The sequence below is a fragment of the Pseudophryne corroboree genome, chromosome 10, assembly GCF_028390025.1.
Source record: "Pseudophryne corroboree isolate aPseCor3 chromosome 10, aPseCor3.hap2, whole genome shotgun sequence".
In the NCBI taxonomy this organism is placed as follows: Eukaryota; Metazoa; Chordata; class Amphibia; order Anura; family Myobatrachidae; genus Pseudophryne; species Pseudophryne corroboree.
Window position 1 is genome coordinate 113126781 of NC_086453.1, and position 144179 is coordinate 113270959.

Below are 144179 nucleotides of genomic sequence, written 5' to 3' on the forward strand. Positions count from 1 at the left end.
TTGCCTATTTTTGAAAAAGCATTTCAGGGAAATGTGAAAGTAACACCTATCAGCGCGGACATATACTGTTACATCTGTGAGGCGTGTTATAAAAATGACTTACATCCAAATGTAAATGAGCCCCAAAGTAGTAAGAGCTACTTGTTGAATAAAAGACACTGATATTTTTCAGGATTTGTTAGTGCATTGTGTTTTACAAGAGGTTCCATAGACTGTAAGTGGCCACGAGAAACCAATTTTTTTTTAAAATGTATGTAGGAAATGGCACTGATGATCCCATTTGAATGTATGTATCTCTGATTTCTTTTTTTCCCATAAGAATGTTACAGCTACATAATGGGGGTAAGGTGCAATCAGGGAGATTGATGGACTATTCAGGGAGTCAGGGATATTACTACTATTTCAGGGAGTCTCCTGCAGAATGCAAGAGGGAAGGCAACTATGCTTTCTCTTACGTCCTAGAGGATGCTGGGGACTCCGTAAGGACCATGGGGTATAGACGGCTCCGCAGGAGACATGGGCACTGTAAAGCTTTAGAATGGGTGTGCACTGGCTCCTCCCTCAATGCCCCTCCTCCAGACCTCAGTTAGTTCCTGTGCCCTGTGGAGACTGGATGCACTGCAGGGGAGCTCTCCTGAGTTTCTCTGAAAAAGCTTTTGTTAGGTTTATTATTTTCAGGGAGCACTGCTGGCAACAGGCTCCCTGCTTCGTGGGACTGAGGGGAGAGAAGCAGACCTACTTCTTAAGAGTTCAAGGGCTCTGCTTCTTAGGCTACTGGACACCATTAGCTCCAGAGGGAGTCGGAACACAGGTCTCACCCTGGGGTTCGTCCCAGAGCCGCGCCGCCGTCCTCCTCACAGAGCCGGAAGATAGAAGCCGGGTGAGTATAAGAAGAAAGAAGACTTCAAAGGCGGCAGAAGACTTCAGGTAATGCGCAGTGGTAACGCTGCGCGCCATTGCTCCCAGCTCACACACACAGGCACCACAGTAAGGGTGCAGGGCGCGGGGAAGGGGGGGGGGGTGCCCTGGGCAGCATTAATATACCTCACATAACACTGGCTAAGTACATATATACACTATAAAGTATATATATTTCCGAATCCCCCGCCAGTATAAAGATTTAGAGCGGGAACGAAGCCCGCCGTCGGGGGGCGGAGCTTGTTTCCTCCAGCACTAACCAGCGCCATTTTTTCTCCTCAGCATACAGAGAAGCGGCCCCAGACTCTCCCCTGCTGTTAGTTAATACAGAGGGACAAAACAAGGGGGGGGGGGGGGACATTTATTTGGTGCAAAATATGTGGTGTTTTACAATTGTAATAAAAAGCGCTAACAGACTGGGGGTTTTTCTCTCAGTAAACAGTGGCGCTGGGTGTGTGCTGGCATACTCTCCCTATGTCTCTCCGAAGGGCCTTATGGTGGGTCAGTCCCCATAATATTAGGTATCCCTGTGTGTGTGGGGATGTCAGTACATCTGTGTCGACATGTCTGAGGTGGAAGGCTCATCTAGGGAGGAGGCAGCGGATGATTGTGGTGTCTCCGTCGGCGCCGCCGACACCTGATTGGATGAATATGTGGAATGTTTTAAATGCTAATGTGACTTTATTACAAAGTTTGGATTAAAGCAGGAAGTCAATCCATAGCTTTTACTGTGTCACAGGGCCCTTCGGGGTCGCAGAAACGTCCCTTTTCACAGGTAGTAGACACCGATACCGACACGGATTCTGACTCCTGTGTCGACGGTGATGATGCTAAGTGGCACCCAAGGGTGGCCAAGTGTATTCAATATATGATTGTAACAATAAAAGATGTTTTGCATATCACTGAGGACCTCTCTGTCTCTGACACAAGGGTCGGCATGTTTAAGGGAAAGACTCATGAGGTAACTTTTTCCCCATCTCACGAGCTGATCGCCCTGTTTGAAAAAGTTTGGGAAACTCCAGATAAGAAACTGCAGATTCTCAAGAAAATATTATGGCGTAACCTTTCCACTCCCAGGACAGGTTACGGTGGGAATCCTCACCCACGGTGGACAAGGCATTTACGCGCTTGTAGAAAAAGGGTGGCGTTACCTTCCCCCTGATACGGCAGCCCTTAAGAGTCCTGCTGATCGCAGACAGGAAACTACCTTAAAATCAATTTATACATACGGGTGCCCTACTAAAGCCGGCAGTAGCGTCGGCATGGGTGGGTAGCGCAGTTGCAGCGTGGGCAGATAACTGGTCATCTGTCATTGACACCCTAGATAAAGATACCTTTTTGATGACCTTGGGTCACATTAAAGATGCAGCATAATATATGAGAGAAGCTGCGAGTGATATTGGGCGGTTGAGTTCAAGAGCCAATGCCATGGAGTTTTCTGTTGGACGGTCCCTGTGGACCTGCCAAGGGACAGGTATACTGTCTTAAAAAAAAAAAGACTTTACCTTACAAAAGTGAAGTTTTATTTGGGGAGGGCCTCGCGGATCGGGTTACACAGCGACCGCGGGTAAATCTACTCTTCTGCCATATGTTTCCCCACAGGAAAAGAAAACACGGCAATATCAGATGCAGTCCCTTCGGACGCATAAGTTCAGAAATGGGGGCTCTTCCTTCCTCGCCAGAGGTGGAGGTAGAGGGAAAAGAACACCAGCTATGGCTATTTCCCAGGGACAAAAGTCCACCCTGTCCTCCACAAAATCCACTACATGACGCGGGGGCTCCACTGAGGGAGCCAGCGCCGGTGGGGGCACATCTTCGACTCTTCAGACAAGTCTGGGTTCAGTCGGACTTGGATCCTTGGGTGGTAAAAATTGTATCCCAGGGATGCGAATTAGAATTCGAAGATGTGCCTCCTCACCGATGTTTCAAATCGGTCCTACCAGTTTCCTCCTCAGAGAGGGAAACAGTGACAGCTGCCATACAGAAACTGTATCTTCAGTAAGTGATTATCAAGGTTCTCCTTCTACAGGGGAAGGGGTTTTATTCAAGCCTTTTTTATGGTCCAGAAACCGGATGGCTCGGTCAGGCCCATTCTGAATTTAAAATCCCTGAACCTATGTCTGAAAAGGTTCAAATTCGAGATGGAATCTCTCCGGCCAGTGATCTCCAGCCGGGAAGGGGAGGTTTTTTTATGGTGGCACTAGACATGAAGGATGCATACCTTCATGTCCCCATTTATCCTCCTCATCAGGCGTACCTGAGATTCGCTGTACAGGATTGTTATTCCCACGTCCGTCAAGTTAATGGCGGACATGATGGTACTCCTGCGCAAGCAAGACGTCACATTTATTCCATACTTGGACAATCTCCTGGTACAGGCGAGTTCAAGGGAAAAATTGTTACAAAGCGTATCTCTCTCCCTGAGAACACTACAACACGGCGGAATACTTATTCTACCAACGTCACAGTTGGTTCCAAACTCGACTGCCGTTTTTGGACATGATTCTGGACACACAAAAACAAAAGGTCTTTCTCCCAGAGGAAAAAGCTCAAGTACTCCAGAACATGGTCAGAGACAAAATGAGTGTCAGTTCATCAATGCACTCATGTATTAGGAAAGATGGTGGCGGCCTACGAGGCCATTCCACACTGACTTTTCAGTGGGACCTTCTGGACAAGTGGTCAGGGTCCCACCTGCACATGCATCGGAGCCCTGTCCCCCGGGCCAGGGTCTCTCTTTCTTTCTCTCTCTCTTTCTCCTGTGGTGGATCCAGAGTGCGCACCTTCTAGAGGGTCGCAGGTTTGGTATTCAAAATTGGGTTCTTGTGACCACGGACGCAAGCCTCCGAGGATGGGGAGCAGTCACACAGGAAAACAATGTTCAGAAAATATGGTCAGGCCAAGAGGCTTACCTACACATCAGTGTGCTGAAATTGAGGGCCATTTGCAACAGCCTCAAACTAGCGGAGAATTTTCTTCACAACCTGCCTGTTCTGATCTAGTCAGACAACGTAGCGGCAGTGACGCAGGGGAACCGCCAGGGCGGGACAAAAAGCAGAGCAGAAATGGCAGAAGCCACCAGGATTCTTCGCTGGGCGAATAATCATGTAAGCGCTCTGTCAGAGGTCTTCATTACAGAGGACACAATCTCCATCTAGGAGAGTGGGGACTTCATCAGGATGTCTTTACAGTGGTGATAAGTCGTTGAGGACCTACTCATATAGACTTGAGGGCATCACACCTCAACAGGAAGATTCGGACGTATGGTCCCAGGTCAAGGGATCCTCAGGCAGCGGCGGTGGACGCCCTGGTGACACCGTGGGTGTTCAGTCGGTCTATGTGATCCCTCCACTTCCTCTCATCTCAAAAATATTGAGAATCATAAGACGAACAAGAGTGCAGACGATACTCATTGTTCCAGATTGGCCTCGAAGGGCCGGGTATGCAGATCTTCAGGGACTGCTCTCAGAAGATCCGTGGCCCCTTCCTCACAGGGAGAACCTGCTACTACAGGGGCCGTACGTGTTCCAAAACTTACCGCGGTTACGTTTGACGGCATGGCGGTTGAACACCAAATCCTAGCTAAAAAAGGGTATTCCAGAGGAGGTCATTCCTACTCTTATTAAAGTTAGAAAAGATGTTACGGTGAAACACTATCACCGTATCTGGAGTAAATATGTGTCTTGGTGTGAAGCCAAGAATGTTCCTACTGAAGATTTCCAACTAGGACGTTTGCTCCATTTTCTACAGACAGGAGTGGATATGGGCCTAAAGTTAGGCTCAATTATGGTGCAGATTTCTGCCTTATCCATATTCTTTCAGAAGGAATTGGCTTCTCTCACAGAAGTCCAGACTTTGGTAAAAAGAGCGTTACACATCCACCCTCTTTTTGTACCCCAGTGGCACCATGCGACCTTAACGTAGTGTTAAGATTCCTTAAGTCACACTGGTTTGAACCGCTTCAAACAGTTGAATTGAAGTTTCTCACTTGGTAAGTGGTCATGTTATTGGCCTTGGCATCTGCGAGGCGGGTGTCTGAGTTGGCGGCCTTGTCTTTCAAGAGCCCCTATCTGATTTTCCATGCGGATCGAGCAGAGTTGAGGTCTCGTCCTCATTTTCGGCAAAAAGTGGTTTCGTCATTTCATAAGAACCAACCTATTGTGGTGCCTGTGGCTACGGGATCCTTGGAGAATTCCAAGTCCCTTGAGGTAGTCAGGGCCTTAAAGATTTTATTAGCCAGAACAGCTACGGTTAGGAAAACAGATGCACTGTTTGTCCTGTATACAGCCAACAAGGTTGGCACTCATGTATCTAAGCAGACTATTGCTCGCTGGATCTGTAACACGATTCAGCAGGCTGATTCTACGGCTGGTTTGCCGGTACCAAATTCAGTAAAGGCCCATTCCACTAGGAAGGTGGGCTCTTCTTGGGCGGATGCCCGAGACGTCTCGGCATTACAACTTTGCTGAGCAGCTACTTGGTCGGGGTCAAACACTTTTGCTAAGTGCTACAAGTTGATACCCTGGCTGATGAGGACCTCGTGTTTGCTCAGTTGGTGCTGCAGAGTCATCTGCACTCTCCCACCCGTTCTGGAGCTTTGGTATAAACCCCATGGTCCTTACGGAGTCCCCAGCATCCTCTAGGAAGTAAGAGAAAATAAGATTTTAAACCTACCGGTAAATCTTTTTCTCGTAGTCCGTAGAGGATGCTGGGCGCCCATCCCAGTGCAGAAACATTCTGCAAGACTTGTATATAGTTATTACATACGTAAGGGTTAAGTTACAGTTGAGATCGGCCTATGGCTGATGCTGTTTTGTTCATACTGTTAACTGGTTATTGTATACCACGTTGTACGGTGTGTATGGTGTGGGCTGGTGTGTATCTCGCCCTTAGATAACAAAATCCTTTTCCTCGTACTGTCAGTCTCCTCTGGGCACAGTCCTAACTGAAGTCTGGAGGAGGGGCATAGAGGGAGGAGCCAGTGCACACCCATTCTAAAGCTTTACAGTGCCCATGTCTCCTGTGGAGCCGTCTGTACCCCATGGTCCTTACGGAGTCCCCAGCATCCTCTACGGACTACGAGAAAAAGATTTACTGGTAGGTTTAAAATCTTATTTTCTTTAAATTATTATATATATTTATTATGATCATCTATGTCCTATGCATAGCAATTATTTATTTTACGTATTAGTTCACAGTGAATGGTATCAGTGGCGGATCTCAATGGCGATATTGGCCTTCGGGCACCAGCTGTCAAGGAGGCACATAGGAGTAGGGCTGGCTGGAGTACCAGTGCATTCGCTAACTGGACCATGACCAATCAAGTCTGGCAGCACTGGCAGCAACCACAGTGCCAGCCGCACTGCCAGTTTTAGATTGTGCCTGAGTAGAACTCGCCTCATCTTGCAGCTCTGACGCAGCCTGGCTGTGACCTCAGGCAATGTGGCGGCATGACATCCCACCTGCACAGTGCACTGAAGACCGCACTGAGGCTGGGAGCTCTTCTCCTTCAGACCCCAAAAGGTTAGATAAGACTTCTGTGTTGGCTGGGCAATTGTGTGTTTTTTTTTTGTTTTTTTCTGTTTGGTACAGTGTGGGTTTTTATTCAGTGGGGGGAAAATGTAACATGTTTTTTTTCCCCTGTGGTGGATAATGTGTATTTTTCTGTGGAGGATACTGTGTATATCTGTGGGAGATAATGCAGGAGATAAAGTGCTTTTTTGTGGTGGATAATGTTTTTTTGTGTGCAGGATAATGGTTTTTTTTTGTGGGGTATAATGTGTGTTTTTTGTGGTGGGATAATGTGTTTTTTGTGGGGGGATAATGTGTTTCTTTGTGGGGGGATATTGTGTTTTATTTTGTGGGGGATAGTGTCTATTTTTCTGGAGGGATAATGTGTTTTTTTCTGTTTGGGTCAATTTGTGCTTTTTTTCTATTTGGGACAATGGGCCTAAGTCAGATATGGTTGTCCTTGCGATTGCTGTTGCTTTCTTTTGGCGTTTGCAATTGTGACTATATGCTAATATGGGCAGAAGTGAAACTGAGCATAAGGTTGCAATCGCTGTCTCATCATTTCCTTCCAATGGCATACGAATGCAGAAACATCATTACCATAATCGCAATTCATGCAGATTCTGAGTGCCTCTGAAGATGTGCAGGATGAGCTCCTCTCTTGGACGCAGAGGGATCTCTAGTAGCAAGTAAGATCACAACTGCTAATTTATGCACGCCAAGTAAATGCTGTCGGAACGGCCATGACATAACTGCGTTTACCTGACCACTCCCTCTTACCACCCCCAAATGCTGTCTACCAGTCACTTTGTGTTTTTTTTTTTTATTTGGGACAATGCTTTTTTTTCTGTAGGGGATAATTGGCCTAATTCAGACCTGATTGTATATGTGCAGTCATACAGACATGCGGGGGGACGCCCAGCACAGGGCTAGTCTTCCCCTCATGTCAGGCCCGATCCCCCCGCACGAGTACAAAAGTTTTGCCTACGGTGATGCTTTTTTACTGTAGGAGTAGCACCCTGCCAGCGCAGCTCCTGTGCGCTGGAAGGAGATATCTGTCGCTGTGAGGGTCGCAGCAGCTGCGTGTGATGTCACACAGCCGCCGCGGCCTGCCCCAATGGTCCAGGCAAACCTGTGTTGCACGGACCGTGCCCCTTAAACAGCGGCCAAATACCGCTGGCCCGCCCCCCCTAAATGGCGGCCAGATGGCGCTGGCCTGCCCAGCGACTGCCTGTGCCTGTCAATCAGGCAGAGGCGATCGCAGGGCTGAGACAGCCATCGGCACATGCACAGTTAAGACCTAAACGGCGAAAATGCACAGCACCAATCAGGTCTGAATTAGGTCCATTGTGTATTCTTTTCTGTGGGGGATAATGTGTTTTTTCTGTGGGGGATAATGTGTTTTTTCTGTGGGGGATAATGTGTTTTTTCTGTGGGGGATAATGTGATTTTTCTGTGGGGGATAATGTGTTTTTTCTGTGGGGGATAATGTGTTTTTTCTGTGGGGGATAATGTGTTTTTTCTGTGGGGGATAATGTGATTTTTTTTTTCTGTAGGGTATAATGTTCTCAGTGGTGAATAATGTATTTCATTTTCTGTGGAGGACAATGGGATGCACTAATTGTTGATATAAAACTTTTAGGGCTTTTTATCATTTGCGGCCAGCCCCCTTAAAATAAAGATTCCTTTATTCGCACAGATGTACCATCCAATGGTGAGCCGCCAGGACAGGAGCTCATCCCAGCAATCACTGAGAAGTAATGTGATCGCATTGCTACTACGCATGCATTGATGGATGCCGGTGTGGGGGAGTGAGGGGCATTACCATCTGTTTTACCTCCGGGCACCTGGTATTAACTTAGGGTGTGTACACACGGTGAGATCCTTGCTATGGCCAATTTTAACTATGCGATTTCCCTTGAACTCCCCGGAGCCCAGCGCCACAGATTTTGACTAACTTTTCTTGAGATATGGACTATGGGGGTCATTCCGACCCATTCGCACGCAGTGGTTTCTCGCTGCGGTGCGAATGGGTGCGGAATGCGCGCGGAATGCGCATGCACGGCGGCCGCAGTGCACATGCGCGACGTTGTCTGGTGAAAGGGGATGCCGGGTTACGTCGTGGCTACCGATGGAAGCGGTCGCAGAGCTGACCGCAAAGAAGATTGACAGAAAGAAGGCGTCCCTGGGCGTCACCGGACCAGTGCCTGACGTTTTCGGGGAGTGGAGAAGAAAACGCAGGTGTGTCCAAGAGAACGGAGGGCGGATGTCTGACGTCAAAGCCGGCCCCAGCATCGCTGAGATCGTCGCACAGGGTAAGTATGTCTAGGGCTAGTCATGTTCTGCTTGACATTTTTTTAGCTTAGCAGGGCTGCACAAGCGATCGCAGCCCTGCCATAGGCGTGTACTAGTTGATCGCAGCAGCAGCAAAAAGTTGCTGGCTGCGATCAACTTGGAATGACCACCTATGTGTGCTTATGATTTTGGCTTATGTGAGATTTTGACTATCTCATTATAATAGTGGGATGACATTACAGGGTTAAGGGGAGTGTCTTTTTCGACTGTCAGCCATTTTTAAAACAGTGCATTTCTGCTCTGTAGCTGTGCACTGTGTGGTTGATTTTTGTAAAATTTACAGGCACCCCATGGATTCTACATGGACAAGAGGACCGAGTGGCTGCGCAGGACACTAGGTAAGTATGTGGGAGTGTGTAGGTGTTTGTTAATAAACTTTTACGTTCACGGTGTGTGTTTTGTCTTTCTTGGGGTATTTCTTTTATTTAGGTACCAGCAGGCCCTTTAATTCTACGCATGCTGGTACTTGTGGTACCAGCATGCGGGGGAGGGGAGGCTTGCTGGGACTTGTAGTTCCACAGCAAAAGACTATTCTTTTTTTTACACAATTTTGGCTATCAGCCCGGCACCCACCGCCCACGGGTGCTGGGGACAGCCTTGGCTTCACCCCTGGCCCTTGGGTGCCTGGAGGGGGGGAGCCTTGATTTAAGGGGTCCCAACTCCCACCGGGAACCCCTGCCAGAGATGACTAGTTGGGGTGCATGATGCTGCGGCCGCAGGGACCTTTCTAAAAGTGTCACCCGGCTGTGGCATCACCTCCTTGGCTAGTGGAGCCCGGTGCTGGTTTCAGAAATATAGGGGACCCCTACTTCTTTTGTCTCCCGTATTTTTGGAACCAGGACCGGACCATGAGCCCGGTGCTGGTTGCTTAAATATGGGGGACTCTTTGAGGAAGCTCCAGGAATGACCAAAACGCGTTAGAGAAACAGTTGATGACAGTACCATTCATCTTGGATATCCCCGTATATCACTGTGTAATCGCCGGACACCAACGGTAATTCACCAGCGAGATTCTTGGGGACTGCAGCGGCACATTACATGCTGGAGGTCGGAGACGTCCGGAGCCTCCTAGCCGCACCCGCACGGCGCACACAATGAGTGTCCAGCTGGATCCGTCTTTTGAATTGAGACGGAGGGTGAGCGCATTACAGTTAGCCTGCCTAGGCTATTTGGAGTCTGTTGTCATTCACAAGGAGTTTGTTGAGACTTTTTAAATATCAATTGATGAACTTTTTATCCCAATATATGGTCTCTGCTTAATTGATAAGTGAACTATCTGTGGTCATTTACAAATACATCAGTGATGAGGATATTTTTCACATGAGAGATTGCGGACATGATCTATATCTAATATCTGATCCTCCTGCATACAGATTTTCATTATATATCCGGCTATTAGAAATAGGATCTAATTAGGTTCATTTATATGGTTAATTGTGCATGTATACAGTTTTTAATTATTTGTATTTAGTGTATATATATTTATGTAAAGGTATATATGATTAATTCATTGAATAAATGTTTTTATTATACACATGTGAATTCACTCTAATTTCTTAAGCCTGTTAGATCAGATTAGCACAGAGTGTCTTGCAGTATTTGTTCAATTGTGGTTGGAGACCCGGTTAGTTTATGCCTACACAAGCATAATAACACTCAGCAGCTGAAGAGTATAAATGTGTTTATCTTAGATTCTATTTAATAAGTTACTATTAGCGCCGTGAGATAATTGTTGTAAAGGGCTACGATCAGGTCTGAATTAGGCCCTAATAAAACATGACCCAAAAATTGTGAAAAACATGACCCAAAAAGAGAGACTTAAAAAATGTGTGGTTTTCGCCAGTATCCCCCCCACCTCCATCACAGCAACACTCAGCACCCATCCATTCCCCCCCCAAATCCACTATCCCCCACCTAAAAATGCTATAGAGCGTTTTTGCGAACACTGCCAATAACACAATATAACCCACATTACATTTTTGAAAAACACGCAACGCAATTTATTTATTTTTTTCTTTCAAAAAACTTCATAAAAAAAGGAAATGTGTAAAATACAACGCCAATTCTGGTCAGGATTCATACATTGTGCCATGAGAACGAGTGCCTTTTTACAGGGACCATGCCAACAGAACAGGAATCGGGCATATCCCAGTACAGTAGAGGCAAACCCAGTGCGATTTTGCCTTGGGTGAAGAACAACAGCAAATTTCTAAACAGTCATAAAGGAACACAAGAAGTGCAGTCATCACAACCATCCGTAGTCTGGGACAGTGAGGTCACAAAAGCGATGCTGCAGTACTAATGACCTCAATAAAGTTCACTTGGAGAAAGCGCGTATTATAGGGTCACCAGCAGATTTTTCCAACAAAACTAAAAAAACGGGTAAAAAAACAAATTTTCTCTAACGTCCTAAGTGGATGCTGGGGACTCCGTAAGGACCATGGGGAATAGCGGCTCCGCAGGAGACTGGGCACATCTAAAGAAAGCTTTAGGACTATCTGGTGTGCACTGGCTCCTCCCCCTATGACCCTCCTCCAAGCCCCAGTTAGATCTCTGTGCCCGAACGAGAAGGGTGCACACTAGGGGCTCTCCTGAGCTTCTTAGTGAAAGTTTTAGATTAGGTTTTTTATTTTCAGTGAGACCTGCTGGCAACAGGCTCACTGCATCGAGGGACTAAGGGGAGAAGAAGCGAACTCACCTGCGTGCAGAGTGGATTGGGCTTCTTAGGCTACTGGACATTAGCTCCAGAGGGACGATCACAGACCCAGCCTGGATGGGTCCCAGAGCCGCGCCGCCGGCCCCCTTACAGAGCCAGAAGGCAGAAGAGGTCCGGAAAATCGGCGGCAGAAGACGTCCTGTCTTCAACAAGGTAGCGCACAGCACTGCAGCTGTGCGCCATTGCTCTCAGCACACTTCACACTCCGGTCACTGAGGGTGCAGGGCGCTGGGGGGGGGCGCCCTGAGACGCAATAAAAAACACCTTGGATGGCAAAAAAATGCATCACATATAGCTCCTGGGCTATATGGATGCATTTAACCCCTGCCAGAATACATAGAAAAACGGGAGATAAAGCCGCCGATAAGGGGGCGGAGCCTATCTCCTCAGCACACTGGCGCCATTTTCCCTCACAGCTCCGTTGGAGGGAAGCTCCCTGTCTCTCCCCTGCAGTCACTACACTACAGAAAGGGTTAAAAAAGAGAGGGGGGGCACTAATTACGCGCAGTATTAAAGATACAGCAGCTATAAGGGGAAAAACACTTATATAAGGTTATCCCTGTATATATATAGCGCTCTGGTGTGTGCTGGCAAACTCTCCCTCTGTCTCCCCAAAGGGCTAGTGGGGTCCTGTCCTCTATCAGAGCATTCCCTGTGTGTGTGCTGTATGTCGGTACGTTTGTGTCGACATGTATGAGGAGAAAAATGATGTGGAGACGGAGCAGATTGCCTGTAATAGTGATGTCACCCCCTAGGGGGTCGACACCTGAGTGGATGAACTGTTGGAAGGAATTACGTGACAGTGTCAGCTCTGTATAAAAGACAGTGGTTGACATGAGACAGCCGGCTACTCAGCTTGTGCCTGTCCAGACGTCTCATAGGCCGTCTGGGGCTCTGAAGCGCCCGTTACCTCAGATGGCAGATATAGACGCCGACACGGATACTGACTCCAGTGTCGACGGTGAAGAGACAAATGTGACTTCCAGTAGGGCCACACGTTACATGATTGAGGCAATGAAAAATGTTTTACACATTTCTGATAATACGAGTACCACCAAAAAGGGGTATTATGTTCGGTGAGGAAAAACTACCTGTAGTTTTCCTGAATCTGAGAAATTAAATGAGGTGTGTGATGATGCGTGGTTTTCCCCCGATAACAACTGATAATTTCTAAAATGTTATTGGCATTATATCCTTTCCCGCCAGAGGTTAGGGTGCGTTGGGAAACACCCCCTAGGGGGGATAAAGCGCTCACACGCTTGTAAGGGCTCTACCCTCTCCTGAGATGGCCGCCCTTAAGGATCCTGCTGATAGAAAGCAGGAGGGTATCCTAAAATGTATTTACACACATACTGGTGTTATACTGCGACCAGCAATCGCCTCAGCCTGGATGTGCAGTGCTGGGTTGGCGTGGTCGGATTCCCTGACTGAAAATATTGATACCCTAGATAGGGACAGTATATTTTTGCCTATAGAGCATTTAAAAGATGCATTTCTATATATGCGTGATGCACAGCGGAATATTTGCCGACTGGCATCAAGTCTAAGTGCGTTGTCCATTTCTACCAGTAGAGGGTTATGGACACGTCAGTGGTCAGGTGATACGTATTCCAAACGGCATTTGGAAGTATTGCCTTAGTAAGGGGAGGAGTTATTTGGGGTCGGTCTTTCAGACCTGGTGGCCACGGCAACAGCTGGGAAATCCACGTTTGTACCCCAGGTCGCCTCTCAACATGAAAAGACGCCGTATTATCAGGCGCAGTCTTTTCGTGGACAAGCGGGCAAAAGGTTCCTCATTTCTGCCCCGTGACAGAGGGAGAGGAAAAAGGCTGCAGAAATCAGCCAGTTCCCAGGAACAGAAACCCTCTCCCGCCTCTGCCAAGCCCTCAGTATGACGCTGGGGCTTTACAAGCAGAATCAGGCACGGTGGGGGGCCCGTCTCAATGAATTTCAGCGCGCAGTGGGCTCACTCGCAAGTAGACCCCTGGATCCTTCAGGTGATATCTCAGGGGTACAAATTAGAATTCGAGACGTCTCCCCCTCGCCGTTTCCTAAAGTCGGCTTTACCGATGTCTCCTTCTGACACGGAGACAGTTTTGGAAGCCATTCACAAGCTGTATTCCCAGCAGGTGATAATCAAGGTACCCCTCCTGCAACAGGGAACGGGGTATTATTCCACACTGTTGTGGTACCGAAGCCGGACGGCTCGGTGAGACCGATTCTAAATCTAAAATCTTTGAACACTTACATACAGAGGTTCAAATTGAAGATTGAGTCACTCAGAGCAGTGATTGCGAACCTGGAAGAAGGGGACTACATGATGTCTCGGGACATCAAGGATGCTTACCTTCATGTCAAAATTTACCCTTCTCACCAAGGGTACCTCAGGTTTATGGTACAGAACTGTCACTATCAGTTCAGACGCTGCCGTATGGATGGTCCACGGCACCCCAGGTCTTTACCAAGGTAATGGCCGAAATGATGATATTCCTTCGAAGGAAGGGAATTTTAGTTATTCCTTACTTGGACGATTCCCTGATAAGGGTAAGATCCAGGGAACAGTTGGAGGTCGGTGTAGCACTATCTCAGGTAGTGTTGCGGCAGCACGATTGGATTCTCAATATTCCAAAATCGCAGCTGGTTCCGACGACTTGTCTTCTGTTCCTAGCGATGATCCTGGACACAGTCCAGAAAAAGGTGTTTCTCCCGGAGGAGAAAGCCAGGGAGTTATCCGAGCTAGTCAGGAACCTCCTAAAACCGAGCCAAGTCTCAGTGCATCAATGCACAAGGGTTCTGGGTAAAATGGTGGCTTCCTACGAAGCAATCCCATTCGGCAGATTCCACGCAAGAACTTTCCAGTGGGACCTGCTGGACAAATGGTCCGGGTCGCATCTTCAGATGCATCAGCGGATAACCCTGTCACCAAGGACAAGGGTGTCCCTCCTGTGGTGGTTGCAGAGTGCTCATCTTCTAGAGGGCCGCAGATTCGGCATTCAGGACTGGGTCCTGGTGACCACGGATGCCAGCCTGCGAGGCTGGGGAGCAGTCACACAGGGAAGGAATATCCAGGGCTTATGGTCAAGCCTGGAGACATCACTTCACATAAATATCCTGAAGCTAAGGGCCATTTACAATGCTCTAAGCTTAGCAAGACCTCTGCTTCAAGGTCAGCCGGTGTTGATCCAGTCGGACAACATCACGGCAGTCACCCACGTAAACAGACAGGGTGGCACAAGAAGCAGGAGGGCAATGGCAGAAGCTGCAAGGATTCTTCGCTGGGCGGAAAATCATGTGATAGCACTGTCAGCAGTATTCATTCCGGGAGTGGACAACTGGGAAGCAGACTTCCTCAGCACGACCTCCACCCGGGAGAGTGGGGACTTCACCCAGAAGTCTTCCACATGATTATAAACCGTTGGGAAAAACTCGACAGGTATTGCGCCAGGTCAAGGGACCCTCAGGCAATAGCTGTAGACGCTCTGGTAACACCGTGGGTGTACCAGTCAGTGTATGTGTTCCCTCCTCTGCCTCTCATACCCAAGGTACTGAGATTGATAAGATGAGAGGAGTAAGCACTATATTCGTGGCTCCGGATTGGCCAAGAAGGACTTGGTAACCGGAACTTCAAGAGATGCTGCTCCAGCAAGGACCCTGTCTGTTCCAAGACTTACCGCGGCTGCGTTTGACGGCATGGCGGTTGAACGCCGGATCCTGAAGGAAAAAAGGCATTCCGGATGAAGTCATCCCTATCCTGATCAAAGCCAGGAAGGATGTACCCGCAAAACATTATCACCGCATTTGGCGAAAATATGTTGCGTGGTGCGAGGCCAGTAAGGCCCGACGGAGGAAATTCAACTGGGTCGATTCCTACATTTCCTGCAAACAGGAGTGTCTATGGGCCTGAAATTGGGGTCCATTAAGGTTCAAATTTGGGCCCTGTCAATTTTCTTCCAAAAAGAACTAGCTTCAGTCCCTGAAGTTCAGACGTTTGTAAAAGGGGTACTGCATATACAGCCTCCTTTTGTGCCTCCAGTGGCACTTTGGGATCTCAATGTAGTTTTTGGGTTCCAAAAGTCACATTGGTTTGAACCACTTAAATCTGTGGAGTTAAAATATCTCACATGGAAAGTGGTCATGCTGTTGGCCCTGGCCTGGGCCAGGCGCATGTCAGAATTGGCGGCTTTATCCTGTAAAAGCCCTTATCTGATTTTCCATTCGGACAGGGCGGAATTGAGGACTCGTCCTCAGTTTCTCCCTAAGGTGGTTTCAGCGTTTCACCTGAACCAACCTATTGTGGTGCCTGCGGCTACTAGGGACTTGGAGGACTCCAAGTTGCTAGACGTTGTCAGGGCCCTGAAAATATATGTTTCCAGGACGGCTGAAGTCAGGAAATCTGACTCGCTGTTTATCCTGTGTGCACCCAACAAGCTGGGTGCTCCTGCTTCTAAGCAGACTATTGCTCGTTGGATTTGTAGTACAATTCAGCTTGCACATTCTGTGGCAGGCCTGCCACAGCCAATAATCTGTAAATTCCCACTCCACAAGGAAGGTGGGCTCATCTTGGGCGGCTGCCCGAGGGGTCTCGGCTTTACAACTTGCCGAGCAGCTACTTGGTCAGGAGCAAATACGTTTGTAAAATTCTACAAAATTGATATCCTGGCTGAGGAGGACCTGGAGATCTCTCATTTGGTGCTGCAGAGTCATCCGCACTCTCCCGCCCGTTTGGGAGCTTTGGTATAATCCCCATGGTCCTTACGGAGTCCCCAGCATCCACTTAGGACGTTAGAGAAAATAAGAATTTACTTACCGATAATTCTATTTCTCGTAGTCCGTAGTGGATGCTGGGCGCCCATCCCAAGTGCGGATTGTCTGCAATACTGGTACATAGTTATTGTTACCAAAAAATCGGGTTATTGCTGTAGTGAGCCATCTTTTCTAGAGGCTCCTCTGTTATCATGCTGTTAACTGGGTTCAGATCACAAGTTGTACAGTGTGATTGGTGTTGCTGGTATGAGTCTTACCCGGGATTCAAAATCCTTCCTTATTGTGTGCGCTCGTCCGGGCACAGTATCCTAACTGAGGCTTGGAGGGGGGTCATAGGGGGAAGAGCCAGTGCACACCAGATAGTCCTAAAGCTTTCTTTAGATGTGCCCAGTCTCCTGCGGAGCCGCTATTCCCCATGGTCCTTACGGAGTCCCCAGCATCCACTACGGACTACGAGAAATAGAATTATCGGTAAGTAAATTCTTATTATAAATTAAAATAGCGAGGGTCGCCCAGCACAGAGGGCTGTGTACTCGGCATGTCCGAGTACATGCCACTGGACGAGTGGACGAGGTGCTTGATTGGTGGGAGGGGCTGGGCGGCTCCCACCGGAAAAAAAGTTGTTTGCGGAGGAATGGTTATGGGGGGGGGGGGGGTGGTATGGGAAGGTGGGAGGGGGCAAATTTGGGAGATGCCAACAGTCATCTGGCACTATCTCACACGCTGGCACCAGTGTTTGGCGCCTGGTGCGTGAGGTGGCCTCACAGACTAAACGTTTAAGGATCATCTTTTGATCCTCCGTCATTAACCGCATCTCCGCTGCAATATAATTGCAGAATTGTTGATCCACATCCGGGACTATATAGTCCAAATCGAAAGAAAATATCTCACTGTGTGTACACAGCATTACACCCAAGAATGGTACGTAGATCTATGCTGCATTAAATCTAGCAGACTGATTCGTAAGTGCATCATAAACCTACTACATCATAAACCTGGGCAGGTCCAGTGTTTTGATGGCAATGTATGGGCTGGGCAGCTTAAAGTGCACAGCTATAAATGTACCTTTTTGATTCAATATCCTTTGAAGCCGCACGTTTTAACTTGTGCTAACAATAATCTATGTCATTCTGGTTATACTGCTTTATTTTCTCACATAAGACTAAAAGTGGGAGATCACAAAGGATGCTCTGCCAGTACGACATGGGTTGCACTTCCCAATTCATACCAAAATAAGCATTTAAAGATCTCCCAGATTTTTTAAAGATTTATTATCTGTAGCTTTTAGTCTTTTTCTATAAAACAGAGCATTTCCGGGCTTTCCATTGTGTTTATCTGTGGTCTGAAGAGACATTATGGACACAGACTACTTCCAACACAGAGGGATTAATTTTGCTTCCATCATCTACTCACAAGAAAGGCTGGAATATTTGGAGAATGAGTATCGTGTCTACGACGATGATGTCTACCTCGTTACATACCCTAAATCAGGTATGGGCTCAGGAGGAAGGAGGTGGTGTGGAATGTTATACTATGGATGCATGTACCCATTGTCCTTTATAAATAACTGCACTTACTATTAATTATTACATTGACAGTACATCTACAGAATATTATAGGCACACATTGCGAGTTGTGTATATATATATATATATATATATATATATATATAAAGAGAGAGGGAGAGAGGCATATTTTTGTATATAGATTTCTTTAGACATATTGTTCTTATTAGAGAAGAGCAGTTTGTATTTACTCGGCTCTTTTTGCCAAACTAGCACAAGTTCGGATTTACCTTATTGGGTGTCCAAAACACGTGAGAGCTGAATAGTCAATGAGATGTCGTTCTTGAGATCCAAACATAGCCAAGTAGATACGAAATTGCTCATCTCTAGTTCTTATGGTTACTTATGCTATTCAATAACAGTAAAACATAGCTCTGAGCCTCTTGGGCAAGTAAAACTCAGCAGTTGGGCTATACTTGGGCAGTTAGCATTAGTTTCTGAGCTACTCTGGGATAGTAAAACTTAGTTCCTGGGCTAGTTCTTGAGCTATATGGAAGTACTGAAACTCACAGTAGTTCCTGTGGTCCTCAAAAGTAGTCAAACTATTTCCTCAGATGTGTAGAAGCAGTGCTTCAAGTGGTTCTAGGGAGGTGATGGAACTCACCTGCCCCCCACCGCCTGTGCTCCTGCAGCGTGCACTACATAAAGGACGTGGTCTCAAAAAGAAACGCCAAAAGTATCTCCAATTCAAATTACGCAGAACAGTAGCACAATCTTATTCACATTACACCACATAGTAGTGTCCCTTATTCATTTTATGACACACATTAGTGCCTCTTATATAGAAAGCCCACAGTAGTAGCACCCCAAATACACATAATGCCCACAGTAGTAGTGCCCCTTATGCAATGCCCCCTGTAGTGGTAGTGCCCACAGTGGTACTGCCCCTTATGTAGAGCCCCCAGTAGTAGTGCCTCTTATGTCCCCAGAAGTGATGCCCCTTATGAAGTGCCCCCCTATGCAATGCCCCCAGTAGTAATGCCCCATGTAGTATTGCCCCTAGTAGATATGCCCCCTTTAGTTATGCCCCTTGTAGATATGCCCCCTTTAGTTTTCCCCTCTGATGATATGCCCCCTTTAGTTATGCCCCCTGTAGATATGCCCCCAGTAGATATGTCCCATTTAGTTTTGCCCCCTGTAGATATGCCCCCCTTACTTATGCCTTTGTAGATATGTCCCTTTAGTTACGCCCTTGTAGATATGCTCCCTGTAGATATGCCCTTGTATATATGCCCCCTTTAGTTTTGCCCCCCAGTAGATATGCCCCCTTAGTTATGCCCCTTGTAGATATGCCCTCAGTAGATATCCCCCCTTTAGTTATGCCCCTTGTAGATATGCCCCCCATAGATATTCCCCTATGTAGATATGCCCCCTATAGTAATGCCCCCTGTAGATATGGCCCCTGTAGACATGCCCCAAGTAGTTATGCCCCCTTTAGTTTTGCCCCCTCCAATAGTGCCGCTTACACACAAAACAAACAAACACATATATATACAGTAGCAAGCCGCTGCTTATCAGGGATTTCATTTCACCTGCCTCAGGCAGGCGAAGCATAATCCGAAAACAGTCCTGTTTTTGTCCCGTTTCAGGTGACTTAGGGCCCGATTCAGCATGAATCACTGAAGTGCGAAAATCGGTATTTGCAGCTAGGCTGCATTGGCAGGGGGCAACCCTAAACCTTTTCACACATCTACAACCCATGCTGAATTGGGCCCTCAATTGGATAGCCCCCCAAAAATTATCAAAGAAACATCTGAGTTTTTCGCTCCTGATGTTTCTTCGTTGGTAATTGAATACCGGCCTATATATTATTTGTAGGAATCTTAAAAATAAACATTCTGTATAGTCTCTAATATAAGATAGGTAAGAGTTAATAGGACTCGTTGGATTCATGTTGAATGTAGCCAGGGTCTTTCCTAGATGCAAAGGGGAATCGGTTAATTTGCCTTCTGATTAATATTCTATTAATATTCTGAATTACTGATTCAAACTGTAATTTCCCTTTTCCTTCCCAGTTAAAGGAATTCGTAAATAAACATTAATTATGAATGTATTTAGAAGAAATAAAATAAGATTTAATGTCCAAGTAGAAACATTTGATTTACTATTCATCAGTTATTATAACTTAAATTCCATCTGCAACTTGTATGGTGGTAGAAAATAACTGACATTTTTATTTCTCTGGTACTGTTCATTCTGACTTGAAGGAGAATTCCATCCATACAATGCTACTTTCTGAAAGCCATTTAAAATCCTTTTAAATAATCACTGAAATGCTTGAAGGAGACTATATAACTATATATTTCTGCTAAGTGCACATTCTGAGTAGCATGGATCTCTCAAAATGGGGGTAATTCAGATCCACGATCACTTACTCTGACATGTGGGGGGACGCCTAACACAGGGCTAGTCTGCCCCGCATGTCAGGCTCTCTCCCCCCACCCCCCCCTCACCAGCTGAGTAGCTCCCTGCCAGCGCAGCTCCTGCACCGCCATAACTGTAATCATACTCAAGGTGAGGTGACCGGGGTGCGGGTGCTGCTGCGCTGGGGCAGTGCAGCGCACCGGACCAGGGGATGGCAGGGGAGGCCTTGTGTCTCCAATCTAAGTGCTGTTCACTCCCCCTCAGTGTGACAGGATATATATATATATATATATATATATATTTACACACACATACATTTTTTTTTTGCTGCAGCACTTGATAGGGGGATATTCACTCCTTTACTGGGTTGAGAGTATGTGCTCACTGTACTGCTCTAGGTGAGGACATACTTACTGGTCCACTAGTGAGGGGTATGTGCTTGCTACACTCCTTGAAGGGGGTGGGCAACGTACTGGGGATATTAATGCGCTTGCTACATCGGGCAGTACAGATGGTGTATTGGTTAGCATTACTGCCTCTGAGCAGTTGGGTTCCATCCCCTGTATGACCCTGTGTGGAGCTTGTATATTCTCCCCGTACTTGCGTGCGTAATGTATCCTCCGGGTACTCCAGTTTTCTCCCACAATCCAAAAATATACTGGTTAATAAATTGGCTTGTGACAAAAATTAACTCTAGTGTATAATAGTGCATGTACATGGACAGAATAGATGGGCCAAGGGGTTCTTATCTATCCACTGTCTCTCCCTGTCACCCACTGCCTCTATGTCTCTCACTGTTTCTCCCTGTACCCTCACCCTCTGCTTCTCCCCTGAGTCACTATATCTCTATCAGCCTCTTTTGTCATTAGAGATGAGCGGGTTTGGTTTTACTCGGTTTTCAAAACAGCATCTTATTGGCTCACAGACGTCACGTGTTTTGGATAGCCAACAAGAAAAATCCGGATAAAACCGAACTGGCGTTAATTCTGGCATTACATCTGAACCCACTCATCTCTACTTGTCAGCCTCTGCAAGGCATCACCCTCTCCCCATCACCCTCTGCTTTACCTTGGTACCCACTGCCTTTCCCTGTCACCCTCTCCCTGTCACTTACTGCCTCTCCCCGTCACCTCCTTGTCACCCACTGTCTCTCGCCGTCACCCTTTCCTATCATCCACTGTCTCTCCGTCTCCCACTATTTCTGCCTGTTACCTTTCTCTTCTGTCACCCTCTTCCTGTCACCCACTGCCTCTCTCCATCATACTCTAAGTCGCCCACTGCCTCCCGTATATTCAGAAAATCAGTCTGAGATTGAGGTGAGGAGCTGAGCAGTGCTGGGTTCGGGAATAGGGGTCAGGAGGTGGAAGAGAGGACGGTTACTCAGAGTCTAGGGGCTGGGAAGGGGAGCCTGGCTGTGACTGGTGAGGGGACTGGGTGAGAACTAAGGAGGAAAAGGTCGGCATAAGCTTTGGAGGGGATGAGAAAGGGTTAAGAAGTGTGATGAAAATGAGGGCATGGGTCGTGAATAGGGCATTGCTTTTGAGGCCATGACCCTTGTTGCGGATCCACACCCACTTTTCCAGGAGCACACTTGCCTTTGGCACACATAAAAGTATACCTCCTCTTACCCTGTAATGGTGCCCCCCCCCCCCCCCTGTCATTTTGTTCTGGATCCGCCCCTGCCCACATTAGTTGAACGCATACATACATGCATACATCAGCATAAAGTAGTAAATTAGCATGTGCTTATTCAAGCACTAATTATCTCCTGCTGAACTGATTTTTTTTAACATCGTAACATTTTTATTTGCTTTTATGTGCCTTTATTTAGCATTGTGTTTGGGTGGAACTATGTAATTAGTGATGCAGTAGTGTATGATTATTTGTCTTTAATACATTATTAATAACTATAATTGGTTCTTTTTCAGAGTATGTGTGATAATTAGTGCAGCTCCTGTTCTTTTCTTTGTGGATCAGTGTATTCAGCATATGTTAGTAAGGCATTGGATACAGTAGCTATAAAAAATATTAATTCAGAAACTAAAATCCTCTGATTTAACGCTAAGATAGTGGAATGTGTGTGTGTTTAGTGTAACGACAGGATGGATGTGTTCAGCATCCCAGCTGTCGGGAAGCAGCAGCGATGCTCAGATATGGTAATGCAGCAGGAGGAGTCTGGTATAAATAGATGCCTCCTGCATGCATTTGTGATCCAGTGCTGTGTCCTTGCATTGCATCACCTGCGACTCCATTGGCTGGCTGTTTGAGTCTTGGGGTCACACAAGATGTCTGCCACAGCTCCTACCAAGAGGCCAGGAAATCTCCATCGGAAGATGGAGATCCTGGTCTTGATACTTCCCAAAATGGAGGCGACTGAGAGACGTCAGCACAAGGGTAGAGTTGCTCAAATAATTTAAACAGATCTAAAAATATATTTGGCTGAGTCTTGGATCTCTAACTCGCAAATTTTAGTCTTTCTGTGGTTTGAAGTTTGTGGCAGGAGACTGAGTTTACATTTGCAGTTCTTTAAACCATTAAACAGTTAAATGCTGCTGTTGTAGCTTTAATGGTTATATTTTATAGTGTATTTGAAATTAGAAGCCCAAGGTTGCCATTTGCATGGTTACAATAATAAAATGTAGCCATTTTGATGAACAAGTACATTTTAAAACAGACTTGAGCATCTCTACATAAGAAGAAGTTATCAAGAGATGCTGGAGGTAGCCATACAACGTAAAGTTATCTGCAGCCAATAGATTTCCTTAGTGAAATACCTGCAGAGAGAAAATAGAACCTATACCTGCTAGCTGTGGGTGGATTCTCTTGCAAAGCAAAGCTTTTGGTGTTTTTTGAGAAAAAGACTGGGATACACTAGAAATCTTTTACACTTTTTCCAGTTATTGTAAATTTTCATTTTAAATAAACAATATTAGCAAGAACGTTTTCTTCACTGTAAGAATATTTCCTCCAACTTAAAGCACAATGCATTGCTTGGTGAGTATTTGGCCACCACACTAAGGGGGTAATTCAGATCTGATAGTAGATATACTAAATTTAGCACATCTACGATCAGTTTCTCTGACATTTGGTGGGACGCCCAGCACAGGGCTAGTCTGCCCCACATGTCAGGCCCTACCCTCCCCCCGCAAGGGTGCAAAAGCATCACACAGCTGCGATGCTTTTGCACCCGGCGAGTAGCTCCCTGCTGCGACCCGCCCCTGCAGTGGTCTGAACATGCCTGCGTTGTCCAGACTGCACCCCGTCAATGGCGTTCTAATGCTGTTGGCACGCCCGCTCCCGCCCCGCGACCGCCTCTGCCTGATCACAGCTCTGAGAAGTTGTTAGCATCTCACTGGGCCTCCCGGGATGCACACGCACAGTGCGCATGCACAGTGCGTCCGCTACGTGAGCGCACTCCACAAAGGGCTTCAGACTGCGATCGCTGCCGCTGCAGCGATTCAGTCTGAATTGCCCCCTAAAGCCCATAAAGCCACATCAGACACCAACGTGACATATTTCATTCACATAATAAAGCAGGGAATTGTTTTGGTTGGGTGGCAGCATCTGATCTCTTTCAGTGCATACATTAATGGTTTTATGTGGATGTTTGCCTGCAGGAACCACCTGGATGATGGAAATCCTGAGTCTTATCCGTAGCAATGGTGACTCTACCTGGTGCTATAAAGTCCCAAACTACATGAGGATCCCCTGGCTTGATGTTAGTGGGGTCGGGGTACAGTTGGTGGATCAATGTGAATCTCCTCGATACCTTTCTTCCCATTTACAAATACAGTTGTTTCCAAAGTCTTTTTTTTCTTCAAAAGCCAAGGTAAGAATTGTAACAATGGGAAATAAGTTTTATGATTACACTATGGGCCTAATTCAGACCTGATCGCTAGGCTGCGTTTTCATACAGCCTGCGATCAGGTCTGAACTGCGCATGCGTATGAACCACAATGCATAGGTGCGTCAGTCCACAGCGACGGGGAGCGACGGTCAGTGACGGGATGGTGCGAGAAAACTGATCGCACGGGCGATCGCAAGGTGACTGACAGGGAGAGGCCATTTGTGGGTGGCAACTAACCGTTTTCAGGGAGTGTCCGGAAAAACGCAGGAGGGACCAGGCGTTTGAAGGGAGGGTTTCTGACGTCAGCTCTGGCTTCGATCATCGCACTGGAAGAGTAAGTCCTGGGCTGTGCAGAAACTTCTGTTTGTACAGCTCTCCTGCACATGCGATCACACCCCTGCACAGCAATTTCCCCCTCCCCCTGCAGGCGGCGACTACCTGATCGCAGGGATGCAAAAAACGAACCCTAGCGATCAGGTCTGAATTAGGCCCTATGTGCAGTATAAATAGCTCTTTAGCCATACTGATTTCCTTGTACAAAAATGCATTGGAACAAGTTGGATGTATGCACTATAGTAGGAACAATGTGTCACACAGAAGAGTGTTACTACAATGTAAGTATAATATGTCTGGCTACCAGAGGCGTATCTAGGGTTTTTGGAGCCCAGGGCAAGATCAATAATGGCGCCCCCCCCAAAAAAATAATAAAAAATAATAATAATAATAATAATAATAATAATAATAATAAAAATAATAAATAAATAAAATGCTAATAATAAAAAAACAAAACAAAAGGAAAGTATGTGCAGACGCCACCGGTGTCACTGTATATAAAGATGTCAGGGTGTGTATGTATAGATGTAGGTGCAGTGGTCGAAGTTGAATTTTTGAAGGCGGAATGAAAGAGTGCAGATAGCAATTATGCGCGCGCGCTCCAGAAAAGGGGCGCAGTCACTCAAAAGGGGCGTGTCCTTCAGTGTAGTAGGACCCCTTATACTATCTAGTACTGGTGCCCCTTTCACATTATAGCACACGGTATGAGCCGAAATTCACATTACCCCACACGGTATGAGCCGAAATTCACATTATAGCACACAGTATGAGCCGAAATTCACATTATCCCACACGGTATGAGCCAAAATTCACATTATAGCACACAGTATGAGCCGAAATTCACATTACCCCACATGGTATGAGTCAAAATTCACATTATAGCACACGGTATGAGCCAAAATTCACATTACTCCACATGGTATGAGCCAAAATTCACATTACCCCACACGGTATGAGCCGAAATTCACATTATAGCACACGGTATGAGCCAAAATTCACATTACCCCACACGGTATGAGCCGAAATTCACATTATAGCACACGGTATGAGCCAAAATTCACATTATAGAGTGAGGGGATCCTACCCCCAGAATTAACAAGGCCTGTGGGGCACTATGATGAGGGGAGCCCACCCCCTTAATAGACTAATTGCAGAGTTTAGCAGCGGAAGGGCTGCAGCGGATTCTCACCCCAAGCTGCGGCGCTTCTGCCACCTCCGACACTCCACATCTTCGGCACCACCCGGGATGCAGAGCACCGCACCAGGTATGCACCCTTTTCAGTGTGGTCTGCTGCGCTCCGAAGGGGTTCTTCTTTCCTGCTGCAGGATCCCGATGTGCGCCGTCCTCCCCGCTGTTACTGTCACGGTAAGCATTAGTATCATTTACCGCAGAGGCCATTTACTGAGGCATACAGTATGTGTTAAACCTCGGGAACTGAGATGCCCTTCTCACCATACAGCTGTGTGGCCGAGCCGGGCGGGGGGACAGCCAGCAGCAGCAGCAGCATGCCCGATATCAGCAGCAGAGGGTGCGGGCTGTACATACTTGAGGCAGCTGGATATTCAACAGTGCTGAAAGCCTCCGGAGCCCGCACCCCCAGAGCTGCAGTACACCGGCAGAGGACACCCATCCCCCGAACCCTGCGTAGCCCAAAGCCGGAGATCGGCAGCATGTTGAACGCGGAAGCAGAAGCTGCTTATTGCCGGTCAACATGCTGCTGATCTCCGGCTTTGGGCTCCGCACCGCTCCGCACGTGCCTTACAGCCCCCACCCTCGGCTGCTGATATCCGGCATGCTGCCCCTGCTGCTGACTTTCCACCTGCCCGGCTCGCTCACCCAGCTGGATGGTGAGTGAGAAGGGCATCTCCATGCCCGTGGTTTAATACATATCCCTCTTCGGTAAATGGTCATTAGTACATCCCGCCCACACACAGACTGCCCCTCCCCCTTACACACACACACACACACACACACACACACACACACACACACACACACACACACACACACACACACACACACACTGTAGATTACACACACACAGACTGGCCACCCCCAAACACCACACACACCCACTCAGGCTACACACACATTCTCATACTTTCCCCTCCCCCACACGCACTGGACTGCAAAAATGTACACACACTCACACTGTCCCACACACACAATTAACACACACGCACACTGTCCCACACACCAGTCGCGTGCGGTGAGGTCAGTGGCTGGTGAGGCACTACAGCCATAATGTCCGCCGAATCCTGCCGATGACCCCTACCGCCACCGAGCCAATGCCAGTTACTGCCTCTGAGCCAATGCCCGCTGCCACCACCAATGGCTTACAAACTTAACACACACGCACAGTGTCCCACACACCAGTGGCGTGCGGTGAGGTCAGTGGCTGGTGAGGCACTACAGCCATAATGTCCGCCGAATCCTGCCGATGACCCCTACCGCCACCGAGCCAATGCCCGTTACTGCCTCTGAGCCAATGCCCGCTGCCACCACCAATGGCTTACAAACTTAACACACACGCACAGTGTCCCACACACCAGTGGCGTGCGGTGAGGTCAGTGGCGTGCGGTGAGGCACTACAGCCATAATGTCTGCCGAATCCTGCCGATGACCCCTACCGCCACCGAGCCAATGCCCGCTACTGCCTCTGAGTCAATGCCCGCTGCCACCACCAATGGCTTACAAACTCGCCCACCATCAACTGACCCAGCCCTCCGCCACTAATTTGTATCTCAGTCTGATGCCGCCAATGCCCGCTGCCTGCCTGATCTTCATACTCGTGATATATTGTACATTTTTATAGAAAAAAATAATTAGTGTTTGGGACTGGGAAGGGAGTGGGAGGAGTACATGAATGCTATTTTATTGTCCAGGGCTTCCATTAACTTAACGGAGAAGAGTCTGAATGGGTTAAAAAAATAAAATAAAATATGCGTGAGGTCCCCCCTCCTAAGTATAACCAGCCTCGGGCTCTTTGAGCCGGTCCTGGTGGTTTAAATACTGGGAAAAAATTGGACAGGGGTTCCCCGTATTTAGACAACCAGCATCTGGCTCTTAGTCCGGTCCTGGTTCCAAAAATACGAGGTACAAAAGATGTAGGGGTCCCCCGTATTTTAAAAACCAGCACCGGGCTCCACTAGCCAGGGACATAATGCCACAGCCGTGGGACACATTTATGTAGGTCCCTGCGGCCGTGGCATTACCCCCCCCAACTAGTCACCACTGGCCGGGGTTCCCTGGAGGAGTGGGGACCCCTTAAATCAAGGGGTCACCCCTCTCCAGGCACCCAAGGGCCAGGGGTGAAGCCCGAGGCTGTCCCCCCCATCCGTAGGCGGTGGATGGGAGGCTGATAGCCATGTGTGTAAAAAAAAGAATATTGTTTTTTGTTGTGGAACTACAAGGCACAGCAAGCCTCCCCCGCTTGCTGGTACTTGGAGAACCTCAAGTACCAGCATGCGGGGAAATAACGGGCCCGCTGGTACCTGTAGTTCTACAACAGAAAAAATACCCAAATAAAAACACAACTCACACACCGTGACAGTAAAAATTTATTAAAACACACTTACACACTCACACAAACTTAACTATATCCCACGCCGGTCACGTCCACTTGTCCAGTAGAATTTAATAGGGGTACCTGTAAAAATGAGAGACAGATTACTTACCTACATCCCACGCCGGTCACGTCCACTTGTCCAGTAGAATCCAATAGGGGCACCTGTAAAAATGAAAATTATACTTACAAACTTCAATCCACAGGAGGAGAGAGAGAGAGAAAGAGGGGAGGGAGAGAGAGAGAGAGAGAGACTAACCTGCTGCTGCTGGGGAGAGCCGCACACACTGCAGGGCCACGCCGGGAGGACGGAGCCGGCGGAGGAGGGGGAGAGCCGCACACCGCCGCTCCTGTCAGCGGGAGGACGGAGCCGGCGGAGGAAGGGGAGAGCCGCACAACACCGCTCCTGTTAGCAGCGGAGGAGGATGGGGGACGGGGCGCACACTGCAGACGCCACTCACCGCCGGGACCCGTCTCCTCCAGCGCCGCGTGTGGGTGATTGGACAAGCGGATCCAGCACTGGATCCGCTGTCCAATCACAGGTGCCTCGCTGACATGGGGGTGGTGTCCCTGTCAGTGGTGTCCCTGTCAATTAACACACACGCACACTGTCCCACACACACACAATTAACACACACGCATACTGTCCCACACACACACACACACACAACACACACAATTAACACACACGCGCACTGTCCCACACACACACACACACACACACACACACACACACACACACACACACAATTAACACACACTCACACTGTCCCACACACACACAACACACACAATTAACACACACGCGCACTGTCCCACACACACACACACACACACACACACACACACACACACACACACACACAATTAACACACACTCACACTGTCCCACACACACACACACACACACACACACACACACACACAGCACACACACACACACACAATTAACACACACGCGCACTGTCCCACACACACACAATTAACACACACGCACACTGTCCCACACACACAATTAACACACACACACACACAATTAACACACACTCGCACTGTCCCACACACACACACACAATTAACACACACTGTCCCACACACACACAATTAACACACTTGCACTGTCACACACACACACAATTAACACACACGCACACTGTCCCACACACACACACACACACACACACACACACACACACACACACACACAATTAACACACACGCGCACTGTCCCACAAACTCACACTATCCACACACACACACACACACACACACACACACACACACACACACACACACACACACAATTAACACACACGCACACTGTCCCACACACAATTAACACACACTCACACACAATTAACACACACGCACACTGTCCCACACACACACACAATTAACACACACGCACACTGTCCTACACACCCATACAATTAACACACACTCAAACTGTCGTCGTCCCCCCACACACACACAAAATTAACACACACACTGTCCCGCACACACACACAATTAACACACACGCACACTGTCCCACACACACACAATTAACACACACTCGCACTGTCCCACACACACATACAATTAACACACACTCAAACTGTCCCACTCACACACACACACTGTCCCACACACACACAATTAACACACACACACTGTCCCTCACCCCCCTCCCCTCCCCTCTCCCCCCCCTCTCTCCACTCCACTCCACTCCACTCTCCTCTCCAAACAGGAAAGTATAAACCCCGCTCGGCACTCACCTGCACTTCTGAGGCCGCGTACCCCCGTGGTCGCGATCGCGCAATGTACACTTTGCAGGGGGGGGGGGGGGGGAGTAGGGGGAGGCTCCTGGCTGCCGCTGCCTGTCCAGTGTGACAGGCACAGCAGCCGGGGAGACAGGGAGAGCGCCGCGCCCCGCGGGTAGCGCCGGCGGAATCCCTGTCCGATGGGGCGAGCGGGCCGTGCAGGTGCCGGTGGCGCCCCCCTCTGTTGGGGCTGCCACGGCGCCCAGGGCACGTGCCCTGCTCGCCCCATGCTAGATACGCCTCTGCTGGCTACAGGTTGTTCTGTTCTCAATCACTTCCAAAAATGCGGACACTATGACAGGTTTGAGTGTTAGCTAGCCATCGCAAAAGGGCCCAGTGGGGTTCAGGCCTCTAAGGTTAACAGAATATGTATGCCCTGCGCCCCTGTATGTTTAAGGCTAGGGAACTCTCTCTGCATTTTCTCTGACACAGCAGTCAGCACAAATGCTTTTCTCAGAGAAGGCTACTGACAGAACATACCAGTGCTCCTGAGCCAGGAACGTTGAGCTTATGCTACCTGCTATATACAGGAAAGCAACATTCAAATGCAGCATTAATAAACTTGGCAACAGAAAGCACCAGTTTACCGATAGCCTATTCAGTGTTCTGTGGGCAGATGAAAGAAGATGTGCCCGCTTCAAACTGACTAGTTTTGTTATGCCTTTGCACTTTCACAAGCAGAAGATGCACAGTAAAAACTAAAAAGTAATCTAACCCTAATCAGAGTCATGTAAAAAAAAAGAAAGGGACTTGAAAGATTCATTATTGTAAAATGGAACATTCATTGTTAGTGTAATCAAAATGTTACACAGCTGAACTCAAAATAAATATATTGGACATACCTGTACTTCCAAAAATATCACTGTTTAATGCGAAATTACACCTGAATTGATTTCTGATTAATCCATTACCGATATTGCACTACAGCTGCACTCCTCCCAACATGTGAATTAAAAAAATTTTTTTTGAGAAGATTACTGAATCTCAAGTATACCCCTAATCTGACGACCATTATCAGCAGAAAAAGCATTTAATTTTATATATATATATATATATATATATATATATATATATATATATATAGCGGAATTCGGAGGCACTTCACAGTCTAAGGGGTAAATTTACTAAGATTCGTAATTTCCGAAAAAAGGTCAAAGTTCAATCACGAATGACATCGACAGTGTAAAACTGCAACTTTTTGAATTGATTACGATGGATTTACTAAGCTGTCGTATTCGGGTTTTTCTTTTCTTCCGATGTCGATGTCATTCGTGATTTTTTACCTATTTTTACGGCAGTGATTAGCAAAACACTGCCGACTTTTTTTACAATCAATCTCGGCCGGATCTGTGTGATCCGTGCTGGGGTTTTTTTTTGTTTGTTTTTTTTAATTAAACACTGTAAAATAATAATAAAAAATGCGTGGGGTCCCCCCTCCTAAGCATAACCAGCCTCGGGCTCTTTGAGCCGATTCTGGTTGCAAAAATATGGGGAAAAAAATGACAGGGGTTCCCCCATATTTAAGCAACCAGCATCGGGCTCTGCGCCTGGTCCTGGTCCCAAAAATACGGGGGACAAAAAGAGTAGGGGTCCCCCATATTTTTAAAACCAGCACCGGGCTCCACTAGCTGGACAGATAATGCCACAGCCGGGGGTCACTTTTATATAGTGCCCTGCGGCCGTGGCATCAAAAATCCAACTAGTCACCCCTGGCCGGGGTACCCTGGGGGAGTGGGGACCCCTTCAATCAAGGGGTCCCCCCCCCAGCCACCCAAGGGCCAGGGGTGAAGCCCGAGGCTGTCCCCCCCCATCCAATGGGCTGCGGATGGGGAGGCTGATAGCCTTTGTTGTAAAAGAAAAGATATTGTTTTTAGTAGCAGTACTACAAGGCCCAGCAAGCCTCCCCCGCATGCTGGTACTTGGAGAACCACAAGTACCAGCATGCGACGGAAAAACGGGCCCGCTGGTACCTGTAGTACTACTACTAAAAAAATACCCAAAAAAAGACAAGACACACACACCGTGAAAGTAAAGATTTATTACATACATCCACACAAACATACATACATACTTACCTTATGTTCACACGCAGGTCGGTCCTCTTCTCCAGTAGAATCCAAGGGGTACCTGTTGAAGAAATTATACTCACGAGATCCAGGGGTCCAGGCTCCTCGGGAAATCCAGGGGTAATCCACGTACTTGCATAAAATAAGAAAACGGAAAGCCGAGCCACGAACTGAAAGGGGCCCCATGTTTTCACATGGGACTCCTTTCCACGAATGCCAGAAACCCACTCTGACTGATGTCTAAGTGGGTTTCTTCAGCCAATCAGGGAGTGCCACGTTGTAGCACTCTCCTGATCGGCTGTGTGCTCTTGTCCTCACTGACAGGCAGCACACAGCAGTGTTACAATGTAGCGCCTATGCGCTACATTGTAACCAATGATGGGAACTTTCTGCCCTGCGGTTGACCTAAAGTGACGTCACCGCTGAGCAGAAAGTTCCCATCATTGGTTACAATGTAGCGCATAGGCGCTACATTGTAACACTGCCGTGTGCTGCCTGTCAGTGAAGACAGGAGCACACAGCTGATCAGGAGAGTGCTACAACGTGGCGCTCCCTGATTGGCTGAAGAAACCCACTTAGCCAGAAGGCAAAGTGGGTTTCTTGCATTCGGGGAAAGGTGACCCATGTGCAAACATGGGTCCCCTTTCAGTTCGTGGTCGGGACACCATTTTTTTATTTTTGGCAAGTACGTGGATTAACCCTGGATTTGCCGAGGAGCCTGGACCCCTGGATCTCGTGAGTATAATTTATTCAACAGGTACCCTTGGATTCTACTGGACAAGAGGACCGACCTGCGTGGGGCCATAGGTAAGTATGTATGTATGTGTGTATGTAAGTAATAAAATTATACTTTCACGGTGTGTGTGTCTTGTCTTTTTTTTGGGTATTTTTTTAGTGGTAGTACTACAGGTACCAGCGGGCCCATTTTTCCGCCGCATGCTGGTACTTGTGGTTCTCCAAGTACCAGCATGCGGGGGAGGCTTGCTGGGACTTGTAGTACTGCTACTAAAAACAATATCTTTTATTTTACAACAAAGGCTATCAGCCCTCCCATCCGCAGCCCATTGGATGGGGGGGGACAGCCTCGGGCTTCACCCCTGGCCCTTGGGTGGCTGGGGGGGGGGACCCCTTGATTGAAGGGGTCCCCACTCCCCCAGGGTACCCCGGCCAGGGGTGACTAGTTGGATTTTTGATGCCACGGCCGCAGGGCGCTGTATAAAAGTGACCCCCGGCTGTGGCATTATCTGTCCAGCTAGTGGAGCCCGGTACTGGTTTTAAAAATACGGGGGACCCCTACTCTTTTTGTCCCCCGTATTTTTGGGACCAGGACCAGGCGCAGAGCCCGATGCTGGTTGCTTAAATATGGGGGAACCCCTGTCATTTTTTTCCCCATATTTCTGCAACCAGGATCGGCTCAAAGAGCCCGAGGCTGGTTATGCTTAGGAGGGGGGACCCCACGCAATTTTTTTAGCAAAAATAAGCACTTTCACACCCCTTCCCACTGATATACATGCACGGATCTCATGGATCCCTGCATGCATCTCAAATCACGGATAAAAAAAGCAGGTCTGTTTTTTTTTAGGACTTTTTTACGAGTTGTAATTTTTCACGGCAGTGTTTTGTGTTTTTTTGCTTTGCACTTCTTAGTAAATGACCGAGATTCATACTTAAACAGCCGCGTTTTGACCGATGGTGTATTCATTCGTAATTTTTTACCTGAACTAGCAAAAAATTACGAATGCCCTCATCACTGCCGTGATTAGTGTTTAGTAAATGACCGAGATTTACCGAGATGACACTTTGATGAAAAAACTGCATCTCGGTCAAAATCGGGAGCTTAGTAAATATACCCCTAAGTCGGATTAATGCAAATCTCTTTTTATATAAATGTATTGAATATAATGTGTTTTTATTCAAGACTTGCCTGAAATCAGTCCGTGTATTAGATATAATGCCTGGATTCTATAGTGCCTTTAACATACAGTTAGGTCCATATATATTTAGACATTGACTTTTACAAGCCATGGCTCACGGCTCACAGCGTCTGGTCATCACTAAGCGACTGGGATGCTCCTGAACTTCCACTCCCCTGCCGCCGGTTCCATGGCAACCGGTATGCTGGACGCTTGCAGTGGTCAGGGTTGCCAGGCAGTGGGGAAGCCGGAAGCTTCCCCAGTGAAGGTGACAGGAGGTTGCAGTTAGTTGCTAATTAGGGGTGGTTGACTGTGCTGTGATTCTCATTGGCTCTTGTCTCCTTCATATGTGTGGTCTGTCTCTCACTCCCCGATGGTCATAGTTTCCTGGTGCAACAGGAGCCCTTGTCTCTTGTTACTAGTTCTAGCCCGTGGATTCCTTGCCTGGTTACCTACTACAGTCCACTGCAGTTTCTGTGTCCAGCTCCGTGTCAGCTGCATACTCTGTCATGTGTATTATTTGTTATTTCTGTCAGTATTGTATTTCATCTGTTTGCTATGTAGTTACATGTCTCATCTATGCCCAAGTCCTCCTGCATTTCTTCTGTACCTCCACTACCTATAGCTCTACCTGTAGGTTCAGAGTCCTTAGTGTTTAATGCGCTCTCTTTCTCCCTAAATCCTCTAATTCTTATTTCACCAGCCTTGTCACCGTCTGGGACTCTCCCGTCTTCATATCTTTGGCTTTCCAATTTTCCCTGGTACCGTAGTGTTATTCTCTTCTCTTATCCCAATCTCGTACTACCATCAGTGGCGTAAGTCCTGGTGGCATCCCAGTACCGGTAGGCACATCTTGTCTTATGGGAAAATCGGCTATTATAGGCTAGAAGGCCTGCTGGTGAGTTCTATGAGTCTTAACCTGGGGTGTACAGGGGTCGTTGCCAAGAAGATCTCCGAAGTCTCCTCGGAAAGAAGATTCCTTGGTTGTAACAATGACACAATTTTTGACATTTTAGCTGTTTACCAAAACATACTTAAGTTTCTGCTGTATAAGGAATAAGGTTTTAAAGTGCAGACTACCTGCTTTAATATGAGGGTATTCACATCCAACTTGGAGGAAGGGTTTAGGTATTATGTAGCCTCCACTTTTTTAAGGGACCATAAGTAATTGGGCAATTGACTCAAAAGCTGTTTCATGGACAGGTCTGGGCTATTCCTTTGTTATTTCTTCATCAATTAAGCAGGCACAAAGTCTAGATTTTATTCCAAGTGTGGCAGTTACATTTGGAAGCGGTTGCTGTGAATCCACAACATGCGGTTAAAGGAGCTCTCAATGCAAGTGAAAGAGGCCATCCCTAGGCTGCAGAAGCAAACATAATCCTTCAGAGAGATAGTGGGAACCTTATGAGTGGCTAAATCAACAGTTTGGTGCATTCTGAGAAAAAAAGAACGCATTGGTGAGCTCCACAACAAAAAAAAAAGGCCTGGATGTTCATGGATGACAACATTGGTGGATTCATGCAGGATCAGCCAAGTGAAGAACACTCTCCGGGAGGTAGGGATATTATTATCCAAGTCTACCATATTATAGAGAAGATTTTACAAAGCAAATACAGAGTTCACAGGTGTAACATGTGAACGGAGATTTAGATTTGGGTGGTTTATATTGTTCCTGTGCATGGCAAATACTGGCGGCTTTATTTTTACACTGCAATTCTGAATACAGTTTGAATACACTCCACCCACGTTTCAACTCTCTCTGCACATGATATATCTGCCCCACCTGCAGTGCAGCATGGTTCTGCCCATTAGTGTGCTTTTTTGGTTTGCTAACAAACCTGAATAATGCCCAATGTTCATTGTAATGCTACTGATGCCTCTGTTGTATTTGTAGGTTATTTACACAGCTCGAAACCCAAAAGATGTGCTTGTGTCAATGTATCACTATGCCCACATGTCGCATGTTATCAAAAAGCCTCATGGCTTTGATGAGTTCATGGAGGACTTCTTGCAGGGCAGAGGTATGTATATCAGCTTTACCGGTACAGGGTATGAGCTATAAATTATGTATTTTAATATTATTCCTGACTTCCATTGTAGCATATTACCCTAAGAATAACATGCTGGGACTCATTTTTATCAATTATATTTTAAAAGTGATGTCTGTTGCACTTAGTGACTTAAGAAAAAAATCACAGTTTGTGTATGCGCCATGGTTGCAGGTGAGTGAATGAGGGAACAGCCCTTGGATTAGCGACCATAAAGAAGTATTTAAATACCTACTGTGGTGCATGGAATAAAAACTCAGGGACGGAGTCTCTTCCTAGCGGTCTCGGACAGACAGCTTATATACAACAAACACAGTATTCCTGGCGCTGCAATTGTGGGTTTTGATAGCAGCTCTCTCAGGGGTAATAGGTCATTTACCCCAATATAGACCAAAAGAAATGCAATATGAGAGTGCGCTTTTCAAATCCCATGTAGATTTTATTAATTCTTTTTAAAAAAAAATTATTTATTTGTATACACACAATTATATATAATTTGCCGGCCGGCTGCATAAAAACTTTGTTCAATTTGATATAAAGGTTAATAATCCTAAATGCTTATATTTTCATTGTGCTGAATTTTTATCCCAATACTCCAAACACCTAAGTCACTCTGCCCAAGTCCAGATATATATAAGAACGTTTAGCAGCTTATTGCACCAGTTGTATTTGTTAGTAATTAAAGCCAAGCAGGTGGTTAATAATAATCTGAACCACAGCCTTCCTCACAGTTGAACAGTTCCATTTAGGTAGTTCATGAATTGATTTTGTTACAACTGTAACTGATTAAAAGTACTATGTAACACTTTAAAACTTGTATACCATATGGAATATCTCTGTTGTCCACTTTATGAGCATACATACGGCGTCCCTCCTGGTTAGTGTTTCTCGTCACTGTCCGTTTTCTCTGGAGGGGAATCACTTTATGTGTCACTCGCCGTTCTTGCCCTCCCGGCACCTGGCCGTACGGCTGGTATTTTCCCTCGTCAGCCTTAGTGGAGGTTTGCGGACCAATGTCGGGCAGTGAAGGCACGACTTCCCCTCACCTTCGGGGTGTTTGTAATCGCCGGCAAGCTGATGTGCAGAGTGCTGCGGTCTCCGTGTGAATGTATGACAGACGCGTTTCCCCGCCTACTCGAGAGCATCGGCGGCTTCCTCAGGCGGGGAAACGCGTCTGTCATACATTCACACGGAGACCGCAGCACTCTGCACATCAGCTGGCCGGCGATTACAAACACCCCGAAGGTGAGGGGAAGTCGTGCCTTCACTGCCCGACATTGGTCCGCAAACCTCCACTAAGGCTGACGAGGGAAAATATCAGCCGTACGGCCAGGTGCCGGGAGGGCAAGAACGGCGAGTGACACATAAAGTGATTCCCCTCCAGAGAAAACGGACAGTGACGAGAAACACTAACCAGGAGGGACGCCGTATGTATGCTCATAAAGTGGACAACAGAGATATTCCATATGATATACAAGTTTTAAAGTGTTACATAGTACTTTTAATCAGTTACAGTTGTAACAAAATCAATTCATGAACTACCTAAATGGAACTGTTCAACTGTGAGTAAGGCTGTGGTTCAGATTATTATTAACCACCTGCTTGGCTTTAATTACTAACAAATACAACTGGTGCAATAAGCTGCTAAACGTTCTTATATATATCTGGACTTGGGCAGAGTGACTTAGGTGTTTGGAGTATTGGGATAAAAATTCAGCACAATGAAAATATAAGCATTTAGGATTATTAACCTTTATATCAAATTGAACAAAGTTTTTATGTAGCCGGCCGGCAAATTATATATAATTGTGTGTATACAAATAAATAATTTTTTTTTAAAAAGAATTAATAAAATCTACATGGGATTTGAAAAGCGCACTCTCATATTGCATTTCTTTTAGCTTATATACAAAATGTTACTTTTCCAATTTAATTGTATAGCAGCTGTTGATTGCAACTGACCGCCGAGTGCCAGTGAATGGTCAGTTCCAAGAGGGAGCATATGGAATCCAGCTATAGCCAGAACAGTTGGAGATAATGTCAGGGATTGAGACAAAAGCTTGGGGTAGATGACAGTTCAGGGAGTTTTTAGTTGACCTGACTGGGAGTTGAGTGATGTGAGCTTGGAGGTTCTCTGGTAAGGCTTCCACCAGATACGTATGAGGTGAGATTCTATTGTCCCAGTACATACAATGTGTAGTGTACCTGAGCTTTTCTGTGTTATGTATCATCTCTAATCACTCATATTAGTCACTTTATATAGCATAGAGGGGGATATTTTGTAAAGCTTGCAGAGATATAAAGTAGAGATAAAGTGCCAACCAATCAGCTCTTGCCACTTTTTAAACACAAATAAGTCAGTAGCTGATTGGTTAGCACTTTGTTTGTCTCCACTTTATCTCTCCCTGAGATACTGTAAATCTCCCCCAGAGTTCACTAATAGCCATAGACTGTAGATCTGTCCCATATCCCTAGTAGTTGAAGCTGTTGGAAAGGCGGCAGGTGTCGTGGCTTCCACTGTGTATGCCTGTTGAAGACAGGACAAGCTGTAGAGAATTATTATATACCCTCTGTAAATAACTTAGAATTATACACACTTATTACAGATATTATAGGGAAGTATGGTAGGAGATTACACCTATGTATGCAAATACAGCAACCTACTGCTGAGAACAATTTGCTGTTATAACCGAGGTCCAGATTGAGAGACAGTCTCAAATGCAGCTGTTAACACACGCAGCAACTGTGCGAAAATATGCAAATGTGGCGGCCGCTGTGAAATGTATTGAGATGCCCTGGAGGTGCCTCAGATCTGCTGATTGTGCAGGAAGACACAACCATCAGGCACACATTGTTCAATAACTAAGACTGGAAGATAGAACTGAGATGTTGGAGCCATTTTAACACCCCCTGAAAAGGGTTGGTATCCGGTCTCTAGGTTGACCACACTTAGGTCAACAATGTCTAGGTTGACCACTATTGGTCGACAGTAAGTAGGTCGACATGGTTTGTATGTTGACATTTACTCTAGGTCGACATGTTCTAGGTCGACATGACAGAAGGTCGACATGAGTTTTTCAAATTTTTTGAAGTTTTTCATGCTTTACGATCCACGTGGACTACAACTGGGAACAGTAACCCGTGCCAAGCGCAGTGGTAGAGGAGCAAGGAACCTTGCCTGAAGCTCTCCATGCAAGAGGACATGGTGCACTAAGTGAGGTTCTCGGACACTCTACGGAGAAAACAACATTATTATTTTTTCCAAAAACTCATGTTGACCTTGTACATGTCAACCTAAAGACTCTGTCGACCTAGAAAACATGTCGACCTACTTACTGTCGAATAATGGTGGTCGACCTAGACACTGTCGACCTAAGTGTGGGCAACCGTATGAGCCACACCCAAAGGGTTGTAGCTTTCCTGTGTTTTTAGTAGCCACCCCCATTACCACCCACAGACAGTGCCTGACTCTTAATCACTTTGTCACAAGACCAGCAGTGCAACTCCGACACGTGAACAGTGGCATGAAATTGCTCCACTGCATACATCACCATTGCGACTGTCTCTGAATACAGCCCTGAAACAGGACACGCCAAATATAGGATACAACTGTACCTGTATATACAAATTAATATACAGGACACATATTATATATTCCTAGCAGTGGCGTCGGAATGGAGGTGAGGGGGGCAAGAGGGGCAGCATGACAGTGGCTTTCTTTTTTAAAAAGTGTGCTCTGTGCTGCTGCAGCATGCTATACCATTATCTCTTGTCTTCTCTTCACAGATGCATTACTGGGAGGAGGCGGAGATATCCCAGCACGCTCAGCATGGCCACGCCTCCACCCAGTAATGCATCTGTGAAAAGGCACAGCAAGGACAGCACATGGCATTGGACGCTGCGACAGCACACTTTTTAAAAGAGAAGTCACCTCAGGGACCCGGGGGTATGCACTACCCAACACGTGTGTGTGTGTGTGGGGGGGGGGGGGATTGGGGGAGCGCCAATATGTAATTTTTTCAGCGCCCCCTACCTCAAACCTTTCTGGAGCCCCTGATTCCTAGTGAGGAAGGAAAACATTCAATATATGAATCTCTACCATGGAGCTCATCTGTGCAATCTTACCACTCTTGCTGATAATTCGTTTTGCCCCAAAAGAAGTGTGAACTCATTTGAACTCAACATCCAGACAGGATGGTTTGCATAGTTATCTACCTTATGGCCTCAAACCATTGAGGGCATGAGTTAATTTCCCGATCATGGGTCATCTGTGTGGAGTTTGTATGTCCTTGTCATGTTTGCATGGGTTTTCAAAAACATACTGGTAGGTTAATTGGATTCTGACAAAAGATTAACCCTAGTGTATGTGTGTATGTGTGAGTGTGATGTGAATGACTGAATATCCTCTGTATGCATTGTAGAATATGTCTGTGCTCCATAAATAATTGTAAATAAATAAATAGATAAATATCTGTTAGTTGATTGAAACAAATTATCCCCGTTTCTTTTGGGATTAATAATGCAGTGGTAATGATATTATTCCACCAATTGTTGCAAAGCAATGTTTGTTGTAACATCTATTGAGAAACAGATGTGAGGTTTTGCATTCCACGCTATTTAGTGCTCATATGAATGGTACTAAAACACTTGTATACAGTGGGGCTTATACAGAGTTGGGAAAAAGCATTGCAAAACCATGGTTCACGGCAGATGGGGTGGATTTAAAATGTGCCAGCAGAAATATCGCTGTCTAGTATTTATGGGCTACAGTATATACAGCAGCAGACATTATTTATCCTGCATACAAAAAATAATAATACATGTATTTGCAGTCCTTACAATGCACCATGGTTTGTCCTGGTGCAAAGTTACTCTGAGTAAAATTCTGTTGTGTATGCCAATTGTGTCACCAAGAGCACACATAGAGAACTATCTCTTACAGCCCTAGATGCTGTAATGGTCTGTAATGGTGTGTACACACAGTGAGATCCTTACTATGCCCGATTTTGACTATGCAATTTCCCTTGAACTCCCCCAGAGCTCAGATAACACAGATTTTGACTATCTGTACTTTAGATTTTCTCTATATACGATTTTGAATAAGCGCCAATTTTGACTATACTTTGTACTTCATAGTACACTAGTCAAGATTGACTTGCCTGCACAGTCTATCTAGCCTTGCGATACCGACCCCGCGGGAGTGGGCATCGGGATCGAATCTGTATCGCAAGCTGCCTAACACCCTGAGATATGCACTAACTTTCCTTAAGATTTTGACTATATAGGGGTATATGCAATTGCGGTCGAATCCCGGCTGGAATTCGACCGTTTTTAAATTCGACAAAATTCGACAGTCAGACACCCTCCCACCGGGACCCGAATTCGACATATTCAATAAAAAACGGATTCGACAGTCCCGCTGTCGAAAAACGGACCAATTGACGATAGTGTGCGTCCTGGATTCGACTTCATGGACGGCACAAAAGCGTGTACAAAATCCTGAAAAAAAATGCGTGGGGTCCCCCCTCCTAAGCATAACCAGCCTCGGGCTCTTTGAGTCGGTCCTGGTTGTAAAAATACGGGGGGGGGGGGGGAAATGACATGGGATCCCCCGTTTTTTCACAACCAGCACCGGGCTCTGCGTCCGGTCCTGGTGCCAAAAATACGGGGGACATAAAACGTAGGGGTCCCCCGTATTTTTAACACCAGCACCGGGCTCCACTAGTCAGAGAGATAATGCCACAGCCGGGGGACACTTTTATATCGGTCCCTGCGGCTGTGGCATTAAATCACTAACTAGTCACCCCTGGCCGGGGTACCCTGGAGGAGTGGGGACCCCTTAAATCAAGGGGTCCCCCCCTCCAGCCAACCAAGGGCCAGGGGTGAAGCCCGAGGCTGTCCCCCCAATCCACGGGCTTCAGATCGGAGGCTGATAGCCAAGTGACAAAAATAAAGAATATTGTTTTTTGTAGCAGAACTACAAGTCCCAGCTAGCCTCCCCCGCAAGCTGGTACTTGGAGAACTACAAGTACCAGCATGCGGGGGGAAATGGGCCCGCTGGTACCTGTAGTTCTACTGCAAAAAAATACCCAAATAAAAACAGTACACGCACACCGTGAAAGTAAAACTTTATTACATACATGCACGCCGACACACACATACCTATGTTCACACGCCGACTCGGTCCCCTTCACCAGTAGAATCCATGGGGTACCTGAAAATAAAATTATACTCACCAAAATCCTGTGTAGATCTGTTCTCTTCTTGTTTGTAATCCACGTACTTGGCAAAATAATAAAACGCAAAAACCCGGACCACGCACTGAAAGGGGTCCCATGTGGGGGGTCTCAGCAGTCGGGGAAAGGGTTCCCATGGGGGGGTCTCAGCAGTCGGGGAAAGGGGTCCCATGTGTAAATATGGGACCCCTTTCAGTGCGTGGTCCGGGTTTTTGCGTTTTATTATTTTGCCAAGTACGTGGATTACAAACAAGAAGAGGACAGATCTACACAGGATTTTGGTGAGTATAATTTTATTTTCAGGTACCCCATGGATTCTACTGGTGAAGGGGACCGAGTTGGCGTGTGAACATAGGTAAGTATGTGTGTGTCGGCGTGCATGTATGTAATAAAGTTTTACTTTCACGGTGTGTGTGTACTGTTTTTATTTGGGTATTTTTCTTGGAGTAGAACTACAGGTACCAGCCCGTTTCCCCCCCGCATGCTGGTACTTGTGGTTCTCCAAGTACCAGCTTGCGGGAAGGCTTGCTGGGATTTGTAGTTCTGCTACAAAAAACAATGGGGGTAATTCCAAGTTGATCGCAGCAGGAATTTTGTTAGCAATTGGGCAAAACCATGTGCACTGCAGGGGAGGCAGATATAACATGTGCAGAAAGAGTTAGATTTGGGTGGGTTATTTTATTTCTGTGCAGTGTAAATACTGGCTGCTTTATTTTTAGACTGCAAATTAGATTGCAGATTGAACACACCACACCCAAATCTAACTCTCTCTGCACATGTTAAATCTGCCTCCCCTGCAGTGCACATGGTTTTGCCCAACTGCTAAAAAATTTCCTGCTGCGATCAACTTGGAATTACCCCCAATATTCTTTATTTTTGTCACTTGACTATCAGCCTCCCATTCGCAGCCCTTGTATGGGGGGGGGGACAGCCTCGGGCTTCACCCCTGGCCCTTAGGTGACTGGAGGGGAGGGGGGGGGGGAACCGCTTGATTTAAGGGGTCCTGACTCCTCCAGGGTACCCCGGCCAGGGGTGACTAGTTAGTGATTTAATGCCACGGCCGCAGGGACCGATATAAAAGTGTCCCCCGAGTGTGGCATTATCTCTCTGACTAGTGGAGCCCGGTGCTGGTGTTAAAAATACGGGGGACACCTACGTTTTTTGTTCCCCATATTTTTGGCACCAGGACCGGACGCAGAGCCCGATGCTGGTTGTGAAAATACGGGGGATACCCTGTCATTTTCCCCCCTGTATTTTTACAACCAGGACCGGCTCAAAGAGCCCGAGGCTGGTTATGCTTAGGAGGGGGGACCCCACGCATTTTTTTTCAGGATTTTTTACACATTCCCACCCCTTCTCACTGAAAAACATGCTCTGATCTCTCCATATTATTTTAGTCAGTAAAAAAAATATATATATTCTTTTAAAAAATATATAAATAATACTTGTGGCTCCTAATAGACAAACCAAGTACATAATCCCTTCTAATATAAATAGATATGCTATTAGCAATAGAAAAAACACTAAAAAAACATGTTTTTAAAATTTTTTATTAGATTCCGTCAGCAAAATGAGGCGGACTGAAATTGATGAAATGACTGTCGAAAAGCACTGTTGTCGAATCGACATTCTTCAATTGAATATACTTTTGTTGAAAAGCCGCATTTTTACCATTGCAGACATGTCGAATTTGACAACTGTCGAATTGCAAAAAGTCGAATTTGAAACAGCCGTTTTTTGTCGAAAAGTACTGTATTGCATTGTCGAATCATTTTTGTGTGTCGAAAATGCCCCGTTTTTCGACATTTGCGGCAATTCGACCGCAATTGCATATACCCCATAGTCAAAATCTTACAGATTTATCTCACCGTGTGTACATACCTTTAGAGACAGTTCCATTATTATAGTGATATTTAATGTAAATGAGACTGGAAGTAGCGGTATAAACATTTCAATCACTTCTCTAATTCCCAATCAACCACTGTACGTCTTTAGTTTTAACGTTTGGCTTCTTTATTTTTCTATTAATGAATCATATTGTGTTTAAAATGGGATGCTGTTAATATTCTGGCACTCAGCATGCCGAAAGTCAGAATGCCGACAGTGGCATCCCGACAGTCAGAATCCCGACGGTAAATACTGGGCTTAGGGTTAGGTTTTGGATTAGGGCTAGGCACTGTGGCATGGGTTAGGGTTAGGCTGGCAGGGGGAGGGGGGTGCGGTGTTTAGGCAAGGTTGCGGAAGGGATGGGTTAGGCTGGCAGGGGGAGGGGGGCGGTGTTTATGTAAGGTTGTGGAAGGGGTGGGTTAGGGTTAGGTTGCGGGACGGGAGGGTTAGGATTGATGTTACTCAAATACTTACCAAAATCCGTAAGGATTTTGAATGTTTATTTGCCGCTGTCGGTATTTTGACCTTCGGGTCCTGTGAACCAGGATATCGATACCACCCCTTTGAAATTAATAAAGTTTAATGTTTTAATTAATACACATTCTGATGCTAAATGCACTACCTAAGAATTCACTTGGGCCCTCATTCCGAGTTGTTCGCTCGCTAGCTGCTTTTAGCAGCATTGCACACGCTAAGCCGCCGCCCTCTGGGAGTGTATCTTAGCTTAGCAGAATTGCGAACGAAAGATTCGCAAAATTGCGAATAGAAATGTCTTAGCAGTTTCTGAGTAGCTTGAGACTTACTCTGCCACTGCGATCAGTTCAGTCAGTTTCGTTCCTGGTTTGACGTCACAAACACACCCAGCGTTCGCCCTGGCACTCCCCCGTTTCTCCAGCCACTCCCGCGTTTTTCCCAGAAACGGCAGCGTTTTTTCACACACACCCATAAAACGGCCAGTTTCCGCCAAGAAACACCCACTTCCTGTCAATCACACTACGATCAGCAGAACGAAGAAAAAACCTCGTAATGCCGTGAGTAAAATACCTAACTTTTGAGTAAAATAACTAAGCGCATGCGCTCTGCGAACATTGCGCATGCGCAGTAAGCGACTAATTGCAATGAGCGAAAAACTCGGAATGACCACCTTGGTCTTTAATATCTTTTTCATTATTTTATTTTCTTTTAACCACAAGGAGATGTACTGTAGTTAAAAAGTTGACAGTTCTGCTGTTGACAGTCAACAATGTTGACCACGTAATGCCAACAGGAGATGCTAACTCTGAAGCATGTTAACCGTGTTAGCGTAATAATTTTCTTTACTGTAATGTTTAAAGTGATAATGCCGAAACAGTCAACATGCTTTAAATAACATACGTACTGTGTCGGCATATCACACATATCCCTCCACAAGTGTTTCCTAACACCATGCAAGTGAATAAAACTGAGAAGATACATAAGCACATCTAATGCAGACAGTATATAAATAGACATATAATACAATATAATTACAGTCTGCAGTTTGAATAATTATGTGGAGAAAACATAATGGGAAGGGGCTGCTCCTACGAGCTTACAATTAATAGGGGAAGACTTGAGTACACTTTTCAGACAGCCAGCTTGTAACCAGGGGTATTGCACATAAGAGCACATAGGGGGTAATTCTGAGTTGATCGCAGCAGCAAGCTTGTTAGCAATTGGGCAAAACCATGTGCACTGCAGGGGAGGCAGATATAACATGTGTAGAGAGAGTAAGATTTTCACATGGTTTTGCTCAACTGCTAACAAATTTGCTGCTGCGATCAACTCAGAATTAGGCCTATAACCTGGGTTGCTGTGCAGTCTGAAAGGGCCCAGGGGAAAGTAGCGACCAGGGTTGAACACATTTTGAACCCGGGTTGCTATGCAGTGTGAACAGGTTGCTGGGTTGATGTGTCCCGTTTCCCATTCACACTGTATGGACGGGCAGCGCTTGGAGATCATCTGACGTCACTAGCCCAGCAATATGCCGGGCTGAGGACAGCACTGTGAAAGGGGCTCAGAGGGACTAATAGAAGGTGAAAGTCTAGTGCAGGCATAATTCTGTGAAGGTGGTAATGTTAATACTGCAAAAAATATGTATACCTGTTCTTTATTGTTTATCTTATACTTTTAATTTTCTTTATTATCACTAACAATAGTCTCAGAATATTTGTCAACATCTCCTTTCATATCCTCAATTTCCTGAAGTTCCATTTGGTTCCTGGTTTGATCATATCAAAGGCTGGATGCAGATGATAGACAAAGAAAACTTCCTGTTTGTCACATATGAGGATCTAAAGCAGGTAATTGTTCTATATTCTAAACACTTTATACAAAAATACACTGAGTTGTAAGTTTTTGGGCGCTTCTTTCTCAAACTAAAACTAGATACTCCAAGTATCATAATACAAGTAAAACAGAATGCATAAGTGCATTATTTTCAACGCAGGTACAACTGAGGAAGGGTAGGCAGACATCTATACTTATAATAATGTTGTAATGGTTGTGTCTGTACATAGAAATATTTTTGGAGAAATATACTCCTTGGGACTGTGTATGAACTACGGAGAGAAACTTTTTCTTAAGTATTTTTGTTTGATTGTCTGTTCGTTCCGGCATCACACAAAAACTACTGGATGAATTTGTATCATGTTTTCACTGTTGTATAGCTTAGTGACCTTGAAAGAAACTGAGGTACAGTATGTACAATGTTGAAGTGACATCAGGGAGACAAGCAATAAAGAAAAAACAGACGTTTGACACTCGGCTCTTGCAATGTGCAGGCTCCTCAAGCCTAAAATGACTATATGTATACAAATATAATTTTTTGGGGACAAACATACTTCTAATGACTGTTTATGAACTATAGAGACATTTTTTTTATTAGAATTTCAATTTGCATAGGCTCCTCAAGTCCAAAATGACTAGCTCAGTGGTTTCCAAACTTTTTTGAATCACGGCGCCCTAGAATATCAGAATTTTTTTCACGGCACCCCTAGGCCAAAAATGTCTAATTGAGAAATTTAGAAAGAAATATTCATTAAGTAGATCGCGTTTATATTTCATTCTTAGGATCAGTTGTGTGGTGAGGGACAAGATTTGGGAACCTCTGGACTAGATGTAAATATACATATAAATATATACAATATATACATGTATTGCACACCCTGAACACAGACAGTTATATATGGCACCTTATGAAATTGCAGAATGTGTCTCATGAACTCATGAAATTTCAGTATACATGTCAATCCAGTAGGTGGCGCATCAAGCATCTGTTAGTGCTAATCCACGAATGAAAATCTGCAAATATTGTTTACAAAGAAATTTTGTGATCAAAGTCTACAATATAAAATATACATCACATATTAGATGCTACTACTGTCATTGTAAAATTAGATCTGATAAGCAATAACAGACTAGCCATGGGCAAATGCTAGTATGTTATAAGAACATGGGCGTAACTATAGTGGGTGCAAGGAGTGCCACTGCTATGGGGCCCAGAGATTTAGGGGGGCCTGGACCCAGGTTAAAAAGTTGCAAGCCAATTTCCCAGATTTGCCTGCTAAGCAATTGCATACCTGTTAGGGTCTCCTGCCCTGTGCTGCCACGTCGTCATGGCAACCGGGAGACAAGTGCTAGCGGAGTAACCTGAGCGCAGCTGATACTCCGGTTCGGGTCTTTTGCTGTGCAGTGGTTACAGGCTCTGTGCACGGCAGGGGATCCGGTGCTGGTTTTTGTGCCCACAGTCTGTGAGGTCTGAGTGGGGCGTGGACAGCACCTGCTTTATAAGGCCTCTTCTCAGGTTAAGCAGATGCTGCTGAATCTTTGTTGGTTAGTCAGTTCCTGAAAGTTAGCCAGTACTGTGTAGCTTTGTATTTGTTGTTGCTTACTGCAAATAGGCCTGGGGATTTGGTACTACACTCTGCCAATCCAGACCTAGCAGTAAGACTGGAGTCAGTCGTTTAGCTTGCTGGGGTTCTTTTACTACTCTGTGAACTTAGCAAGTTTGCGGCTGTATTCTAAGACTTGCCTGCCTAAATCCTGTCTCACTGTGCAAGGTGTCAGGTGTCAGTTTAGTGGCAGTAAGCTGAACCTGTGCACTGCAAGTGAGAATTAGGATTGTGGAGACTCTCCTTGTGTCTATAATTCCATCTCTGACCAAGGAGTTTACTGCCACACCCGTTGGTAACCCTTTAGGGTTTTGCTGTTGCCCTTAGCAACAGCATTTCGGGTTCTCTACGTATTAAAACACAACATCTTGCTTTTCCCATCTGAGCATTACTAATACTAGGGAGACACCCAGTTCCTTGGCCTCTGGGCTTCTCTGTTCACTTTGTGTGTATTTTGTTACCCTATCACCTTCTGTGTCTGTCTGTGAGTTCATTTGCTTTGCATACCTATCCGTTCAGACACCAGTACATTCCTGCAGGCACTGGTGTGCATAACAGTTCAAACACCAGTACATTCCTGCAGGCACTGGAGTGCATAACAGTTTTGACACCAGTACATTCCTGCAGGCACTGGTGTGCATAACATATTCAGCAGCCCAATACTCCTGTTGAAATTTTGTGGGAATATGGAGCATACCCCTCAAAATACGTTGCAACAGGTGGTCGATCAGGTGCAGGTCCTGACTCGACAATTTAATGATTTGTCCATTAAAATGCACACCTCCCAGGCCGCTGGCGGAGCTCCCGCAGCAGCAGCACCTTCAGGGGTTAAGGAGCCGAAAGTAAATCTCCCGGATCGTTTTTCTGGAGATCGCTCGCAGTTCTTTTGTTTCAAGGAGAGCTGCAAGCTATACTTCCGGCTTAGGCCTCAGTCTTCTGGGTCGGAGATTCAGCGGGTGGGCATAGTGATTTCCTTGCTACAAGGAGACCCACAGGTCTGGGCATATGGGTTGCAGCCTGACTGTCCGTTGCTTAAAAGTGTTGATGCTTTTTTTACGGCACTGGGCATGTTGTATGATGACCCTGACAAGACGGCCTCAGCCGAGGCTCAGATTTCGATCCTTAAGCAAGGGCGAAGGCCAGTTGAGGTTTACTGTACGGAGTTTCGGAGGTTGGCCCATGATACCCAGTGGAATGACCCAGCCCTGAGACACCAGTACCGAAGAGGTCTTTCTAACCAGATAAAGGACCAACTGGTACAATATCCCTTGCCTGATAGCTTGGATCAGCTCATGCAGTTATCCATCCGGGTGGATAGACGGCTGAGAGAGCGTAGGCTTGAAAGGGAGACTGAGGTTTCCTTCTTTCCCAAGGGAACCTCAGACTCTGAGGAATTTTCCGAGGAGCCTATGCAGATTGGGGCTACCCGCCTCTCCTCGCGTGAGAAGACGCGGAGGTTCTGTTTGTACTGTGGGAATAAAGGTCATGTGGTAGTATCATGCCCAGAAAAGCCGGAAAACTTCAGGGCCTGAGGGTGATGGGAAATATCCTGTCAGGCCAGAAGTCAGAATTTCCCAAGAAGACTTTTATCATTCCAGTGACCTTGAAGATCCTCGGTCAAACTGTCAAGACTGAGGCCTTTATGGACAGTGGGGCCGACGGGGTTTTTATGGACCGCCAATTCGCCCTGAAACTCTCTGTTCCCTTAGTACCCTTGGCATCGGAAATTGAGATTTGTGGGTTAAACGGGGAACCATTATCCCAAGGTAAAATTACCTCTTGCACTAGCCAGATTTCTTTGTTTATTGGAGCCACACACTCTGAAAAATTGTCCTTTTATGTGACTGTCTGTACTTTTGCCCCATTGGTGTTGGGGTTACCCTGGTTAAGGGCCCACAATCCTCAATTTGACTGGGTCTCTGGGGAGATTCTTAGTTGGGGTACTGATTGTTTCAGGAGTTGCTTGAGCCTTCCAGTCAGGCTCTCGCAGCTAAGTTTGCCAGGATTGCCAGGGTGTTAGGCAGATTTTGCGGACGTGTTCTCCAAAAAAGTTGCAGCGGTACTATCTCCCCATCGCCCCTATGACTGTGCCATTGATTTGTTGCCAAATGCTAAGCTTCCCAAGAGCAGGTTGTACTCCCTGTCACGTCCTGAGACTCAGGCTATGGCAGAGTACATTCAGGAGAACTTGGCTAAGGGATTTATCAGACCTTCACAGTCTCCAGTTGGGTCAGGGTTCTTCTTCGTGGGTAAAAAGGACTGTTCGTTGCAACCCTGCATCGACTTCAGGGAATTGAACCGTATCACGATTAAAAACTCATACCCACTGCCTCTCATTTCGGTCTTGTTTGACCAGCTTCGTACTGCCACCATTTTTTCTAAGATTGACCTACGCGGTGCGTACAATCTAATCCGAATAAGAGAGGGGGATGAATGGAAGACTGCCTTTAATACCCACTCAGGGCATTATGAATATTTGGTGATGCCTTTTGGGCTCTGTAATGCCCCGGCAGTCTTCCAGGATATCATGAATGATGTGCTCAGGGAATATTTGGATAGATTCTTAGTTGTATACTTAGATGACATCCTAATCTCCCATTCCCTGGAGGAACATCGGAAGCATGTACGCTTAGTCCTCCAGAAACTCAGAGACCACCGGCTTGGGGCGAAGCTGGAGAAGTGCGAATTTGAAGTTCAGCAAATCGCATTTCTAGGATATATTATCTCCCCAGAAGGTTTCCAAATGGAGGGTTCCAAGGTACAGGCAGTCCTGGATTGGGTGCAGCCCACTAGTTTGAAGGCGCTTCAGCGTTTCCTGGGCTTTGCGAATTTTTATAGACGATTTATCGCTGGATTTTTGTCTATAGTGGCGCCTTTGGTGGCACTCACTAAGAAAGGGGCGGATGTTGCTCACTGGTCTTGTGAGGCTAAAGCGGCTTTTGCCCGTCTCAAAAGGGCATTTGTATCGCCAAGGTGCTGCGACACCCAGATCCAGAGCGTCCTTTTGTGGTGGAGGTGGATGCCTCTGAGATGGGTATTGGGGCAGTGCTTTCTCAGATGGGAGTGTCTGATAATCGCCTTCATCCCTGTGCTTACTTTTCCCGTAAATTTTCGCCTGCCGAGATGAATTATGACGTGGTTAACCGGGAATTGTTGGCTATTAAGGATGCACTCGAGGAGTGGAGACACTGGCTTGAGGGGGCTAAGTTTGTGGTCTCAATTCTCACCGACCATAAGAATCTGGCATATTTAGAGTCAGCGAAGCGTCTCAATGCCAGGCAGGCACGATGGGCTTTGTTTTTTGCTCGCTTTAATTTTTTGATAACATATCGCCCTGGGTCAAAAAACATCAAGGCTGATGCGCTCTCGCAGAGTTTTGCTCCAATCCAGGAGACCACCGAGGAGCCGTTGCCCATTGTGTCCCCATCATGTATTAAAGTGGGCATTACCCAGGACCTCTTATCATTAGTCCTTAGAGCACAGGAGCAGGCTCCTCCAGACCTTCCGGTAGGTCTTTTGTTTGTGCCTCCTAGGTTAAGACAGCGAGTGTTCCTGGAATTCCATGCCAAGAAGTCGGCAGGTCACCCGGGTATTGCCAGAACTCGGGAGTTGCTATCTAGGGCGGTGTGGTGGCCCTCGGTGGCTAAGGATGTGGATCAGTGGGTTCGGGCATGTGACATCTGTGCCCGAAATAAGACTCCTAGAGGGGTTCCTGTTGGCCCATTACATCCACTCTCTATCCCATCTAAGCCATGGACCCACATTTCAATGGATTTTGTGGTGGACTTGCCCAAATCCTCGGGGATGACAGCCATCTGGGTTGTCGTTGACAGGTTTTCGAAGATGGCGCACTTCGTTCCACTGGTTGGGCTGCCATTGGGCAGACGCCTGTCTGATTTATTTATGCTGCATGTTGTGCGTCTCCACGGGTTGCCACTTGATGTGGTCTCTGACCGCGGATCCCAGTTTGTGGCCAAATTCTGGAGGGCATTTTGTTCCGATCTCCAGATTTCTGTCAGCTTGTCGTCAGGCTACCATCCGCAGTCTAATGGGCAGACTGAAAGGGTGAACCAGTCCTTGGAGCAGTTCCTCAGGTGTTATGTCTCCAAGTGTCAGACTGACTGGGTTGCTCATCTGTCCATGGCGGAGTTTGCCTATAACAACGCGGCTCACTCTGCTACAGGGATCTCTCCCTTCCTTTGTGTGTATGGGCATCATCCTAAGGCCAATTCTTTTGACCCCCTGGACTCCACGCTTGGTGGTTCCTCTGTGGTTTCGGTCCTTAGAGGTATTTGGCGGAAAGTGAAGAAAGCCCTTGTGTCTGTGTCATTAGTGACCAAAAGGGTTTTTGATAAGCGGAAAAGACCCTGCAGCTTCAAATTAGGAGACTTCGTCTGGTTGTCTACCAAGAATTTGAAGTTGAGACAGCCATCTCATAAGTTAGGCCCCCGGTTCATCGGCCCTTATAAGATCACCAGGGTTATCAATCCGGTGGCATTTCAGTTAGATCTGCCCCGTTCTTTGGGTATCAATAAAACATTTCATTGTTCCCTTTTAAAGCGGGCGATTAGTAATCCTTCTTCCAGTGGAAGACCTTCCCCTCTTCTGATACGTGGCCAGAGGGAGTTTGTTGTTGAAAGGATTCTTGACTCCAAGATGGTTCGGGGTCGGCTGTCATTTTTGGTGCACTGGAAGGGGTATGGCCCGGAGGAGCGGTCGTGGGTGCGCAGTTGTGATCTTCATGCCCCCAGACTGATACGCTCTTTCTTCTCGCAGTTCCCCGATAAACCCGGTGGTAGGGGTTCTTTGACCCCTCGTCAGAGGGGGGGTACTGTTAGGGTCTCCTGCCCTGTGCTGCCACGTCGTCATGGCAACCGGGAGACAAGTGCTAGCGGAGTAACCTGAGCGCAGCTGATACTCCGGTTCGGGTCTTTTGCTGTGCAGTGGTTACAGGCTCTGTGCACGGCAGGGGATCCGGTGCTGGTTTTTGTGCCCACAGTCTGTGAGGTCTGAGTGGGGCGTGGACAGCACCTGCTTTATAAGGCCTCTTCTCAGGTTAAGCAGATGCTGCTGAATCTTTGTTGGTTAGTCAGTTCCTGAAAGTTAGCCAGTACTGTGTAGCTTTGTATTTGTTGTTGCTTACTGCAAATAGGCCTGGGGATTTGGTACTACACTCTGCCAATCCAGACCTAGCAGTAAGACTGGAGTCAGTCGTTTAGCTTGCTGGGGTTCTTTTACTACTCTGTGAACTTAGCAAGTTTGCGGCTGTATTCTAAGACTTGCCTGCCTAAATCCTGTCTCACTGTGCAAGGTGTCAGGTGTCAGTTTAGTGGCAGTAAGCTGAACCTGTGCACTGCAAGTGAGAATTAGGATTGTGGAGACTCTCCTTGTGTCTATCATTCCATCTCTGACCAAGGAGTTTACTGCCACACCCGTTGGTAACCCTTTAGGGTTTTGCTGTTGCCCTTAGCAACAGCATTTCGGGTTCTCTACGTATTAAAACACAACATCTTGCTTTTCCCATCTGAGCATTACTAATACTAGGGAGACACCCAGTTCCTTAGCCTCTGGGTGTCAAAGTCAGAAAAATATCACGCTGCACGTTGCCATATATGCACCTCATGTGTGTGCACGCTACATATTTAATCAAAATAATGTATTTTATAAGTTAATATTCCCCTGAGTCCAGCAGGTATCAGTGGGTCTCAAATGGCTCTTTGACCTTAGAGATTCCCCAAACAATAGTTTGCATGTTGGGAGGGCTTCACATCTTCATATGCATAGTTAAGCACAGGAATAGTAATTGAAGATTAATTGTATTCCGAATCAGTATCTTTCCCGCAGACGGAGTACAATAGCCTTTAATTACACTGAGCTTTGAGACTCAATGAGGAGGGCCAACACCTGTGTTTACGAAATGGGGCTGGATTTGTCTCCAGAAGAATGATTGCTGAGATGTCATTGTCTCAACTGAGAGTGGACAGTGGGACAGTATTCGCCAAACAATAGCTTCCCACAAGACAGGAATGTGTTAGTCATCATCCATTGTTTTGCATAACCAAGGCCACTGATGCAGCTGGCTCACATGCTGTGAGGGACACACACACATCCTGTTGTTGACACACCCCCACAGCTGGAATGAGGGTATGATATACCCACTGGAGATCACAGGGCTCACTCACTCACACAGCTACCTGGCACCCAGCAGCATGACGGCTACATCCCCAGGACTGACCTCCAAGCTAAAGGCTAAGTATTGAATTCACATGGCTAGATAAGGAAATATAGACAGATTGCTTTAAGGTCAATGGTGCTGGTTTAAATAGGATATTGTAACTTGTTTGTGTGATAGATCTGGGAATCTGTGATGGTAGCTGGGACATTAGACAACCTGTAGCATAGCATTTGTGGTATTTGTTTGCCTATGGTGATTTAAAATAGATTGTGCTGGTTTGTTATAATATATCTTGTTAATCATGAATACCACCATGCAGTTACTTTTGAATATGTGCTTGTAGCAATGGCAGGCTGATACTTGTGGGTACCTGGTGGTCTGGTCTTGTGATAGCTCATATGCTCTGGTTATTGAGATACTGTGTTTGCTTGAAATTGTGAAAGGTGATTTAGATGGTTTGGAATTGTAAAATCAGAACATAGGCATTGTTTTGAGGCTTGGACATTTTGGAATAAAATGGAGTATTGTGTCTTCTGCTATGTGATTGTGGTGTAGCAGAGAGTGCCATGTGTTTGGACCTGCAAATCTAAAATGGCTGCTAGCATCCCCCTTTCAACCATGTGTTGCAGTCCTTGGAATCATGGGAGGTTTCCCGAAATGGAGTCTAGCTTCTGTCCCATGCGGTATTGTAGGGTTGTGTATATAGGGACAGCCAGTATGGGTAAGCTCAAGTATTTTCTCCACAAAGATTCTCAGCATTGACTAACATGCGCAGCGATTGTTCCTCACATGTGTAAGCTTCTCTGCAATCATATTGTCTTTATTGTTATTGTGAGCCATCTCTCTCTCTCTCTCTCTCTTCTCTTCTTTCTCTCTCATTTTCCCTTAAACATAATTGTATTGTATTTCCTGTGTAGTTATCTGGTTAGTTAGTCTGTGTTATATTGTAGTGTGTGACTTGTACTGTATTACTCTTTTTGCAAGTAATAACATTCTTACTAAAGGCGTTAGAACCTTAGACCGGTATTTGATTGGTTATTATAAATGCATAAAGGTTTCTCAGAGCGTCATAGTCGCACATACAGCTTTTAAGCTAACAAGGTTACACTGCATTACATCTACACATTGTCACTGCACAAATGTTTACAGTATAAGTACATTCCTTAAGGTATAGTTAAGGGAGTACCCTTGCGGTACTTTTTGCGCCAATTGCGTACTGTGTTCTTTAACCTTTAACGTGTTTTTAATAGGACAAATATTATAGACATTGTCAATTGGGGGACTCGTCCTCCGGTCTTCACATATCTGCACTAGGTAATTTTAGCAGACATTATCAGGTCAGCAAAGGGCGGAGAAGGTAGTATCCCTCGTTAAACCGTTTGGAGGTCGGGGATACTGCAGTGCTGACCAGTTAATTGTCTGCTTCACCTGGTAAGGAGTGCTGAGGGAATTCGGGAACTGGAAGGTAGGAACAGTACGTTATTGTCTTTGAAAATCGGTTTGTTTTTTTTAATTTCTATTTGGTGCCAACTACACACGCAGATTGGATGGTTTGTCTGTTTAAATAGGTTTAAAAATTATTTTTAATCACTCTGCATAGCATGATAACTTTAGGAGTTTGAATGATGACTTTCTTTGTGACAAGAAGCAGCATGGTCTGTCCACCATTTTGTGTGACCCTCATGGAGGTGAAAGGGGGAGGAGCAGCGGCCATTTTGGGAAGGTCACATTTTTTTATTTATTTTTTTTCTCCCTAAGCGGCTGATTTTCAGTTGACTCAGGAAATAATCAGCCATCCATTGTCAAAAAGAAATCATCATTTAATGAGGTTTTTTTAATGCATTTATTTAATCTATATCATAGTCAATCATAAGTAATAGTGATTGGTACTTATATGTAATATCTATATGCGTGTGCTTACATCAATGAATGTTATTAGATTAAATTTAGAATTGCATGTTCATTTGTGTAAGTTTCACATCTCACCTTCCTGTTTGCCATTTGCATTGATAAACGTGCTAAGAGAGATTTGTCGCTATTTAAATAGTTAAAGTGTAAAAGTAATACATTAAGGGGTAAATTGTAAAAAACGTGCACAGCTTGGCCTGAGATACAAGGAGAGACCTGTGTGGTGCTTGGTAGATGATTACAGTTAAAAATCATCTACATTGATAAACGTGTAAATTGTGTTACGGTGGACATTTGCTTTGCGTCCACGTGTCTCTAACAAAGGACTGAGACTTGCGTACGCAAAGGCCGACGCACGCAGCGTAAATTACGCAACGGAGCGTCTGGGTACGCCCACGTAACTCAAATCACATGATAGTGTTATTTTAGCAGGCGAAGAGGTGGCAACGCGATAAATAGCGCAAGTCGATTTTTGTGTCCAAAATTTAGAATAACAGATCCTTCTCCAAATTTACAACACATCTGGTCTAAAGAGAAATTTCTGCGCAGAAATAGAAATAGAAACAAAAGTGTACATGTGATGAGTGAGTGTTTTGTATATATAAGTTTATACAATTTTCAAGGTTGAACCACAAGAAGTCGAGTTCTCGCAGAGGTACATGCATGTAAGTGTCGTACATGGTGGCTAGGGAGGCATCCCTTGTTAAATATAAAATTTGAGCAGTAGAGTATAGCAGACCAGGAGGTCATACTGTAGCACAGACCAGGAGGTCCAGAACAGACCAGGAGGTCCAGGTACAGCAGACAAAGAAGTCCGCTATAGATAGAGATAAGTAGCACAACCCAGGGGGTTGGTGCAGAACCCATATAGGCCAATAAAGCTCTGGCTGAAGGAATTCGCAGCCGAAATTTTCGATTCCACTGGTCGCTCTGCACATAAGATTAGTTGCTTATGTGCTGAACGATTGTACCGCACGTAATTGTGTGCATTAGTTAGTCTGACCAGTACCATTTGTGTACGAAACCGGTCATAAACACTATTTGTACATTCTGACGTGATTTGTGTAATTTTTTATTTTCTGAAGGGAAGTTCGCTGGTCACTCAGGAATTATCCAACAACCAACAGTTACTGGAAAGGGTTAATGCTCTGCGGATTACACTCACATGTTCCAGTAAACGAAGGTTCATAGGGGCCCTGGGTCGAGTACGCCAGCGCTAAGGCAGTGTGTAGGTCGTATTGGTCGGCGTGGGCGAGTGAGTGGGGTACTCGGTAAACCGCCACCGTCAGCCTATCTTGAACATTTTGGTTTTGTAAGGGTTCGCTGAAGACCCTGATTGAAGGTCAGAGGTGGTGAAAGCAACGCCTACAGGTATGGGGGCCAATTGTTCAGGTAGGGGGCGATCAACCTCGGTTCGGGTTGATTCAGTGAACCGACCAGTCGGGTCGGCAAGGTACGTAATGTGTGAAAAATACGGTTCACACACAGAGGTTTTATGTGATGAATGGGAGAGAATGACTGTACATGACGGGGAGAAATTCCCAAGAGTAGGCAGCTTTAGCCCAGATGTGTTACTAAATCTAAGGAGAAGGATAGGTCTCATTAAATCAGTAAAGAGACGGATCAAACATTATGATTGTTTAAAATTATGGCAACAGGAAAGTGAAATGCAAAGAAATTTTAACTTACATATCTGACTCTCATCTTGGGAAGAGAGACATGGCAATGGAGAGGATTATGGTTGCAGAGAAATGGCACAATGTTGTACAATAAAAATGCACTTAGTAACTGTATTAAGAACGAAAGTAACAAATGTAATAATGTTTATAAAAATGAAAGTGTAAAAATCACAAATGTTAACCTGTGCAAGTCGCACCCCATGTCAAACTTCCCTCAGGAATACAAACAAGAAAGTGAGCCCAGAACGATGTCGGCATCTCTTCCAGAAGCCATCCTACAAGACATCCAGGTGGACGCGACCAAATCGGTAAAGGCAATAATCAAACCCCCTAACGGAGGGTCAGGTGAGGTCGTGTCCACAGGTACGTACAATGTTTTATATCACGCACAAACAAATGTACCCTATATTGTAAGACCAACACAAAGTGATGTAATTGAATTTAGTCCTGTCAGGATGATCACAGTCCCCAATGGGAAGACTGACGATCAGGGAATCATTCCCGTCAAGGACAGTGCAATGCGCCATCCCTGGTCCCAGACAGAATTGAGATCAATCATGTCTGATTTCCCAGATCCTAGGAAAGATCTAAGTGTATGATCAAAGATTCACAGAAGGTATATCAACTCCCTAGACAACGACATAATCATGGTATCCAAGGAATCAGGGAGGTACAGGGAAAGCGGTTGATGGTGATGAGCATCCAAGCGTTTGAGGAGACATCAAATCAACCAAGACCCCATTTCACTGACACTTGGAGGAAGCCCAGGGTTTGTGATCTTTGCAAAAGAGAAGGGCATTATGCCAGTAACTGCAACAGCCCACATAAAGTCAGACCCCCTAGACATGAATATGAGCATGAATATGACACACCAAACTATAAAAGGTGATCATTAGGACTGATGGTAAGCCTGAGGTAACAGTTAATAAATTGGGAGGTCATTCCCTGAAGACACAGGAATGACCGGGTGAAACGTTGTAAATGTATCTGTGAAATGTTTCTTTTCTCTCCCCATCTCTGATGATTATTGATAGGACTCAAACATTGCATATCTGCTTGGTCTTTGCAGAAGTCTACCAAACCCCAGCAAGACCTATCCGCATCAATGTATCCTGGCCAGATACAGAGGGTGGAGTATGGAGGTGCTGGTGGGAGGGACTGCGCAAGGAAGCCATTGGACATGTAGATATGACAGCCTGATGATCTGACAATGTTTTAAAATGTTTGAAAAATGTTTTTTCCCCCTGTTGTTTATTGTTGACTTATGTAATATATATGCATATGAATTGTTCTCTCTTTCTTTGTTTTTTTTTTGTTTTCTCTCTCTTCTCACTCATGTTTTCATGTTTTAAAGATGGTATGTCACACATCAGTTAGACAAATGGTAATGCAAGATTTTTGCTCCTTACAGAAAGTTCGCTGGTTTGGAAGGAATATTGCATCACCGGAATGTTCGGTTGGAAGACTGAGAGACAGCACCTTTGAGATGACAGCAGAACAAGAAGAACAACAAGACGAGAGAACTAATTATCGTAACAAGTTTCTCTCCCCCTCAAACGGTTTCCCTGTACCCCCATTACAAATTTCTCCTTTTTCTCCTCCTGTAAGATGGACTCGCCCCAAGAGACTGTGATCCGGATTTTCCTGTTGACCCTGATGTTGACCAGAGCAGTCTGTTTCGGTGAGAGTACCAGTGAGGTCGAGAAAGGATCCAGAAAGGTTCTGATGACTGAGACGGAGGTGTAAATTTCCAATAGCAACACAATCACCAAGCAAAGGCGAGTACCGGAAACGATCTAGCAGCCTATTGTCTATTTGTAAACATTGTGAAGGATTGTTAGCTGAAGAAAACTGTATCTGTAGGCTCTGTGACAATGTAGTTGAGGATGGGTGCATTAAGAAATGCCAATCCAGTTTTAATATCCACATGGACCGGCATCCATTGAGTGACTATCACTCCTTAGTGGGTAGTGTGTTAAATAAGACAGATTGTTGGGTATGCTCTCAAGTACCTCAAGGTCATAGCAAATCAGGGCTAGTACCATTTCCTTTAATGGTAGGGGAGGTACTTGAGCTAAATGGTGGGAGACCGGTGGACAGGAGGTTTAATATCTCCAGTCCTCCTAGCTTGAAGCTCCACCAATATCATGTGGATAGATCCCTAATATGTTTTAACATTTCCAATCCCCGAAAGCCGGGAAATTGGGAAGTGTCAGGGAGTAACCAAACCATGACCTTTTCACATAGAGCCGATAGAATGCCAACAGATACAGAACTTATACGCCACATAGCCAGTAGAGGAAAATCTTTCCGGTATATGTATACCCTAGGAAGTAGGATTACGAAAGTTGGAGAGGTATCACCAGGATACTGTGCACATATCGTACAAGCTGATACGTGTACTAGACAGATGGGAGAATTAGGGGTAGGAGATTTCACATGGAAGATGTGTAATATGGTTATGTCCTACTCTGTCCCATATGTTCTCCCCGATGATGCATATTTCATATGCGGGAGGAAGGCGTATAAAGTGGCTTGCCCCAAACTCTGAAGGATTGTGTTATATTGGAAAAGTACTACCTGAGGTAATGAGTCTAAGGAGTGAGGAAATTATAATTCCAATGGATTTGATTTATGACCCAACGGTAGAGACAATGATGTGATGAAAATGCGATTATACGGTCCGTTTCTTTCACCTGTTTTTCCATTTTCTCCAAGGTAAAAAGACCCACTTGGACGAGGAATTTGATGATCCTGTATACAGACAACGGATGGATTAAAGAAGAAGTTTTGACAACCTTATACACAGATATTTGATGAACTATGCCATAGACCCCCAGTTTCCCTAGAAATTTTAAAATTACGCTAGCCCAACACTTTTGTAAGTCTATGGACATTGACAAAGCTTTTTGCTCGCACCTTATGAGCAAAAGCGCAAAGAAGACTGCATTCAACAGACACCGAACAAGACTTCAACCGACAAATGTTCATTAACCTGACATAGAATACCACTGCATTTACCATAAGTGTTCTTTATCTTCATCTCTACAACCCTCAGGTAATGACACACATAGTCGATAGGGAATACAGGCACAGATATCAGCAATCACATATCCCCCCCATTCATGTATCATCAACTAAAATGTGCTCCCCCATTTTTGTTACAACCACAGCCGAAAAGAGTTCGGTAGAGTTTGACAGCCCATCCACAGACCCTTAATACGGGATAAGAAGGAATTCAAATGTATACTTCGCAATACCTTGAAGCTTGATTTAAAACACGTACGGCACGATGATACATGACCCCCCCCAAACATGGATTCATACACGCATGCTTCTGCTATCTCACTAGGTCATACCCTTTTCCTACCTTCTTCTCTCCTCCCTTACCCAATCATAGAAATGTATTTACATATGACATATATTTTTCTCTTTTTGAACTGTTTTAGGAAGTGGCAGTTATTGGTGACTGCCAAAGGGTGGACTGTCAAAGTCAGAAAAATATCACGCTGCACGTTGCCATATATGCACCTCATGTGTGTGCACGCTACATATTTAATCAAAATAATGTATTTTATAAGTTAATATTCCCCTGAGTCCAGCAGGTATCAGTGGGTCTCAAATGGCTCTTTGACCTTAGAGATTCCCCAAACAATAGTTTGCATGTTGGTAGGGCTTCACATCTTCATATGCATAGTTAAGCACAGGAATAGTAATTGAAGATTAATTGTATTCCGAATCAGTATCTTTCCCGCAGACGGAGTACAATAGCCTTTAATTACACTGAGCTTTGAGACTCAATGAGGAGGGCCAACACCTGTGTTTACGAAATGGGGCTGGATTTGTCTCCAGAAGAATGATTGCTGAGATGTCATTGTCTCAACTGAGAGTGGACAGTGGGACAGTATTCGCCAAACAATAGCTTCCCACAAGACAGGAATGTGTTAGTCATCATCCATTGTTTTGCATAACCAAGGCCACTGATGCAGCTGGCTCACATGCTGTGAGGGACACACACACATCCTGTTATTGACACACCACCACAGCTGGAATGAGGGTATGATATACCCACTGGAGATAACAGGGCTCACTCACTCACACAGCTACCTGGCACCCAGCAGCATGACGGCTACATCCCCAGGACTGACCTCCAAGCTAAAGGCTAAGTATTGAATTCACATGGCTAGATAAGGAAATATAGACAGATTGCTTTAAGGTCAATGGTGCTGGTTTAAATAGGATATTGTAACTTGTTTGTGTGATAGATCTGGGAATCTGTGATGGTAGCTGGGACATTAGACAACCTGTAGCATAGCATTTGTGGTATTTGTTTGCCTATGGTGATTTAAAATAGATTGTGCTGGTTTGTTATAATATATCTTGTTAATCATGAATACCACCATGCAGTTACTTTTGAATATGTGCTTGTAGCAATGGCAGGCTGATACTTGTGGGTACCTGGTGGTCTGGTCTTGTGATAGCTCATATGCTCTGGTTATTGAGATACTGTGTTTGCTTGAAATTGTGAAAGGTGATTTAGATGGTTTGGAATTGTAAAATCAGAACATAGGCATTGTTTTGAGGCTTGGACATTTTGGAATAAAATGGAGTCTTGTGTCTTCTGCTATGTGATTGTGGTGTAGCAGAGAGTGCCATGTGTTTGGACCTGCAAATCTAAAATGGCTGCTAGCATCCCCCTTTCAACCATGTGTTGCAGTCCTTGGAATCATGGGAGGTTTCCCGAAATGGAGTCTAGCTTCTGTCCCATGCGGTATTGTAGGGTTGTGTATATAGGGACAGCCAGTATGGGTAAGCTCAAGTATTTTCTCCACAAAGATTCTCAGCATTGACTAACATGCGCAGCGATTGTTCCTCACATGTGTAAGCTTCTCTGCAATCATATTGTCTTTATTGTTATTGTGAGCCATCTCTCTCTCTCTCTCTCTCTCTCTTCTCTTCTTTCTCTCTCATTTTCCCTTAAACATAATTGTATTGTATTTCCTGTGTAGTTATCTGGTTAGTTAGTCTGTGTTATATTGTAGTGTGTGACTTGTACTGTATTACTCTTTTTGCAAGTAATAACATTCTTACTAAAGGCGTTAGAACCTTAGACCGGTATTTGATTGGTTATTATAAATGCATAAAGGTTTCTCAGAGCGTCATAGTCGCACATACAGCTTTTAAGCTAACAAGGTTACACTGCATTACATCTACACATTGTCACTGCACAAATGTTTACAGTATAAGTACATTCCTTAAGGTATAGTTAAGGGAGTACCCTTGCGGTACTTTTTGCGCCAATTGCGTACTGTGTTCTTTAACCTTTAACGTGTTTTTAATAGGACAAATATTATAGACATTGTCATGGGCTTCTCTGTTCACTTTGTGTGTATTTTGTTACCCTATCACCTTCTGTGTCTGTCTGTGAGTTCATTTGCTTTGCATACCTATCCGTTCAGACACCAGTACATTCCTGCAGGCACTGGTGTGCATAACAGTTCAAACACCAGTACATTCCTGCAGGCACTGGAGTGCATAACAGTTCTGACACCAGTACATTCCTGCAGGCACTGGTGTGCATAACAATACCTCCCAAAATAACCGGTCCTGACAAATATCAGACATTAATATACAATCCTTCAGGTTTTTTTTTTCTGAACTACAATTTACTGAGGAAAAAGGATACCTGCACATAAATGAATTGTAACATTTGTAGCAGAAGTAGCCACTACATCCTTGATTGCTACTTTTATATATTTCTTACTGTTTTAGGCATCTGGTTATGTTCGTGTTGTCTGCTGTCCAGTAATGTGGATTTTAAATGTTTTATTGTGTAAAATAAATATGTATTAATTAGGAACCACCGTAATTTTGTGATTAATTGGTTCTCTAGCGCGGCCATTTACATTTGTTATCAGCTGTTCCTCCATTTGAAACTTGTGCAGATAAGTTTCTAGGGTCTGTCACAACTAAACCAATAATAATTTGTTTCACTGATCATTATTACATCCACATCATTTTATACATATATATTACAATCATTCGCGCTATCAGGAGGGACAAAATGCTCTGCTCCAGGACTTTTCACTGAATTTGTGATTGCCATCACCTGTTTTGAACAGGTTAATGGGTAATAAAGGTGTTTCACCACAGGTGATGGCAAGCATACATTAAGAGGGGAGACCAGGAGCAGAGAATTCTGTCCCTCCTGCAGAGGGTCATGTTGGGAGGTATGCATTTGGGTCTGATCCATAGCCCAGCCTGAACAGTGTGACATTACATTTATAGTGAAAGGACTGTGTAGTGGATGTTATAACGGTAAGTGGGCACATAATGTGGCATCATTTGAACTGAAGGCCGCTGTAATTTTGTACAATATGAACTGAAGGCCACTGTAGGTTGTCATAATCTGATCTGCTCATTGTAATGTGGAAGGCATATAAAGTTACATAATAAGAACTGGAGCACTTTAATGTGGCACAGTATGAAATGGAGGCACTGTAATGTGGAATAATGTGAACTGGGGCACTGTAACGTGGCATCATTTGAACTGCAGAGCACTTTAATTTGGCACTGTATGAACAGGGGGCACTGTAATGTGGTATAATGTAAACTCGGGATGGTGTATGTCATAATGTGAAATAGGTATACTGTGTGGCATAATGTGTACTGGCAGCCCTACAATGTGATATCATGTAAACAATGGAACTACAATGGTTCAGAAAATAAACTAGGGCACTACAATGTGGCATCATATTAATTAGGGCACTACTAACCAATTTGTCTGGTTGACCATTTTTGTCTGCTTTTCAGTGTTTGGGAGCAAATAGCCAATTGTCATTTGCTCTCATCCATTACCAGCTTTCCCTTCCATCCAGCCAGATTTGACAATCAATCTTCAGGTGTATGGCCAGCTATACTTTAGTGATATATTGTGCCATTGCATTGCATAATGTTTAGTGTGTACGTGGGCACAATATATTATTACATTGCATGGGCCATGCAAGACCGTTGAATTGTTCAGGTGGTACCCAGGTTTAGAATCAGTAGCAACTCTGTTTACACACCCATGACATGACCACGGAATGTTATTCTTACGTGTGAATGCCCCTTGTTTGCCCACCTGACACCTTATAATGCCAGGTGATGAAAATGGGGGGGTGGCTCATGAACACAGCATTCCTGCAAAACCACACCCCTTTACCCAAAGCCACCACCCCTTTTTGGGCAGATGCACCTTTGGGGCGCAGAAGAGTCCCGACTTAGGGATGAAGAATGTTAGGAGGTATATGTATGTATGTATATATATATATATATATATATATATATATATATATATATATTATTAGTGATGTGCACCGGACATTTTTCAGGTTTTGGTTTTGGATTCAGTTCCACTGCCGTGTTTTGGATTCGGACATGTTTTGGCAAAACCTCCCTGAAATTTTTTTGTCGGATTCGGTTGTGTTTTGGATTCGGGTGTTATTTTCGAAAAACCCTAAAAAACAGCTTAAATCATAGAATTTGGGGGTCATTTTGATCCCATAGTATTATTAACCTCAATAACCATAATTTCCACTCATTTCCAGTCTATTCTGAACACCTCACACCTCACAATATTATTTTTAGTCCTAAAATTTGCACCGAGGTCACTGGATGACTAAGCTAAGCGACCCAAGTGGCCGACAAACAAACACCTGGCCCATCTAGGAGTGGCACTGCAGTGTCAGACAGGATGGCACTTCAAAAAATAGTCCCCAAACAGCACATGATGCAAAGAAAAAAAGATGCGCAATGAGGTAGCTGTGTGACTAAGCTAAGCGACCCAAGTGGCCGACACAAACACCTGGCCCATCTAGGAGTGGCACTGCAGTGTCAGACAGGATGGCAGATTAAAAAAATAGTCCCCAAACAGCACATGATGCAAAGAAAAAAAGAGGTGCAATGAGGTAGCTGTGTGACTAAGCTAAGCGACCCAAGTGGCCGACACAAACACCTGGCCCATCTAGGAGTGGCACTGCAGTGTCAGACAGGATGGCACTTCAAAAAATAGTCCCCAAACAGCACATGATGCAAAGAAAAAAAGATGCGCAATGAGGTAGCTGTGTGACTAAGCTAAGCGACCCAAGTGGCCGACACAAACACGTGGCCCATTTAGGAGTGGCACTGCAGTGTCAGACAGGATGGCAGATTAAAAAAATAGTCCCCAAACAGCACATGATGCAAAGAAAAAAAGAGGTGCAATGAGGTAGCTGTGTGACTAAGTTAAGCGACCCAAGTGGCCAACACAAACACCTGGCCCATCTAGGAGTGGCACTGCAGTGTCAGACAGGATGGCACTTTAAAAAAATAGTCCCCAAACAGCACATGATGCAAAGAAAAAAAGATGCGCAATGAGGTAGCTGTGTGACTAAGCTAAGCGACGCAAGTGGCCGACACAAACACCTGGCCCATCTAGGAGTGGCACTGCAGTGTCAGACAGGATGGCAGATTAAAAAAATAGTCCCCAAACAGCACATGATGCAAAGAAAAATGAAAGAAAAAAGAGGTGCAAGATGGAATTGTCCTTGGGCCCTCCCACCCACCCTTATGTTGTTTAAACAGGACATGCACACTTTAACAAACCCATAATTTCAGCGACAGGGTCTGCCACACGACTGTGACTGAAATGACTGGTTGGTTTGGGCCCCCACCAAAAAAGAAGCAATCAATCTCTCCTTGCACAAACTGGCTCTACAGAGGAAAGATGTCCACCTCCCCCTCATCCTCTGATTCCTCACCCCTTTCACTGTGTACATCCCCCTCCTCACAGATTATTAATTCGTCCCCACTGGAATCCACTATCTCAGGTCCCTGTGTACTTTCTGGAGGCAATTGCTGTTGAATGTCTCCACGGAGGAATTGATTATAATTCATTTTGATGAACATCATCTTCTCCACATTTTCTGGAAGTAACCTCGTACGCCGATTGCTGACAAGGTGAGCGGCTGCACTAAACACTCTTTCGGAGTACACACTAGAGGGGGGGCAATTTAGGTAAAATAAAGCCAGTTTGTGCAAGGGCCTCCAAATTGCCTCTTTTTCCAGCCAGTATACGTACGGACTGTCTGACGTGCCTACTTGGATGCGGTCACTCATATAATCCTCCACCATTCTTTCAATGGTGACAGAATCATATGCAGTGACAGTAGACGACATGTCAGTAATCGTTGGCAGGTCCTTCAGTCCGGACCAGATGTCAGCACTCGCTCCAGACTGCTCTGCATCACCGCCAGCGGGTGGGCTCGTAATTCTTAGCCTTTTCCTCACAGCCCCAGTTGAGGGAGAATGTGAAGGAGGAGCTGTTAAAGGGTCACGTTCCGCTTGACTTGACAATTTTCTCACCAGCAGGTCTTTGAACCTCTGCAGACTTGTGTCTGCCGGAAAGAGAGATACAACGTTGGTTTTAAATCTAGGATCGAGCACGGTGGCCAAAATGTAGTGCTCTGATTTCAGCAGATTGACCACCCGTGAATCCTGGTTAAGCGAATTAAGGGCTCCATCCACAAGTCCCACATGCCTAGCGGAATCGCTCTGTTTTAGCTCATCCTTCAATCTCTCCAGCTTCTTCTGCAAAAGCCTGATGAGGGGAATGACCTGACTCAGGCTGGCAGTGTCTGAACTGACTTCACGTGTGGCAAGTTCAAAGGGTTTCAGAACCTTGCACAACGTTGAAATCATTCTCCACTGTGCTTGAGTCAGGTGCATTCCCCCTCCTTTGCCTATATCGTAGGTAGCTGTATAGGCTTGAATGGCCTTTTGCTGCTCCTCCATCCTCTGAAGCATATAGAGGGTTGAATTCCACCTCGTTACCACCTCTTGCTTCAGATGATGGCAGGGCAGGTTCAGGAGTGTTTGCTGGTGCTCCAGTCTTCGGCACGCGGTGGCTGAATGCCGAAAGTGGCCCGCAATTCTTCGGGCCACCGACAGCATCTCTTGCACGCCCCTGTCATTTTTCAAATAATTCTGCACCACCAAATTCAATGTATGTGCAAAACATGGGACGTGCTGGAATTTGCCCAGATGTAATGCACGCACAATATTGGTGGCGTTGTCCGATGTCACAAATCCCCAGGAGAGTCCAATTGGGGTAAGCCATTCTGCGATGATGTTCCTCAGTTTCCGTAAGAGGTTGTCAGCTGTGTGCCTCTTATGGAAAGCGGTGATACAAAGCGTAACCTGCCTAGGAACGAGTTGGTGTTTGCGAGATGCTGCTACTGGTGCCGCCGCTGCTGTTCTTGCTGCGGGAGGCAATACATCTACCCAGTGGGCTGTCACGGTTATTTAGTCCTGAGTCTGCCCTGCTCCACTTGTCCACATGTCCGTGGTTAAGTGGACATTGGGTACAACTGCATTTTTTAGGACACTGGTGACTCTTTCTGATGTCTGTGTACATTTTCGGTATCGCCTGCCTAGAGAAGTGGAACCTAGATGGTATTTGGTACTGGGGACACAGTACCTCAAGCAATTCTCTAGTTCCCTGTGAATTAACGGTGGATACCGGAAACACGTTTTTCACCACCCAGGCTGCCAAGGCCTGAGTTATCTGCTTTGCAGCAGGATGACTGCTGTGATATTTCATCTTCCTCACAAAGGACTGTTGGACAGTCAATTGCTTACTGGAAGTAGTACAAGTGGTCTTCCGACTTCCCCTCTGGGATGACGATCGACTCCCAGCAGCAACAACAGCAGCGCCAGCAACAGTATGCGTTACACTCAAGGATGCATCGGAGGAATCCCAGGCAGGAGAGGACTCGTCAGACTTGACAGTGACATGGCCTGCAGGACTATTGGCTTTCCTGAGGGAGTTGGTGGTGTGGTTTGCAGGAGCTTGGTTACAAGAGGAAGGGATTTAGTTGGCTGTGGACTGCTTCCGCTGTCACCCAAAGTTTTTGAACTTCTCAATGACTTGTGATGAATGCGCTCTAGGTGACGTATAAGGGAGGATGTTCCTAGGTGGTTAACGTCCTTACCCCTACTTATTACAGCTTGACAAAGGCAACACACGGCTTGACACCAGTTGTCTGCATTTCTGTTGAAATAATTCCACACCGAAGAGGTGATTTTTTTTTGTAATTTGACCAGGCATGTCAATGGCCATATTCGTCCCACGGACAACAGGTGTCTCCCCGGGTGCCTGACTTAAACAAACCACCTCACCATCAGAATCCTCCTTGTCATTTTCCTCCCCAGCGCCAGCAACACCCATATCCTCATCCTGGTGTACTTCAACAGTGACATCTTCAATTTGACTATCAGGAACTGGACTGCGGGTGCTCCTTCCAGCACTTGCAGGGGGTGTGCAAATGGTGTAAGGCGCCACCTCTTCCCGTCCAGTGTTGGGAAGGTCAGGCATCGCAACCGACACAATTGGACTCTCCTTGGGGATTTGTGATTTAGAAGAACGCACAGTTCTTTGCTGTGCTTTTGCCATCTTAACTCTTTTAAGTTTTCTAGAAGGAGGATGAGTGCTTCCATCCTCATGTGAAGCTAAACCACTAGCCATGAACATAGGACAGGGACTCAGCCGTTCCTTGCCACTCCGTGTCGTAAATGGCATATTGGCAAGTTTACGCTTCTCATCAGACGCTTTTAATTTTTACTTGTGGGTCATTTTACTGAACTTTTGTTTTTTGTATTTTACATGCTCTCTACTATGACATTGGGCATCGGCCTTGGCAGACGACGTTGATGGCATTTCATCGTCTCGGCCATGACTAGTGGCAGCAGCTTCACCACGAGGTGGAAGTGGATCTTGATCTTTCCCTATTTTACCCTCCACATTTTTGTTCTCCATTTTTTAATGTGTGGAATTATATGCCAGTAATATATCAATAGCAATGGCCTACTACTATATATACTGCGCACGACAACTAAAATGCACCACAGTTATGGATGGATAGTATACTTGATGACACAGAGGTAGGTAGAGCAGTGGCTTAATGTACCGTACTGCTATATATTATATACTGGCGGTCAGCAAAATTATGCACTGTCCTCCTACTATATATACACTGCACCACTTAAATGCACCACAGGGATGGATGGATAGTATACTTGACGACACAGAGGTAGGTAGAGCAGTGGCCTACTGTACCGTACTGCTATATATTATATACTGGTGGTCAGCAAAATTATGCACTGTCCTCCTACTATATATACACCGCACCACTTAAATGCACCACAGGGATGGATGGATAGTATACTTGACAACACAGAGGTAGGTAGAGCAGTGGCCTACTGTACCGTACTGCTATATATTATATACTGGCGGTCAGCAAAATTATGCACTGTCCTCCTACTATATATACACCGCACCACTTAAATGCACCACAGGGATGGATGGATGGATAGTATACTTGATGACACAGAGGTAGGTAGAGCAGTGGCCTACTGTACCGTACTGATATATATATTATATACTGACGGTCAGCAAAATTATGCACTGTCCTCCTACTATATATACACCGCACCACTTAAATGCACCACAGGGATGGATGGATGGATAGTATACTTGATGACACAGAAGTAGGTAGAGCAGTGGCCTACTGTACCGTACTGCTATATATTGTATACTGGCGGTCAGCAAAATTATGCACTGTCCTCCTACTATATATACACCGCACCACTTAAATGCACCACAGGGATGGATGGATAGTATACTTGACGACACAGAGGTAGGTAGAGCAGTGGCCTACTGTACCGTACTGCTATATATTATATACTGGTGGTCAGCAAAATTATGCACTGTCCTCCTACTATATTTTCACCGCACAACAACTAAAATGCACCACAGGTATGGAAGGATAGTATACTTGACGACACAGAGGTAGGTAGAGCAGTGGACTACTGTACCATACTGCTATACTGGTGGTCACTGGTCAGCAAAATTCTGCACTGTCCTGTCCTCCTATACTACTATGCAGCACAGATATGGAGAGTTTTTCAGGCAGAGAACGTAGATATTTTCAGCACACTCAGCACAGATATTTGCAAGCACACTGAGCACAGATACTTGCAGCACACTGAGCACAGATATTTGCAGCACACTGAACACAACTGAGAGGATGCTGCACATCCTCTCCCTATCATCTCCAATGCACAAGTGAAAATGGCGGCGACGTGCGGCTCCTTATATAGGATACGAATCTCGCGAGAATCCGACAGCGGGATGATGACGTTCGGGCGCGCTCGGGTTAACCGAGCAAGGCGGGAGGATCCGAGTCTGCCTCGGACCCTTGTAAAATGGGTGAAGTTCGGGAGGGTTCGGATTCTGAGGAACTGAACCCGCTCATCACTAATATATATATATATATCTATATATCTATATATATATATATCTGTAGAAATCACCCTTTAAAAATCTTGTGTTTAACACTGAGCTGGCTCTTTACTTTTACTGCAAGTTTAAGGTGAGCTTTTTGGGGTGGGATCCCATCTATTGTTCGGCTTGCTTAATGTTTGTAAATGGTATGGTGAACCTGAAGTATTCTTACCTACGTTATTGAATTCCTCTCTGGAAGATGGCTGGAGAGGAGAAGCAGGTGGGTGGTGACGGGTCCGGGTTAACTGCATCTTTAGTCCGTGTCCCCTCATGGGGAAACTGTTGCGATTGGCTCATATTTGCATAGGGGGGGGGGGGGGGGGGTGTCTAAAATGCCATGATTAGCATATATGCCGGAAGGGTGTACCCTCTTCTGGAGCTATGGTGGAATATCTGAAAACCTGTGGTGTCTCATGCAGGATCTGGGAAAGTAGGCGTCTGTGACCTGAATAACCTAGAAATCTGGTGAATTAATTGAGACAGTCTATTGATCTAACACCCAGTGGGATACTAACATGAATCCTAGAATATGACAGCTTATATTGCCCTACAATTCAGTGGTCAGAAGTCTTAAGAAAACACTTGTAACTGAGTTCTGGTACCTTGCTTGCCATAAATGTCTAGACAAAACAGCAGTCTCCCAACACATTCAGATACATAGGTAAAGAACAGAGCAATACCAGTTGCAAGACTGAGATTACTATAACTGCTTCATAAAGTTTTCTCCTAGAGCAGTCTGCCTTTTCTGTAGCTCACTATATGCTCACACATGTATCAAGCTCCAGGTAGTAGAGATTTATTATTTCTGGGTGTTTTGAAAAGGAACATGCTGAATTGATAACTGCAGGAGGCAGACACACAGTGAGGTAGTTAACGTGATACAAGTGAAGATGCACCAGTTGCTGTACTACTACTACTAGAAGTTGCTATGGTACAGACTGAAAGCTAGCTGAGGTCAGGAGCAGGTAGCGGGTAAGACCAAATTTCAGTATATAGATGAAGTCCGGACAGGAGACAAAAGTACATCCTGTAGCAATTTGGAACATACTGTAATTTCAGCACACAGGGTAGGCATAATCTATCACCAGTACAGATTTGTTGGATGGTGAGCCTAATAAAGCCTGAAATAGCCAATAGTAAGAGACCTGACTCTCCAGGAACGAGCAGTAACAAGTATATAGTCTACAGGCATCCATGGAGACAGTGTCGGACTGGGGTATGAAGGGCCCACTGGGGGAATGCTGTTGTAGGGGCCCCAGCTTATGGGTGTGGCCAGGCTACAGTGGGGGCATGGCCAGCCACCACAGAGGTTTGGCAAACCATTACAGAGTACATGTTCTGTGCCCGTTGGTAAATATATAATAAACCATATTCTTGTGAAGTATAACATAACATATGTTAGGGTCGAGTCTGGCACTTGCAACCACCCTTGAAGCTCTGCTGAGGTGCGAGAAGAAATATGTATAGGGCCTAATTCAAGGTTGATTGCAAAACAACATTTTCCTTTAATGGGCAAAACCATGTGCACTGCGATATAACATTTGCTGAGAGAGTTAGATTTGGGTGGGTTATATTGTTTCTGTGCAGGGTAAATACTGGCTGCTTTATTTTTACACTGCAATTTAGATTTCAGTCTGAACACACCCCTCCCAAATGTAACTCTCTCTGCACATGTTATATCTGCCCCACCTTCAGTGCACATGGTTTTTCCCATTAAAGGAAAATGTTGTTTTGCAATAGAGATGAGCGCCGGAAATTTTTCGGGTTTTGTGTTTTGGTTTTGGGTTCGGTTCCGCGGCCGTGTTTTGGGTTCGACCGCGTTTTGGCAAAACCTCACCAAATTTTTTTTGTCGGATTCGGGTGTGTTTTGGATTCGGGTGTTTTTTTCAAAAAACCCTAAAAAACAGCTTAAATCATAGAATTTGGGGGTCATTTTGATCCCAAAGTATTATTAACCTCAAAAACCATAATTTACACTCATTTTCAGTCTATTCTGAATACCTCACACCTCACAATATTATTTTTAGTCCTAAAATTTGCACCGAGGTCGCTGTGTGAGTAAGATAAGCGACCCTAGTGGCCGACACAAACACCGGGCCCATCTAGGAGTGGCACTGCAGTGTCACGCAGGATGTCCCTTCCAAAAAACCCTCCCCAAACAGCACATGACGCAAAGAAAAAAAGAGGCGCAATGAGGTAGCTGACTGTGTGAGTAAGATAAGCGACCCTAGTGGCCGACACAAACACCGGGCCCATCTAGGAGTGGCACTGCAATGTCACGCAGGATGGCCCTTCCAAAAAACCCTCCCCAAACAGCACATGACGCAAAGAAAAAAAGAGGCGCAATGAGGTAGCTGACTGTGTGAGTAAGATAAGCGACCCTAGTGGCCGACACAAACACCGGGCCCATCTAGGAGTGGCACTGCAATGTCACGCAGGATGGCCCTTCCAAAAAACCCTCCCCAAACAGCACATGACGCAAAGAAAAAAAGAGGCGCAATGAGGTAGCTGACTGTGTGAGTAAGATAAGCGACCCTAGTGGCCGACACAAACACCGGGCCCATCTAGGAGTGGCACTGCAGTGTCACGCAGGATGTCCCTTCCAAAAAACCCTCCCCAAACAGCACATGACGCAAAGAAAAAAAGAGGCGCAATGAGGTAGCTGACTGTGTGAGTAAGATAAGCGACCCTAGTGGCCGACACAAACACCGGGCCCATCTAGGAGTGGCACTGCAGTGTCACGCAGGATGTCCCTTCCAAAAAACCCTCCCCAAACAGCACATGACGCAAAGAAAAAAAGAGGCGCAATGAGGTAGCTGACTGTGTGAGTAAGATAAGCGACCCTAGTGGCCGACACAAACACCGGGCCCATCTAGGAGTGGCACTGCAGTGTCACGCAGGATGGCCCTTCCAAAAAACACTCCCCAAACAGCACATGACGCAAAGAAAAAAAGAGGCGCAATGAGGTAGCTGACTGTGTGAGTAAGATAAGCGATCCTAGTGGCCGACACAAACACCGGGCCCATCTAGGAGTGGCACTGCAGTGTCACGCAGGATGTCCCTTCCAAAAAACCCTCCCCAAACAGCACATGACGCAAAGAAAAAAAGAGGCGCAATGAGGTAGCTGACTGTGTGAGTAAGATAAGCGACCCTAGTGGCCGACACAAACACCAGGCCCATCTAGGAGTGGCACTGCAGTGTCACGCAGGATGGCCCTTCCAAAAAACCCTCCCCAAACAGCACATGACGCAAAGAAAAAAAGAGGCGCAATGAGGTAGCTGACTGTGTGAGTAAGATAAGCGACCCTAGTGGCCGACACAAACACCGGGCCCATCTAGGAGTGGCACTGCAGTGTCACGCAGGATGGCCCTTCCAAAAAACCCTCCCCAAACAGCACATGACGCAAAGAAAAATAAAAGAAAAAAGAGGTGCAAGATGGAATTGTCCTTGGGCCCTCCCACCCACCCTTATGTTGTATAAACAGGACATGCACACTTTAACCAACCCATCATTTCAGTGACAGGGTCTGCCACACGACTGTGACTGATATGACGGGTTGGTTTGGACCCCCCCCAAAAAAGAAGCAATTAATCTCTCCTTGCACAAACTGGCTCTACAGAGGCAAGATGTCCACCTCATCATCATCCTCCGATATATCACCGTGTACATCCCCCTCCTCACAGATTATCAATTCGTCCCCACTGGAATCCACCATCTCAGCTCCCTGTGTACTTTGTGGAGGCAATTGCTGCTGGTCAATGTCTCCGCGGAGGAATTGATTATAATTCATTTTAATGAACATCATCTTCTCCACATTTTCTGGATGTAACCTCGTACGCCGATTGCTGACAAGGTGAGCGGCGGCACTAAACACTCTTTCGGAGTACACACTTGTGGGAGGGCAACTTAGGTAGAATAAAGCCAGTTTGTGCAAGGGCCTCCAAATTGCCTCTTTTTCCTGCCAGTATAAGTACGGACTGTGTGACGTGCCTACTTGGATGCGGTCACTCATATAATCCTCCACCATTCTTTCAATGTTGAGAGAATCATATGCAGTGACAGTAGACGACATGTCCGTAATCGTTGTCAGGTCCTTCAGTCCGGACCAGATGTCAGCATCAGCAGTCGCTCCAGACTGCCCTGCATCACTGCCAGCGGGTGGGCTCGGAATTCTGAGCCTTTTCCTCGCACCCCCAGTTGCGGGAGAATGTGAAGGAGGAGATGTTGACAGGTCGCGTTCCGCTTGACTTGACAATTTTCTCACCAGCAGGTCTTTCAACCCCAGCAGACTTGTGTCTGCCGGAAAGAGAGATCCAAGGTAGGCTTTAAATCTAGGATCGAGCATGGTGGCCAAAATGTAGTGCTCTGATTTCAACAGATTGACCACCCGTGAATCCTTGTTAAGCGAATTAAGGGCTCCATCCACAAGTCCCACATGCCTAGCGGAATCGCTCCGTGTTAGCTCCTCCTTCAATGTCTCCAGCTTCTTCTGCAAAAGCCTGATGAGGGGAATGACCTGACTCAGGCTGGCAGTGTCTGAACTGACTTCACGTGTGGCAAGTTCAAAGGGCATCAGAACCTTGCACAACGTTGAAATCATTCTCCACTGCGCTTGAGACAGGTGCATTCCACCTCCTATATCGTGCTCAATTGTATAGGCTTGAATGGCCTTTTGCTGCTCCTCCAACCTCTGAAGCATATAGAGGGTTGAATTCCACCTCGTTACCACTTCTTGCTTCAGATGATGGCAGGGCAGGTTCAGTAGTTTTTGGTGGTGCTCCAGTCTTCTGTACGTGGTGCCTGTACGCCGAAAGTGTCCCGCAATTCTTCTGGCCACCGACAGCATCTCTTGCACGCCCCTGTCGTTTTTTAAAAAATTCTGCACCACCAAAGGTATGTGCAAAACATGGGACGTGCTGGAATTTGCCCATATTTAATGCACCCACAATATTGCTGGCGTTGTCCGATGCCACAAATCCACAGGAGAGTCCAATTGGGGTAAGCCATTCCGCGATGATCTTCCTCAGTTGCCGTAAGAGGTTTTCAGCTGTGTGCGTATTCTGGAAACCGGTGATACAAAGCGTAGCCTGCCTAGGAAAGAGTTGGCGTTTGCGAGATGCTGCTACTGGTGCCGCCGCTGCTGTTCTTGCGGCGGGAGTCCATACATTTACCCAGTGGGCTGTCACAGTCATATAGTCCTGACCCTGCCCTGCTCCACTTGTCCACATGTCCGTGGTTAAGTGGACATTGGGTACAGCTGCATTTTTTAGGACACTGGTGATTCTTTTTCTGAGGTCTGTGTACATTTTCGGTATCGCCTGCCTAGAGAAATGGAACCTAGATGGTATTTGGTACTGGGGACACAGTACCTCCAACAAGCCTCTAGTTGGCTCTGCAGTAATGATGGATACCGGAACCACGTTTCTCACCACCCAGGATGCCAAGGCCTCAGTTATCCGCTTTGCTGTAGGATGACTGCTGTGATATTTCATCTTCCTCGCAAAGGACTGTTGGACAGTCAATTGCTTGGTGGAAGTAGTAAAAGTGGTCTTACGACTTCCCCTCTGGGATGACCATCGACTCCCAGCAGCAACAACAGCAGCGCCAGCAGCAGTAGGCGTTACACGCAAGGATGCATCGGAGGAATCCCAGGCAGGAGAGGAATCGTCAGAATTGCCAGTGACATGGCCTGCAGGACTATTGGCATTCCTGGGGAAGGAGGAAATTGACACTGAGGGAGTTGGTGGGGTGGTTTGCGTGAGCTTGGTTACAAGAGGAAGGGATTTACTGGTCAGTGGACTGCTTCCGCTGTCACCCAAAGTTTTTGAACTTGTCACTGACTTATTATGAATGCGCTGCAGGTGACGTATAAGGGAGGATGTTCCGAGGTGGTTAACGTCCTTACCCCTACTTATTACAGCTTGACAAAGGGAACACACGGCTTGACACCTGTTGTCCGCATTTCTGTTGAAATAGTTCCACACCGAAGAGCTGATTTTTTTGGTATTTTCACCAGGCATGTCAACGGCCATATTCCTCCCACGGACAACAGGTGTCTCCCCGGGTGCCTGACTTAAACAAACCACCTCACCATCAGAATCCTCCTGGTCAATTTCCTCCCCAGCGCCAGCAACACCCATATCCTCCTCATCCTGGTGTACTTCAACACTGACATCTTCAATCTGACTATCAGGAACTGGACTGCGGGTGCTCCTTCCAGCACTTGCAGGGGGCGTGCAAATGGTGGAAGGCGCATGCTCTTCACGTCCAGTGTTGGGAAGGTCAGGCATCGCAACCGACACAATTGGACTCTCCTTGTGGATTTGGGATTTCGAAGAACGCACAGTTCTTTGCGGTGCTACTGCTTTTGCCAGCTTGAGTCTTTTCATTTTTCTAGCGAGAGGCTGAGTGCCTCCATCCTCATGTGAAGCTGAACCACTAGCCATGAACATAGGCCAGGGCCTCAGCCGTTCCTTGCCACTCCGTGTGGTAAATGGCATATTGGCAAGTTTACGCTTCTCCTCCGACAATTTTATTTTAGGTTTTGGAGTCCTTTTTTTACTGATATTTGGTGTTTTGGATTTGACATGCTCTGTACTATGACATTGGGCATCGGCCTTGGCAGACGACGTTGCTGGCATTTCATCGTCTCGGCCATGACTAGTGGCAGCAGCTTCAGCACGAGGTGGAAGTGGATCTTGATCTTTCCCTGATTTTGGAACCTCAACATTTTTGTTCTCCATATTTTAATAGGCACAACTAAAAGGCACCTCAGGTAAACAATGGAGATGGATGGATACTAGTATACAATTATGGATGGACTGCCGAGTGCCGACACAGAGGTAGCTACAGCCGTGGACTATTGTACTGTACTGTGTCTGCTGCTAATATAGACTGGATGATAATGAGATGTAGTATGTATGTATAAAGAAGAAAGAAAAAAAAACCACGGGTAGGTGGTATACAATTATGGACGGACTGCCGAGTGCCGACACAGAGGTAGCTACAGCCGTGGACTACCGTACTGTGTCTGCTGCTAATATAGACTGGTTGATAATGAGATGTAGTATGTATGTATAAAGAAGGTAGAAAAAAAAACCACGGGTAGGTGGTATACAATTATGGACGGACTGCCGAGTGCCGACACAGAGGTAGCTACAGCCGTGGACTACCGTACTGTGTCTGCTGCTAATATAGACTGGTTGATAAAGAGATGTAGTATGTATGTATAAAGAAGAAAGAAAAAAAAAACCACGGGTAGGTGGTATACAATTATGGACGGACTGCCGAGTGCCGACACAGAGGTAGCTACAGCCGTGGACTACCGTACTGTGTCTGCTGCTAATATAGACTGGTTGATAAAGAGATGTAGTATGTATGTATAAAGAAGAAAGAAAAAAAAAACCACGGGTAGGTGGTATACAATTATGGACGGACTGCCGAGTGCCGACACAGAGGTAGCTACAGCCGTGGACTACCGTACTGTACTGTGTCTGCTGCTAATATAGACTGGATGATAATGAGATGTAGTATGTATGTATAAAGAAGAAAGAAAAAAAAACCACGGGTAGGTGGTATACAATTATGGATGGACTTCCGAGTGCCGACACAGAGGTAGCTACAGCCGTGGACTAACGTACTGTGTCTGCTGCTAATATAGACTGGTTGATAATGAGATGTAGTATGTATGTATAAAGAAGAAAGAAAAAAAAACCACGGGTAGGTGGTATACAATTATGGACGGACTGCCGAGTGCCGACACAGAGGTAGCTACAGCCGTGGACTACCGTACTGTACTGTGTCTGCTGCTAATATAGACTGGATGATAATGAGATGTAGTATGTATGTAATAAAGAAGAAAGAAAAAAAAACCACGGGTAGGTGGTATACAATTATGGATGGACTGCCGAGTGCCGACACAGAGGTAGCTACAGCCGTGGACTACCGTACTGTGTCTGCTGCTAATATAGACTGGTTGATAAAGAGATGTAGTATGTATGTATAAAGAAGAAAGAAAAAAAAACCACGGGTAGGTGGTATACAATTATGGACGGACTGCCGAGTGCCGACACAGAGGTAGCTACAGCCGTGGACTACCGTACTGTGTCTGCTGCTAATATAGACTGGTTGATAAAGAGATGTAGTATGTATGTATAAAGAAGAAAGAAAAAAAAACCACGGGTAGGTGGTATACAATTATGGATGGACTGCCGAGTGCCGACACAGAGGTAGCTACAGCCGTGGACTACCGTACTGTGTCTGCTGCTAATATAGACTGGTTGATAAAGAGATGTAGTATGTATGTATAAAGAAGAAAGAAAAAAAACCCACGGGTAGGTGGTATACAATTATGGATGGACTGCCGAGTGCCGACACAGAGGTAGCTACAGCCGTGGACTACCGTACTGTACTGTGTCTGCTGCTAATATAGACTGGATGATAATGAGATGTAGTATGTATAAAGAAGAAAGAAAAAAAAACCACGGGTAGGTGGTATACAATTATGGATGGACTGCCGTGTGCCGACACAGAGGTAGCTACAGCCGTGGACTACCGTACTGTGTCTGCTGCTAATATAGACTGGTTGATAATGAGATGTAGTATGTATAAAGAAGAAAGAAAAAAAAACCCACGGGTAGGTGGTATACAATTATGGATGGACTGCCGAGTGCCGACACAGAGGTAGCTACAGCCGTGGACTACCGTACTGTGTCTGCTGCTAATATAGACTGGTTGATAAAGAGATGTAGTATGTATGTATAAAGAAGAAAGAAAAAAAAAACCACGGGTAGGTGGTATACAATTATGGACGGACTGCCGAGTGCCGACACAGAGGTAGCTACAGCCGTGGACTACCGTACTGTACTGTGTCTGCTGCTAATATAGACTGGATGATAATGAGATGTAGTATGTATAAAGAAGAAAGAAAAAAAAACCCACGGGTAGGTGGTATACAATTATGGATGGACTGCCGAGTGCCGACACAGAGGTAGCTACAGCCGTGAACTACCGTACTGTGTCTGCTGCGACTGGATGATAAATAATGATATAAAAAATATATATATATCACTACTGCAGCCGGACAGGTATATATTATATAATGACGGACCTGCTGGACACTGTCTGTCAGCAGAATGAGTTTTTTATTTTATAGAATAAAAAAACACCACACAAGTCACACGACGTGTGTTTAACTTTTACAGGCAGACATTCACAATACAATATAGTATACTATATACTGGTGGTCAGGTCACTGGTCAGTCACACTGGCAGTGGCACTCCTGCAGAAAAAAAGTGTGCACTGTTTAATTTTAATATGTACTCCTGGCTCCTGCTATAACCTAACTGCTCCCCAGTCTCCCCCACAATTAAGCTGTGTGAGCACAGTCAGATATTATACATAGATGATGCAGCAGCACACTGGGCTGAGCACAGATATGGTATGTGACTGAGTCACTGTGTATCGTTTTTTCAGGCAGAGAACGGATTATATTAAATAATATAAAACTGCACTGGTGGTCACTGGTCAGTCACTTGTATAACTAACTAATACTATCAGCAAAATTCTGCACTCTCTGTCTGAGTACTCCTCCTAAGCTCCAGTAAATGAAGTGTCACTGTCTCACTCTGTCACTAGTATAACTAACTAATACTATCAGCAAAATTCTGCACTCTCTGTCTGAGTACTCCTCCTAAGCTCCAGTAAATGAAGTGTCACTGTCTCACTCTCACTCTCCTATCTATTTCTTCTCTAAACGGAGAGGACGCCAGCCACGTCCTCTCACTATCAATCTCAATGCACGTGTAAAATGGCGGCGACGCGCGGCTCCTTATATAGAATCCGAGTCTCGCGATAGAATCCGAGCCTCGCGAGAATCCGACAGCGTCATGATGACGTTCGGGCGCGCTCGGGTTAACCGAGCAAGGCGGGAAGATCCGAGTCGCTCGGATCCGTGTAAAAAAACTGAAGTTCGGGCGGGTTCGGATTCCGAGGAACCGAACCCGCTCATCACTATTTTGCAATTAACCTTGAATTAGGCCCTATGCATATTTCTGCTCGCACCTCAGTGAGAGCAGAAAACCACAATAAGTGCACCCCAGGGTTGGGTGCCCAAAACAATTTGAATATCTCCCGGCCACTTAAGATGGGAATTAATTCTCTCAAACAATGAATCGCCCCCTTAAAGTCCTTCTCGACTATTTTTTTTTATCATTCTAGGACCACAGAGGAACTGTAAAGAAAATCTGTACATTCCTTGGAAAGGAGGTAGATGAGCAAACTATCAACTTGGTGGTGGAACATTCCAGCTTCAGTAGCATGAAAAACAACAACATGTCCAACAACAGTCTAGTTCCAGACTATATTATAGATCCGAAAAACAATAATTTCATGAGGAAAGGTATGTGGCACTTGCTTTTTACAGTCCATAGAACTATAGTATGTAGTTTTCCATGTGTGTGTGTGTAGTTCTTGCATTAAAAATAAAAATACTCGTATATGTCACTGTGCCTGATTTAGAGATGAATGCAATGGATGCAAGTGAGCGTTGTTTTACCACTGCACATGCTTTTAAACTGCAGCATTCGCATGAGAAGGCTGTCGCATTTATTCACAAAGTGATTGATGGTTGCACCTTTGTATGTGTCCCTAAAATTATTAGTATATTAACAGTTGTAATCTTGGAACATTAAGAAGCAATATTGCAACACCTATAGCACCCAACTGTATGAGGGAGTAAGCTCTGGCAAGGGGCTCAATTAACAAAAGATACTTTTCTTGTTTCAGATATATCAATTACCACAATTTACCTTAGTAGCTGTATTAGTAAATGTGTGTGTGTGTGTGTGTATATATATATATATATATATATATACCGCAACTACCACTGAAGTGGAAGGTGCACTTTTGCCAAAATATATACATATATTTCTAGTTTGCTTTCGAAAATAAAAGGCTTCACTTCAGTGGCCATACATCAGCTGAGTGATTCCCTTATTCCCTAATGCCGATCCGATGATCGGCAATAAAGGATGCCAATGGGTGGACACCGATGATTGGTAATCCATTAGTGAATAAGTAAAATCCAGCATGTTAAAAATCCCAGACTCGCTGATCCTGATCATTTCTTAAATCAGAATTGGCTATCAAGGATTTCCCCAATACCCCAACCCAGGGTATTGGGAGACCGGTGAATTGCCCCGATACTCTCCTGATATATAATAGATCTCAAGGTATAACTTTATGGTTTGAACTGCTAGGAGAAATGGAATTCTAAACATGTATTAATGCTCTAATTTTTCTTTTTAATAGGAATCGTTGGTGACTGGCAAATCCATCTGACACAGAAACAACGGGAATATATTGATATAATTTACCAAGAGAAAATGAAAGATCTTGATGTTAAATTCAGATGGGATGAGAATATGTAATGCATAAAAATGTGAAACTAATACCCCTTTCACATCGCACAAATAACCCGGTATCGACACGGCATATTGCCGTGTCGAACCGGGTCAGTGTGCGATGTGAAAGGTCCTTTGACGATTTAGCGGGTCGCCTGACCCGGTAATTCAACCCGGTAAAAAAGAAGGGTTTTACCCGGGTTGATTACCGGGTCAGGTGCGGTGTGAATGGGAGCCGTGTCGATGCGACACGGTTCCCATTCACAGCATAGGGAGAGGCGGCGCAGGAGATGAGCTCATCTCCCAGCGCCGCCTCCACCCCCGCCCCTGCTGCTGCTGCTCCCTCCGCTGCTATGGCAACCGACCCGGTATATTGCCAGGTCTGAAAGCCAGCAGCGGAGCGCAAATGCCGGATCCCACCCGGTAAGTACACGTTTGTCTTACCGGGTAGGATCCGGCATTTGCGGTCTGAATGCGGTATAACAAAAACCCAAAGAAACAACTAATGTTTATATACGACTATCAACTGTTTTGTTTTGTCTTTTTTTTTAATAATCTTATTGGATTTTTAAAGGGCAAGACAACAGATGTTTGTATTTATTTGAACATAATTAGTACTTTATTTTGTGTTTGCATCTGTATTTAATTGTATTTTACATAGTTCATAATACTTTAGAATTTATCAATATTGCCCCAGACAGTCCATCTTGTATATATGACACTTCATAGATGTGCTATATTCTATAGAAATTGTGTACTGTAGCTAGCATTAACTACTAACATTCTAAAGCCACATCCTTAGGCATAAACCAAGCACATATACTACTGTTTTATCGTAACATCAGCCTGGCACATAGTCTACTAGTTTTCCTCGGCACATACACATCCAGCTCTGCAAGCTGTGTAGGGTACTAGCTCACTGCTTTACTCTTTATATTTGCACCTTCTGGCCTACTCATACTCAATGTCAGTTTGGTGGTCTTCCCTATTATTAGGTTTAGACCCAGGCCTCATGGCCCCAGTGGCTTTAAAACAGACACGGCTCTGACTCACTTTTCCAACCCCACTTCATCTGGACACACAGGCCACAGCCTGATTGCAGCAGTCTTCCACACTGACTATCCTCTGCAGCCATTAGGTGTGCCCACACTTGCCTTTTCTTCCCTGTGTGGGCGGATCCCTCATAGCCCACACAGAATCCATGTGCAATTTAAATCTATACTGCCACACATCCCCTTCCGCAGCGAAAAACCCCTGGGTTGAGCTACCTGGTATGAAGCCTTCTCATTGTAAAGTTCCTCTTAACTGTTTTTGTGAGGGCCATCAATCACATTCAAGATCATCATCCAGACACTTGAGTTGTCTGGTGGTCTTATTTTACATATTCTTTAGTTTCCATTTCTCCATTTTCCTAACTTTATGGTACCACTTGAACTGCTTGCTTACCAAAGGCAGCATTCATTCCTGGATATCACATCAGGCATTAAGAATTTAAAGTAACTTTCCCAAAGTAACATACTTTGTCTTCACTCTTGTCAACTACATCATAAGCAATCATCAAATCTTTCAAAGAGCCACCATCATTCTTAGTTCTACAAGAATCATAATCTTCAGACCATGGTTTTATGTCAGATTCTGGACTCTCTTGTTCACATAACATGCTCAACAGTTAATTCCATTGCTCCACAAACTTCATCTCATGATTTTGATGGCTATCCACCACTTCAATAAAACTCATACTTTGCAAAAAAAACAAAAAAAAAACTTCCGGACCTTCTTGAGCAGCTGCTTTTTAGGCCTTGAAAATGTGATGACAAATTTCAACATGTGCTATCAGCACAGTATGAAATTCACTCTCACAGAGGTCTTTCATTTCAGATTCAGGTTAGCTGGTTTACTTGTTACAAGATGTATAGTGTGAGACAACTTCACTTCCTCACAGACCAATTCAGCTGCATTGCAAGTTCCATCCTGATTGCATAATGGCATTGTTTCACATACAGGAGTATTACTCTACACAAGACAATCAATATTAACTTTCTGTAAGGTTCTGCTTTCCACTGCAAAATAGTGTGATTGGGTCACATTCACATCACTATGATCCCATGGCGATACCAGAGTCTCATCCTGGAAGCCATCAATATCTCTGTAGGCTTCTGTACATCTTGTACCTTTGCCTCACAGGTCATACGGTCACCTTTTGTATTTGTCAGTTCTTTATCTTAGAAACTGCTTTTGTTTTAACTTGTACCACACTTTGTTTTCAAAAGTATTTTCAATACAGAAAAACATCTTTCTTCATGTGGCACTACAACTACCAACATTTGAGATGACACTTTCTTTTTAACTGCCTTGCAAAAGCAAAATCCACACATTTGATGAAACACACCTTGTTTTAATGAGCTATGTAAATAGTCTTGAGCTTCCAGATAAAACACACTTTTTTCTCTTAACCCTTTCTCTGCTGTAACAAATTCACAAACACATTTGCATTTGCTTGCAAAAATTCTTCTATATTTCTGACTCCACACATTTTTAAGGACACAGTATATACCTCACAACTGGCAACGGGGGTCATTCTGACCTGATCGCTCACTGCAGTTTATCGCAGCGCAGCAATTGGGTCAGAACTGTGCATGCGCCGGTGCCGCAGTGTGCCAGTGCATGCCAGCCGTCGTTGCCTAGCGATAACCTCTGAGGCAGAGGCAGTCGCTAGGCGGGAAGGGGATGGACAGCGGCATTAAGCCACCATTTAGGGGGCGCAGTCCGGCCAATGCAGGCGTGGCCGGACCCCCGTTGGGGGGCGGGCCATGGCAGCTGCGTGACGTCACACACAGCCGCTGCAACCCGGGGCAGCGAAGAGACTCTCCCGGCCATCTGCAGGAGCTGCGCTGGCCGGGAGTAACTCCTGAGATGCAAAAGCATCGCCGCAGTGCGATGCTTTTGCATTTCTTCAGGGGGGGGGGCGGCACTGACATGCAGGGTGGACTAGCCCTCTGCCGGGCATCCCCCTGCATGTCTGAGTGCCTGATTGTAGCTGTGCTAAATTTAGCACAGCTACGATCAACTCGGAATGACCCCCAATAGCCATACATTTGCAAGTTTAGTAAACTTTAAATCATGTTTTTACACATATGCAATTTTCTCTGCAAATACTTCAAAATAGGCTTTTGTTTCCACTCACCTTTGAATTTCTAGACAAGTCCAGTTTTGTTTCCTTTATTATACTATGCTGTAAGCATCCATATTTCCTTTTAAGCTGCTGTAATCCACCTTTTGCAAGCCGAATCTCCACCAATTGTGATATGTGGTAATTACTGTAACTTGGTAGATGAGTGTATTCATGCAGTGTCTGAGTGCTTAGTCACGTTCCACACACAGCTTTTCCAGTGAATAAATGAAATAATAAACAGAAAATTATAAAACAGCCTAGCCCCTGTGTAAGGTACTACCTCACTGCTTCGCCCCTCACTATATTTGGGCAGTTAGTCTGGAAAGTCTCTCATAAAAGTTTCAGTCCTTTCTCTTACAGGTTCAGTAAGGCACCTTCTCGCCTACTCACACTCAGTGTCAGTTTGTTGGTCTTCCCTATCTCCTACAGATTTAGACTGGGGCCTCCTGGCTTCAGTATGTACAATAAAAAAAATTTAGTCTGTCAAGGGATTTTCTGGCTACTCAGACCCCCCCCCCCCCCCTCCCATGTGCACTACCACTATTTGGGGATTTTGTATGTAAAATGCATCTAACTCTATATCAAGAAAAAAAGGTTTTTGCACAAAGCGATGAGAATGCGCTACTTCAGTTTGATGTAGATTTTAATACAATTATATATTCACGCACATCACATTGATACTAGCCAGTATCATATATACCACTATAAAAACATACACATATAATAAATGATAATAAATTGCTCCTCTTATAAAAAGATATGAAATGTATCCATATCTATACTTAATAACTGATGTTAATACTGAGGCAGTCCATGGACTTTTATTATTAGCCAAGCAATATGTGCATTAATTATTAGATGTAGCAGTCCATGCCTTCTCACACATGTGAGTATTCAATTAGCGTTCATTGACTCTTTGCAACATTGTATTCCTCCCATATGTATCAGTCCTTGTTTTACTGCACCATGTAACTAATGAGCTGATTTATAGTTACCATGTAGCAATTTCACTTTGCCCATATTCCTTTCAGGCAGCTCTCCGTTACCCTCCCGGCTGGTGCTCTTATCTGCAGCCTTATCTGGAGTTCCGTGGGTACTTTAAACAATGTGCTCACCCATTCCCCCTTAGCACTGGGGTTTTCAGATGTTTCTTCCGGCTGGCCAATTTATAATGGTACTGTGTATCGAGCTGCACTCCGTGGAGATCCTAACAGACAGACGCGTTTCTCCGCCTACTCTCATGCGTCAGCATGTTTATGGCCTAAATCATAATGAGTATGGTCTTAGTTTTTCTTCACATTATAGTACAACCACTAGATATAGAGCTGTTAGTAGAGGAGGAAAAACTAATTACGAAAACGTACATTAAGCCGGTAGATCAAAACAGATACCTACATTATAGAAGTTCCTATAAAAGGGCTTAGAAAGATAATATTCCTAGAGGCCAGCTTGTTAGACTGCGTAGGAATTGTAGTTCGATTTCCATGTATTAGTCACAAGCGGAGAATCTTATGCAATCATTTCAGGAACAAGGTTACCCACAGGAAATATTAAAGAAAGCATTTTTGGAGGTTGAAGCAATGGATAGAGAGGATTTATTAAAACTAAAGTTGCCATCCAGAAAAAATGGGTCTAGTGATAATAATGAAAAGAATGCAGTGTTTGTTACACAATATAATAGCTGTGCGCTTAAAATAAGCCAGGTGATTAAAAAGAACACCTCATTATTAATGTTAGATGAGGTGTTAAAAATTATTATAGATCCAAAGGGACGTACTATTTTCAGAAAAGCTGATAATTTATGTATGAAACTGATGCCGAGTCATTTCATGAAGGAAAGTTAGAGAGGTTGGAGGGGTTAAAAATACATGGTTACCTGAAAGACCAAAAGGTCACCATAGATGTGGAAAAAGTAACTGCAAATCATGTAAGAATATGCCAAGGAAGAGTATTAACTTTCAGTCATTCACGACAAAATACATTTTCTGCATCAAGGAGTTTATGAATTGTGTGTCATCTTATATTATATACTTGATTACCTGTAAATGTGGGAAGCAATGTATAGGATGTACTACTAGGACTCTGCATATCCGATATACAGTATGGAACATCGTAGAAACATAATAAAAGGTGCTAAGCACCCCTTATCCGATCATGTAATACAGTGTCAGAGTTGCAATTGGGATACTATGACAATGATCGGGATTGAACAAGTTAAAATAACTAATCGTGGGGGCGATCGATTCAGTAGGCTTCGCAGACGCGAGACGTACTGGACCTTTAGGCTGGACACATTGGTCCCGTCTGGTCTAAATGACATGGTGGAATTAAATTATGTTTAATTACAGTGTATTTACTGTAAGAATACTGTATTTGAATAAATAAGGGCTGTGCAGAGACCATAGTGTGGACTAAGGATTAGAGGATAAAAGTTTTGAAATATAAAAGCAAAATGAAATAAGAGTACATTAAGACATGATAGGGTCGGTGGAGATAAAGGTTTATAAAGAAAGTAATAGAGAGGGCATGGATACAAAACATTTTATCATATAATAGGCTGGTGTAAGGAAAAGGAATTAAGATTGAGTGAGGGCATTTAGAGTGTGGAAGGATTGGTGTATGTATATGTACATGAATGTACATGCAAGTATGGAAAAACCTACTGGGAAGGTTGAGGAAACCTGGTTTTCATTCTGTATATGTGTTTTATGTATGTTAATGTGAAAAAAAACTCATGAGAAGAGAAGTAACGCTTATAGGTGATTATATGGGTTGTGCATATTTATAGATAAAAATGGGAATATGGAAGATCATTTGTCCACTAGATGGTGGTGGAGAAATACAGTAAGAATTAAATAGTAGTGCCAAATGGGAGGATGCCGATTATATTACATTATATTTTATTTTATTTATGTATGTAATTGTGCAGTTATTTGTCCAAATTATATAGAAACAATCTAATAAAGGTATATGTGTTTTATGCTGCTGAAAATGATAACAATAGAATGCAAACAATGAATGTGGTATGCTGTTTAATCCATATTGTCTTTAAAAAACGAGGCATAAATGATAGAAATGCAGGAAATATCACTGTGCACGTATGTTGAAAGATAATATGGGAATGAGGCTTGACACGCAGACACACTGCGCATGCGGGATCTGTGGCAGTGAGTATTTAAATGAAGGAGAGAGGAGTGAGGTCATTGGACACTGAGGAAGCCGCTGACGCATGAGAGTAGGCAGAGAAACGCGTCTGTCTATTAGGATCTCCACGCACGGAGTGCAACTCGATACACAGCACCATTATATATTGGCCGGCTGGTGGAAACATCTGAAAACCCCACTGCTAAGGGGGAATGGGTGAGCACATTGTTTAAAGTACCCACGGAACTCCAGATAAGGCTGCAGATAAGAGCACCAGCCAGGAGGGTAACGGAGAGCTGCCTGAAAGGAATACGGGCAAAGTGAAATTGCTACATGGTAACTATAAATCAGCTCATTAGTTACATGGTGCAGTAAAACAAGGACTGCTACATATGTGAGGAATACAATGTTGCAAAGAGTCAATGAATGCTAATTGAATACTCACATGTGTGAGAAGGCATGGACTGCTACATCTAATAATTAATGCATGAACTTCTTGGCTAATAATAAAAGTACATGGACTGCCTCAGTATTAACATCAGTTATTAAGTATAGATATGGATACATTTCATATCTTTTTATAAGAGGAGCAATTTATTATCTTTTTTATATGTGTATGTTTTTATAGTGGTTTATATGATACTGGACGGTATCAATGTGATGTGTGTGAATATATAATTGTATTAAAATCTACATCAGATTGAAGTAGCACATTCTCATTGTTTTGTGCAAAAAATTTATTTTCTTGGTTTAAACGCTAAGGGGTTTCAACCAATTACATTTTGTTATGTCACAGCCTTATTCCAAAATGGAATAAATTAATTTTTCCCTCAAAATTCTACACACAATACCCCATAATGACAACGTGGGAAAAGTTTTTTGAGATTTTTGCATATTTATTAAAAATAAAAAACTAAGAAATCACATGTACATAAGTAATCACAGCCTTTGCTCAATGATGCATATTTGGCAACAATTACAGCCTCAAGTCTTTTTGAATATGATGCCCCAAGCTTGGCACACCTACTGTATCTTTGGGCAGTTTCCCCCATTCCTCTTTGCAGCACCTCTCAAGCTCCATGAGGTAGGATGGGAAGCGTCGGTGCACAGACATTTTCAGATCTCTCCGAGATGTTCAATTGGATTCAAGTCTGGGCTCCGGCTGGACCACTCAAGGACATTCACAGAGTTGTCCTGAAGCCACTCCTTTGATATCTTGGCTGTGTGCTTAGGGTCGTTGTCCTGCTGAAAGATGAACCGTCACCCCAGTCTGAGATCGAGTGCCCTGGAGCAGGTTTTCATCCAGGATGTCTCTGTGCATTGCTGCATTCATCTTTCCCTCTATCCTGATTAGTCTCCCAGTTCTTGCCGCTGAAAAACATCCCACCAGTATGATGCTGCAATAACCATGCTTCACTGTAGGGATGGTATTGGCCTGGTGATGAGCGGTGCCTGGTTTCCTCCAAACATGATGCCTGGCATTCACAGCAAAGAGTTCAATCTTTGTCTCATCAGACCAGAGTATTTTGTTTCTCATGGTCTGAGAGTCCTTCAGGTGCATTTTGACAAACTCCAGGCGGGCTGCCGTGTGCTTTTTACTAAAGAATGGCTTCCATCTGGCCTCTCTACCATACAGGCCTGATTGGTGGATTGCTGCAGAGATGGTTGTCCTTCTGGAAGGTTCTCCTCTCTCCACAGAGTAATGCTGTAGCTCTGACAGAGCGACCATCAGGTTCTTGGTCACTTCCCTGACTTCTCCCCCGATCGCTCAGTTTAGATGGCCGGGAAGCTCTAGGAAGAGTACTGGTGGTTCCGAACTTCTTTCATTTACAGATGATGGATGTCATTGTGCTCATTTTTCTGTACCCTTCCCCAGATTTGTGCAATCCTGTCTCGGAGGTCTACAGACAATTCCTTTGACTTCATGCTTGGTTTGTGCTCAGACATGCACTGTCAAGTGTGGGACCTTATATAGACAGGTGTGTGTCTTTCCAAATCATGTCCAATCAACTGAATTTACCACAGGTGGACTCCAATTAAGCTGCAGGAAGGCAAAGGCTGTGAATACTTATGTACATGTGATTTCTTAGTTTTTATTTTCAATACATTTGCAAAAAAAAAAAAAAAAAAAACTTTTTTCATGTTGTCATTATGGGGTATTGTGTGTAGAATTTGGAGGGAAAAAATTAATTTATTCCATTTTGGAATAAGGTTGCAACATAACAAAATGTGGAAAAAGTAAAGCGCTGTGAATACTTTCCAGATGCACTGTATGGGACAGGAAATCACTTTTATAGAGCCACAGCTAGCAAAGTAAAAAAAAAAAAAAAAGTATACATTTTAGAAAAATATAGTAGACTTAGCGGTATATGTAGGTTTGTGGTTGTTGTGTCACACAAATGGCGCTACCCAGTGAACCAAATAGCACTGTGTTTTATCTTTTCAGAGAATAACAATTTAAGATTTATTCACAATACCTTATTTAATGAACAAATCATAACAGATGAAAGTACACTATGCATTAATCATATGGAAATAAAATAAATTGCATTCTTTAGAAAGTCAGAAAAGTGGGGCATTCCGCATCTGGTGTTAAGGAGCCGCAGGTGTCATTAGAATGGACTGCAGAGTAACCGGTTTACCCTGCATAGACTCCTAAGCTTTACCAGTCGGTGGTGTCTCAGTCCCCAATGTAGTCTCGTTCAAAGCTGTTGGTGTCCACAGTTGGAGTGCGCCGAAGCATTTAGAGACATCTAGTCCAGTGGTTCCCAAACTGTGTGCCGTGGCTCCTTGGGGTACCTCGGGACACTTGCAGGGGTGCCTTGGATTGGTGGTCCAGGACCAATTCAAATTACTTATGGTCAATATAATAGGCAAAACTAGTGCTAGTAGCTGTCAGTCATAAAATATGGGGACAAACAGAAGCAAATCTTGTCCCTCACCACACAATTGAGCCTAAGGATGACATATAAACACAATCTACTTAATTTAATATTTCTTTCTAAATTTCTCAATAAGAAATTTTTGGCCTAGGGGTGCCGTGAAAAAAATTCTGATACTCTAGGGCGCCGTGATTCAATAAAGTTTGGAAACCACTGATCTAGTCTCTTTTTCAAGGCTTGTACTCCTCTGTGTGATGGTGACCTTTTTATGCTGTGAAAAGTCATGTGACCAGCACTTCTGGGTTTGGCCACGGGAAGGGACATCATTGGAGCCGTGGATGAACTGGGCTGATACTTTAGCTAGAAAACTGGTTTTTATAACATATCTTTTCATCCTAAGCAGTGGATTTAGTATACAGTTAATGCTTCATGATATTTTTTATCATTTCCTCCTGAAAAAATTGCGATGTACCGCGACCGGAAGTGACTCTTCCGCCATTTTCTATTAGATGTTTGTGTATAACAGGAAGTCCAACGGCAGCGATTTTTATGTAGTACTGTGTTGGAGACATTTGTATACATACACTGCATTCTCAATGAGGCATAATAGCCAGACTGTGTGATTGACAATTCTAACGATAATGATGCCGAATCTCTTCCCTACCAGTGTTTTAGCTTTGGACTCCATATATAAAAAATAGAGAAAAATAACAAATAAGAATATATGAGTCATAGGGGTATGTTTATTAAGGGGAAGATTCAGTAAAAAATGCCAGGGATTAGGGATCCTACCCTGTTATCATGGTTCACAAAATGCGATTGCCATCCCTAGGTGCCATCGGTTTCGGCCATTGCAGGGGCTCTCCTGCAAAGTTTCCCCATGCTACTTATCAGATAATTCATACCTCCCAACTGTACCGAATCCAGCAGGACAGTCCCGCTATTCGGACACTGTCCCTCCTGGGGTCAGCAGTGTCCCGCGGGCGGGAGGCCAGTTGAAGAGGCTTTGATCACTCGCTGCTCTGCTCCGCAAATCAGCGAGTGATCTCTGAATAGATGCTGTGCACACCTCATTTTTTCAGTGCTGGGAGGGGAGCAGGGGGCTGCCCAGCAGCGTGGGGGGGGCGCTGGGCATGGCCCCTAAATCCCGGACTACGAGTTAGCGGCACAAGGCCACGCCCTCCGGACAAGGCCATGCCCACTAGGATCCCGACCGTCCCTCCTCCAACAACTGAGAAGTTGGGAGGTATGGATAATTAATAAGACACAGCAACACCAATTTTATCTCTATCTTAGAATGTTCGTTAGTAAGCCAGTGTAAATGGGCTATTTATCAGTTTTTTGTGCTTCTTCAAGGTTTATACAGTATCAACCACAAAAAATCCCTAGCGCTTATATAGCCACCAATCCTGCTCGTTTGGACTGTAAAAATGATTAATAATTAATAAGCTGCTCCCAAATGGCGCCACTGAAGCGTCAGAAACCAAACAATAAATAGATAGAAATATTATAAAAATATAAAAATATATCAAGTGAGCGCTATATAATTTCAAAATTTATTAATTACACTGTATTTAAAAAATACAAGTAAAATATTTCCATCATAACAAGACAATTGACACATATAACACAAAACAAATATAAAATTCATGCTATTATTGATATAGCTATTGCAAGTCACTGATTATAACATGACCTATTAAAAATAATAGTGAAAAAAGTGATCCGTGCTGTAAATATCCTTTTGTAGGTAAATGTTATTAGCACATATGTAAATGCCTATGTAATGCCTTTTCAGACAAGTATTAGACCCGTTGATATATACACGCTGCAGTTCTTTATAACGGTATTGGCATTAGTTGAGATTTTGGTCTGATATTACAGACACGATGCTGATTCCTCCTCCGTTAAATTTTAAAGATAAGAGCAGGGGGAGGGCGTCGAGGTTATCAATGTTGAAGCGGCGCTTTGCTTCCACCTGTGCCCGCTGCAGTATTGTCCGTACTCCAGCGGTTGTAATGATATGTGCAAAATGGGGTCTCTCTTACCGGATCCTTATGTATATTCCACAGCCATGTATGATGTTAACGTCCTTACTTGAAGGGCACTGTGATGTATTCAAGTCTCGAACTTGGCTGGGCTGGTTGGCAATGTAGATACCGGCGAGGCAATAAATCAGATGGGTGCAGTCTTTAGTCCTTACGTGTTTCTCCGCTCTTATATACCTGCGGTTTCATCAGAGGATATAGCTCACAGTGCCAGAAGCACCCAAGCACCCAAAGGATTGAATCGCTATTCAAAACAGGTGATATTCACACCTATTGTGTATGTGCAATCAGCTGTATTAGCATTCGTTTGTGCATCATATGTGTCAACATTTAAAACGTCATAATTTTACACATTAACCATTTTCAAACCAATCAGAATGGTGGCTAGTCAAACAATATTACTGTATACTTATAATATTTAAAAAAAAACATTCATAGTTACAAAGTATCTAGTTTTGAATGTCTAAAAGATTTTTCTAACAACAAACCCATAAGTACAAATGGTAAGCATATGATAGCAGATTGCTGTTCATAGCGTAGTGTTTAGGGCTATGGGCTTTCACATGGGCTTTCCTAGATGTAGAATTGTTTCTCTTATTGTTATTTGAATATCTGTCTGTCTCTTTAGTTATCCTATAAGAGTTCATATTGCCATTATTCCTTAGATTCCGATTCTAGGTTCTTACTTGATCATTGGTGTAGTCCTAATTATCCCTTTCAAGTTTCCTCTTTTTATTTACTATAAGTGATTGTTCGCATTCATTAATCCTATTATTAAGTAATATGTCTTTTTCCTTAAATTCCTTTTTATGTTCAAATGGGTTTAGCTTTTCCTGTACCTTCTCTATTTCTTTTGATAGTTTACTCACTTTTTCCTCTCTATAGTCAATCAGGAGTTTAATAAGTGCAAAAGAACAATTGTCTAATATACTATTCCATTTATCCAATAACTCAGGGTCATCCTTGAATGAACATGATTTAAATACACGTAGACCTCTAGGAATCCTCTTAAGGGGGGTACTCACGGAGCGATCGCTGCTTAAAATCTAAGCAATCTGACTAGATTGCTTAGATTTTAAGTCTGATGGCACCGTGTGTACCCCCTACAGCGATAGCGATGCGCAGCCCCGCGCATCGCTATCGCTGGTGCTAGATTGGCCTGCCGTGCAGGCCAATCTAGCGGGTCGCTCATTTCACCCGCTGGGTGAAATGAGCGCCCCCCCCATCTCCCCCCGCAGGATCAGCACACATCGCGCTGTGCTGAGCGGCGGGAGAAATGTGTGCTGAGCGGTCCGCTCAGCACACATCTCTCCCGCATCGGCCAGTGAGTACTGGCCTTTACTCTCCAGATATCTACTTAGGGTCACCTGGTCCCACCAGTGTCTTGTTTCAGCTCTGAGTAGAGAATCTAGTTCATTAAATAACTGATTAATTACTGATGTATCATCATAACAATCATGATTAAAGTTTCCAAATGACTAATTTTTGGTCACAAGTGCTTTTCTTCTAGTTAATCTATCTGTAATGCTTCTAAATGAAGCCATAGTAAATATAAATCAATTTGATGAAATAGCAGCCTGGGTAATAATAATACAGTATACAGAAACAATAAACAACCACAAAAAATCCCTAGCGCTTATATAGCCCCCAATCCTGCTTGTTTGGACCGTAAAAATTATTAATAATTAATAAGCTGTTCCCAAATGGCGCCACTGAGGCATCAGAAACCAAACAATAATTACACTGTGCTTAAAAAACATATATATATACACAACATATATACTTACATGTATATATATATATATATATATATATATATATATAGTCTATCCGGACCGGCACTCCCCCTCCTCAACTTTACTGCTTTGGTGCCATCTCAGGAATTGGTGGGTAGATGAAGCATAAAAAAGCGGCACTCAAAGTCTGGTGAAGAAGTTAAATATATTTCACACGTAGTGGTGAACCGACGTTTCGGGGACCAAGCGCCCCTTTTTCAAGGTGAACAACAGTGTATACAAGAAAAACATACCTTTTAAAGAAGAAGAAATGCCCGCCAAGTGCTCCTGATCACGCCCGCCCGGCCGCTCGTGGTTCGTCTTCCGCTCCGGCACATCTAGATGACGTCATGTTCAGTGCGCCCTACGTGCGCGTCATTGCCATGGTTACCCGATGTAATCCTCGGCCGGGCTGCGGCGCTGATTGGAAAAATATGTACAGTTTGTGACATCAAAAATTACAGAACCAGCCACCACTAAATAAAATTATTGCAATAAGGTGATACTTGAGCAAATGGGTGTTATATACAAACCTATTGGGAAATGAAAATGAACAGGAAATACACTCAAAACAATGGTCCACATGGCTGACTGGGTGGTAATTCTATTTAGACAGACTGGTGTGGAATGGATGTGAGGTGAAAATTCCATTGCTATATATATAACAGTGGGATTGTAACCATGAGCAACCCTAAACACTGAAAGGGTTGAAGGGGTTGAAGGGACTGTTGGAATAGTGGAATCGCCCCTGCTGGACCAACTAAGTTATCCCCAGGTATCACCTTAATTGCTGTCAGGTATAAATGCTCTATAGGAAAGAAAAATGTTATGCATGAGTGAAGTCACTAATATATAAGGACAATCACATCAGTTGGGCCCCTGCTAATTGTTATAAATTCAATGTTATTATTGCTAAAAGATATTCCAATTCAGTCTCTCGTTCAACCCTTGGGGATTGGTAGTATTCAGTTCAAAAATCCATTTAGTTTCCAAACGTAAGAGTTTGCCATCTCTGTCTCCCCCTCTAATGTGTTTGGGAACATGATCTATGATCATGTGTTTCAGATCGTTCATGGAGTGTTTAGCCATCGCAAAATGTCTTGCCACCGGTTGCTCTTACTCCTTTCCTGCCAAAGCTTGCTTGATGGCCGACCGGTGGAGAGCCATCCTTTCCCTGAATGTCCTGACAGATTTGCCCACATAGTGGAGACCACATGGGCATTTAATGAGGTAGACGATGTGAGAAGTGGTGCAGGTGAGTACATGATTGATTTTATATGTTTTGTCTCGATGGGGATTGTCAAAACTGGAACCTACTATCATGTTTTCACACGTAGTGCATTTGATGCACTTGTAGCACCCGGGCTGTCTGGTCAGGAAAGTAGTTGAAGACTGTTCCTGTCGTTGGAAACCCGTGATGTCTGTGTGGACTATTACGTCCTTGATGTTTCTGCCCCTTGAAAAACACATCATTGGTCGTGTCCCTCTAAGTGACGGTAGCGACTGATCCGAAGTGATGATGGGCCATAAGGCTCTAGTCGCTCTCTGTACTACCGGACTTGTGGTGTTGAACCTAGAGATGAAAGGTATGGCCCGACTTTTTGCGCGTTTGCTGGGTTGGAGAAGAGTCTCTCTGGGCAATTGCATCACCTCCTGCTTGTGTTTTGCGAGGAGTTGACAATTATATCCTCGTTCCCTGAATTTCAGAACCATCTTATCCAGCTCTTCTTCCAGCTTATCTCGATCGCTGATCAGGCGTGATACCCTGATCATTTGAGAGCGAGGCAGACCATTCTTGAGGGCTTTAGGGTGGTGGCTGTTAGCTCTCAACAGGGTGTTCCTGTCTGTTGGTTTCGTGTAGACCCCTGTTTGCAATGCGCCCTCCATGATGGAAATCTGTACATCCAGGTAGTGGATGGAACTTGTGCTGGTTTGATAGGTATATTTAACGCCTTCTGGTCTGGAGTTGGTAAGATGCATTAGCTGGTCAAAACTTTCCGATCCTCCTGTCCACAGGAGGAAGAGGTCATCTATATATCGGGAAAAGAATAAAATATGCTGGCAGACTGTTTGTTCTTGAAAAAACACCTTCTCTTCTTCCTCGAACATATAGATGTTTGCAAATGACGGGGAGACGTTGCTCCCCATCGCACACCCCACCTTTTGGCGATAAAATTTGCCATTAAATAGAAAGAAATTTTTTTCCAGGGTCATGCGGAGGAGGTTCATGAACAATGGAACTTCCAATTTGTCCATGTGTTCTTTTTTCAAGAAAGCTTCCATGGCTGTTAATCCTGCCTCATGCGGTATGTTAGTATAAAGACTAACTACATCCACCACACACATGAGGGTTCCTTCCGGTACCTGCTGGATGGCTCTCAAACGATTAAGAAAACTGGTGGTATCTTTAATAAAGTACTTGTGTTTTAAGATCAATGGTTGCAGTATACTGTCTAGGAAGACAGAAACTGGTTGAAAGATGGATTCTCTAGCAGCAATGATGGGTCTGCCTGGTGGGGAAAGTTGGTTCTTGTGCAGTTTAGGTACCATGAATAAGATGGGCACTAGGGGATTTTTTTGAAGAAGTGCTTTATGCAGTTTTGTGGTTAACTTACCACTGTCCTTGGCCGCATCCAAAGTGCTTTTTAGTGCTTTGTGGTATTCAACGGAGGGATCATGGCTCAACTCCTCATACACATTGACATCTGCGAGTTGACGCTGTATGTCCTTCACGTAATATTCCAAGTCAAGGATTACTACTCCTCCCCCCTTGTCCGCAGGGCTGATGATTATATCTCTATATCCGCCTAGTTGTTTAAGCGCAGATTCTTCCTCTTTAGATAGATTGTGATGTTTTGGAACAGTGGCTGCTGCCTCGTTGTATTTGTGCACAGAGTCATCCAGTAGCCTGGTAAAGGCTTTAATGGAGGCGTTGGTGGACATGGGGTCAAAGGAGGACGCAGAACGTTTATTGAGGAAATCTTGGTGTTTGCAATCCAAATCCATGGATGTAGATACTATGTCAGGTGAATTTTGAAAGTACTCCTGGCGTCTGAGTTTACGTGCATAGTGGTGAAGCTCTATGTTCCACCTGAAATCATTGAATGTGCTGGTGGGCACGAATGACAGGCCCTTCTCCAGTACACTCTGTTCTGCCTCTGAGAGTGTTCTCTTGGAGAGATTGTAAATCATCGTTTTTTGTTTGTGGTGGCACTTTTGGTCCCGCGTGCACTGGCCGCCCCTGCGGGTGGCCTGCCTCTTCGCCCTTTTTCGGGTTGTGTCACCGGCGAGGTCCCTAAAGGGACACTAGGCTCCAGGGTCGGTCCTTCAGAGTCACAGAGCCCGAACTCGCTGTCGCTATTAGAGGTACCTACCACATTCTGCTGCATTTCTCTTCTCTTACGCCAGCTTTGCCTGCTTCTATGGTTAAATTGGCCTGATGTTTGTGCACTTTCTCCCATCAGCCACCTATACACCCGATTGGTGTCATAGTCTTCCTTCACCGTGTGAAGCTTGTTTCTTTTAAACTTTACCAAGTCTTCCTTGTAACGGTCAATCTGGTGTTGTAATTTGATTAACCATTCTTTGTTGGAGTCGTTCTGCAACATGGATTTGTGTAAGGTTTCCATACTGAGGATTTTCTCCCGTGTTCCACTCAGTTCCTTACCAGCTTCTTCCACAACAAGTAAAACAAGGTCTAAACTGCACTTATTGAGGATTCCAACCCATTTTCTACAAAACTCTGGGCTGTGTCTGCCTATGGTGGGCACATTCCTGACACGAAAGCCCCGCGGGATCATTTTTTGTCTGTGGTATTCAGACAGCGAGATCCCGTGTAATAAAAAGTCTATTTCCCTTCGCTTCAATTTGAGGAGCTGGTGGTAAACGTCCTCAATTTTACCCTCAGTGCCTGGGGGATCCAGCTGCTCTTTAAATCTAAGACGTTCCGCATCATCGTCTGTGAAGCTGAAGGACTCTCCCAAAGTAGGGTACATTCCTCTGCACCCCGGAGAGTCATCTGTGGCCATGGGATCCATAAGTGCTTTGTGCAAAAGTGCTGGTGCTAAAGTGCTATAAGTGCTGGTGCAAATGATGCTCACTCTTGGCCAGAATACTGCTTCAATGTACAGCGGTATTACAACTAATAATGGGGGTGCCCTGCCCCGTGATGGGGTGCTGGGAGACAAGCTTCCAGAAACTCCCAATGTCAAATACAGTCTATCCGGACCGGCACTCCCCCTCCTCAACTTTACTGCTTTGGTGCCATCTCAGGAATTGGTGGGTAGATGAAGCATAAAAAAGCGGCACTCAAAGTCTAATGAAGAAGTTAAATAAATATATTTCACACGTAGTGGTGAACCGACGTTTCGGGGACCAAGCGCCCCTTTTTCAAGGTGAACAACAGTGTATACAAGAAAAACATACCTTTTAAAGAAGAAGAAATGCCCGCCAAGTGCTCCTGATCACGCCCGCCCGGCCGCTCGTGGTTCGTCTTCCGCTCCGGCACATCTAGATGACGTCATGTTCAGTGCGCCCTACGTGCGCGTCATTGCCATGGTTACCCGATGTAATCCTCGGCCGGGCTGCGGCGCTGATTGGAAAAATATGTACAGTTTGTGACATCAAAAATTACAGAACCAGCCACCACTAAATAAAATTATTGCAATAAGGTGATACTTGAGCAAATGGGTGTTATATGCAAACCTATTGGGAAATGAAAATGAACAGGAAATACACTCAAAACAATGGTCCACATGGCTGACTGGGTGGTAATTCTATTTAGACAGACTGGTGTGGAATGGATGTGAGGTGAAAATTCCATTGCTATATATATAACAGTGGGATTGTAACCATGAGCAACCCTAAAAACTGAAAGGGTTGAAGGGGTTGAAGGGACTGTTGGAATAGTGGAATCGCCCTTGCTGGACCAACTAAGTTATCCCCAGGTGTCACCTTAATTGCTGTCAGGTATAAATGGTAAGGAACTGAGTGGAACACGGGAGAAAATCCTCAGTATGGAAACCTTACACAAATCCATGTTGCAGAACGACTCCAACAAAGAATGGTTAATCAAATTACAACACCAGATTGACCGTTACAAGGAAGACTTGGTAAAGTTTAAAAGAAACAAGCTTCACACGGTGAAGGAAGACTATGACACCAATCGGGTGTATAGGTGGCTGATGGGAGAAAGTGCACAAACATCAGGCCAATTTAACCATAGAAGCAGGCAAAGCTGGCGTAAGAGAAGAGAAATGCAGCAGAATGTGGTAGGTACCTCTAATAGCGACAGCGAGTTCGGGCTCTGTGACTCTGAAGGACCGACCCTGGAGCCTAGTGTCCCTTTAGGGACCTCGCCGGTGACACAACCCGAAAAAGGGCGAAGAGGCAGGCCACCCGCAGGGGCGGCCAGTGCACGCGGGACCAAAAGTGCCACCACAAACAAAAAACGATGATTTACAATCTCTCCAAGAGAACACTCTCAGAGGCAGAACAGAGTGTACTGGAGAAGGGCCTGTCATTCGTGCCCACCAGCACATTCAATGATTTCAGGTGGAACATAGAGCTTCACCACTATGCACGTAAACTCAGACGCCAGGAGTACTTTCAAAATTCACCTGACATAGTATCTACATCCATGGATTTGGATTGCAAACACCAAGATTTCCTCAATAAACGTTCTGCGTCCTCCTTTGACCCCATGTCCACCAACGCCTCCATTAAAGCCTTTACCAGGCTACTGGATGACTCTGTGCACAAATACAACGAGGCAGCAGCCACTGTTCCAAAACATCACAATCTATCTAAAGAGGAAGAATCTGCGCTTAAACAACTAGGCGGATATAGAGATATAATCATCCGCCCTGCGGACAAGGGGGGAGGAGTAGTAATCCTTGACTTGGAATATTACGTGAAGGACATACAGCGTCAACTCGCAGATGTCAATGTGTATGAGGAGTTGAGCCATGATCCCTCCGTTGAATACCACAAAGCACTAAAAAGCACTTTGGATGCGGCCAAGGACAGTGGTAAGTTAACCACAAAACTGCATAAAGCACTTCTTCAAAAAAATCCCCTAGTGCCCATCTTATTCACGGTACCTAAACTGCACAAGAACCAACTTTCCCCACCAGGCAGACCCATCATTGCTGCTAGAGAATCCATCTTTCAACCAGTTTCTGTCTTCCTAGACAGTATACTGCAACCATTGATCTTAAAACACAAGTACTTTATTAAAGATACCACCAGTTTTCTTAATCGTTTGAGAGCCATCCAGCAGGTACCGGAAGGAACCCTCATGTGTGTGGTGGATGTAGTTAGTCTTTATACTAACATACCGCATGAGGCAGGATTAACAGCCATGGAAGCTTTCTTGAAAAAAGAACACATGGACAAATTGGAAGTTCCATTGTTCATGAACCTCCTCCGCATGACCCTGGAAAAAAATTTCTTTCTATTTAATGGCAAATTTTATCGCCAAAAGGTGGGGTGTGCGATGGGGAGCAACGTCTCCCCGTCATTTGCAAACATCTATATGTTCGAGGAAGAAGAGAAGGTGTTTTTTCAAGAACAAACAGTCTGCCAGCATATTTTATTCTTTTCCCGATATATAGATGACCTCTTCCTCCTGTGGACAGGAGGATCGGAAAGTTTTGACCAGCTAATGCATCTTACCAACTCCAGACCAGAAGGCGTTAAATATACCTATCAAACCAGCACAAGTTCCATCCACTACCTGGATGTACAGATTTCCATCATGGAGGGCGCATTGCAAACAGGGGTCTACACGAAACCAACAGACAGGAACACCCTGTTGAGAGCTAACAGCCACCACCCTAAAGCCCTCAAGAATGGTCTGCCTCGCTCTCAAATGATCAGGGTATCACGCCTGATCAGCGATCGAGATAAGCTGGAAGAAGAGCTGGATAAGATGGTTCTGAAATTCAGGGAACGAGGATATAATTGTCAACTCCTCGCAAAACACAAGCAGGAGGTGATGCAATTGCCCAGAGAGACTCTTCTCCAACCCAGCAAACGCGCAAAAAGTCGGGCCATACCTTTCATCTCTAGGTTCAACACCACAAGTCCGGTAGTACAGAGAGCGACTAGAGCCTTATGGCCCATCATCACTTCGGATCAGTCGCTACCGTCACTTAGAGGGACACGACCAATGATGTGTTTTTCAAGGGGCAGAAACATCAAGGACGTAATAGTCCACACAGACATCACGGGTTTCCAACGACAGGAACAGTCTTCAACTACTTTCCTGACCAGACAGCCCGGGTGCTACAAGTGCATCAAATGCACTACGTGTGAAAACATGATAGTAGGTTCCAGTTTTGACAATCCCCATCGAGACAAAACATATAAAATCAATCATGTACTCACCTGCACCACTTCTCACATCGTCTACCTCATTAAATGCCCATGTGGTCTCCACTATGTGGGCAAATCTGTCAGGACATTCAGGGAAAGGATGGCTCTCCACCGGTCGGCCATCAAGCAAGCTTTGGCAGGAAAGGAGTCAGAGCAACCGGTGGCAAGACATTTTGCGATGGCTAAACACTCCATGAACGATCTGAAACACATGATCATAGATCATGTTCCCAAACACATTAGAGGGGGAGACAGAGATGGCAAACTCTTACGTTTGGAAACTAAATGGATTTTTGAACTGAATACTACCAATCCCCAAGGGTTGAACGAGAGACTGAATTGGAATATCTTTTAGCAATAATAACATTGAATTTATAACAATTAGCAGGGGCCCAACTGATGTGATTGTCCTTATATATTAGTGACTTCACTCATGCATAACATTTTTCTTTCCTATAGAGCATTTATACCTGACAGCAATTAAGGTGATACCTGGGGATAACTTAGTTGGTCCAGCAGGGGCGATTCCACTATTCCAACAGTCCCTTCAACCCCTTCAACCCTTTCAGTGTTTAGGGTTGCTCATGGTTACAATCCCACTGTTATATATATAGCAATGGAATTTTCACCTCACATCCATTCCACACCAGTCTGTCTAAATAGAATTACCACCCAGTCAGCCATGTGGACCATTGTTTTGAGTGTATTTCCTGTTCATTTTCATTTCCCAATAGGTTTGCATATAACACCCATTTGCTCAAGTATCACCTTATTGCAATAATTTTATTTAGTGGTGGCTGGTTCTGTAATTTTTGATGTCACAAACTGTACATATTTTTCCAATCAGCGCCGCAGCCCGGCCGAGGATTACATCGGGTAACCATGGCAATGACGCGCACGTAGGGCGCACTGAACATGACGTCATCTAGATGTGCCGGAGCGGAAGACGAACCACGAGCGGCCGGGCGGGCGTGATCAGGAGCACTTGGCGGGCATTTCTTCTTCTTTAAAAGGTATGTTTTTCTTGTATACACTGTTGTTCACCTTGAAAAAGGGGCGCTTGGTCCCCGAAACGTCGGTTCACCACTACATGTGAAATATATTTAACTTCTTCACCAGACTTTGAGTGCCGCTTTTTTATGCTTCATCTATATATATATATATATATATATATATATATATACACACCTATATATTACATTGTTCCTGGAATAATATTATATCACATCTTTTTTAATCGCAATATGGAAGTTAGTTATTATTTATGATAACAACTTGAACTATAATGTGCTACACCAGACCTGGGTTTAGAGTTTAGAAATGAGAGATTTTTATATTTATATAAGGATTATCAGAGCTTATCATGATTATTAATTATCACTTGTGCTCTATTTGTACTATTACATAAGTAATTTTCATTGAAATTAACAAATTATAATAAAACAAAAATAAATAAAAATAAATATAATTGAGGTGAAACGGGGATTGAACTATGGTCTCTCTCTATGAAAGCCCATACCCCTAACCACTACACTATGAACAGCAATCTGCTATCATATGCTTACCATTTGTACTTATGGGTTTGTTGTTAGAAAAATCTTTTAGACATTCATAACTAGATACTTTGTAACTATGAATGTTTTTTTTAAATATTATAAGTATATAGTAATATTGTTTGACTAGCCACCATTCTGCTTGGTTTGAAAATGGTTAATGTGTAAAATTATGACGTTTTAAATGTTGACACATATGATGCACAAACGAATGCTAATACAGCTCATTGCACATACACAATAGGTGTGAATATCACCTGTTTTGAATAGTGATTGGATCCTTTGGGTTTAAAAGGTGCTTCTGGCACTGTGAGCTATATCCTCTGACGAGACCGCAGGTACATAAGAGTGGAGAAACGCGTAAGCCTAAAGACTGCACCCATCTGATTTATTGCCTCGCCGGTATCTACATTGCCAACCAGCCCAGCCAAGTACGAGACTTGAATACATCACGGTACCCCTCAAGTAAGGACGTTAACATCATACATGGCTGTGGAATATACATAAGGATCCGGTAAGAGAGACCCAGTTTTGCACATATCATTACAACCGCTGGAGTACGGACAATACTGCAGCGGGCACATGTGGAAGCAAAGCGCCGCTTCAACATTGATAAGTTCCTCGACGCCCTCCCTCTGCCCTTATCTTTAAAATTTAACGGAGGAGGAATCAGCATCGTGTCTGTAATATCAGACCAAAATCTCAACTAATGCCAATACCATTATAAAGAACTGCAGCGTGTATATATCAACGGGTCTAATACTTATCTGAAAAGACATTACAGAGGCATTTACATATGTGCTAATAACATTTACCTACAAAAGGATATTTACAGCACGGATCACTTTTTTCACTTTTATTTTTAATAGGTCATGTTATAATCAGTGACTTGCAATAGCTATATCAATAATAGCATGAATTTTATATTTGTTTTGTGTTATATGTGTCAATTGTCTTGTTATGATGGAAATTTTTAACTTGTATTTTTTAAATACAGTGTAATTAATAAATTTTGAAATTATATAGCGCTCCCTTGATATATTTTTATAGTATTTCTATCTATTTATTATACAGTGTCAGGCTGGGTCACCATAGTCCCAGGGACATATCTGGTGAGCCACAATGACTGACAAACCCCCTGCAGTGCGCTAGTTTGTTATGATTTGTGCTGGCGCTCCTCATCTCGAGGAGGTTCAGCTAGTACCAGTGTCTGCACATCCTCTGATTTCACCTCATCTCTTCCACTGGCCTGTGGTTTCTGACACTTTCCTCCTCCCCCTGTATATTCAGCAATAGGATGGCCTTCTTTGCAAGGTATACCTTTTCTTCATATACAAAGGTACAGATGTTGCGTTGTCCTCCATGGCTGACCAGTCCCTCATTAAGTGGCAAGCCATGCTTTTCTGGGGTTGGTCATAACCTCTATGGTGGATGACTATTCTCCTTTAGAGCACACGTTTCTTTCTGGATCACAACTGTTTCATTCCCTTGGTGGGCTCTTCATTGCAAGGTCCAACACTTGGGGGTAAATTTACTAAGATGGGAGTTCTATTTCAGATGGGAAGTTGTCCATAGCAACCAATCAGATTCCAGGTATTATCTTCTAGAAGGTGCTAGATATATGAGAAGTAGAATCTGATTGGTTGCTATGGGCAACATCCCATCTTAAATAGAACTCCCATCTTAGTAAATTCACCCCTTGGTTTGTATTACAATTTATTTGCACTTCAATGAAAATTGCACACTAAGTGGGAGATGTACTAAGCGTAGGAAAGTAATAAAGTGGAGAGATAAAGGGGCAGATGTATTAAGGCTGGAGAAGTGATAATGCAGTGATAAGTGCAAGGTGATAATGCACCATCCAGTCAGCTCCTGTCAATTTACATATTGCAGCTGATTGGCTGGTGCATTATCACCTTGCACTTATGACTATTTTATCACTTCTTCAGGCTTAATACATCTACCCCAAAGTACCAGCCAATCAGCTCCTAACTGCCATGTTACAGGCTGTGTTTGAAAAATGATGGGAGCTGATTGGTTGGTAGTTTATCTTTCTCCACTATATCTTTCCCTCCAAGGCTTAGTACATCTGCCCTTGATTTTGTATATTCAGCTCCCCTCAAAAATCCTGTGTGCATGGGTGGCATTTGACTGACGAATGTTGGTCACACATGCAAATGCCCATGTTTGCTGATGTCTAACTAAAGCTGAGATTCTATTACGTCCAACCATCCACTCTGCATGGCAAAAGATACATGGCTGCACTCTGCAGTTTTGTATTTTAAGGGTCGGGCTCATTGTTTTATTGTCATTAGCAATTGTTCCAAATGGTCAAAATCTCAAATGTTAGATTGTTTAAAACAGAAACCAGGGCTAACCAGTGGTCTACATTATTAAAGATGTTTGCCAAAAAAATTCTTCAATATAAATCCAGCTATTGGGCCAAACTACCAGAGTCAGATTGTGAAGCTTGAAACTTATGCAGCCATTTCATGCATACATGTGGTTATTTTCAGACTAATAAACTCGGTCTGTACATGTATGTACAGTATAACTAATATTTACAAATCCCGGGGTCATACTGGAGGCGGGAGCAGAAAGGGTAGCAGAGAGAGTGGGTGTAGGGAGCAGTGAGTGAGGGGAGCAGAGAGTAGGTGTAGGAAGCAGTGAGTGTGAGGAGTAGAGAGAGTGGGTGTAGGGAACAGTGAGTGTGAGGAGTAGAGAGAGTGGGTGTAGGGAACAGTGAGGGTGAATGTAGGGAGCAGTGAGGGTGGGTGACTGAGGGGAGCAGAGAGAGTGGGTGTAGGGAGCAGTGAGGTTGAGTGTAGGGAGCAGAGAGGGAGGGTCAGAGCCGGCCCTAACCAATATGTTGCCCTAGGCAAGATTTTGACTGGTGCCCCCTAGCACCACCGCTGGTTCCACCTCTGACCTTGCACCTCTTTCCCAGCACCATCACCCCTCACCCATAGCAGTCCTTATTTTGGTGTGTGTAGCCCCTATATTTTAAATAGGAACAGTTTGCACATTTGGCGCACAGCCCAAAAAGGGGTGTGTTTTTGCTGGCAAGGGGCATGGCCGCACAATAGTAACCCCAATTCCAATTACGCCACACAGTACTGCAACTTCATTGACATTTGATCATGCGATAGTGTTCATAATTCATATTATAACCCACAGTAGTATCACTTTACTTTATAAACGTTACTACTCACAGTAGAGCCCCTTATTCACATTACATCACACCCTATTGCTCTTTATTCACATTAGACAACACAGTAGTGCCCTTTCTATACGTAACGCCACATAGTAGAGCACCTTATACACATAATGCCACACATTAGTAATGCATTTATACACATAATTCCACACAGTAATGCCCCTTACACATATGAGACACATTATTAATGTCCTTATAAACATATTGCGCCTTACACATTATGACAACCTTTATTAATGCCCTTTTAGACATAATGTCCCTAACACATATGCAGCACATTATTAATTCCCTTATACACATAATGACACACATAGTGCCCCCAACACATTTGCTGTACATTATTAGTGCCCCTATACACATAATGACACATACAGTAGTACCCTTTTACACATATGGCACACATTATTAATGCCCGTATACACATAATGACACACATAGTGCCCCTTACACATATGTTGCACATTATTAATGCAGTTTTACATGACACACATAATGCTCCTTACACATATTCCGAACACTACTGCACAACCGACACACTCACATGCACACAGCAATCACACTGCCACTAACACTGTGACCTCTGCCTCTGCTTGGATACAGATGTGTCCTCATAAATATTGCCTCAATGCTAACATCTGGCACTTTTTTAATGAAAATACATCTTATTTGCATTGCTATGTGGCTAGGATGCACAAGCAACTTCTACTGATTAAAATGATATGCAGCATGCCTATATACTGTGTGAGACTGTGGCTGTATCTGCATATGAAATGCTATACACAGAATATAGGCATGCCGCATATAATTTTAATCAGCAGAAGCTGCTGATGCCCCTAGGCATATAAAATGCCCTAGGCAATTGCCTAGTTTGCCTATGCCTATGGCTGGCTCTGGGGAGGGTGTAGGGAACAGAGAGGGTGGGTGTAGGGAGCAGTGAGGGGAACAGAGCAAGTGGGTGTAGGGAGCAGAAAGCAGGTGTAGGGAGGAGAGAGGGTGTAGGGAGCAGAGAGCGAGTGTAGGGAGCAGTGAGGGTGAGTGTAGGGATTAGTGAGTGAGGGGAACAGAGCAAGTGGGTGTAGGGAGCAGAGAGTGGGTGTAGGCAGCAGAGAGTGGGTGTAGGGAGCAGAGAGTGGGTGTAGGGAGCAGAGAGTGGGTGTTGGGAGCAGAGACAGTGAGTGTAGGGATCAGTGAGTGAGGGGAACAGAGCAAGTGGGTGTAAGGAGCAGAGAGCGGGTATAGGGAGCAGAGAGCGGCTGTAGGGAGCAGTGAGTGAGGGGAACAGAGCAAGTGGGTGCAGGGAGCAGAGAGCGGGTATAGGGAGCAGAGAGCGGCTGTAAGGAGCAGTGAGTGAGGGGAACAGAGCAAGTGGGTGTAGGGAGCAGAGAGCGGGTATAGGGAGCAGAGAGCGGCTGTAGGGAGCAGTGAGTGAGGGGAACAGAGCAAGTGGGTGTAGGGAGCAGAGAGCGGGTGTAGGGATCAGAGAGCGGGTGTAGGGAGCAGAGAGCGGGTGTAGGGAGCAGAGAGCAGGTGTAGGGAGCAGAGAGCGGCTGTAGGGAGCAGTGAGGGTGAGTGTAGGGATCAGTGAGTGAGGGGAACAGAGCAAGTGGGTTTAGGGAGCATAGAGTGGGTGTAGGTAGCAGTGATGGTGAGTGTAGGGATCAGAGAGTGATGGGAACAGAGCAAGTGGGTGTAGGGAGGAGAGAGCGGGTGTAGGGAGCAGTGAGGGTGAGTGTAGGGATCAGTGAGTGAGGGGAATGGAGCAGAACAGAGCAAGTGGGTGACTGAGTGAACGGAGCAGAGAGACTGGGGTGTAGGGAACAATGCGTGGTGACAGTCAGTGTGGAGCTGCCGAGCCAAGTGTGCGTTAATGCTGCCACTTGTAACCTCCCCCTCGCCTCTGTCTCTGTTACTCACCCCACACTGCCTCGGTCCGCTCCCGCGTTTCTTCTGGCTCCTGCAATCACGTGTGCCGCCGCCGAGTTCAAGGCAGAGCTCTGGAGACCGGAGCTCTGCACACCACCCAGGCAACAGATGAGCTGCTAAACAGGGACACAGGCCACCTGCGGGTGAGAGGGTGGGCGGCGGTCGCATACTAATTAAATCGAGTGAGTGCAGTTGATGCGGGAGGCGGCGGCGGGGGAGGGGGGAGAGTGAGTGTGCCGGTTGCGCCTGCAGTGCCCATGCACTGTGGGCAGCGCACACTCGGCACACACGTCGTTACGGCACTGAATGGAACCTCCCTAACATAAAGTTATGTATCTAGTCTGTTTGGAGTAGTCTCAATTCAAGATTTGATTATACACTGTAGGTTGAAGAAAGTTTCATGCTGCTACATGCTGCATCTATAGGAAGCACTAGGTGTCACCAGAGATACTATGAAAGGCTATTTAGCACGGATTATGGCAGTACAGCCTCAATACTTGTTCTGTTACTGCCATCCTAGGACAGAGGTAGCAGAAGACAACCACTAACAGAAAAAAGCTTTTTTTTCAGTCTTTGACAGTTTCTAAAAAAATGTCCTTTAATATTTTTAATTTGTTTTTCACATTTGTTTTTGCTCATGAAGTGGTATTAGAAGCCCAAGTCTGAGGTTTCAGCCACACAGTGAATGATTGGACTGGTCAGCTACCTCATACTATACAGGCTCAGTTGTCTTTGAAAAATTATATTGATATAATTTGGTGTCAAGTGGTTATGAAGGCATGTGGTTAGCATACCGATCATCGGGATCCCGGTGGTCAAAATACAGACGCTGGTATACCGACACGGGCACCATACCACCGTCGGTATACTGGCGTGGTAGGTGATTACCCCTCTATAGACACCCATAGAAGGAGAATAGAACCAGCCAGCACAGGGCTTTGTTGCCTTGCCCCCCTGCCGTCATTCCACTGATCGGGATGCCGATGTCGATATACTGACATTCGGTATCCTTTGCGGCAGTGATTCATACCGAACGTGGTGAAAGACATATCGCTGAATATTAAATAGGCCTCTTAGGCAGTGGTGCAAGTAGAAAAATGTCTTATGCACCGCGCACCAAAAATGGGTGTGGCTAAATTCCACATGGGGCATGGCCAATGAAAATGGGGGCGTGGTACACATATGTGGGGAGGGGCAGATACACATATGACCCCGTCCCCAATAGTTCCAGATACACGTTGCCCCACAGTGCCAGATACACAAATGTCCCCAGAGTGCCAGATATACATTGCCCCACAGTGCCAGATACACAAATGCCCCCACTGTGTTAGATATACATTGCCCCCCAGTGCCAGATACAGAAATGCCCTCACAGTGCCAGATATGCCCCTAGTAGCAGATATGCCCTCAGTGCCAGATACAGAAATGCCCCCAGTGCCAGATACACATGTCCCCCTAGTGCCAGAAATGTCCCCAGTGCCAGATACAGAAATGCCCCCACAGTGCCAGATATGCTCCCAGTGCCAGATACACATGTCCCCCCAGTGCCAAATACACATGTCCTCCAGTGCCAGATATGCTCCCAGTGCCAGATATACATGTCCCCCCAGTGCCAGATATGCCTCCAGTGCCAGACACACATATCCCCCAAGTGCCATATATGCCCCCAGTGCCAGATACACATGTCCCCGCAGTGCCAGATATGCCCCCAGTGCCAGGTATGCCCCAGTGCCAGATACACATGTCCCCCCAGTGCCAGATATGCCCCAGTGCTAGATACACATGTCCCCCCAGTGCCAGATATGCCCCAGTGCAAGGTACAAATCCCCCCCCCTTCCCCTGCTGCTCACCGCTGCTGCCATCCTGTGTGTTAGACAAGGAGAGCGCAGCATGCGCTTCTCCTGCCCCTCAGTCTATGGCGGCGGTGCGGGTGTCTACCTTCAATTCAGCACCGATCCGTGAGCCAATCAAAGCTCGCGGTCCGGCAGCCAAATAGGAGCCTTGGCTGCTGGTCTGCGAGCTCTGATTGGCTCATGGGCCGGCGCTGAATTGAAGGGAGACACTGAGGGGCAGGAGAGGAGCACGCTGCGCTCTCCTCCCCTCAAGCAGCATTGGCGGTGAGCAGCAGCGGAGGGAGGGAGCGGCGGCCTGTAGGCGGTGGGTACGGCGTACCCACAGCTAAATTCTTAAGGGTACGCCGTACTCACCCGTACCCACCCACTTGTACCGCTGCTCTTAGGGCCCAATTTATCACATTTCACAATTTTAATGTGGATGTAATAATATGTTATTTGACCAAAATAATTTGCATAGTGAATTTTATTTCATACTTTATGCTCATGCCCAGAGACAGGCTCCAGTAAGAGCCTATCCAGGCGAAGAAGTTAAAGCAGAGTGATAGCGTATGTTAGGACTCTGCTTCCTGCTTTGGGTCTCCAGCAGCCAATGCACATGTGTGGCCATCAGCCAATGCAGGCGCTATCGAGGGCGGACTGGGAATAATCCGGGGATCTCTCTCTGGTAAAATGTGCAATATAATAGTCCTTCTGCAGATAGCCAAACTCTGGAACATGAAGCTTGGTATATCTGAGTGCAGCTCCAATAGAAACTTTTGGGGGTTGCTGTGGAGTTGCAAATGGAGGGATCATGGCAGATATCGGAGACATAGGAAACAATACTAAGGAGGTGTAAGAGCAAGGTAAAACATCACTATGACAGAGAAGAATACCACATGCATACACACACTGTTGTGGATAGGAAATACGACGTGAATGGCTGGGGGCATGGAGGCCATCTAGGCTTCCAAAGCTGTAGATAGCGTAAGATGCTTTTTTAAAAATCTATTACTCCTGCCACCAGCTGAGACTAAAACGTTAGGTTACTTGAAAAATAAAAATATGTTCTATTAAATCAGTGTCATTAGTGTCAGTCTTCATTTGTCTGCCACCAAACACAGAAGGTCCCTTCAAACAAGGCAGAGGGTCATATTTATCAAATATCTATTTTTGTCATTCTCTGCAAATATTAAGGATCCCACGAATGTATGTAGGAGGGATAATAGCCACCAGAGGCGGATTGGGCCACCGGGACGCCATGCCAGATCCTGGTTGGCCGATCCCGTTGTAACCTCACCGGCCGCCCATCACCCCACCTCCCGGACGCTGCTGCGACCTGAGCTCAGCTCCGATCTAACAGCGTTAACCGAGAGCTTCTGTGCATGCGCAGAAGCTCAATAAAGATGAAAGAAACATGGCCGCCGAGGGAGCTCCCCCATAAGCCTTCACAGAGCCCAGCCTCCCCTCACAACCAAGCATGCTGTGCTGCCTGCTGCAGCTATTTAACAATAAGACCCAGCGCCCATCATGTATATATATATAGAAAGCTGCGGTCCGGCACTCCATGTAAGCCATAGTAGTAACTGTCGCAGGTGCCCTCACGAAAATTTAGTAATATCAACTATCAAGTCCACGGTGCGGCACTCATGCTAAATTCAGTATTAAACGGACTCTGGTCCGTTTAATACTGAATTTAGCATGAGTGCCGCACCGTGGACTTGATATATATATATATATATACAGTATATATAATATATATATATTCTATATATATATATATTTATTCTCACTCTCTCTCTCTCTCTCTCTCTCTCTCTCTCTCTCTCTATATATATATATATATTTTAATAGTCAAAACAATATATAATAAAGTCCAAACTTTGTATATATATTGATGATTAGTCCCTGCCCTGTACGTGTAATAGTTCAATGTAGAATTTTCTTTTTTCTTCCAAATTTGTTCTTGAACATACAGTATCCACCCAAAATATGTGATACAAAATAAACATAAAAAATATCTAATTTAAAACTGTTATATTGGGAGAATAGAAAGTTTTATTCTCCAAAATACACCTATACCAAAAAAGATATAGGGCCAAATGTAAAAGAGTGAGAGTTTCAGAAAGTGAGAGATTTGTTAAGGTTTTGCATTTTTTTTTAAAAGTGGCAATTATTTACACAACAAGATCAACCTGGTTTTGCAGAGTAAATGATTGCCACTTTTAAAAAAAATGAAAAACCTTACCAAATCTCTCACTTTCTGAAACTCTCATTTTATTACATTTGGCCCATGGTGCTTGTATATTAAATTTATAGGGATGCCCCACCGAAAATTAGATAATGGACACGCTGCTCACATGTATGCTTACTTGAGTGTGGTATTGACAATGCATATAAAGGTATCTTTATGGAATCACAATTGATTTGAAGCCAGGCTAATGAATCAAGGACCACCACGTTGTCACGAACCAATCACTCACCTCTGCGGGTTCCGGGGTCCACCTGTGGCCGGCAAAGTTGCTTGCGGTGCTGTGTGGCCGTGTGAGGATGCGGTGTGGTCAGCGGCAATGGTGATGCAGGTTCTGGGAGCTGGGTGTGCGGGGACCAAATGGCCAAAGGTACCGCTGTGTGTCTGCAGTATAGGAGGTGGCCATGTTGGAAACCAAATGAGCACCTGAGAGCACTTGTGAAACACCTGTGGGTTAGTGTTAGCCAATCCCGTGCTTGTGCTTCCTTTAGGTAGGCTGGGATTATGTTACTCTGAGCCAGTGCTTTGTTGTATCTACTCTATGCCTTAGCTCTGTGCTCTCTCCGTGGATTTCCATGTGATTCCAGTGGTCCAGATATCGCCTCTGCTCCCAGAGGTCTGCCTGCAGCCTTCACTGCAAAAGATCCACCAGATCCCTGCTGTGCTGTCAGTCAATCGCTCTCCCAGTTGCAACAAGTGGATTTCCAGAGTCTTGTGAGAGGTTACCCTGTCTGCCTGCTTCAATCACACAGCCTTTGGAAGATTCTACTAAACTCAGGTGCTTGTTTAATCAGCTCTCAGCTTAACCCATTCATCATCATTGTCGTCAGCTACAGTTTCACAGTGCTGTGTTATCTTCACAACTTGAAGTATTCCATTCAGTATTGTATTTTCATTGTTGCTGCAATCAAGGACAATTCTTCACAATCTTCCAGTTTAATCTTTAAGCTTCAGTACAAGTCTCTACAGTTATTCATTTATGTCTGCAATATCCAGTTAACACTCCTTACAGTTTGGCACCGATCATTGCTTCATTTGGACAATTCTTCATTCATTCACAAGCCTGTCTAAAAACTCAGTTATACGAACATTTCTTCAATGCATCTTTAAGACTGTTCCTGCTTATCATAATACCATTCATTGCAATATGTCAGTAAATATCAGTGATGTGCGGTGGGGTGAGGCAGGTGAGGCAGAGCCTTTTCTTGTCATACTTACATTTGTGTCAGAGTTTTAACTGTCTAAAGTATATGATAAATACAAAGAATATGTTAGAAATATCTCCTTTGCATTATTCTAATAATTTTTATAGCCAAAACTGTGGAGTAAAAAGTCTATGGCAGGTGAGGCAGTGCCTCACCTACCTATCTTTTCCCCTCATCTCTGATCAAAACTCACCAAATTTCCAGAAGTTTATAATACTGTGTATAATGCCCAGATGTACCCTTTGACTCATATATTGTGTGTAAATCGGGCTCTGGGGCCAGCTAGTGCCTCCTGAGCCATTTAGCTCACAGCACATCCCTGGTAAATATATGGTGATTAATAATTTGACATTTAACTCCTTGCTGGAATTGTTTCCTTTAATAAATATATGAAACGGAACTTTATTCGTCCTCCCTTGCTTCCTCATACCCCAGCACCTACACCTTTGGTTGGTCCAGAGATGGTCCAACGGATTCATTAAAACACTAGGCCCTTATACACGTGTACCAAGTATGGAGATCAATGCTCGCATGAATGTTTACATAAGCTTTACTGTACTTGTGTCATTCATATAAAGGTTTCTTTATTCCTTTTTTTGTTGGTTCCACAGGTAACATAACCCATACTCGGCAGTAAACAGAGAAAAGTCTCATAGTGTAATGTGCCAAAAATTTTAATGAAATATAAGATATAAAATACACACGTAAAGGACTGAATTCATACCAGATAGTTCTATTGCAATCACAAAAACCATAAGGAAAGTGTAGAACCCAGGTATTCTCACCACATGGCTGTGTTGTGGATGTCTGTATCAAGGATACAGTCCCAACGCTGCTACACCAACGTGTTTTAGAAAAGTAGTCTCAATACTGGTTACACGTGGTGGTCCTTGGTTCATTATCCTGGCTTCATGTCACTGGTGTGTAGATTGTGGTTCCATAAAGATACCTTTACACCACAGTATATGAATCTTCAATACCATGCTCAAGTAAGCATACATGTGAGCAGGGCTGTTTCTAATTTGGCTCCCAGTGTGAGCATTAAAAAAAAATGCACCCCCATAGACACACAAAAAAACAAACTATTTTGCAAGCGTAGAAGGCGCGCTTGCTCCTGATGAGTGTGTGTGGCCTTGCTAAAATGGGTGTGGCCTTGCTAAAATGGGTATAGCCTTGCTAAAATGGGTGTGGCCTCATAGGAAAAGACTACCATACACCCCAGTCTTTGCAACAACAGACCTCAGCCACCACAGGGAAAAAAAACATCCCACCATATGAAGCCCCACAAAGTAATGCCCCTTGCACCATATTATGCCCCCTGTACCATATTATGCCACACACTGCAATGCCCATGATACATTATGCCCTACAGTAAAGCTTCTAATTATTTTTAATTTACTTGCTCGTTGCCAGGTATTTCATGCGCTTGGTGTCATGCTCATTGCCAGGGGTGTGTAATGCTCATTGCCAGGGGTAATGCTCATTGCCAGGGGTGTAGCAGTGCTGGTGCCAGCCCGCCAGCATTGCTTTCCTGCTTCCACTCCTCCCGCCCATAGTACTCCGCTTGGGGGGTGGAGCTTTGCAAAATGACACAGTTGCGTTATGACATCATGACGCAACTGCATAATTCTACAAAACTCTGCCCCCCATGGAGGGGGAGCAGGATAGGAGCCAGCAAGTACAGCGGTGGATGCCCTGTGTGATCACACAGCTCGCCCGCCGCTAGAAACGGCACTGCATGTAAGCAATATGTTCATCATCTGCTTTTCAGGCTGTCTCCGTAAACTTAAAAACAAACACCATTTTTTTTTTAGGTGTAGATGTATTTTGGAGAGTAAAACTTTATTTTCACAAAATATAACATAGTTTTAAATTATATATTTCTTCTGAGGATATACTGAAGTACAAATTTGGAAGACAGACAATTGTACATTGAACTTTTACAAGTACAGAGATTAATCATCAATATGTGCACAAGTTTGGACTTATATATTGTTTTGACTATATCCATACAGTGAAGTGCAGAATTTCTTTATATTGTTTCACTTGCCTTCTACTCTGTGCCCCCAGCTCCATTTTCATGACATTACACCGTGACTTACAGTAACTTGCCCCTATATCATCCCTTTATATTACACTTTGATCTACAGTAACCTGACTCTTTATCCCCCATCACTGTATAATACACTGTAACCTATAGTATCTAGAGATGTGCACTTGAAATTTTTCGGGTTTTGTGTTTTGGTTTTGGGTTCGGTTCCGCGGCCGTGTTTTGGGTTCGACCGCGTTTTGGCAAAACCTCACCGAATTTTTTTTGTCGGATTCGGGTGTGTTTTGGATTCGGGTGTTTTTTTTCAAAAAACACTAAAAAACAGCTTAAATCATAGAATTTGGGGGTCATTTTGATCCCAAAGTATTATTAACCTCAAAAACCATAATTTCCACTCATTTTCAGTCTATTCTGAACACCTCACACCTCACAATATTATTTTTAGTCCTAAAATTTGCACCGAGGTCGCTGGATGACTAAGCTAAGCGACCCTAGTGGCCGACACAAACACCTGGCCCATCTAGGAGTGGCACTGCAGTGTCACGCAGGATGGCCCTTCCAAAAAACACTCCCCAAACAGCACATGATGCAAAGAAAAAAAGAGGCGCAATGAGGTAGCTGTGTGAGTAAGCTAAGCGACCCTAGTGGCCGACACAAACACCTGGCCCATCTAGGAGTGTCACTGCAGTGTCACGCAGGATGGCCCTTCCAAAAAACACTCCCCAAACAGCACATGACGCAAAGAAAAAAAGAGGCGCAATGAGGTAGCTGTGTGAGTAAGCTAAGCGACTCTAGTGGCCGACACAAACACCTGGCCCATCTAGGAGTGGCACTGCAGTGTCACGCAGGATGGCCCTTCCAAAAAACACTCCCCAAACAGCACATGACGCAAAGAAAAATGAAAGAAAAAAGAGGTGCAAGATGGAATTGTCCTTGGGCCCTCCCACCCACCCTTATGTTGTATAAACAGGACATGCACACTTTAACCAACCCATCATTTCAGTGACAGGGTCTGCCACACGACTGTGATTGAAATGACGGGTTGGTTTGGACCCCCACCGAAAAAGAAGCAATTAATCTCTCCTTGCACAAACTGGCTCTACAGAGGCAAGATGTCCACCTCATCATCATCCTCCGATATATCACCGTGTACATCCCGCTCCTCAGGGCTTAAAGTGGTCTTGGAGAGGTGGGGGAACTCACCTCACCTGCAATGCCACAGAAAGGGTGTGGCCTCACAAGGAAGGGGCGTGGCCACACAAAAGTACCACCAATTCAAAATAATGCTTCACAGTAGCACAATCTTATTCACATTGCCCGCCCCACATACTAGTGCCCTTTACACACAATGCCCACAATTTTCAGAGTCCCCCCTTTTACACAGTACGGCAGACAGCGTCCCCTTTTACACAGTACGACAGGTAGAGCCCCTTCCAGGGGCAAACGCAGGATTTTATGAGGGGGTTTTATATATATATATATATATATATATATATATATATACACACACACACACACACACACACACACACACACACACACACACACACACACACACACACACACACTCAGAGTCTTGAAAGTGCAAAAACAGACAAAAAGAGTGACATGGCAAGAGAGGGTGAGAGAGACATGGAGATAGAGACATTACAAGAGAGAGAGAGAGACATGGCAAAAGAGAGAGAGATGAAGAGGAGACATGGCAAAATAGAGTGACATGGAGAGAGAGAGAGGGACATGGAGAGAGAGAGAATATCAGCAGCAGAAAGACTGGGCACCCAGAGCTGTGAATTGTGGCAGCAGTTACCTGGAGGTCTTCATGAGGAGGGAGAGTTGACTCTCCTACCAGACGCCCAGGCAGGGGCAAACGCAGGATTTTCTTGGGGGGGGGGGTTCCGTTCACGTATGCATGTACATATGTTGTGATAGATATATATATATATATATATATATACACACATACATACACTTCTGTACATATACATACATACTTACACACAGCATACATACATTCATGGCGTACTTTCAAAAACATATATACAATACATAACTACTCGGATCAAACATACACACTGCAGACACACACACGGAGCATACATGCATGCATACACACACACACAGAGCATGCATACATATACACACAGAGCATACATACACACAGCATATACACATACACACATAGCATGCATACACACACACAGCACATACACACACATAGGATACATACACACGGCAGATGATACACACATAGGATACATACACACAGCACATGATACACACAGGATACATACACACAGACACATGATACACACACAGGATACATGAACACAGCACATGATACACACATAGGATACATGCACACAGCACATGATACACACATAGGATACATGAACACAGCACATGATACACACATAGGATACATGAACACAGCACATGATACACACATAGGATACATGAACACGGCACATGATACACATATAGGATACATGAACACAGGCCATGATACACACATAGGATACATGAACACAGCACATGATACACACATAGGATACATGAACACAGCACATGATACACACACAGGATACATACACACAGACACATGATACACACACAGGATACATGAACACAGCACATGATACACACATAGGATACATGCACACAGCACATGATACACACATAGGATACATGAACACAGCACATGATACACACACAGGATACATGAACACAGCACATGATACACACACAGGATACATGAACACAGCACATGATACACACACAGGATACATGAACAAAGGCCATGATACACACACAGGATACATGAACACAGGCCATGATACACACACAGGATACATGAACGCAGCACATGATACACACATAGGATACATGAACACAGCACATGATACACACATAGGATACATGAACACAGCACATGATACACACATAGGATACATGAACACAGCACATGATACACACACAGGATACATGAACACAGGCCATGATACACACACAGGATACATGAACACAGGCCATGATACACACATAGGATACATGCACACAGCACATGATACACACATAGGATACATGAACACAGCACATGATACACACATAGGATACATACACACAGCACATGATACACACAGGATGCATGCACACAGCACGATACATTACACACACAGGATACATGAACACAGCACATGATACACACATAGGATACATGAACACAGCACATGATACACACATAGGATACATACACACAGCACATGATACACACACAGGATACATACACACAGCACATGATACACATACAGGATACATACACACAGCACATGATACACATACAGGATACATACACACAGCACATGATACACACTGGATACATGCACACAGCACATGATACACACATAGGATACATGAACACAGCACATGATACACACATAGGATACATGAACACAGCACATGATACACACATAGGATACATGCACACAGCACATGATACACACATAGGATACATGCACACATCACATGATACACACATAGGATACATGCACACAGCACATGATACACACGTAGCTTATAAACACATAGCACCCCCCCCCCCCCTCTTCCTTCCAAACACCAGGGCAGTGGGTTCCTCACCCGGCCAACTAAGCCCCCCCCTACACTTAAAACAAATACCTGTGCTCAACTGCAGTACAGTTCACTGCAAACATTTCCGTCCTGCCTCACCCGGCCAGCCAGCTCTGTCACATGGGAGGTCTGCCTGGGAGGAGCTGCAACTTTCTCTGCAGCTACTGTTGCTCCCCGTACATTCAGCCAGCCTGCCTCCTTCCTCTCCTCAGTTAGTGGAGGCAGCTGCCGGCAGCCGCACCGCACAGTCTATTTGCGGGGGGGGGGGGGGGGGGGAGATCGGGCGTTACAGCTCGCGGCTCAGTCACACTCCGGCGGCTGTGGCTGCGGCAGAGGGGGGGAGTGAGGGCACTTTGAACCTGGCGCCGGCTGAGCGCCATTCACGGCTCCTGGACCGTCAGCTAATGAGAAGCTGCCACTTGGCAGCTTTTCATTGGCTGGCGGTCTGCGAGCCGTGATTGGCTCACGCCAGATTTTGAAAAAGCCTCATCTACTTCTAATTGGTGCTGCAGCCGGTCCGCGAGCCGTGATTGGCTGGCGGCCGCTGCCACCTTTAAAATGGAACAGGGACATGATGCTGTGGCCGGGCGGAGGCGGAACTGGTTCCGCCTGCAATTAGAGGTGATGGAACGCAGTTCCGTCCCGTTCCGGCCCACTTTAACCACTGCCGCTCCTCACAGATTATCAATTCGTCCCCACTGGAATCCACCATCTCAGCTCCCTGTGTACTTTGTGGAGGCAATTGCTGCTGGTCAATGTCTCCACGGAGGAATTGATTATAATTCATTTTAATGAACATCATCTTCTCCACATTTTCTGGAAGTAACCTCGTACGCCGATTGCTGACAAGGTGAGCGGCGGCACTAAACACTCTTTCGGAGTACACACTTGTGGGAGGGCAACTTAGGTAGAATAAAGCCAGTTTGTGCAAGGGCCTCCAAATTGCCTCTTTTTCCTGCCAGTATAAGTACGGACTGTCTGACGTGCCTACTTGGATGCGGTCACTCATATAATCCTCCACCATTCTTTCAATGGGGAGAGAATCATATGCAGTGCCAGTAGACGACATGTCCGTATCCGTAATCGTTGGCAGGTCCTTCAGTCCGGACCAGATGTCAGCATCAGCAGTCGCTCCAGACTGCCCTGCATCACCGCCAGCGGGTGGGCTCGGAATTCTGAGCCTTTTCCTCGCACCCCCAGTTGCGGGAGAATGTGAAGGAGGAGATGTTGACAGGTCGCGTTCCGCTTGACTTGACAATTTTCTCACCAGCAGGTCTTTGAACCCCAGCAGACTTGTGTCTGCCGGAAAGAGAGATCCAAGGTAGGTTTTAAATCTAGGATCGAGCACGGTGGCCAAAATGTAGTGCTCTGATTTCAACAGATTGACCACCCGTGAATCCTTGTTAAGCGAATTAAGGGCTCCATCCACAAGTCCCACATGCCTAGCGGAATCGCTCTGTGTTAGCTCCTCCTTCAATGTCTCCAGCTTCTTCTGCAAAAGCCTGATGAGGGGAATGACCTGACTCAGGCTGGCAGTGTCTGAACTGACCTCACGTGTGGCAAGTTCAAAGGGCAGCAGAACCTTGCACAACGATGAAATCATTCTCCACTGCGCTTGAAACAGGTACATTCCACCTCCTATATCGTGCTCAATTGTATAGGCTTGAATGGCCTTTTGCTGCTCCTCCAACCTCTGAAGCATATATAGGGTTAAATTCCACCTCGTTACCACTTCTTGCTTCAGATGATGGCAGGGCAGGTTCAGGCGTTTTTGGTGGTGCTCCAGTCTTCTGTACGTGGTGCCTGTACGCCGAAAGTGTCCCACAATTCTTCTGGCCACCGACAGCATCTCTTGCACGCCCCTCTCGTTTTTTACATAATTCTGCACCACCAAATTCAAGGTATGTGCAAAACATGGGACGTGCTGGAATTTGCCCATATTTAATACACACACAATATTGCTGGCGTTGTCCGATGCCACAAATCCACAGGAGAGTCCAATTGGGGTAAGCCATTCCGCGATGATCTTCCTCAGTTGCCGTAAGAGGTTTTCAGCTGTGTGCGTATTCTGGAAACCGGTGATACAAAGCATAGCCTGCCTAGGAAAGAGTTGGCGTTTGCGAGATGCTGCTACTGGTGCCGCCACTGCTGTTCTTGCGGCGGGAGTCCATACATCTACCCAGTGGGCTGTCACAGTCATATAGTCCTGACCCTGCCCTGCTCCACTTGTCCACATGTCCGTGGTTAAGTGGACATTGGGTACAACTGCATTTTTTAGGACACTGGTGAGTCTTTTTCTGACGTCCGTGTACATTCTCGGTATCGCCTGCCTAGAGAAGTGGAACCTAGATGGTATTTGGTAACGGGGGCACACTACCTCAAGAAATTGTCTAGTTCCCTGTGAACTAACGGCGGATACCGGACGCACGTCTAACACCAACATAGTTGTCAAGGCCTCAGTTATCCGCTTTGCAACAGGATGACTGCTGTGATATTTCATCTTCCTCGCAAAGGACTGTTGGACAGTCAATTGCTTACTGGAAGTAGTACAAGTGGTCTTCCGACTTCCCCTCTGGGATGACCATCGACTCCCAGCAGCAACAACAGCAGCGCCAGCAGCAGTAGGCGTTACACGCAAGGATGCATCGGAGGAATCCCAGGCAGGAGAGGACTCGTCAGAATTGCCAGTGACATGGCCTGCAGGACTATTGGCATTCCTGGGGAAGGAGGAAATTGACACTGAGGGAGTTGGTGGGGTGGTTTGCGTGAGCTTGGTTACAAGAAGAAGGGATTTACTGGTCAGTGGACTGCTTCCGCTGTCGCCCAAAGTTTTTGAACTTGTCACTGACTTATTATGAATGCGCTGCAGGTGACGTATAAAGGAGGATGTTCCGAGGTGGTTAACGTCCTTACCCCTACTTATTACAGCTTGACAAAGGCAACACACGGCTTGACAAATGTTGTCCGCATTTCTGTTGAAATACTTCCACACCGAAGAGCTGATTTTTTTGGTATTTTCACCAGGCATGTCAATGGCCATATTCCTCCCACGGACAACAGGTGTCTCCCCGGGTGCCTGACTTAAACAAACCACCTCACCATCAGAATCCTCCTTGTCAATTTCCTCCCCAGCGCCAGCAACACCCATATCCTCCTCATCCTGGTGTACTTCAACACTGACATCTTCAATCTGACTATCAGGAACTGGACTGCGGGTGCTCCTTCCAGCACTTGCAGGGGGCGTGCAAATGGTGGAAGGCGCATGCTCTTCACGTCCAGTGTTGGGAAGGTTAGGCATCGCAACCGACACAATTGGACTCTCCTTGTGGATTTGGGATTTCGAAGAACGCACAGTTCTTTGCTGTGCTTTTGCCAGCTTGAGTCTTTTCATTTTTCTAGCGAGAGGCTGAGTGCTTCCATCCTCATGTGAAGCTGAACCACTAGCCATGAACATAGGCCAGGGCCTCAGCCGTTCCTTGCCACTCCGTGTGGTAAATGGCATATTGGCAAGTTTACGCTTCTCCTCCGACAATTTTATTTTAGATTTTTGAGTCCTTTTTTTACTGATATTTGGTGTTTTGGATTTTACATGCTCTGTACTATGACATTGGGCATCGGCCTTGGCAGACGACGTTGCTGGCATTTCATCGTCTCGGCCATGACTAGTGGCAGCAGCTTCTGCACGAGGTGGAAGTCGATCTTGATCTTTCCCTATTTTTGGAACCTCAACATTTTTGTTCTCCATATTTTAATAGGCACAACTAAAAGGCACCTCAGGTAAACAATGGAGATGGATGGATACTAGTATACTTATGGATGACGAGCGACTGCCGACACAGAGGTAGCTACAGCCGTGGACTACCGTACTGTGTCTGCTGCTAATATAGACTGGATGATAATGAGATAAAATTAAAATATATATATATATCACACTAGTACTGCAGCCGGACAGGTATATATTATGTAATGACGGACCTGCTGGACACTGTCTGTCAGCACTGCAGACTCCTAAAGTAAGCTACTAGTATCAAGAAGATAGAAAAAAAAACACCACGGGTAGGTGGTATACAATTATGGATGGACGAGCGACTGCCGACACAGAGGTAGCTACAGCCGTGGACTACCGTACTGTGTCTGCTGCTAATATAGACTGGATGATAATGAGATAAAATTTAAATATATATATATCACACTAGTACTGCAGCCGGACAGGTATATATTATGTAATGACGGACCTGCTGGACACTGTCTGTCAGACTCAGCACTGCAGACTCCTAAAGTAAGCTACTAGTATCAAGAAGATAGAAAAAAAAAAACCACGGGTAGGTGGTATACAATTATGGATGGACGAGCGACTGCCGACACAGAGGTAGCTACAGCCGTGGACTACCGTACTGTGTCTGCTGCTAATATAGACTGGATGATAATGAGATAAAATTAAAAAATATATATATATATATATATATATATATATCACACTAGTACTGCAGCCGGACAGGTATATATTATGTACTGACGGACCTGCTGGACACTGTCTGTCAGCACTGCAGACTCCTAAAGTAAGCTACTAGTATCAAGAAGATAGAAAAAAAAAAACCACGGGTAGGTGGTATACAATTATGGATGGACGAGCGACTGCCGACACAGAGGTAGCTACAGCCGTGGACTACCGTACTGTGTCTTCTGCTAATATAGACTGGATGATAATGAGATAAAATTAAAATATATATATATATATATCACACTAGTACTGCAGCCGGACAGGTATATATTATGTAATGACGGACCTGCTGGACACGGTCTGTCAGACTCAGCACTGCAGACTCCTAAAGTAAGCTACTAGTATCAAGAAGATAGAAAAAAAAAAAACCACGGGTAGGTGGTATACAATTATGGATGGACGAGCGACTGCCGACACAGAGGTAGCTACAGCCGTGGACTACCGTACTGTGTCTGCTGCTAATATAGACTGGATGATAATGAGATAAAATTAAAATATATATATATATATATCACACTAGTACTGCAGCCGGACAGGTATATATTATGTAATGAGGGACCTGCTGGACACTGTCTGCAGAATGCGTTTATAAAAACACCACACGACGAGTGTTTAACTTTTTCAGGCAGACAATCACAATATACTGGTGGTCAGCAGACAATCACAATACTGGTGGTCAGTGGTCACTAGTCAGTCACACTGGCAGTGGCACTCTGGCAGCAAAAGTGTGCACTGTACTTAAAATATGTACTCCTGCTATAACTGCTCCCCAGTCTCCCCCACAATTAAGCTGTGTGAGCAGTGAGCACTCAGCACAGTCAGATAATGATATACAGTATTACATATGATGCAGCACACTGGGCTGAGCACAGATATGGTATGTGACTGTGTCACACTGTGTATCGTTTTTTATCAGGCAGAGAACGGATTAATTAAACTGGTGGTCACTGGTCACACTATCAGCAGCAAGTAGTACTCCTCCTAATAATATGCTCCCCAAAATTTGTGTCTCTCTCTAGTACTCTAGTCTAAACGGAGAGGACGCCAGCCACGTCCTCTCCCTATCAATCTCAATGCACGTGTGAAAATGGCGGCGACGCGCGGCTCCTTATATAGAATCCGAGTCTCGCGATAGAATCCGAGCCTCGCGAGAATCCGACAGCGGGATGATGACGTTCGGGCGCGCTCGGGTTAACCGAGCAAGGCGGGAGGATCCGAGCCTGCTCGGCCCCGTGTAAAAAAAGCTGAAGTTCGGGCGGGTTCGGATTCCGAGGAACCGAACCCGCTCATCTCTAATAGTATCCTGACCCTGAATCATCTGCAGTAAGTGCCCCTGGCCTTAAATCACCCTGCCACTGTATCACCCACAGTAAATGCTCTCTGCCTCAGTGGGGCATTGCCTCCTTAGTGAACCACAGGAGCCACTTATCCAGGTTGATGGTGCCGGTGCTTGGGGTGTTGAGCAAGAAGGGTCAGGTTATTGTCTGCAAGAACCTTTCTGACCAGGGCAGTCTGTGAACGGCAGCTTGCTCTTCATGAAAGTCTTGACCAGCTCCGCCTATCCGGCCTCCTCTTCACTGCTGTCTAAATTGGAGCTGCACAGTAACTCAAAGGGTCCTCCTTCACCTCATCTGCCATGATGCTGTTGCTGATCCGGCTCTGCCCATCTGCAGTACACACTGTCACTTGCCCACATATTTTATTTAAATAAATTAAGAAAAGTCACCTGGGTGGGAGCCATGCGGCACCGCCTCACTACCTACAGACAGAATTTGTCATGTTTAGAATAATGGTTACAGCTAAAGCAAATACAATTACCATACTGGGGGTGCATAAGCAGGGCAGCCCCTGGATAAGAAGGCTGGTTCTAGGGTTGGCAGTATCAATGGTAATATCAATAGCAAAAGGTACATAGTCTGTATAAAATATAACTAAATATCAACAACACCACATTCTTCTATTGCTGCTGTATAAATCCAAAAGGAATCTTTTAGTAGCTAAAATATCAATGACAAATAAGAAATCAGAATCAATGGTGCAACTTGACATAATATAATAGCAATGTTAATGAATAACAATCAATTGGAGGGGTCAGTATGTAATAATTGGTCGCGATGTTCACCTGCCATTCCAGGGCGGCTTGCGGGGCCAAGGAAACTGCATCTCACGATGCAGTACTTTGCCTCGCCACACTGCTAATCAGGCAGAGGTGTTGTCATAGCTGCATCATGATCGCAGGACCCGTTCTGCGCATTTGCAGAACAGGTCCTGTGCATGCACATTAGCATAACATCGGGGAAATGCAGTAAGGATCGCATGAATCACTCCCATAGTCCTCAAAATTTCTTAATCACAAAATGAATATTTTGGACTAATTGCAGGTATTCTTTCTTGCCACAGCCAGACAGGAGCATAGCACAAAAATGTAGCAATGCAATGACTATAACTAGAACAACAGGATGCCCTGCTACACTGTGTTACAAGTAGCTTGGGAAAAGAAATATAACCATCTGAAGTAGTAGGAATTGAGGAAAACTCCTAGTAAATATACACAATGATGCAATTGCTCTGAGAAACCTAACAATTTCTGAAGTGGTGCTTACGCACAGAAACCTGTACACAGGGTCGGACTGGCCCACAGGGGTACAGGGGAAACCACCAGTGGGCCCCACTGTCTGGGGGCCCACTCCTTCCTCTAGGGATCAGGTTCCAGACTGTGCACTTATACATGGTAGATATGTTGCATTACACCGCACAAGTCTATTGTGTATTTCAAGCCTCTGTGTGGTTGGCCACACCGCCTTGTAGACTGACAACACCCCTAAGTATGGGCCCCTACCACTGCATTTCCCCGGAGGGCCCTTCATGCCCCACTCCGACACTGCCTGTACATTGTGCTACTGCTATCAGGGGTATAGTGGGTACAACTGTAATGGGCATGGCTATTGGCTAATACAGGGCCGTAAATAGTGGGGCTAAGGGGGCATGTGCCCCGGGAGCAGGATTTGAGGGGGGCGCCAAGGAGTTACAGAGGAACAGGTTTTCGTTTTTTTTACCAGCAGTTCTGTGCTGCTCCAGTGAGGCAGCAGACAGCACCATTGGCAATGTTTCTGTCCCCCCTGTCTGCCCACAGCTGTTTCCAATGCTGTGCGGGTGAGCTCCACTACATGAGATCTCTTCTATGCCGGCTACTGTCTTAAACTCTCTTCTTTGCCATGCAGTGCTGCGACTAGCGTGCGGTGCACTGTACAAGCTATAGAAGCGCACTGTGCTCTCATTTAGCAGTATCAAGCTCCGCTTTGCCTTCCAGATGGGGGGATTTGGTGTAGCTTATAGGGGGATGTAGTGTAGTGATGTAGTGTACCATATAGGGTATGCAGTATGGTAATGTATTGCAGTATATAAGGACATGTAGTGCACTGATGTGGTGTAGCATATAAGGGGATGTAGTGTAGTGATGTAGTGTAGCATATAGGGTATATAGTGCAGTGCATAGGGGCATGTAGTATAGTTCAGTGTGTAGGGTATGTAGTATAGTGATGTAGTGCAGTGGATAGGGGAATGTAGTGCAGTGACGAAGTGTTATGATATAATGCAATATATGGGGACACACAGTGGAGCATGTAGTTGAACACGCTGGCAGGGCATGTGACGCATACTGTAGGGCATTTGAGGCACATAGGGGAATATTGTCCAATAGTATCCCCTCTTTCAAATTTCCTGGTAATCTGATATTTTAGTCTGATAGAGTTTGTTTTACTGTTGTTGTTGTTGTTGTTTTTTCTTGGGGGGGGCGCAAACGATTGCCTTGCCCCGGGTGACGAAAATCCTAGTTTCGGCCCTGGCTAATAGAGTCATTAAGAGGAACTAGTTTAAGTTTGCGCTTACATATCATTTAAAGCAGTGCTCCTGACCCCTGACCTCGGGACCCCTAACTATATATCTGTACTCCCACTGTTGGCTTGAGTTGATAGGTGCTTGGTGCTCCTGCTACAGTAGGCTGGCTGTGAGGAGAAACAATAAGCTCCATATTATACTCACGTCTTCACCTATATGTTATTGGGGCTTTAGAGTGCAATACTTATTACTTAAACCAATTTGTAAAAAATGTTAATGGACTTAAGTTTGTTTGAATGCAATGTTGGCTCAAATTACAGTGCAAGTCTTAGAAAACGGAATTATCTGTGGCCTTTGGCTCTTGTATTATTTGCTGTTGTAATCTCCCTTAATAGCTGGCTGCAGTAAAGGGAAGATAGGCTTCTGGGTAATGTAAGCTGTAAGGCCGGCCTCCTGACACAGCATGTTAAAGGACATCTTGTCTTTTGCAGTTGCATTTTCCTGGTCATTGCCAAGAATCTCAAGCTCCACTTAAAGGTACATTACTACATTTCCCTTTATTGTTTTAACAAACGGGGCAGATTTAAATGAAAATGTTCTTTTCTTTTTTTTTATTCTTTGCAATCTTATGAAGGTTCACAAGAATAGCTAATAGCACATGTTTGCAGTTAGCACAAAAAGATCATTAAATTAAGCAAAAGACATAAAAACTTTGTTAAATATATGCAATGAAATAAATAGTTTAATTCACCACACTCACACCACAGTGTTCCCAACAGTCATGAGCTTGAGGTTGTATCTGTGTGGTGTTTCCATGAATATCAGCTGCACCCAGAACATTTGTCGGAAAGGAAAGGGAATGAACACTTCACTGCAGATGGACTTGTCTCATAGGATCCTATTACAATGTTCAGAACTAGAGATCGTTTTATAACCATTAAAAGAATAAGGAGAAAACTGAACAGGCTAGAGTTGAGCCTATGTGACTATTTTTGAGCCTGTTTGATAGTGCTGGAGCAGGATCACTACACATTAGTCATAGTTGTGATTTACAAACACAAACAGCAGATGGCGCAACTGGAATGGCTAATGCCTAACACAGTACTGTTTTAAAAAGTTGTATATAAATGCTTCCTTATTCCTTAAAAATTGTATGTAATTGTAAACATACGTCAAAACATGACCCCCTCCAGGAGGGACAGAATGCTCTGCTCCTGGACTTACCTCTTAATTTATGATTGCCATCACCTGTGGAAAAAAACCTTTATTATCCATTAACCTGTTCAAAACGGGTGTAGTATGATTGGCCGGCGAGGGGGATCCCGGCGACCAGGATACCGGCGCCAGGATCTCGATTGCCGGCATGACGGCAGCAGGGCAAGCACAAATGAGCCTCTTGCGGGCTCTCTGCGCTCGCCTCACTGTGGGCACGCTATTTATTCTCCCTCCAGGGGGTCGTGGACCCACAAAAGGGAGAATAGTTTGTTGGTATGCCGGGTGTTGGGATTCCGTCGCCGGTATCCCAACAGGCCCAAAAGCATTTAGTAAGGTCTAAATGTTGATGAAAAAAACACAGAAATTTGGTAAATTGACCCAAATATTTTTGGAATAAGTAGTATAAGCAAGACAGATAAAAAGAAGGGAAAAGGGAAAAGAAAGCATAGAAGGGGTGGGGGCTGGCTGCTAGGTGAGATGAGAAAAGGATGGAGTGTGGGGATGGGTCTGATGAATGGACTGCCCTTGCTTGTGCTAAAAATCAGGAGATTCTTAAATGAACATTGGTGTGTGAGATCCAAGACTCCCACACAGTTCCGGCGCTAGCCGCTCAGCAAAGGGATGCAGTGCAGGGAGGCGCCAGAAAGGGGAGGCACTCTTCCTGCTCTGCATTTCTATGCTGCGCCGTCCTGTCCCCCCTGCTGCTGCCAGCTGCTGCGCCTGTCACACTCTGTGACAGGCAGCGGCGCCAGCAGCACAAAGCCTCCCCTCCCCCTCCCCTCCCTTGTGACACGGATCTAAAAGGGGGCAGAACTACACGGGAACAAGGTGCGAGGCTACACGGGTCCAGGCTGCAGCAGGTGGATGAGCTGATACAGCTTCGGCCAGCCAGACTTCCTTAGGTAAGTGTCTGAAAAGACAGTGAGTGAATGAAAGTGTGTGTGTGTATACAGTGTCTGTGTATACTGTATATATGTGTGACTGTGTATGTGTGTAATGTATGTACAGTATGTGTGTGTATATCTGTTTGTGTAAGTGTGACTGCGGCATAATTTGTGTAAGCGTCACTGGTACAGGAGGTGTTACGTGTGTAAGCATCACTATAACAGGGGGTGTTACGTGTGCAAGTGTCACTGGTACTACATGTGTAGGCATCACTGGTATAGAGGGCATTACGTGTGTAAGCATAACTGGTACAGGGGGCATTACGTATGTAAGCGTCCCTGCTACAGGGGGCGTTACGTGTGTAAGAGTCACTTCTACAGGGGGCGTTATGTGTGCAAGCGTCACTGGTACTACGTGTGTAAGTCTCACTGGTACAGGGGGCGTTACGTTTGTAAGCGTCCCTTCTACAGGGGGCGTTACGTGTGTAAGAGTCACTGGTACAGAGGCCATTATGTGTGTAAGCGTCTCTGGTATAGGGGGTGTTATGTGTGTAAGCGTCACTGGTACTACATGTGTAAGCATCACTGGTATAGGGGGCATTACGTGTGTAAGCATCACTGGTACAGGGGGCGTTACGTGCGTAAGCGTCACTACTACAGGGGGCGTTACATGTGCAAGCGTCACTGGTACTACGTGTGTAAGCGTCACCGGTACAGGGGGCTTTACGTGTGTAAGCGTCACTGGTACAGGGGGCGTTACGTGTGTAAGCGTCACTTCTACAGGGGGCGTTGCGTGTGTAAGCGTCACTGGAACAGGGAGCGTTACGTGTGTAAGCGGCATTTCTACAGGGGGCGTTACATGTGTAAGTGTCTCTGATACAGGGGGTGTTACATGTGTAAGCATCACTGGTACAGGGGCCATTATGTGTGTAAGCGTCACTACTACAGGGGGCATTATGTGCGCTAACCCTTTGTAAACTATGGGAGGGTGCAAATTTATAGTTTGCAGGAGGGCGCCGAACACCCTATATCACCAGCCCTACTCCCACACATTATCAATGTGTTCGAAGAGTTATGCATGATACTTGCCATGAATTCCATATCTACTTGCAGGGAATGTGGAGATGTCAGTCAGAAGTTGCTTAGACAATATGTAAAACCAATTTATGCTGATGCTTAATGACCAGAGACCTATACATCGGCAAGAGAATGAACCTCAGAAAGAGAAGAACCTCCAAGTTTTGGAGAGTGGACAATATGCAGCTGGCACTTCTCCAGGGATGCAGTAGTTGAAGGCAATGCCAAATAAATGTGCCTATTGTTAAGCATCCTCTTCAACAGCTGTCTGGACTGGATGGGGAGAGCTTGTACAATCTGGAAGAAACAAGATACTGATACAGCAGCATTTTATTTTGTCACAGCACATATAAAACTGGAGGCAGTGATTTATCTTCACTGTCCAGTGCTTCTCTAAATTCTCCCTACCAAGCGCCCTCATAAGGGTAATTGTCCACTGAGTTTCTCATACAAATAGGACACTGGCCCTTTAGTAGAAGGTTGTCTGAGACATAGGGTGTTAAAAGTAGAGATGAGCGCCTGAAATTTTTCGGGTTTTGTGTTTTGGTTTTGGGTTCGGTTCCGCGGCCGTGTTTTGGGTTCGAACGCGTTTTGGCAAAACCTCACCGAATTTTTTTTGTCGGATTCGGGTGTGTTTTGGATTCGGGTGTTTTTTTCCAAAAACACTAAAAAACAGCTTAAATCATAGAATTTGGGGGTCATTTTGATCCCAAAGTATTATTAACCTCAAAAACCATAATTTACACTCATTTTCAGTCTATTCTGAATACCTCACACCTCACAATATTATTTTTAGTCCTAAAATTTGCACCAAGGTCGCTGTGTGAGTAAGATAAGCGACCCTAGTGGCCGACACAAACACCAGGCCCATCTAGGAGTGGCACTGCAGTGTCACGCAGGATGTCCCTTCCAAAAAACCCTCCCCAAACAGCACATGACGCAAAGAAAAAAAGAGGCGCAATGAGGTAGCTGTGTGAGTAAGATTAGCGACCCTAGTGGCCGACACAAACACCGGGCCCATCTAGGAGTGGCACTGCAGTGTCACGCAGGATGGCCCTTCCAAAAAACCCTCCCCAAACAGCACATGACGCAAAGAAAAAAAGAGGCGCAATGAGGTAGCTGTGTGAGTAAGATTAGCGACCCTAGTGGCCGACACAAACACCTGGCCCATCTAGGAGTGGCACTGCAGTGTCACGCAGGATGGCCCTTCCAAAAAACCCTCCCCAAACAGCACATGACGCAAAGAAAAAAAGAGGCGCAATGAGGTAGCTGACTGTGTGAGTAAGATTAGCGACCCTAGTGGCCGACACAAACACCGGGCCCATCTAGGAGTGGCACTGCAGTGTCACGCAGGATGTCCCTTCCAAAAAACCCTCCCCAATCAGCACATGATGCAAAGAAAAAGAAAAGAAAAAAGAGGTGCAAGATGGAATTGTCCTTGGGCCCTCCCACCCACCCTTATGTTGTATAAACAAAACAGGACATGCACACTTTAACCAACCCATCATTTCAGTGACAGGGTCTGCCACACGACTGTGACTGATATGACGGGTTGGTTTGGACCCCCCCCAAAAAAGAAGCAATTAATCTCTCCTTGCACAAACTGGCTCTACAGAGGCAAGATGTCCACCTCATCTTCACCCTCCGATATATCACCGTGTACATCCCCCTCCTCACAGATTATCAATTCGTCCCCACTGGAATCCACCATCTCAGCTCCCTGTGTACTTTGTGGAGGCAATTGCTGCTGGTCAATGTCTCCGCGGAGGAATTGATTATAATTCATTTTAATGAACATCATCTTCTCCACATTTTCTGGATGTAACCTCGTACGCCGATTGCTGACAAGGTGAGCGGCGGCACTAAACACTCTTTCGGAGTACACACTTGTGGGAGGGCAACTTAGGTAGAATAAAGCCAGTTTGTGCAAGGGCCTCCAAATTGCCTCTTTTTCCTGCCAGTATAAGTACGGACTGTGTGACGTGCCTACTTGGATGCGGTCACTCATATAATCCTCCACCATTCTATCAATGTTGAGAGAATCATATGCAGTGACAGTAGACGACATGTCCGTAATCGTTGTCAGGTCCTTCAGTCCGGACCAGATGTCAGCATCAGCAGTCGCTCCAGACTGCCCTGCATCACCGCCAGCGGGTGGGCTCGGAATTCTGAGCCTTTTCCTCGCACCCCCAGTTGCGGGAGAATGTGAAGGAGGAGATGTTGACGACAGGTCGCGTTCCGCTTGACTTGACAATTTTGTCACCAGCAGGTCTTTCAACCCCAGCAGACCTGTGTCTGCCGGAAAGAGAGATCCAAGGTAGGCTTTAAATCTAGGATCGAGCACGGTGGCCAAAATGTAGTGCTCTGATTTCAACAGATTGACCACCCGTGAATCCTTGTTAAGCGAATTAAGGGCTGCATCCACAAGTCCCACATGCCTAGCGGAATCGCTCCGTGTTAGCTCCTCCTTCAATGCCTCCAGCTTCTTCTGCAAAAGCCTGATGAGGGGAATGACCTGACTCAGGCTGGCAGTGTCTGAACTGACTTCACGTGTGGCAAGTTCAAAGGGCATCAGAACCTTGCACAACGTTGAAATCATTCTCCACTGCACTTGAGACAGGTGCATTCCACCTACTATATCGTGCTCAATTGTATAGGCTTGAATGGCCTTTTGCTGCTCCTCCAACCTCTGAAGCATATAGAGGGTTGAATTCCACCTCGTTACCACTTCTTGCTTCAGATGATGGCAGGGCAGGTTCAGTAGTTTTTGGTGGTGCTCCAGTTTTCTGTACGTGGTGCCTGTACGCCGAAAGTGTCCCGCAATTCTTCTGGCCACCGACAGCATCTCTTGCACGCCCCTGTCGTTTTTTAAAAAATTCTGCACCACCAAATTCAAGGTATGTGCAAAACATGGGACGTGCTGGAATTGGCCCAGATTTAATGCACACACAATATTGCTGGCGTTGTCCGATGCCACAAATCCACAGGAGAGTCCAATTGGGGTAAGCCATTCCGCGATGATCTTCCTCAGTTGCCGTAAGAGGTTTTCAGCTGTGTGCGTATTCTGGAAAGCGGTGATACAAAGCGTAGCCTGCCTAGGAAAGAGTTGGCGTTTGCGAGATGCTGCTACTGGTGCCGCCGCTGCTGTTCTTGCGGCGGGAGTCCATACATCTACCCAGTGGGCTGTCACAGTCATATAGTCCTGACCCTGCCCTGCTCCACTTGTCCACATGTCCGTGGTTAAGTGGACATTGGGTACAGCTGCATTTTTTAGGACACTGGTGACTCTTTTTCTGAGGTCTGTGTACATTTTCGGTATCGCCTGCCTAGAGAAATGGAACCTAGATGGTATTTGGTACCGGGGACACAGTACCTCCAACAAGTCTCTAGTTGGCTCTGCAGTAATGATGGATACCGGAACCACGTTTCTCACCACCCAGGATGCCAAGGCCTCAGTTATCCGCTTTGCAGTAGGATGACTGCTGTGATATTTCATCTTCCTCGCAAAGGACTGTTGAACAGTCAATTGCTTACTGGAAGTAGTACAAGTGGGCTTACGACTTCCCCTCTGGGATGACCATCGACTCCCAGCGGCAACAACAGCAGCGCCAGCAGCAGTAGGCGTTACACGCAAGGATGCTTCGGAGGAATCCCAGGCAGGAGAGGACTCGTCAGAATTGCCAGTGACATGGCCTGCAGGACTATTGGCATTCCTGGGGAAGGAGGAAATTGACACTGAGGGAGTTGGTGGGGTGGTTTGCGTGAGCTTGGTTACAAGAGGAAGGGATTTACTGGTCAGTGGACTGCTTCCGCTGTCACCCAAAGTTTTTGAACTTGTCACTGACTTATTATGAATGCGCTGCAGGTGACGTATAAGGGAGGATGTTCCGAGGTGGTTAACGTCCTTACCCCTACTTATTACAGCTTGACAAAGGGAACACACGGCTTGACACCTGTTGTCCGCATTTCTGGTGAAATACCTCCACACCGAAGAGCTGATTTTTTTGGTATTTTCACCTGGCATGTCAACGGCCATATTCCTCCCACGGACAACAGGTGTCTCCCCGGGTGCCTGACTTAAACAAACCACCTCACCATCAGAATCCTCCTGGTCAATTTCCTCCCCAGCGCCAGCAACACCCATATCCTCCTCATCCTGGTGTACTTCAACACTGACATCTTCAATCTGACTATCAGGAACTGGACTGCGGGTGCTCCTTCCAGCACTTGCAGGGGGCGTGCAAATGGTGGAAGGCGCATGCTCTTCACGTCCAGTGTTGGGAAGGTCAGGCATCGCAACCGACACAATTGGACTCTCCTTGTGGATTTGGGATTTCAAAGAACGCACAGTTCTTTGCGGTGCTTTGCCTTTTGCCAGCTTGAGTCTTTTCAGTTTTCTAGCGAGAGGCTGAGTGCTTCCATCCTCATGTGAAGCTGAACCACTAGCCATGAACATAGGCCAGGGCCTCAGCCGTTCCTTGCCACTCCGTGTGGTAAATGGCATATTGGCAAGTTTACGCTTCTCCTCCGACAATTTTATTTTAGGTTTTGGAGTCCTTTTTTTACTGATATTTGGTGTTTTGGTTTTGACATGCTCTGTACTATGCCATTGGGCATCGGCCTTGGCAGACGACGTTGCTGGCATTTCATCGTCTCGGCCATGACTAGTGGCAGCAGCTTCAGCACGAGGTGGAAGTGGATCTTGATCTTTCCCTAATTTTGGAACCTCAACATTTTTGTTCTCCATATTTTAATAGGCACAACTAAAAGGCACCTCAGGTAAACAATGGAGATGGATGGATTGGATACTAGTATACAATTATGGACGGGCTGCCGAGTGCCGACACAGAGGTAGCCACAGCCGTGAACTACCGCACTGTACTGTGTCTGCTGCTAATATAGACTGGTTGATAAAGAGATAGTATACTCGTAACTAGTATGTATGTATAAAGAAAGGAAAAAAAACCACGGTTAGGTGGTATATACAATTATGGACGGGCTGCCGAGTGCCGACACAGAGGTAGCCACAGCCGTGAACTACCGCACTGTACTGTGTCTGCTGCTAATATATAGACTGGTTGATAAAGAGATAGTATACTCGTAACTAGTATGTATGTATAAAGAAAGAAAAAAAAACCACGGTTAGGTGGTATATACAATTATGGACGGGCTGCCGAGTGCCGACACAGAGGTAGCCACAGCCGTGAACTACCGCACTGTACTGTGTCTGCTGCTAATATATAGACTGGTTGATAAAGAGATAGTATACTCGTAACTAGTATGTATGTATAAAGAAAGAAAAAAAAACCACGGTTAGGTGGTATATACAATTATGGACGGGCTGCCGAGTGCCGACACAGAGGTAGCCACAGCCGTGAACTACCGCACTGTACTGTGTCTGCTGCTAATATATAGACTGGTTGATAAAGAGATAGTATACTCGTAACTAGTATGTATGTATAAAGAAAGAAAAAAAAACCACGGTTAGGTGGTATATACAATTATGGACGGGCTGCCGAGTGCCGACACAGAGGTAGCCACAGCCGTGAACTACCGCACTGTACTGTGTCTGCTGCTAATATATAGACTGGTTGATAAAGAGATAGTATACTCGTAACTAGTATGTATGTATAAAGAAAGAAAAAAAAACCACGGTTAGGTGGTATATACAATTATGGACGGGCTGCCGAGTGCCGACACAGAGGTAGCCACAGCCGTGAACTACCGCACTGTACTGTGTCTGCTGCTAATATATAGACTGGTTGATAAAGAGATAGTATACTCGTAACTAGTATGTATGTATAAAGAAAGAAAAAAAAACCACGGTTAGGTGGTATATACAATTATGGACGGGCTGCCGAGTGCCGACACAGAGGTAGCCACAGCCGTGAACTACCGCACTGTACTGTGTCTGCTGCTAATATAGACTGGTTGATAAAGAGATAGTATACTCGTAACTAGTATGTATGTATAAAGAATGAAAAAAAAACCACGGTTAGGTGGTATATACAATTATGGACGGGCTGCCGAGTGCCGACACAGAGGTAGCCACAGCCGTGAACTACCGCACTGTACTGTGTCTGCTGCTAATATATAGACTGGTTGATAAAGAGATAGTATACTCGTAACTAGTATGTATGTATAAAGAAAGAAAAAAAAACCACGGTTAGGTGGTATATACAATTATGGACGGGCTGCCGAGTGCCGACACAGAGGTAGCCACAGCCGTGAACTACCACACTGTACTGTGTCTGCTGCTAATATAGACTGGTTGATAAAGAGATAGTATACTACTAATATTATATACTGGTGGTCAGGTCACTGGTCACTAGTCACACTGGCAGTGGCACTCCTGCAGCAAAAGTGTGCACTGTTTAATTTTAATATAATATTATGTACTCCTGGCTCCTGCTATAACCTATAACTGGCACTGCAGTAGTGCTCCCCAGTCTCCCCCACAATTATAAGCTGTGTGAGCTGAGCAGTCAGACAGATATATAATATATATAGATGATGCAGCACACTGGCCTGAGCCCGAGCAGTGCACACAGATATGGTATGTGACTGACTGAGTCACTGTGTGTATCGCTTTTTTCAGGCTGAGAACGGATATATTAAATAAACTGCACTGTGTGTCTGGTGGTCACTCACTATATAATATATTATGTACTCCTGGCTCCTGCTATAACCTATAACTGGCACTGCAGTAGTGCTCCCCAGTCTCCCCCACAATTATAAGCTGTGTGAGCTGAGCAGTCAGACAGATATATATAATATTATATATAGATAATAGATGATGCAGCACACTGGCCTGAGCCTGAGCAGTGCACACAGATATGGTATGTGACTGAGTCACTGTGTGCTGTGTATCGCTTTTTTCAGGCAGAGAACGGATTATATTATGTACTCCTGGCTCCTGCTATAACCTATAACTGGCACTGCAGTAGTGCTCCCCAGTCTCCCCCACAATTATAAGCTGTGTGAGCTGAGCAGTCAGACAGATATATATAATATTATATATAGATAATAGATGATGCAGCACACTGGCCTGAGCCTGAGCAGTGCACACAGATATGGTATGTGACTGAGTCACTGTGTGCTGTGTATCGCTTTTTTCAGGCAGAGAACGGATTATAAATAAAAGTGGTGGTCACTGGTCACTATCAGCAAAACTCTGCACTGTACACTACTGAGTACTCCTAATGCTCCCCAAAATTAGTAAATCAAGTGTCTCTCTAATCTATTCTAATTCTAAACGGAGAGGACGCCAGCCACGTCCTCTCCCTATCAATCTCAATGCACGTGTGAAAATGGCGGCGACGCGCGGCTCCTTATATAGAATCCGAGTCTCGCGATAGAATCCGAGCCTCGCGAGAATCCGACAGCGTCATGATGACGTTCGGGCGCGCTCGGGTTAACCGAGCAAGGCGGGAAGATCCGAGTCGCTCGGACCCGTGAAAAAAAACATGAAGTTCTGGCGGGTTCGGATTCAGAGAAACCGAACCCGCTCATCTCTAGTTAAAAGTAGTCTGGAGTGAAGCCAAGTCTTCATGATGGAATTAAAATGTTGTATTTGTAAGTATTCAAAGAAGCATAAAGAACCCTCAATGTCAGAAAACATAGGGGTCAATGCAGGTAGCTGTGAGAGGGGTGAGTTGCCATTGCCAACAGCACTGCAACTCCCCCACCTTATGGCCAATCTCACCCTGGACTCATTGATTATTGTACGTATGCCTTTTGGGAATGTGAACAAAAATCTGCCAACCCACAGGTACCATAAGTGCAGCATATAGCCGCAGGAACTCGCAAGTAATTGTACTGATCCCTTAAAGGCCAATCTAGCACCAGCGATAGCGATGCGCGTGGCCGCGCATCGCTATCGCTGTGGGTGAACACACGTAGAGATCACTGCTTAAAATCTAAGCAATCTAGTCAGATTGCTTAGATTTTAAGCAGCGATCGCTCCATGAGTACCCCCCTTTAGAGTCTTGGGAAATGTCATTAAACTGTTTTATCTCCCAGACTGTCATGTCTCAAGGGATGCAAGATTACAGTTCAAAGGAAAATCTTTATTACTGAATAAAGGGACGTGTCCATTTAGTAAGGTAATCTGAATTGTCTGATCCCTCTATGACAAAGTCTTAGTGACTGGGAGACAGTGAGGAGACTTAGAGGAATATTTACTAAAGTGGGAGTTTTCAGATGTGGAGGTGTTGCCCATAACAACCAATCAGATTCTATTTCCATATCTCGCACCTTCTACAAGATAATATTAAGAATCTGATGTATTTGCTAAAGTGTGGTTTTTCAGATGTGAAAATGTATCCCACAGCAACCAGTCAGAGTAGAAATTGAGCATTTAGTAGGGAGGTTACCAATCAAATCCCAATAGTCTGTGCCTCAATCAATGACCAGACCCTAATGGGAAAGGGACTAGTTTAAAAGTATGTACTGCGTGAGATACACTGACAGATAATATATTTTTTAAGTTGGTGATATCCAGTTCTTTGTCATTCACTGAGCATTAAAGTTCTTGGAATCGGATATGAGGTCAATGAAAAGTGAGAGGGTCTGGAGCACAAGAAAGTGGGACGTTTATAATAACAGATGCAATCCTCACCATCCAGGAGGTGTAGATAGGTCTTCATTTATAACAATCAACTTGGATGTTAGGGAGGAATTGGGGGGAGTTGATTTGGAAAAGTTTGTGATAATTATTTTTTTTCAGGTGCCATTGAAGAAGAAAATTTTTACAAAATTTCATGGCATTGGTGAGATAAAAGTTAACACTGTTTTTTTTTTAAAGTTTATAACAGGAATTGTGATCATATGACGCAATTCAAGCAGGGGATGAATGGATGAAGTTGGAGAGTACCAGAAGAACATCTGGTGCATGGGGTAAATGCCTGCGGTACACAGCGTTAATGCCAACGTGCCCTTTGCTGAAGCTTCAAAAGGCTTAACACCGCAAATTATACAGTATGTTGTTACAATCCATCGCCATCCACAGCAATACTAATTGCTATTGATTGGTGAATCTACTACGTGTACCCACTATTCCAAGCTAAATAAGGGAGTGTTATTTTTGAGATATTACAAACATATACTGTAAACATAAGCAATGGAATAGGGACATATGGATTAATAGGGATTAAGATTACCCCCGATGGGAGTTTAATTGGGGGAACACTTATGCCCTACAGATTAAAAATTGTTGTAAAAGGAACACATTTGGTTATACAACTATATTACAGAAGCAAATTATAATTGTGTCACGTTTAGGCAAATGTAATAAATATAGGATGTCTTATTTCCCTATACACCTGTGACCATATACCTTGTGGTGCTAAAGAAGAAAAAGCACTACTAATATATAACACTGTGATAGCTGAATTAGAGGAGATCTTTAATGTTGAGCCCAAACTGAACATATCAGCTGATTATGTCAAACATAAAACACACTTAGATGTACTGTAATCATGGTAATACTATGAGACCATCTATATAATATATACTTATCTAATATTAACGGTAAATCTCTGTCTGTTCTTCATATGTCTTCAAATTAGAATACTGTGATATTATAAACAGATACTTTATGGAGAGTCTTGCCTCCAGTGTCTGTATACATAGTATATCTAGTTAAGAGCTTCATGACATTTGAAATAGGCTCAAAATAGAGAGAATTTGGTTACAAATAATGCAATCTATATAGCTAGCTATGGGGCTTATTCGATGTGACTGCAGTAACCCCGTTGGCGATGCTACTGCGCACGTCCAGTCTTGCATGTGCGCTAGCAGCCAATGCAATCTGATCACATTGGCTGCGAACGCTTCTGCCTCTGAAAACGGGTGGGTCGGCTGCGTTTTTGGGGTGGCTGCGTCATCACATTTAAAAGGCAAGTAAATTCCACAGATTGACTCTTGACAAGGCACACCTGTTAATTCAAAACCATTCCAGGAGACTACCTCATGAAGCTGATTGAGAGAATGCCAAGAGTGTGCAAAGCTGTCATCAAAGCAAAAGGGGGCTACTTTGAGGAATCTAAAATATAAAACACATTTTGATTTGTTTAACACTTTTTTGTTTACATCATAATTCAATATGTGTTCTTTCATAGCTTTGATGTCTTAAGTATTAATCTACTATGTAGAAAATAATTAAAATAAAAAAAAAAAACCATTAAATGAGAAGGTGTGTCCAAACTTTTGACTGGTACTGTATATATTTACACAAGATAAGGATGGAGGGTGGCACTCGCAGGTCTTCTTAGTGGCAAACACTGGTAAAGTAGACTAATGACTTATTAGCAAGTCAACGTTTCATTTTTATTAAAATAAATTTGAACAAAAATGAAACGTTGACATGCTAATATATACTAATAAGTCGTTAGACTACTTTACCAGTATTTGCCACTAAGAAGACCTGTGAGTGCTGCCCTCCATCCTTTATCTGGTCTGCATAACATTGTATGGCACCAGGGGCGTATCTACCCATTGGCCGGGATGGCACTCGCCAGGGGCGCTAGCCAAGGAGGGGCACCGCCCAGCTGTGCCATCCACGGCCATTGGGTAGATTCACTTTGCAGAGGCTGCGGGATAACCTGTCTGCCGCCGCGCCCCCCCTTCCGCTCCCCATCCTCTCCTCACCCGCAGTGAAGTAAGTCACCACAGCAGCGGCAGCCACTGTTCTTGATGCTGGTGTCCGTCACTTGCACCGCACTACAATCATGTGTAGAAACTACAGCTCCCAACAGCCCTTACTGCTGAGAGCTCCCGGCCGCAAAGGCTGCTGGGAGCTGTAGTTATTGCAGAGTTTTTTTATTGTAGTGCGGTGCAGTGTTGGACGGACACCGGCATCAGGAACAGTGGATGCCGCCGCCGCCGCTGCCTGCTGTGCATCACTGTAGATGAGCAACTGCCTGGAAGGGGGGAAGACAGGAGAGAAAAAATAATAAAAAAAAACAACAACAACAAATATATATATATATATATATATATATATATATGTATATGTATATATTATATATGTATACATATGTAGATATATATATATTTATACTTATACGTATGTATATATATATATATATATTATATATGTATGTATATGTACATATATATATATATATATATTATATATGTATATATATACATATACAGTGGTCGAAGTGGGGCGGTATACGGCGGTATGGTATACCGCCACTTCTTCCACTGACCCGGAAATTAAAGTGCAGCAGGAGTCTAGGGAAATGGCCATCCTGCTGCACATGGTACTCCCGTCCCTGCTCGGTGGCTGTGTAGAGTGCTGTACTAGCTCACAGCCGCTCACCGGTGCCAGCCGCTCACCACCGCTCACCGCCGCCAGCCACCTGCCGCCACCTGCAACAAATGGCGGTCAGAGGGACTTCACCGCCGCTGCCCATGGGTGCCTCCGTCGACCACAGTCAGGTAATGGTCCCCTGCTGTCACCCTCTCTCCCTGTCGTTACTGTCCCTGTCCCTACTGTCACTCTCGCTCTCCCTGCTGTCACTGTCGTCACTCTCTCTCTCCCTGCTGTCACTCTCGTCACTCTCTCCCTGCTGTCACTGTCGTCACTCTCTCTCTCCCTGCTGTCACTGTCGTCACTCTCTCTCTCCCTGCTGTCACTGTCATCACTCTCTCTCTCTCTCCCTATCACTCTCTCTCTCTCCCTGTCATCACTCTCTCTCCCTTTCGTCACTCTCTCTCCCTGTCCCTGCTGTCACTCTGGCTGTCCCTGCTGTCACAATTTCGGCTCATTCAGTGTGCTATAATGTGAATGTCGGCTCATTCAGTGCGCTACAATGTGAATTTTGTCTCATTCAGTGTGCTACAATTTGAATGTCGGCTCATTCAGTGTGCTACAATGTGAGTTTCGGCTCATTCAGTGTGCTACAATGTGCATTTCGGCTCATTCAGTGTGCTACAATGTGAATTTCGGCTCATTCAGTGTGCTACAATGTGAATGTCGGCTCATTCAGTGTGCTACAATGTGAATGTCGGCTCATTCAGTGTGCTACAATGTGAATGTCGGCTCATTCAGTGTGCTACAATGTGAATGTCGGTGTCAGAATTCGTTTGGATCTCCCATTGTGAGAACATTTTAGCAGGGACTGATGTTCACGGTATAATAGCAAGTTTATTAAAGCAGTATACAACTGTAAACAATAAATATAAAGCAGGAATAACTAGAGAACACAAAGGGAAAACTGAGGGGACATGGGATGCCAGGAGACTGTGAGTACATGAAAATGATGTAGA

General features: G+C 45.1%; 1 protein-coding gene across 1 annotated transcript; it reads left to right on the forward strand.

Annotated features, from left to right (window-relative positions):
• The first annotated feature begins 17619 nt into the window (after positions 1–17619).
• On the forward strand, positions 17620–82602 carry LOC134965067 (sulfotransferase 2B1-like). The gene is made up of 6 exons (XM_063941631.1): positions 17620–17755; positions 23811–24022; positions 35615–35741; positions 46118–46212; positions 81147–81327; positions 82239–82602. Exons 1-6 carry the CDS (start codon positions 17620–17622, stop codon positions 82355–82357), a joined length of 870 nt encoding a protein of 289 aa, XP_063797701.1. The 3' UTR covers positions 82358–82602.
• Positions 82603–144179: the final 61577 nt, after the last annotated feature.

What these genes read in the sequence shown, in the direction of transcription:
- LOC134965067 (XM_063941631.1), top strand. Translation starts at nt 17,620, where the DNA reads ATGGACACAGACTACTTCCAACACAGAGGGATTAATTTTGCTTCCATC. An exon ending in CGTTACATACCCTAAATCAG is followed by an intron (nt 17,756 to 23,810) that starts GTATGGGCTCAG and finishes GTTTGCCTGCAG; the next exon opens with GAACCACCTGGATGATGGAA. An exon ending in CATATGAGGATCTAAAGCAG is followed by an intron (nt 46,213 to 81,146) that starts GTAATTGTTCTA and finishes TTATCATTCTAG; the next exon opens with GACCACAGAGGAACTGTAAA.